Below are 144,179 nucleotides of genomic sequence, written 5' to 3' on the forward strand. Positions count from 1 at the left end.
GGGTGGGGGAGGGATCTGAGAGCTAGGAGTGTAGCACCACAGAATATAGAGCTGAACACCACGTTCACGCTCCGCCCCTGTTCGCCAAAATCCGGGCTGGACGGGTCCCTGGCTAGGACACTGCTTTCCTTGCTCGGAAACCAGTCACTTCCTCCTGGGGGCTTCCTCAGGTGCGCGGCACCGCTCGTGGGCACTGGGTGGGCGTTTCCCGCAGGAACGGGTGGGCCCGCCCCTAGGGTCTATTCAGGCTATTATAATTGGGTCCCGCGGTCACGCCCCGCCCGTGCGCATGCCCAAATCCCAGCGGGATGACTTCAGGGTTGAGACGCTGCTTTCCCCGTTCCGGAACCAGTCACTTCCTCCCGGGGACTTCTCCTTCCGGTGCGCCACACCTCTCACGCGAACTGGGTTGGTGTCACCTGCACGGCCAGGTGGGCCCACACCCTGGGTCAATTCAGGGTAGTAAAAATGGACCCCGCGCTGACGCCCCGCTTGTGCGTGCCCCAAGTCCCAGCAGGACGGCACCCCATCTGGGACGCTACTTTCCCTGCTTCGGGACCAATCACTTCCTCCCGGGGGCTTCTCCCTCAGGTGTGCCACACCTCTCGCGCAAACTGGGAGGGCGTCACTCGCCCGACCAGGTGGGCCCGCCCCCTGGGTCAATTCAGGGTAATAAAAATGGACTCAGCGCTCACGCCCCACCCGCGCGCACGCCCAGATCCCAGCGGAATGGCTCCCCGTCTGGGATGCTGCTTTCCCTGCTTTGAGACCAGACACTTCCGGGGATTTCTCCCTCTGGTGTGCCGCGCCACATGGGCGGACTGGGTGTGCATCCTCCCGCATGAACGTGTGGGCCCCGCCCTGGGTTCACTTTAGGGAAATATAGTTGACCCCCCCCCCCCCGCTCGCGCCCCGTCGGCTTCTCGCCTAACTCCCGGCGGGATGGCACCCCAGCTGGGACGCTGTTCTCCCCCCTCCCAGATCAGTCACTGCCTCCCGGGTGCTTCTCCCTACGGCTGCGCCTCTACGCCCCCCGCGCCAACCTGCTAGACTTCCTCCCGGGATGGGTTCGGGGGGGAAGGGGTGGGCCCCCTTTCTGTGCCGTCTGCCCCCCTGGGCTCTGCCCCAGATCGGGCTCCGAAGGTCACCTGCCTGGTACGCTGGCTCCTGGTTCTGAAAACAGTCGCTGTCTGCCCGTATTTGTTCGTTTTCCGTCTCTAAGTCTGTGCTTGTTGTTCAGAGTTCGTAGATTGTTATGTATGTGATCGATTCCCTTGTTTTTCCGAGTCTTTGTTGCAAGAGGGATCCGTGGTAGTGTCCGCCTAGTCCGCCATCTTGGCCCCCGGCTCTATCCATAAATTCTTGTCCTTTCTATCTGTCTATTATCCATCTATCTATCATTTTTCTATCATCCATCTATCATGTATATATCTCTCTCACTATCTTTCTATCTATCTACCTATCTACCTACCTACCTAGCCTGCCTACCTAACCTGCCTACCTAACCTACCTACCTACCTACTTATCTACCTATCTATCTATCTGTTATCCATCTATCTATCTCAGCCCAGGACCGGGAGGATTATCTTATCTTCAGAAGGAAAATAGAGTTTAGATAATGCAAACACGCCTTGTTCCTCTGACAATAGATTAGTAAACTGTGGTTGTTGAGAGAAAATACCTGAGACAACAAATACCATAAAAATTAGAAAATTCAAACATGAAGTATCGTATCTCCAGGACACCAGTAACATTTCCAGGTTGTCACAGGAATTTAAGCCCCTAAATCCAAATTTAAGCCATGACCTAGATGTGTATCTGGAATCAATGGTAGTTGCATAAAGACTCCTCTTTCACTCTATAGCTTGCACATTTGCTGGAATTCAGTAAGAGAAACAACTGAAGACAAAACACATCATACTTATCAGACATACACACACTCATGCACTGAGTTAGAATGGTACAATCGGAGTGTTAATAAAATGGCCATTGCTCAATCCTGTTTTTTTACTCAGCTTGGACAAAAACCTTACCACTCACCTCCCCTCTGCTGCCTCTAAGAATCTTAAAATATGTAAGTATAATAGTTATATTTCCTTTATTTTATATATTTATGGCTTATAATAGTTTTAATAGCCTCTGGGTAGGGTTTTCCCAGCAGGTAATAATGTGATTTTTTTTTTTTTTCCCTGCCAGGAAATAACTGACCCTAGGTCATCATTACTTAAATAAATAGATGATTGTATAGCTAGAGGGGGAAAGAACATATACATTTATTAAGAAGGGAAATTTGACCATTTTTTAATGATTAAAGAATATTTTCTTAAACTAATATAAAATGCTTTATATTTGCCACCATTTTATTGGATGCCCATTAGCCTAAGCTCACTTCTGTGTGTATACATAATGGAAAGAATAAATCTTTGAATGGCACGGAGAATACAGATTTCCCTGTGACCTGTGCCACTTCTCAAGGTTAATGTGCAGTGAAGTTATAATTCAATGCCAGACTTTCTAACTAAGTCCTTGTGTTGTATGGAAACATGGATTTTGGAATAGGAACTCTGGTTTCAATTCTTCTATTTATTGTTTCAGACTTGACAGAGTATTTTATGATTTTGGTAATAAAATTACTTTTTGTATATGTCATGGATTGAATTGTGCCTCCCCCCAAAAAATGTGTGTATCAACTTTGTTAGGCCATGATTCCCAGTATTCTGTGTTTGTCCTCCATTTTGTGACTGTAATTTTATGTAAAAGTGGATTAGGGTGGGATTGTAACACCCTTACTGGGTTACATCCCTGACCCAATCCATGTAAAGGGAGTTTCCCTGGGATGTGACCTGCACCACCTTTTATCTCTCAAGAGATGAAAAGAAAGGGAAGCAGCAGAGAGTTGGGGACCTCATACCTCCAAGAAAGCAGTGCCGGAAGCAGACCACATCCTTAGGACCTGGGGTCCCTGCACCTGAGAAGCTCCTTGAACAGGGGAAGATTGAGGACAAGGACCTTCATCCAGAGCCAGCAGAGAGAGAAAGCCTTCCCCTGGAGCTGACACCCTGAATTTGGACTTGTGACCTACTAGACTGTGAGAAAAGAAATTTCTCTTTGTTAAAGACATCCACTTGTGGTATTTCTGTTATAGCAGCACTAGATAACTAAGACAGTAGATTTTAGATAATCTAAATATTATAGGATTATTTAGAGAATGAATTATGTTAATTGTACAGATCTATTGGATTTCTATGGACTAAGAGCTCAGTAGGTGCTCTCCCCTTTCTTTCTATTAGACTAGTGATCTCAATCTCCCTAAAGACTAATCTGGGATACTCAATATATAAAATTTAAGAAAAATGCTTGTAATATCATAATATCAGTGTTTAGTGACATTAAAGACTTCATGTTTCTAAATATGCTCTTTACCTTCTTTTTTATATTGTGTTGAGGGGATGAAAAACATAGATTGAGTTTTTAGAAAATGATTTTAAGATGATTATAAATATTAATTTGAGGAACAGTACTAAAAGTCAGAACCAAGATTATTATTTTAGATAATTTTTATTGTGCTTTAAGTGAAAGTTTACAAATCAAGTCAGTCTCTCACATATAAACTTATATACACCTTACTACATACTCCCATTTACTCTCCCCCTAATGAGTCAGCCTGCTTCCTCCTTCCAGTCTCTCCTTTTGTGACCGTTTTGCCAGTTTCTAACCCTCTTTACCCTCCCATCTCCCCTCCAGACAGGAGATGCCAACACAGTCTCAAGTGTCCACCTGATACAAGTAGCTCACTCCTCATCAGCGTCTCTCTCCAACCCATTGTTTAGTCCATTCCACGTCTGATGAGTTGTCTTCAGGAATGGTTCCTTTCCTGGGCCAACAGGAGGTTTGGGGACCATGACCGCCGGGATTCTTCTAGTCTCAGTCAGACCATTAAGTCTTGTCTTTTTATGAGAATTTGGGGTCTGCATCCCACTGTTCTCCTGCTCCCTCAGGGGATCTCTGTTGTGTTCCCTGTCCAGGCAGTCATCGGTTGTGGCTGGGCACCATCTAGTTCTTCTGGTCTCAGGATGATGTAAGTCTCTAGTTCATGTGGCCCTTTCTGTCTCTTGGGCTCATAATTACAAGATTATATTTTAAAGAATGAATCATCTTTTAGTTTCAAACTAAAGAAAAAGACTTTTGACAGCATTTGTATATCAGTGTAATTAGAGAGGGAAGTGCCTCAATTATATTTCAGGATTTGGGACTTCTAGTCTTTGAAATTTCATCATGTAAACTTGGCAGAATCAGAAAATACTGAGTTAGTGTCATGGTGCATTAAAACCCAGTTGCTGTCAAGTCAATTCCGACTCACAGTGACCCCAAGTTCATCAGTGTAGAACTGTGCACCCTAGGTTTTTCAACGGTTGATTCTTTGGAAGTCAATCTTCAAGGCTTTCTTCCTAGGCACCTCTGGGTAAACTCTAACTGCCAACCTTTCAGTTAGCAGCTGAGTGTGTGAACTCTCTGTACCACTCAGGGACTTCCATGGTGTTTTACTCATGTCAATATCTTTAAAAAGAATTCTGATTTCTGTTTTTCAGATGTAAACTTACTCATCATCCTATAGATGCTGAAACTGATCCTTAATACTTCGATGAAATGAGTTTAGAATTTTGCACCAGGACAAATTGGGCTGGGGCACGGTGGTAAAGCTGAGGGCATGAGGCTTTCCTCTTCTTCTAAAAGAAAAACTTCCTTTTATTTTTGTAGACACTGTCTTGCTACATAAAATTTTGTGTAAATGAAGGAGTCTTCTGCTTTTAAAAAGTACCAGTAACCACAGCTTTACAGCGCTGACTAAAAAAAGCCTGTGATAATACATAGACCAACTTAACTTAAAATGTACTGAAGTAATCAAAAAAAGAAAAGAAAAGGAAAAGGTATTGTTCCTTCTTTACATTTTAAGGCTCGTCAATGATTACTGCACAGTTCCAGAAGAAAACATTTTCTAGTTTCTACCACCAAATTAAAAGCTCATCTTAGTCTACAAGTTTCATTTTTTAAGCCTACTTGCAGCAGAGAACTTCACCACTTCTATCTAGCAAATGTTCAATCATTTATTCATCCATTCATTCCTACGATGTTTATTCAGCTCCACCTGTCTGTCAGGCACCCTGTTAGGGGTTGGTATACACCCTGGTGGCATAGTGGTTAAGTGCTACAGCTGCTAACCCAAGGGTCAGCAGTTCAAATCTGCCAGGCGCTCCTTGGAAACTCTACGGGGCAGTTCTACTCTGTCCTATAGGGTCACTGTGAGTTGGGATCGACTCGACAGCACTGGGTTTGGTTTTTGGTTTGGTTATACAACAGTAAATAAGACCTATCTTCTACTTCTTTTTAGTATTTATTAAATCAGTTGTCATTCATTCAATTCCAACTCATGGTTTGTTTTTAAATCAGGATGATTATTTCATTATTGTCTGTAGCTACCCCTTAGTTTCTTTAATATGAATGCATGTGTACATGTGCACATGCATGGTCACAAACATATTTATGAAAATAGAAAAGAGGCAGAGTTTGAAAAAAACAGCTTGTATACTAATGTATTTAAATGCATGTAAATACTGTATGTACATCATTAGTTTACATGATGTACATGCCAGTCCCATAAATCTGTCAGTTTGCTGGGGACTCCAGTTCACAGGAGAACTGGAAGCATCCCACATAAATGTCTGCTGTAGGCACATCTCTGTCATGGGGGTCAGAAAATATTTTTTTCTAAGTCTTCATTTTAAATGGCTTGATCTACCTTAAAATATCATGCCATTTAATCTCTTTATAAGACATTACAGTGCACCTTATTCAAAATTCTTCAATTCCAGTATCTTTTTAATTCAGTTGTAGACTGGTATACAGCTTACGTGTCTAAGATAAAGCCAGATACCACACAAAGGAAGAATTAAAGAGAACTTTATTTAACTCATTCAAAAGAGTATATTTGTCCTAAAGAAATTTTGCATAAATGAGAAAAGGAGTCTTGGAGCTAAAAAATAATTCTTTCATAATTTTCCAAATTTTCAGTAATGCCAAGTGAATCAATAACAGGAATATTTTAAGGGAATCATTAAAGCTTCCTCAAGGCATTAGTATCTTTTACAAGAACCCCTCTGACAATCACAATAAAACTGTTAATTTAAGTTGATTTAAATTGGGGGGGATAATGAAACAGATAATGCAGAGAATTTGACATCTCTCACCTTGAATTACTCAATATACTTAAGAAAAGCCAAAAGTGTTCCTTATATAAAACCCAAAACCAAACCCATTGCCATCAAGTCGATTCTGACTCATAGCGACCCTGTAAGACAGAGGAGAACTGCCCTATAACATTTTCAAGGAGTGGTTGGTAGATTTGAACTGCTGAACTTTTGGTTCACAGCTATGGCTCTTAACTACTGCACCACCAGGGTTCCTCACATTATATAGTCTGTATTATATAATGCATCATTTCCTATATTTCAGACCATTCACTCACCTGAGTAAGCTCTAAATATTAAGACTTCATAATATTCTTACTATTCATTTTTAGGATTCCACCCACCCTCTGCCTTTATTCTACATATTGAAGTACTGGAAAGTAAAATTCCTCTTCAAGTGGTAACAATGATTTAGCAAAAAATTAATGAAATGTCTTTAAATTAGTTTTGGAGTATAAAAACAGAAAGAGAATAAGTGAACAAAGCAAATAAATTTTATTATATTTGAAATTTTTCTGTTTAACTTGTGTGGCACCCTTATTTTTTTCCCTTCGATGTGGTATGTTCTATGAATATGTGACTGAATGAATGGACATTACAGATATGCTACATCTGTAATAGTAATATGTTGGAAACTACTGTGTGAATATATTCAGCAGAAACTTCACCGCTATCCCCTCTTACATTCGAAAATCTAACAGCATAGTAAAACTTGCTCTTATTTCTTTCTTTTGACACTAACGGGAGTTTTCAGTAAAGACTTCAAGTCCAGTTGATGCATGAGCCTAGTAGTTCTCCTTAATTGTGTTTGTAAATTCAATAGCTACTATAGAAAGAGACATTCTTGGCTGTACTTTACAAAAATTATTATACCTCTTAGACCATACTTCATTCATTCTTAACTTCTATGTGTTTTAACACTGTCTTGTGTTGGGAGCTACTCAGAAACGTATACTTGTCTCATCTGTCAACAACTTTGGGAGGATTTTGTTCTCTCACATGTTCCCCTGATAACTTAACACATTCTGTCTAAATCTAACATAATGGTATTGAGCATCTACCAAGAAAAATAAGGAAAATTTTTTTCTGTGTAACAATGCCTTCTGGAAACAATTTCAAATGAGTTTTTCATTGAGACAAAAAGTACTTTGGTTACTCTTGCAAACTTAATAATATTTATTATAGAATAACAAATGTTGAACATTTTCCAATACTGATGACCATTTTGAGTCCTAGATCCTCTGAGAGCATTCTCATTGTAAAACTATGTGTAATGTAATCAAATCTGAAAGAATGGACTTTTAAAAATCATTTGCAAACCTGGCCTGTTGAAGGACAAGTGGTCACTTCCAGTAAATGTACCCTCCTCTTTTCATTATTGTTCCTGGTTAGGGCATCCCAGTGCCCTCACCTGAGGCCCACATTGTCTGTCACCCTACTGGCCCTGTAGGATGACCACTCATGGTCACCATCCAGCTTCATAAGACAAGCATTTGGGAACATCTAGCTATGTTCTATAAGGCAAGCAGCAATGAGGGATGTGGGGGAAACCTCAGGACTTTTGTTTGCCTTGACTTCTACATCATGTCACAGGGAGTCTGCTGGGCAGTTTCCTTCCAGCATTCAAAATTACAAGTGGCACTCTCAGGCCACCTATTTTGCTCACTTTCCCCTGAAACAACTTTTGGTTTTTTATTTCTTTCAACTATGCTAAACTGAGGTAGACCAGAAGGACAGGTTAAAATACCATTAAGGACCCACCTAGGATAATTTCCACACACAGTCATATCCTGAAACAGGAAACTGAAGTATTATGAGATAAAAGAGATTTTCTTTTGTCTAGACACCACAAACAATGTCCCCAAAAATCCCCAGCCAACTTTGCGTTATACATCACTGAACTGCCCTGGGTCACAGGCTCCCCAACACTTACCCCCAAGACACTGAGGAAATAAATATCTGGCAAAAAAGAAAGCAGTTGTCATGATTGGCTAAGACCAAGGATCATTTACTGCCTGGACTGCCTAGAATAGGGTTAAAGGCCACTCTAAACAAGACTGCAGTATTGCTAGAGAAAAACAAGGAATGAGGCCTGTTATACAGGATCTGCCTTAGTAAAAATCTCTGGTCTGAGCTTGTCCTGGATTGAATTGTTTCCTGCCAAAAATATGTTTCAACTTCTTTAGACCATGATTCCCAGTATTGTGTGGTTGTCCTCCATTTTGTGATTGTAATTTTATGTTAAAGAGATTAGGGTGGGATTGTAACACCCTTACTAAGGGCACATCCCTGATCCAATGTAAAGGGGGTTTCCCTAGGGTGTAGCCTGCACCACCTTTTATCTAACAAGAGATAAAAGGAAAGGGAAGCAAGCAGAGAGTTGGGGACCTCATACCACCAAGAAAGCAGTACTGGGAACAGAGCATGTCCTTTGGACCCAGGGTCCCTGTGCCTGAGAAGCTCCTAATTCAGGGGAAGATTGAGAACAAGGACTTTCCTCCAGAGCCAGCAGAAAGAAAGCCTTCCCCTTGAGCTGTTGCCCTGAATTTGGACTTCAACCCTACTAGAGTGTGAGAAAATAAATTTCTCTTTGTTAAGGCCATCCCCTTGTGGTATTTCTGTTATAGCAGCACTAGAAGACTAAAACAGAGCTCATGGGGATTACATCTTGATACCTAAAAATCAGCTCTTGGAATTAGACAAAGCCTTTTTCTCTCTGACAAAGCCTCCCTGATAAGACAATAATCACTGCATAAAATCGGAAGTCAAAATTGACATTTGAAAACTGGGCAGTAAGTTTATTATTGTAGTTATTATTTTTTTTCCCTGATATACAGAAACCTATTGATTTTGTTGATGAAGAGCCAAACAATATAATGAATTAAGGAAAATGAGAATATCTTGTCTTTTTATTCCAAAATATTATAGCAAGTACTATGCCTTAATGATTGCCAAGTGACAGACTGTATAACTTAAAATGAGGATTATATTTGAGGATAATTAATTTTAGAGCTTAATTAATTCTTCAGCAGCTGCACATTTTTAGAATTGTTTTCTTAATAGAAGTGAAGAGAATGCATTTATTGACTCTTATATTGTCACCTAGATATCTTTATGATCATTACAAAAATTCCCTGGATATAAGAACATGCTGTGAACATGAAGCTAATAATCTATGCAGCAATTAAAGTCTGACCTTGAGTTCACTATCGTCATATGTTGTGCAGTGAGTTGTTCTTAGAAAAAATGACAGATTTTAAGACAATGGCTAAATGTATGTTTAGAATCTTAATGCAATTACACATTAAAAATTAATATATTTTTAGAAATTTTAGAACAAAATATATGTATACTGTATTCTTATAAGGAGATACAAAAGTAATTTGGCTGCTTTAAAGTGTTTACCAAAGAGCTTCAAGTTTTCTGGATGTTTAAAATTCATGCATGTGCTCTGTAACTTTTTCCTCCCAATATTTATGTCTGTCAGAAACATGTAATTTACGCACATTATTTGCAGAGATGTAATTTGTTGGTTCTGTTAATAAAAGTTGTGTTTTGCTTTTTGCAGAGTAGCCAACAATAATATGAAATGGCAAGAGTCTGAAGATTACCTAAGTTTCTTATTAGATAAATGTTAGCACATGGACACATGATTTTATGTAAATTATGTCCAATATTTATTCAATGACATGTTGATATACCTGCTATTTTCTCCAATTGCCCCCAAATTAATTTTGTTTATATAAAACTTGGAAAGAGTGTTTTCTTACCAGTGATGTTCATAATGGACATTGTTATTGCTGTTAGGCGCCCCCCAGTTGACTCTGACTCTTAGAGACCCTATGGACAACAAAGCAAAATACTGCCTGGTCCTCTGCATCCTCACAGTCATTGTTACCCTTGAGCCCTTTGTTGTAGCCACTGTGTCAATCCATCTCATTGAGAGTCTTCCTCTTTTTCGATGACCCTCTACTTTACTGAACATGATGTCCTTCTCCAGGGACTGGTACCTCCAGATAACATGTTCAAAGTATGTGAGATGAAGTCTCACCATCCTTGCTTCTAAGGAGTATATTGGGTCCTAATTGATACAACCCCTGGAGTCAATAAAGAGATACCAGGCCTTTGAGAAAGAGAAAGTGGACCTTACTGCAAGCTGGTCAAACAAGGAGCTCGGAGACTAAGTCTCAAATCAAGCTCCCTGAAGTTGAGGGCAGTTATAGGGTTCGGGATAGGGAACTTATCCATAATTCATGATGTTTCTGGGAACTGGCAGGCAATTTCAGGAACTAATTGACATGTGTAGAGATGTAGTGAGGGTGCAATATAATGGCTGGGGGGCATGACACATGAAGTTTCTCTAAGGCCAGCTTTGCGGCTTATTGCTCATGTTTGAATAGCCGTAGGAGGGTTGACTAGTAGTGAAGTGGCCTAGAGCAGGAAAGCAGTAGGGCAAATTTGTGTTGTTGTCCAGACAACACAGAAATGCTCTATCAGGAACTCAGAGAGCCTGGTTGGGATGGGAGGAGAAGGGGGGAGTAGTTTAACCCCCTCAGTTATATTTCAGAAGGGGGAACAGTTTAACCCTGTCGGTTGAAGGAGCATTCTTCCAAGACAGATTTGTTTGTTTTTCTGGCAATCCATGGTATATTCAATATTCTTTGCTAACACCATAATTCAAAGGTGTCAGTTCTTCTTTGGTCTTCCTTATTCACTGTCAGGCTTTCACATGCCCATTAGGCAACTGAAAACACCATGGGTTGGGTCTGGTGCACCTTAGTCCTCAAGGTGGTATCTTTGCTTTTTAACACTTTAAAAAGACCTGTTGCAGCCAATTTGCCCAATGCAATGCATTGCTTGATTTCTCAACTGCTGCTTCCATGGATGTTGATTGTGGATCCAAGTAAAATGAAATCCTCGACAATTTCATGATTTTTTCCATTTATCCTGATGTTGCTTATTGGCCCAGTTATGAGGATTTTTTTTTCTTTTTTTGAATTTTATTGTGATTTAAATGAAAGTTTACAAATTGACTCAGTCTCTCATATAAAAATTTATATACACCTTGCTATATACTCCTAATTGCTCTCCCCCAATGAGAAACCAAACTCCTTCCCTCCGCTGTCTATTTTCGTGTCCATTTGGCGAGCTTCTATCCCCCTCTGCCCTCTCATCTTCCCTCCAGACAAGAGATGCCAACATAGTCTCGTATCTACTTGATCCAAGAAGCTCAGTCTTCACAAGTATCATTTTCTATCCCAAAGTCCAGTCCAATTCCTTTCTGAAGAGTTGGCTTCAGGAATGGTTCCTGCCTTGGGCTAACAGAAGGTCTGGGGACCATGACCTCCGGGGTCCTTCTTGTCTCAGTCAGACCATTAAGTCTGGACTTTTTATGAGAATTTGGGGTCTGCATCCCACTGCTCTCCTGCTCCCTCAGGGGCTCTCTGTTGTGTTCCCTGTCAGGGCAGTCATTGGTTGTAGCTGGGCACCATCTAGTTCTTCTGGTCTCAGGTTGATGTAGTCTCTGGTTTATGTGGCCCTTTCTGTCTCTTGGGCTCATAATTACCTTGTGTCTTCAGTGTTCTTCATTCTCCTTTGGTCCAGGTGGGTTGAGACCCATTGATGCATCTTAGATGGCTGCTTGCTAGCACTTAAGACCGCGGACGACACTCTCCAAAGTGGGATGCAGAATGTTTTCTTAGGAGATTTTATTATGCCAATTGACTTAGGTGTCCACTGAAACTTTGGTCCCCAAACACCCACCCTTGCTACGCTGGCTTTTGAAGTAGTTTATTCAGGAAACTTCTTTGCTTTTAGTTTACTCCAGTTGTGCTGACCTCACCTGTATTGTGTTGTCTTTCCATTCATCTAAAATAATTTTTGTCCACTACCTAATTAGTGAAAACTTCTCTCCTTCCTTCCCTCCCTCCCCCATCTCATAACCATCAAAAAAAAAATATTCTTCTCTGTTTAATGTATTTCTCCAGTTATTATAATAGTGGTCTTATACAATATCTGTCCTTTTGCAACTGACTAATTTCAGTCAGGATAATGCCTTCCAGATTCCTCCATGTTATGAAATGTTTCACGGATTCATCATTGTTCTTTATCAATGCATAGTATTCCATTGTGTGAATATACCATAATTTATTTATCTATTCATCCATTGATGGGCATCTTGATTGCTTCCATCTTTTTGCTATTGTAAACAGTGCTGCAATGAACATGGATGTGCAAATATCTGTTCATGTAAAGGATATATTCCAAGGAGTAGGATTGCTGGATCATATGGTAATTCTATTTCTAGTTTTTAAGGAAGCACCAAATTGATTTCCAAAGTGGTTGTACCATTTTACATTTCCACCCGCAGTGCATAAGTGTTCCAGTCTCTCCACAACCTCTCCAATATTTATAGGTCTTTTACATCTCTCATAAGATTTATTCCTAGGTATTTTATCTTCTTGGGGGCTACTGTAAATGGTATTGATTTGGTGATTTCCTCCTTGATATCCTTTTTGTTGGTGTAGAGGAATCCAAGTGATTTTTGTATGTTTATCTTGTATCCTGATACTTTGCTGAACTCTTCTATTAGTTTCAGTAGTTTTCTTGAGGATTCCTTAGGGTTTTCTATGTATAAGATCATGTCATCTGCAAATAGAGATACTTTTACTCCTTCCTTGCCAATCTGGATGCCTTTTATTTCTTCATCTTGCCGAATTGTTCTGGCTAGTACCTCCAGCATAATGTTGAATAAGAGCGATGATAAAGGGCATCCTTGTCTGGTTCCCAATCTCAAGGGGAATGCTTTCAGGCTCTCTCCATTTAGGACGATGCTGGCTTCGTATAAATGCCTTTTATTATGTTGAGGAATTTTCCTTCTATTCCTATTTTGCTGAGAGTTTTTATCATGAATGGGTGTTGAATTTCATCAAATGCCTTTTCTGCATCAATTGATAAAATCATGTGATTCTTGTCTTTTGTTGTATTCATATGATGGATTACATTAATCGTTTTTCTAATGTTGAACCATCCCTGCATACCTGGTATGAATCCCACTTGGTCATGGCAAATTATTTTTTTTGATATGTTGTTGAATTCTATTGGCTAGAATTTTTTTGAGGATTTTTGCATCTAAGTTCATGAGGGATATAAGTCTGTAACTTTCTTTTTTTGCTGTGTCTTTATCTGGTTTTGGCATCAGGGTTATGCTGGCTTCATAGAATGAGTTTGGGAGTATTCTATCCTTTTCTATGCTCTGAAATACCTTTAGTGGTAGTGGTGTTAACTCTTCTCTGAAAGTTTGGTAGAACTCTGCAGTGAAGCCATCCAGGCCAGGGCTTTTTTGGGGGAGTTTTTATTATTATTATTACTTTTTCAATCTCTTCTTTAGTTATGGGTCTGTTTAGTTTTTCTACCTCTGTGTTAGTTAAGGTAGATAGTGTGTTTCTAGGAATTCATCCATTTCTTCCAGGTTTTCAAGTTTGTTAGAGTACTACCTTTGCATAGTAATCTGATCTGATTCTTTTAATTTCAGTTGGGTCTGTTGTAATATCATCCATCTCATTTCTTATTTGGGTTATTTGCTTCCTCTCCTGCTTTTCTCAGTTTGGCCAATGGTTTATCAATTTTGTTAATTTTTTCAAAGAACCAGCTTTTTGTCTTGTTAACTCTTTAAATTGTTTTTCTATTCTCTATTTCATTTAATTCTGCTCTAATTTTTATTATTTGCTTTCTTCTGGTGCCGAAGGGTTTCTTTTGTTGCTCTCTCTCTATTTGTTCAGGTTGTAGGAATAATTTTTTATTTTGGACCTTTCTTCTTTTTGTAAGTATGCGTTTATTGATATAAATTGACCTCTCAGCACTGCTTTCACTGTGTCCCAAAGGTTCTGATAGGAAGTGTTTTCATTGTCATTGGATTCTATGAATTTTTTTATTCCATCCTTAAATGTCTTCTATGATGCAGTCATTTTTTGAGCAGGGTATTCTTCAGTTTCCAAGTGTTTCATTTCTTTTCCCTGCTTTTTCTGTTATTGATTTCTACTTTTATGGCCTTATGGTTAGAGAAGATGCTTTGTAATATTTCAATGTTTTGGATTCTGCTAAGGCTTGCTTTATGACCTAATATGTGGTCTATTCTAGAAAATGTTCCATGTGCACTACAAAAGAACGTATACTTGGCTGCTGTTGGATGGAGAGTTCTGTATGTGTCTATTAAGTCAAGTTGGTTGATTGCGACATTTAGATCTTCTGTGTCTTTATTGAGCTTCTTTCTAGATGTCCTGCCCTTCACCGAATGTGGTGTGTTGAATTCTCCTACTAAAATTGTGCACCTGTCTATCTCACTTTTCAATGCTGTTAGAGTTTGTTTTATGTATTTGCAGCCCTATCATTGGGTGCAAAAATATTTAATATGGTTATATCCTCCTGGTATATTGTCTCTTGAATCATTATATAGTATCCTTCCTTGCCCTTTGTGGTGGATTTAACTTTAAAGTCTATTTTGTCAGAAATTAATATTGCCACCCCTGCTCTTTTTTGCTTGTTGTTTACTTGATATATTTTTTTCCATCCTTTGGAATTTTAGTTTGTTTGTGTCTCTAAGTCTAAGGTGTGTCTCTTGGAGGCAGCATGTAGACAGATTGTGTTTTTTTTTTTTTTAATCCATTCTGCCACTCTCTATCTCTTTGTTGGTGCATTTAGTCCATTTACATTCAGTGTAATTATAGATAGGTATGAGTTTAGTGCTGTCATTTTGATGTCTTTTTTTGTGTGTTGTTGACAGTTTCCCCACTTAATTTTTTTGCTGAGTAGATTATATACTATCTCTTCCTCTTATTCATTGTAGTTGATTTTGTTTCTGCTGAGTCTCAATTTTTTTCTTGTATTTTATTTTGATGAGTAGGATAGTTAGTCTCCTTTGTGGTTTCCTTAATATTTGCCCCTATTTTTCTAAGTTTAAACTTAACTTTTATTTCTTTATATCACCTTGTCTTCCTCTCCATATGAAACATCTATGACTACATTTCTTAGTCCCTCTTTATTGTTCTAATGTTATCTTCTTTACATAATAACATCACTGTTTCCATGTTATGTTTTTTTAATCTTGATTTATTTTTGTGATTTCTCTGTCTGGGTTGACATATGATTGTTCTGTCCAGTGTCTTAGTCTTGGGTTGATACCTGATATTATTGATCTTCTAACAAAAGAACTCTCTTTACTATTTCTTGTAGTTTTGGTATTGTTTTGTATGAATTCCCTAAACTTCTGTTTATCTGGAAATGTCATAATTTCACCTTCATATTTGAGAGACAGTTTTGCTGGATATATGATTCTCAGCTAGCAATTTTTTTCCCTTCACTGCTTTATATAAGTCATCCCATGGCCTTCTTGCCCGCATAATTTCTGACGAGTAGTCTGAGCTTATTCTTATTGACTCTACTCTGTAGGTGACTTTTTGTTTATCCCTAGCTGCTCTTAAAATTCTCTCTTTATCTTTGGTTTTGGCGAGTTTGATTATAATATGTCTTGGTGACTTTCTTTTAAAATCTACCTTATGTGGAGTTTGATGATCATCTTGGATAGATGTCTTCTCATCTTTTCCAATATCAGGGAGGTTTTCTGCCAACAATTCTTCAACAATTCTTTCTGTATTTTCTGTCATCCTTCCCTGTTCTGGTACTCCAATCACTTGTAGGTTATTTCTCTTGAGAGAGTACCACATAATTCTTAATTTTTCTTTGTTTTTATTTTTTTAATTCTTTTATCTGATTTTTCTTCAAATATATTGGTGCCAAGTGCTTTGCCTTCAAGTTCAGAAATTCTGCCTTCCACTTTCTCAATTCTGCTCCTCTAACTTTCTATTGAGCTGTCTAATTCTGTAATTTTATTGTTAATCTTCTGAATTTCTGATTGTTGTCTCTCTATGGATTCTTGCATCTTATTAAATTTTTCATTATGTTTTTGAATAACCTTTTAATTTCTTCAACTGCTTTATCTGTTTGTTCCTTGGCTTGTTCTACATATTGCCTGATCTCTTTCCTAATTTCATTCCTGATGTCTTGAAGGGTTCTGTATATTAATCTTTTGAATTCTGTATCTGGTAATTCCAGGAAGGCACCTTCATCCAGAAGATCCATTGATTCTTTGTTTTGAGAGCTTATTGAGGTGATCTTGTTCAGTTTCTTTATGTAACTTGATATTGACTGTTGTCTCCGAGCCATCTGTAAGTTATTGTATTAGTTTATTTTATGTTTGTTCACTGTATCCTAGTTTCTTGCTTTGTTTTGTGTTGATATGCCTAAATGGGTTGCCTGAGTGAGCTAGCTTGATTTTTTCACTTTTGAATCTCTGACGTCCTATCACCAGATGGCTAGAACTATTATCAGGTATATCAGTCTAGGAGTCCATTCACTTTCTTGTATGAATTCAGCTCAGGTGTCTTGGTAGCTGATCATCAAGTGTGTGGTACAGGCTCTGTCCTACAGTCTTAGATGGGCAAGGGTGATTGGTATAGGTACTGGTATCTGGTTGTAGCAGGGGGTCACACTCTGAACAAGGCAGGGGGCTGATAACCATCCCCTGAATGTCTGTGAGGAAAGGCGTCCTTGTTCCCTAGAACATATAGGTGGGTGGGTTCTGCAGACAGACCATGGACACCCAGTGCTTTTGTTTGTAAGGAATGGGAGGTACCAGTTATCCATGGACCTCTGTCATGGGTGGCTGGGTGACCTGTGTGGAGCCAGGTCACCTACCCTGATGTGGATAGGTGAGGACCCTATTTAATAGGCAAAGAGGTGTCAAATATCAAACACCTACCCCTTTACCGCACTGCTGAAACAGTTACAGTCTGCCAGCAAGGGCCTGTTCTCCTGAAATAGCCCCATACAGGTTCATGCAGGGGGGAAAGTATTCAAAGTTCACGGACCATTTATGCCTGGACAGGAGCGACTTCTGTCTTGAGCTCCTGAGGTTATTGGAGTTGGCAAATTATCTTTTCCCCCAATTGTGAATTTATTCCTACTCCAAGGCCAGGAGGATGGCTCTGGGTGCTCAACACAGCCTATCTCCAAACCTAACCAAATCCACTGCCATGGAGTCAATTCTGACTCATAGCAACCATATCTCAGGCTAAGGGAAATCAACAGCCACCGAAACTGGCTTGGGGTTGAGGGTGCAGTAAAATATATGCAAGTACTTGGCTTTTGCCAAAAACTCTGTCATTCTCTGGTTCTGGATGTGTGAGTAGGCTGTGCGGCTGGTTCCTTCTCCCTGAGGAAACTGCGGCTGAACACTACTACCAGCCTGCTGCAGCTGCTCCCGGGAATGGTGCCTGAGGGATCCTGGTGATTCAGGTCCGGTAACTCCTCTCCTTCTGAACCGTCTCTCCCTTCCCCTGCTGCTCAATTCATTTTCTAACTTTGCCTTTGATGTTCAGGGCTCCTAGCTTGTCATACATATAATAGTTTCACTTGATTTTTTAGGTCTTTGTTATTAGAGGGCTCTCAGGAAGCATCAGGCTATTCTGCCATCTTGGTCCTGCCTCCTGGATTTTTGTTTTCTTTATGTTGAAGTGTAATCCATACTGAAGGCTGTGGTCTTGATCTTCATCAGTAAGTGCTTTAAGTCCTCTTCACTTTCAGCAAGCAAGGCAGTGTCATCCGCATATAGCAGGTTGTTAATCAGTCTTCCTCCAATACTGATGACCTGTTTTTCTTCAGAGTCCAGCTTCTTGGATTATTTATTCAGCATACAGATTGAATAAGTATGGTGAAAGGATACAACCCTGACACACACACTTCCTGACTTTAAACCACGTAGTATCCCCTTGTTCTGTTCGAACGACTGGCTCTTGATCTATGTACAGGTTCCTTATGAGCACAATTTAGTGTTCTGGAGCGCCTATCCTTCCCAATGTTATCCATAATTTGTTATGATCCACATAGTCGAATGCCTTACAATAGTCAATAAAACACAGGTAAACATCTTTCTTTAAACATCTTTCTGGTATTCTCTGCTTTCAGCCAGGATTCATATGACATCAGCAATGCTATCCCTTTTTCCATGTCTTCTTTTGAATCTCACTTGAATTTATGGTAGTTACCTGTTAATGTACTACTGCAGCCACTTTTGAATGATCTTCAGTAAAATTTTACTTGCATGTGATATTAATGATATTGTTTGGTAATTTTCACATTCGGTTGGATCACTTTTCTTTGGAATAGGCATAAATATGGATCTCTTCCAGTTGATTGGCCAGGTAACTGTCTTCCAAATTTCTTGGCATAGATGAGTGAGCACTTCCAGCACTGCTTCTGTTTGTTGAAATATCTCAGTTAGTATTCCATCAATTCCTGGGGCCTTGTTTTTCACCAGTGCCTTCAGCACTGCTTGGACCTCTTCCTTCAGTACCATTGGTTCCTGATCATATGCTACCTATTGAAATGGCTGAACATCAACCAATTGTTTTTGGTTTAGCGACTCTGTGTATTCTTTTCATTTTTTTTTTTTTTTTTTGATGCCTCCTGCATCACTTCATATTTTCACTGCAGAATCCTTCAGTATTGTAACCCGAGGTTTGAATTTTTTCTTCAGTTCTTTCAGCTTGAGAAATGCCAAGAGTATTCTTTCCTTTTGGTTTTCTAACTCCAGGTCTTTGCACATTCCATTATAATACTTTACTCTTTCTCAAGTCACCATTTGAAATCTTTCATTCAGCTCTTTTACTTCATCATTTCTTCCTTTTTTTTTTTTTTTTTAAGTCATTCGATGTTCAAGAGCAAGTTTCAGAGTCTCTTCTGTCATCCACTTTGGTGTTTTCTTTCTTTCCTGTCTTTTTAATGACCTCTTGCTTTTTTCATGAATGATGTCCTTGATATCATTTCATAACTTATCTGGTCTTTGGTCCTTGTTTTCAACATGTCAAATATATTCTTGAGATGGTCTCTAAGTTCAAGTGGGACATACTTAAGGTCGTACTTTGGCTCTTGTGGACTTGTTCTAATGATCTTCAACTTCAACTTGAACTTGCATATGAGCAGTTGATCGTTCTGCAGTCAGCCCCTGGCCTTGTTATGACTGAGGATATTGAGCTTTACCATTGTCTGTTTCCACAAATGTAGTTGATTTGATTCCTGTGTATTCCAACCAGCGAAGTCCAAGTGTACAGTTATCATTTATGTTGTTGAGAAAAAGGTATCTGCAATAAAGAAGTCATAGGTCTTGCAAAATTCTATAATGCTATCTCCAACATTGTTTCTATCACCAAGGCTATATTTTCCAACTACCAATCCTTCTTCTCTGTTTCCAACTTTTGCTTTCCAATCAGCAGTAATTATCAGCACATCTTGATTGTATATTTGATCAATTTTAGACTACAGAAGTTGGTAGAAATCTTCTATTTCTTCATCTTTTTAAAGGCCTAGTGGATATTAGGCCTTATAAAAACCACAGTTTTGGTAGTAAAATAAGTTTGACAATATTTGTCACCATAGTGATTTAGTTAATTGGCAAGAACATAATTTCAGCCGTTCTGACAAGGTAATCCTTGAATCAAATTAGGGAAGAGTAATTTGAGAGCCAATGACCTAGCATTTCATTTTTTTTCTCCCACAAGAAGGGGACAATTCACACATGGACACTGAACTATTCTTGGAACATATTACCTACATACACCATATAATTTACGTGAATTTACAACCTCAAGTTCTGTAAAATTAAGTTGAAGGACTTATTTGTATGACTGTGCTATTCTACATGTCTTACAAAAACCTTTTAGTAGAATTTTTTGCTATTTTTTTTTCTTTCAACTTTGAAGCATGCCTTGGAACCAGAACAAACAGGAGTAGATTATTCAAAATTAACAAAGAATAACTATGGCATGACCATCCAGTAGGAAGTAACATTACAAGGAATATAAAATTCTAGGCATTGTATTTTTGGGCAGCGCTGTATTGCTCAGTATATTTGTGTGCAGCCCACTGGACTTTAATATACTACATTTTCTTGGAAATATTCTGTAACTTTTTGACTTGGATGTCAAAAAGCATCCATTAAAACAAGTGTATTGATAGTTTGTATGTGTTTTACAGACCACACATTCCTCACTATTCCTGCCACTGAGAGGTGGGGACTATGTCCTCATTGCTTAAATTTGGGTCAGCTGCTGATTGTTTAGACCAGTAGGATGCAGCAGAAGTGACCCTGGGTGACTTCTGAGGCTCACCAGCAAAGCCCATGCAGCTTCCACCTGGTTCTTATCCTATTTCGTTTAATCCTCAAGACACAAACAAACAAAAAACACCTTCATTATATGAACTTATGTCTTCTATTTCACAAAGAGAAACTGAGCCTTGGGGTTATTAGATAACTAAGATCACTCAGACAGTAAGTAGCAAAGAGGATTCGAATTCATGTTCTTCTGACAGCACAGCTCATTCTATTTCTGAAACATGTAGTTGTTGTTTTAGGTGCCATCAAGTCAGTTCTGACTCATAGTGGCCCTATGTACAACAGAACAAGACACTGGCTGTTCCTGCACCATCATCATAATTGTTATGCTTAAGCCCATTGTTGCAGCCTCTACTTTACCAAGCACGATGTCCTTCTCCAGGGACTGATCCTTCCTAACAACATGTCCAAAGTATGTGAGATGTAGTCTTGCCATCCTTGCTGCTAATGAGCATTCTTGTTGTACTTCTTCCAAGACAGATTTGTTCACTCTTTTGGCAATCCATTCAATATTCTCCAACACCACAAATCAAAGGCATCAATTCTTCTTTGGTCTTCTTTAGTCATCGTCTAGTTTTCATATGCATAGGAGGTGACTGAAAACACCATGGCTTGGGTCAGGCACACCTTAGTCTTCAAGGTGACATCATTGGTTTTCAACATTTTAAAGACTTTTTTGCAGCAGATTTGCCCAATGAAATACATCTTTTGATTTCTTGACCGTTGCTTCCATGGATGTTGACTGTGGATCCAAGTAAAATGGAATCCTTGACAACTGCAATATTTTCCCTGTTTATCATGATGTTGCTTGCCGAACCAGTTTTAAGGATTTTTGTTTCCTTTATGTTGAGGTGTAGTCCATACTGAAGGCTGTGGTCTTTGATCTTCATCGGTAAGTGCTTCAAGACCTCCTCACTTTCAGCAAGCAAGGTTGTGTCATCTGCATAATGCAGGTTGTTAATGAGTCTTCCTCCAATCTTGATGTCCCATTCTTCTTCATACAGTCCAGCTTCTTGGGTTATTTGTTCAACATACAGATTGAATAGGTGTGGTGAAAGGATACACCTTTCCTGACTTTAAACCGTGCAGTATCCCATTGTTCTATTTGAACGACTGACTCTGATCTATGTACAGGTTCCTCGTGAGCACAATTAAGTGTTCCAGTATTCCCATTTTTCACAATCTTGTATCCATAATTTATTATGATCCACACAGTCTAATGCCTTTGCATTAGTAAATGCCTTTGCATAGTAAATAAAACACGGGTAAACATCTTTCTGGTGTTCTCTGCTTTCAGTGAAGATCCATCTGATATCGGCAATGATATCCCTAATTCCACATCCTCTTCTGAACCAGGCTTGAATTTCTCACAGTTCCCTAATTCATATGCTATTGCTGCAGCTGCTTTTGAATGATCTTCAGCAAAATTTTGCTTGCTTGTGATATTAATGATATTGTTTGATAATTTCTGCATTCAATGGGATCACCTCTCTTGAAAAGAGGCATGAATATTGATCTCTTCCAGTTCATTCTATTTCTGAAATATATTTATCCTGAAAATAAATGTTAAGGCATCCAAAACCTAGTAGTGCAGGGGGAAAAAAAAAAAGATGCTTCAGTAGAAAACTGCATTTTGTAAAGGACAACACTACAGCTCATGGGAGCATTTTAAACCCAAAACCTATTGCCATGGAGTCATTTCCAACTCCTAGCGACACTATAGGACAGAGTAGAACTGTACCATATCGTTTCCAAGGCTGAGATCTTTATGGAAGCCAACTGTCACATCTTTTCCTGTGGAGGCATTGAGTGGGTTACAGCCACTGACCTTTTGGTTAGCAGCCAAGCACTTAACCACTGTACCACCAGGGCCTCTCATAGGAGCAATTTATAACCCTATCAATTATAAAGAGCTGATAGTGATACAAAATAATTTTTGTCTCCAAACATGCAAATGCTTTCCCACCCAGTAGAAGTCCAAATGACTTCTCTCCCCCACTGTGAAAAAAATGTAATTTGGCCTCCATTTGTATATTCATTTCCATATTCCTGATCTATAAATATGTCTGTTCTTTGGATTCCTTTTTGAACCAGTTATAACACCTGCCTCGTTGTGATGCACATTTATTTTTATATCCACATGAAAGTCATTTTTTTTTTAAATTGTCTCTTTTAACTGTAAACAAAAAAAGAAAACCAAACCCAATGCCATCAAGTTGATTCCGACTCATAGCAACCTCATAGGGTTTCCGATGCTGTAAATCTTTACAGAAGCAGCTTGTCACGTCTTTCTCCTGTGGAGCAGCTGATAGTTTAGAATCACCAACCTTTTGGTTAGCAATGGATTGCTTTCACCACTTGGCCAGCAGCACTCAGTTAAAAAAAAAAAAAAAAAATATTGTGTTTATTTGTTTATTGATCAAACACACTGATTTTTATATCTTAAATTACACTTCTTTCTGATATTCACCCTGTCTCAAACATGACCATGATGACAACTTGCTTGAGGGTAGATGTGGGTCAGGAGCAGAAAAATACCAATATAGTTTCCCACCTACTTTGTGACCCTGAAAACAAGTGAAACATTCATGAAACTAACTGCTAAATTTTGCCATTTATAACCTTTACACTCTGAATATTAATATGTGTGTAATCTCAAAAGGTCAGCTGTTTCATTCCATCACATCTTGACCAGGTTGCTTTCTTGTGGACCCAAGTAATTATTTGTAGCTTTAAAATTAGTAGCAATAGTAATCCAAGTATCTTGAACTTTACTAATCCTAATTTTTATAAACAAAAAAACAGTAAAGCATATCATTGCAGACTTATGTTACCATAAGTGTGCAATTTCCACGCTTATAATGAAAAGTGCGTAACAAAGACCTTTCATATTTAGTCTTTATGAAAAGGCTTGGATTTTAATCATCTAAAGCTGTTTTTACTGGATATGAGTTTTAAAATTTAGCACACCAATTAAGACCTTTTTCTTCACTTGTCCCTGTGATTTCAAGTTAGAAGAATCAACAACACTTATGTTATCTACTTCAATTATTCTAAAACAAAGGCTAGAAATTATTTATAAAATTAATTTGAAAAAGGTTAGCGTGAGAAACTAGAAATAGTGGTATAAACCAGTTGCCATTGAGTGGACTCTACCTCATAGGAACTCCATGTGTGTCAGAGTAGAACTGTGCACCACAGGGTTTTCAGTGGCTCATTTTTCAGAAGTAGATCACTAGCCTTTTATTCAGAAGCACCTCTGGGTGGACTCAAACCTGCAACATTTTGATTAGCAGTTGAATGCATTAACCATTTGCACCACCCAAAACTCGCAATTAGTGGTATAAAGCTGGCTAAATTAGTCTTGCGTACCTCATTAGGTTTACTTGAAAGGTTGATATCATTGAGCTCAACTAGTCTTACTCCTATAAGACTGAAGACAAGACAGTTAAGATATATGAAGGAGAACAGGATATCAAGATTGGAGGAAGACTCATTAACAACAACAACAAAAAATTTTTTTTTTTATACGCAGATGACACAACCTTGCTTGCTGAAAGTGAAGAGGACATGAAGCACTTACTGATGAAGATCAAAGACCACAGCCTTTGGTATGGATTGCACCTCAACATGAAGAAAACAAAAATCCTCACAACTGGACCAATAAGCAACATCATGATAAATGGAGAAAAGAAATAGGTTGTCGAGGATTTCATTTTACTTGGATCCACAATTAACACCCATGGAAGAAGCAAACAAGAAATCAAAAGATGCACTGCATTGGGCAAATTGGCTGCAAGAGATCTCTTTAAAGTGTTAAAAAAGCAAAGATGTCACCTTGAAGACTAAGATACACCTGGCCCAAGCCAGGGTGTTTTGAATTGCCTCATATGCATGTGAAAGCTGGACAATGAATAAAAAAGACCAAAGAAGAGTGGATGTCTTTGTGTTGTGGTGCTGGCAAAGAATATTGAGTATTTCATGGACTGCCAAAATAACAAACAAATCCATTTTGGAGGAGTACAACCAGAATGCTCCTTAGAAGCAAGGAGGGCAAGACTACGTCTCACATACTTTGGACACGCTGTCAGGAAGGATCAGTTCCTGGAGAAGTACGTCATGCTTGGTAAAGTAGAGGGTCAGGGAAAAAGAGGAAGACCCTCAATGAGATGGACTGACATGTGGCTGCAACAATGGGCTCAAGCATAGCAACAATTGTGAGGATGGTACAGGACCAAGCAGTGTTTTGTTCTGTTGTGTATAGGGTTGTTATGAGTTGGAACCAACTTGACGACATCTAACAAGAACAACAAATGTATTAGCAGAAATAAATGCTTAAGCTGGAATTAATCTTACATATTTACACATATAGAGTTTTTATTCTCATCAATATTCCTTATTATTTATTTAAATGAAACATCACACAGCCATAAAAGAAGATAAAAAGAAAATAATTTTCAGGGTTAAAATGTCACTTTCTGCCTACAAACCCTACTCCCTTATTATGTCCTTTTAATTGATTCTACTTCAATCTAATAAAGTTAAAAAGAATAGATTGATAACTAATCCAACAGAGAATCTACACATGCAGACAACCCATGTAGATAAAGCTGCAATGCTACGAAGATATTCCTTAAACTGGAGAAAACAGTGAGTAAGGATGTTAGGAGGTTGACCTCTGCAGCTGGAAGATGACTAAAAAAAAGTTAGTTATATTTTGTTTTAAAAGTATTCTGTTGAATGAAAGCCAGATATCTTGGGGGTATACTGAAATTAAGGGGCCCTAGTGGCATTTAGTGGCACAGTTCAAATCTACCAGGCGTTCCTTGGAAACCATATGGGGTAGTTCTACTCTATCCTAAGGAATCCCTGGTGGTGCAGTGGTTAACTGTTACAGCTGCTAGCCAAAATGTTGGCAGTTCAAATTCACGAGGTGCTCCTTCGAAACTCTGTGGGGCAGTTCTACTTTGTCCTATAGGGTTGCTATGACTCAGAATTGACTCCATGGCCATGGGTTTATTTTTGGTTTGGTGTCACAGTGGTTAAGTGCTTGGCTGCTAAGGGAAAGGTCAACAGTTGGAACTCACCAGACTCAGTATTTGAAAGAACACCACAGATTAAAGTAAGCACAGGGTTTTATTGCTAAATTCTCTACAGATATTAAAAAGGTAACTTCCCTCTGGTACATTATCCTGAGACCAGTGTATTTTTAGTGATCTCATATTAATGACAGGTTACATCCTCAGATCTCTAGAAAACATGAGTGCCTCAATATCATTATTTTACATACCTTGAGATTGATTATGGGTTTTATTTATAAGCATTCAGATTTCATTAGTTAATTAGGTACTCTATGTAATGAGCCATTTATGTTGGTAAAAGAAGGTATTTGCAATGAAGAAGTCATTGGTCTTGCAAAATTCTATCATTCGATCTCCAGCATTGTTTCTATCACAAGGCCATATTTTCCAACTACCGGTCCTTCTTCCTTGTTTCCAACTTTCCCATTCCAGTCACCAGTAATTATCAATGCATCCTGATTGCATGTTCCATCAATTTCAGACTGCAGCAGCTGGTAAAAAATCTTCTATTTCTTCATCTTTGGCCTTAGTGGTTGGTGCATAAATTTGAATAATAGTCTTATTAACCAGTCTTCTTTGTAGAAACAAGGATGATGAGACTGCCTCCTACATACTTTGGAAGTGTTGTCAGAAAGGATCAGTCCCTGTAGAAGGACATCATGCTTGGCAGAGTACAGGGTCAGCGGAAATGAGGAAGACTCTTAACTAGGTGGACTGACACGGTGGGTACAACAAAGAGCTCAAGCATAACAACGATTTACAGACAGAGCAGGACCGGACTGTTTCATTCTGTTATGCCTAGGGTTGCTATGAGTCAGAACTGATTCAAGGGCACCTAATAACAACAACACATAAGGAGCACTAATTGTGCAATGATTAAGCACTTGGCTGCTAACGAAAGGTCACCAGTTCAAACTCACCAGTGGCCCCTCAGGGAAAAAAGACCTGACCATCTGCTACCCTAAAGATTACAGCCTAGGAAACCATACGGAACAGTTCTACTCTGTCCTATAGGGTCGTTATGAGTCAGAATCGACTCCATGGCACACAACAACATATATATTTTAAGATAAAATTACCCCTTTTTATCTCTGAACCCCTATAAAGAGCTCCGTGATTCAAGAAAAGAAGAAAAAATCACGTGGAGCTGGATTCTAATAGTCTTTGAGAAATATTCTGTCTAGCCTTGCGTATCCTTTAAATAAGTATATTTATATTAAAATATTCTAAAAGTTACCCCCTCAAAGAACAACACCTGTATGCCCTTTCTACAATGAAACACACCTTGAAAAATACTGTTTTCTGTAAATGGCTAAATGCAGTGCATTATTTATCTTGAAGAGAAAGAAATCTTCAACAGAGTAATTCCCTGTATCCCTGAATTTCTAAGAGCAGAATTCCAGCAAAAGGTACACAAAGGTTTTTTTTGTTTGTTTGTTTGTTTGTTTTGAAGGGTGGCGATCTGATAAATCAGAAGTAATGCTACTGTTGGCCATCAGGATGATATAATCAAGATAACTACAAATAATTCACCTTCACAATAACTGTATCATTAGAATGCTGTTTGGATGCTTAAATACCCTTTCCTTTTCTCCAACAGAATGATTTCAGAGCCTCTTACCTGCACATACATCACTTTTCCCTCGTTAGAACTTTTCACATGCATCAAACTCTGAAGCCTTTCTGAAGCCTCTCCCAATCCCTTTGATCAGGAGAATCAGACCCAAACCTATCAGAAACCACCTGTTCATTCCCCATAGGAGCTATAAGCAAAGCAACATTTCATGGGGTCAGTTATAATCTCCTAAAATGCTACATCCATCATATTGAAAAGGGTACGTTAAGCCTTGTAGTTCTCTTTCTCTAAAATTAGACATTTTATTTCATCCAGTAAGTTATCACATCAATCAAGAGTTGAAGTAAAGTTCTTGAGTAACGTACTGTCTGAGGAAGGATTTTCTAGGGATACTTATCACTTTCTCAACACCACATTAACCCAAAAAACCACATTAAGAACTGTTATATAATGTCCTGAATGCATGGGGATAATTCACTATTGAAGGTAAATGCTCAAAATAATTAATGGCCAGGAGTTGTTTTCTGATTGTTTTTACCAATGACTTCAGTGATAAAAATAATTTCTAAACAACTTCTGAAATCAAATTAAGGGTCACTGAGGTTGCAGGAAAAAAGAAGGAGTTCCTAGATGGGAGAAGCACTTAGCACAGATTGGGACAAACCCAGGGACTACTGTGTCCTCAGTTACTCCATTATAGCCTGGCAGTGCAATGGTTCATTTGTATGGAATGTATTGTAGGAGGCTGTTTTAAAAGACCCGAATGATAGATATTTCCATCCTGTTGTTTTTACAATAAATGGCTTACGGTAATAATGGAAATTTCAGTTCTTGACTCAAAAACTTCTGGTAAAATGAGCCATCACAAGCTTTTAAAACCAATTGTTTATTCCTCATGGATTTCTTTTCCCTCCAAATTCATTTTATTAAATGTCTGATCAGCTTTAAAATGTTAGAAATAGTGTTTTTCAAACATGTGTGAGGAATATGCATTTTTTGTAATGAAGCTATGCTCATGTTCAATATTTTGGTTTTCTTTATAAAGACAAATCCTCAAAACTGAACCAATAATAATCATGATAAACGGAGAAAATATTAAAGTTGTCAAGGATTTCAATTACTTGGATCCACAGTCAATGCCCATGGGAGCAACGGTCAAGAAATCAAATGCTATATTGACTATGCAAAGAAGAAACTCCATTTCTACTGTAACATTTAAACTTTTTTAGAATACAAAATCATTAACTCATTGGTACACAGCTCTTAGTTAATTACCAAATAATAAACATCAAATAGTAATAACAGCTAGCACCCACATTGCTAGAAAATTCTCTTTAAGAGTGCCAATATTTTACACAATATTTGATTCAGGTTAATTTTGTGGTAAATTTGCACAGGAGAACATTAATATGTAAATATTTGGAAGTATAAAAGTAATACTTTTCTTTAGAAGGTTAATGTTAGTCTTTTGGTCGTGAAAAGGGAAAGCACATGAACTATTTAGTATTAAATGAATAAAAGAACTATGCATAAAACAAGAGTTTTATTTAGCAATAAAATGATTGATTTTTCATAAAGTGTTAGAGACAGTAATTGCTATTGGTCCAGTAGAAAAAGAAATTACTTTGTCCTATGATTTTCTGAAAACACTTCTTAGAAGACAATGTATTTTCGCTTAGCAATAAAAGACAAAAATTTGAATGCATGTGAATATTCTTAGCTAAATATGAAATCCAAATATCAACAACCATTGAAACTTGACAAATATATCTCACAAAAAAGGGATCATGTCCATTGAGTAAGATGATAAGTTATAAACAAACATCATTCAGCAGCGATAGGAGTACACATTCTGGGGTGGACAAAAAACTTTGCATTTGGTTTATTCTATTTTTCAAAATAATATGTTCTTGTTAGGTGCCATCAATTGGTTCTGACAACAGAAGAAAGCACAACCTGGCCCTGCATCACCCCCACAGTCATTGACATTTTTGAGCCCATTGTTGCAGCCACTCCGTCATACCATCTCATTAAAGATCTTCCTCTTTTTCGCTGACCCTCTACTTTGCCAAGCGTGATGTCCTTCTTCAGGGACTGGTCCCTGTTCATTAGATGTCCAAAGTATGTGTGAAATAAACTCTCACCTCTCTCAATTTTACAGAATATTCGGGCTGTATTTCTACCAAGGCAGATTTGTTTATTCTTCTGGAAGTTCATGAGATATTCAATATTCTTCACCAGCACCATAGTTAAATTGCACCAATTCTACTTAGGTCTTTCTTATTCATTGTCCAGCTTTCACATGCATATGAGGCCACTGAAAATACAATGGCTTGGGACAGGCACACCTTAGTCCTCAAAAGGACGACATCTTTGCCTTTAAATACTTTAAAGAGATCTTTTGCATCAGGTTTGCCCAATGTAATAGGTCATTTGATTTCTTGACTGTTACTTCCATGGGCATTGATTATGGATCCAAGTAAAATGAAATCCTTGACAACTTCAACATTTTCTGCATTTATCATGATGTTGTTTATTGGTCCAGTTGTGAGGATTTTGGTTTTCTTTATATTGAGGTACAATTCATACTGAGGGCTGTAGTCTTTGATCTTCATCAGTAAGTGTTTCAAGTCCTCTTCACTTTCAGCAAGTAAGATTGTGTCATCTGCACAAAGCAGGTTGTTAATGAGTCTTCCTCCAACCCTGATGCTGTGTTCTTCTTCATACAGTCCAATTTCCTAGATTATTTCAACATCAGAGAGATTGAATAAATATGGTGAAAAGATATAACCCTGATGTACACCTTTCCTGGTTTTAAACCTTGCAGTATCTCCTTGTAATGTTTGAACATCTGCCTCTTGGTCTACGTACAGGTTCTGCATGAGCACAATTACGTGTTCTGGAATTCCATTCTCTGCAATGTTATCCATAATTTGTCATGATCCACACAGTCTAATGCTTTTGCATAGTCAATAAATGTAAACATCTTTCTGGTATTCTCTGCTTTCAGCCAAGACCCATCTGACATCAGAAATGATATCCCTAAATCCATATCCTCTCCGGAGTCCAATTTGAGTTTCTGATACTTCCCTGTGGATGTACTGCTGCAACTGTTTTTGAATTATCTTCATCAAAATTTTCCTTGCATGTGATTTTAATGCTATTGTTTAATAATTTCCGCATTCTCTTGGATCACATTTCTTTAGAATGGGCACAAATACGGATCTCTTCCAGTCAGCAGGCCAGCTGTCTTCCAAATTTCTTGGCATAGATGAGTGAGCACCTATAGCTCTGCAGCCCTTTGTTGAAACTTCTCAATTGGAATTCTGTCAATTCCTGGAGCTTTGTTTTTTGTCAGTGCCTTCAGTGCAACTTTAACTTCTTCTTTCAATACCATCAGTTCTTGATCATATGCTACCTACTGAAATGGTTGAACTTTGACCATTTCTTTTTGGTACAGTGATTCTGTGTGTTCCTTCCGTCTTTTTTTGATGCTTCCTGAGTCATTCAATATTTTGCCATAGAATCTTTCAAAATTGCAACTCAAGCCTTGAGAATTTTCTTCAGTTCTTTCAACTCGAGAAATGCAGAGTATGTTTTTCCTTTTGGTTTTCTAGCTCCAGGTCTTAGTATATTTCATTATGATACTTTACTTTGTCTTCTCGAGCTGCCATTTGAAATTTTTCATTCAGCTCTTTTACTTCACCTCTTCTTCCATTCTCATTAGCTAGTCTATTTCAAGAACCAATTTCAAAGTCACTTCTGACATCCATTATTTCCTGTCTTTGTAATGATCTTTTGTTTTCTTCATGTATAATGTCCTTGATGTCATCCCACAACTCCTCTGGTCTTCAGTCATTAGTGTTCAACACTTTGAATCTTTTCTTGGGATGGTCTCCAAGTTTAGGGGTGATATACTCAAGGTCGTACTTTGGCTCCCATGGACTTGTTTTGATTTTCTTCAGCTTCAACTTGCACTTGAATCTGAGAAATTAATGGTTTATTCCCCAGCCAATTCCTAACCTTGTTCTGACTGATAATATTAGCTTCTCCATCATCTCTTTCCACAGATTCCTGTGTATTCCACCTGGTGAAGTCCATGTGTATAGTCACTGTTTATGTTGTTGAAAAAAAGGTATTTCCAATGAATAGGTAGTTGATTTTACAAAATTCTATCATTTGATCTCCAGCGTTGTTTCTAATATGCAAAGGCAAAATTGATGATCCTCTTTTTCCTAAAAATACTTTATTCATTATATAAAGTGTTATAAGAAATGAATTTCTAAAGTTCTGTGGTGTAACATTATCCATTCATTTATGGTTATGAAATACACACCAAAATTCCAGATAAATTTCAGCCTTAAGATTTCTCAGACTATTCTCCAGCTAGGAGCTTGGTCCATTTATTTGGTGAAACAGGTCTCCTGGCCTGGCAACATTTGGCATTCTGCTTCTGCAGTTTTCTCTCTGGATCTCTTGAATCATGTAACATGCATTTATATGTGTCTTCTTTTGCTTACCGTTATGTTTGTGAAACACATTCATGACTTTGAGTGGAGTAGCAGTATATGTATTTCCATTACTGCACAGAATTCCACTGAGCGAATATATTGCAATTTATGCATTTTGCTATTGTTGGGCATTTGTTTCCAATTATTTTTTGTTGTTAATGTGAATAGGGCTACCATTAAGAATATATGGTACACACGTGTACAATGCTACTGGAAACATACCCAGGAATGGAATTGCTGGTAATATGGTAGGCCAGTGATCTATGTTAACGGATAATACCAAATCATTTTCTAAAATGATTATAACAATTTATATTGCAACAATTAGGTAGAGCTGTTTCAGGCATTCAACTTGCTTTACAACACTTGGTATCTTAGGCTTTAATTTTAGCGATTTTGAACACTGGTGTCTAATCAGAGTTTTAATTTACATTCCCCCAGAGTACTAATGAGATTGAGCACCTTTTCACATGGTTAATGGGCATTTGAGCATCTCCTTTTGGGAAGTCATTTTCAAGTATTGTGCCTACTCTGGGGTGGGTGGAGGTTGATATTTGTCTTTTTCCTATTTTTTTGTAGATACTATTTATGTTCATGGTCTATCATACGTATTGCAAAAATAAATTCTTCTCTGCTTTGTATTTTCACTCCTCACTTTGTAGACCCCAAGTTTTTGTCTTTAATGTACTATAATTCTTCAGTGATTTCCTTTATAATTAGGTTGATGTTTCCCCCAAAGATATATATATACACACACAAAGATATATATATACACACACACATACATACATGTATATGTATGTATGTGTGTATGTGTGTGTGTGTATATATATATATATATATATATACACACATATGCGTGTATGTATATGTATACGCATTTGAAATACCCTGGATTTTTTTATATTGACCTTTCCTTTCTGCCTCCACATTTCAGGGAATTCTCATGGTTTATTGTGTGCGTGTGGGTGGTTGCAAATAGTGGCCTTTAATATTGAGAAAGAACATGCAGACTGACAGGATAGGACTGAATTTCAGAGGGTGGTGCTGAGTCAGCCACTCACAGGGCCCTAAAACCTGATTTAGTAACATAATAAATCAATATATTTACATTTAGGTTTTCCCTGGAAACCCAGGGCAGTCTGGGGCCATCTGTCTTTCCTTCCTCTTTTCCTATGCCTTCTCACCTTTTTTCACTTTCTCAATTCTTTCATACCTTCTCCTTGTCTCTCCTTCCCTCTCTATTCTACCTCTTTTTCTTCTTTCCCTGTTACCTGCTACCCCTCCCTTTATTTCTTCTCTATTTTCTCCTCATTTTCCCTACCATATACTCGTTTACTCCTCTAAGCCCCATTAGCTATTTCCCCCCTGCCCAGCCCCTCAGCCCTGCCTTCCACAAGCTCAGCACCCAGCCTCAGGGTAGAGGGAGCAGGAGTCCTCAGCACTTGGAGCACTTGTTGGTGTCTTTCTTGCCACAGGTTTTCTGGTCAGTGCTGGTGGGCTTGTTGTTGTTTCCCAGTCTCTAGACTCCTGACTTGAGCAAGATGTCCCAGGCCAGGGAACTGAAGGCCTCATGCTCATTCATACTGGATTTCACACTTGTCTCAAAAGATCTGATTACACACTACCAAGCCAACTTACCAGCCTTCTCCTTCTGCACCTTCCTCCTGGCCTCCATGTCACACTTCTTCCCAGCAAGAGGTGTTCCATTCAAGTTGAAGCATTCTCTTTGATGCTCTTCATTCAGTTCTGTATATTCTGGAAGGATTTTTCATCTGTGTTATGATATACTACGGTAATGCCCGTGGCCCCATGATCAGGTAAGAGGTGGTAATTATTATCTTGAATTGCTCTTAGCCAACTCTGTTCCAAACTTGCAGTTTGATCTTCTTCACTGTATGTCCCCAGTGCAAATCTTGAAGTCAATTCTGACGGTGGAGAAGTAAATATTGTTGAAATTATCTTCTGCAAAGAGAATGATCAGACAAGTCTTGCCCACCCCTGAGTCCCAATCAGCAGGAACATGAAGAGGTGGTAGTAGGCTTTGGCCAAGGCAGACACTCCGTATGTTTTTTTTTTTGTTGTTGTTGTTTTATTTCTTGGATTTATGCTTTCTCTTTATAGTTTCTCCAGCTCTGATTCTGAGTGAAGTAGCAGACAGGTTTGCTAATTAGTCACCCTGGCAGAAAGCTTAATAAACAACAACATTCACTGAAATAAATATATTAGCACTTATTGGGCATCTATTGATCTAGTATATGGTAAGTAATATGGATAAATGATGAAGGCATAGTTTTATTTTAAGACATTTCTTCATAATAAGCTACTTATGGAGAAACATATGTAAAGGAGTAAAATAAATACAATGATAAGAAATGCAATATAGCTATCTATATACGTGTGGGACTTCAGAAGAAAATCACTTAGCCAAGCTTCGTTGAGGATGTCATATTAGAAAAGAACTTCTGGAAAACAAGATTGCTCCTGGTTTTAGACTTGTTGGTTCTTCTTGATATTAGGCTTCAAGTTGAAGAACACAAGGGGGAAACAGGTGGACAGTTGACTTGAGTTGTCACTTATAAAGCCAGGTACAGAAAACCTAAGCCCTGAACCATGAACTACTGGGCTTAGTTGTTTTCATTTCTAGTAAGTAGAAGTGCATTTTCAACAAATACAATTAGCCTAACTGTATGAAGAACCAATAGGAGTTACATTACAGTAGGAATTACTTATAAACAACCATTTATTTATTTAATAGAGTCACTAGACTGACGTAATTAGACAAATCTTTGGAAATCCTATCGTTTGACTTTCCCTGAAACATTTGCCCATTATGCATATGATTATTGTCTGTGTTGTGAATTAAGTGGTAGCGTAATGGAGTTTCACTGATATTTAACCTATAATAGAACAAAAGATGAGAGAGGAAGAAGGAGAGGAACGTCCTATTAGAACTCCTATTAGAGTTGAAGCTATGATTTGGGGAACATAACTAATGATAATGACCCATTATATCCCAAAAGTAAGAGCTACCAATCAGTAACCTATTTACTCATAAAGATTCTTTTTGGAGTACTTAGTTAGAAATATTCCCCACTCTTAGTAAAATCACCCAAAACACAAATCTTCTTCTATTAGGGTGCTTATTACTCCAGCTTTTTCATCAGTTTGCTTTTATCCAGAGTAACTCTTAAATGACTATAAACTCTGAAGAAATCATAAAATTTTAAATAACAATGATGTATTTGAATGCATTTAGCTTTCTTACAAGCAGAGTTAAATATTATAATATTTCGATTTTCAGTTGTAAGGAACACAATAAGCATTCGAAACCTATCACAGTGATGAAGGCAAAAGTCTGAAAGATGTTCTTTCAGAAGGATAGAAACTGCTAGAAATAGGGTTGTGAACTTCTCTACTTTAGAAACAAAAATTGGATTTGAAAAGACATCAAAACATATATGAACACACTAGGGGTTGATTGTGTTCTCTACAATCTTCAGAAATACATCAAAGAAAATCTAACAAGCAACTTCAAAAGCCTGTTAGTCTCACTGCAAGCTGCAGTTCATGGAGAAAGAGCCTGTTAAAGGCCTTATTTAGGAAAATGACAATATCTGCAGAGAACACGAGGATGTTGACCTACAAACAATTTCTTGAAAAATATCACAAAAAGATAATACAAATTTCACTTAGAAATTGAAATAACAGCAAAGTATACAGGTATAAAAGAGAAACTGGGAATATAAACAGTGAAAATGGAGAACTAGTTCACAGAAATTGTGTTCATAAAATATATAAAAGAAGAGAAGTTTAATATATATGTTAACAAAGAAAAAAATAACTACAAATATTTAACTTGAACTTTCTGAAATGGAAATAAGATAAAAAATAAGTCCATATTCGGCTATTTTAAATATATATGTGTGTGTATATATATATAAAATTTTTTTTATACACACACATGTATAAAATTTGTGTATATATATATAATATATATACACTCAAACTCATTTGTCTTCTCTCTGATTTATAAAAGAAAAACCTATAAGCATCCCAAGATTTAGAGGAAGCTAGAATCTAGGTCCTTTGTTATTTTTTTCTTTTCACATTTTTAAAAATGAAAACAGTTATAAAGTATTTCTATATTAAACACACTGTCCAAGGTGACATTGATAGCCAGGGACTTGAATTGCTACAATGGCCTCCGTATGAGAATGTGCATTTAGTGGGCATAGTATGTGGAATTCTGGCCCAAGTCTCAATCACAGTGGGGTCCCAAGGTGCACACACCCATCAAGTGGATATTTTTCTGGTATACGAATAAATACTTACAATGGTTTCACTTGGAAAATCTGGAGAATCCCTATACTTTTTCCTTGGACTGAGAACTCTCACTTAAGTGTTACCACAGTAGAGAAGGTCAAGTAGAATAAAAAAATGGTAACACGCTCTAGGTAGAGGAATTAGTGCCACACTTAAAAACGTAAAGGATGCAGGAAGCAGGTGTTGGTAGTACTCCTGCAAACTTCACCAGTTACGGCTGCTTCATCTGATGTGATATTTTTCTCAGAGTTATGCTGCCTCAGGTATATGACTAAGAGACAAACAGAATATTGGAGGAACTGTTCACAGATTGGACTATAGAGATTATTACATGAAGCAATGGATCCAAGTGACACAGGTTGGACTATGAAATATACTATGGTATATCTTTTTTTTTTACATCACCTAGATATCCTCTTTCAGGACCAAGTCCCTCATTCCTAAGCTTCCAAGACTGATATCTTCATATGGTGGCCACATTTGTGGGTTCAGATCCCATCTTAAGACTACTTGGTATGAGATCTAAATAACTACAGTGATACATTCATCAATTAAACAACAATCATGTTACAATGTTGATTCTCCCCAAATAAATTAAACGCCATCTAAATCATACCCCAGAATGCTTTTGTTTTGTAGAAATCTACAAGCCATTTCTAAAATTTATATGGAAAAGCAAAGGACCTAGAATAACCAAAACAACTTCAAAAAAGAAGAAAAAGTTGGAAGAATTGCACTATATGTTTTCAACACTATGTTAAAGCTGATTAATATATTGATAAAGCTACATTAATCAAGTAAGTGTGGTATTGGAGTAAAGACATATAGAAATAAAGGGAACATGATAGAGAGTCCAGAAATAGAACCAGCCATAGATGGGCACTTTAACTTTGACAATTTAAAAAATGCAATTCAAGGAGAAAAGGCTAATCTTTTCTATAAATAGTGCTGAAACAACTGGATAGCCATATACTATAAATGAATGAGTAAATAAACAACCTCAAACCCTACCTGACACCATATACAGAAAGTAACTCAAAACTGATCACATACATAAATATAACAACTAAATGTATAGCAAAAATTACAAAACCGCCAAAAATAAAATATATTCTTCTCCAAAGACTGATCCCTCCTGGTGGATAATATGCCCAAAGTACTTGAGATGAAGTCTTGATATCCTCGCTTCTAAGGAGCTTTCTGCCTGTACTTCTTCCAAGACGAATTTGTTTCTTCTTCTGGAAATTCATGGAATTTTCAATATTCTTCACCAACACCACAATTCCAAGGCATCAATTCCTCTTCAGTCTTCCTCATTCATTGTCCAGTGTCATGCATTGAGTTATGTCCTCCAAAAATGTGTGTATCAACTTGGTTAGGCCATGATTTCCAGTATTGTATGGTTGTCCTCCATTTTGTGATTGTAATTTTATGCTGAGAGGATTAGGGTAGGATTGTAACACCACCCTCACTCAAGTCACCTCCCTAATCCAGGGGAAGACTGAGGACAAGGACCTTCCTCCAGAGCCAACAGAGAGAGAAAGCTTTTCCTTGGAGCCAACACCCTGAATTTGGACTTGTAACCTACTGGACTGTGAGCAAATAAATTTCTCTTTGTTAAAGCCATCCATTTGTGGTATTTCTGCTGTGGCAACACTAGATGACTAAGACATCCAGCTTTGACATGCATATGAGGTATTTGAAAATACCATGGCTTGGGTCAGGGTGTACCTTAGTCCTCGAGGTGACATCTTTTTTTTTTTTTAACAATTTAAAGAGATCTTTTGCAGCAGATTTGCCCGATGTAAATAGGCCATTTGATTTCTTGACTGCTGCTTCCATTGGTGCTGATTGTGGATCCAAGTTAAATGAAATCCTTGACGACTTCAATCTTTTCTCAATTTATCATGATGTTGTTTATCGGTCCAGTTGTGAGGATTTTGGTTTTCTTTATGTTGAGGTGTAATTCATGGTGAACACTGTAGTCTTTGATCTTCACCAGTAAGTGCTTCAAGTCTTCTTCACTTTCAGCAAGCAAGGTTGTGTTATCTGCATATCACAGGTTGTTAATGAGTTCTTCAATCTTGATGCCGCATTCTTCTTCATGTAGTTCAGCTCCTCGGATTATTCGCTCAGCAAAGAGACTGAATAAGTATTGTGAAAGAATACAACCCTGGCACATATCTTTCTTGATTTTAAGCCATGTAGTTATCCCCTTGTTCTGTTCGAATGACTGCCTCTTAGTCTGTGTACAGGTTCCACATAAGCACAACTAAATGTTCTGGAATTTCCATTCTTTGCAATGTTATCCATAATTTTTATGATACACACAGTCAGTCGAATACCTTTGCATAGTAAATTAAAAATGTAAACACCCTCTGGTATTCTCTCTGCTTTCAGCCAATATCCATCTGACATCAGCAATGATATCCCTCTTTCCACATCTTCTTCTGAATTCAGCTTGAACTACTGCAACCATTTTTGAAATATCTTCTGCAAAATTTTACTTGCATATGTTATTAATGATATTGTTCAATAATTTCCACATTACATTGCACAACTTTTTTTTTTGGAATGGGCACGAATATGAATCGCTTCAAGTTAGTTGATCAGATAGCTGTGTTCCAAATTTCTTAATATGAATGAATGAATGCTTCCAGCATTACATTTGTTTATTGAAATATCTCAGTTGGTGTTCTGTCAATTCCTGGAGCCTTATTTTTTTCCAAAGCCTTTAGTGCAGCTTGAACTTATTTCCTCAGTACTATCAGTTCTCGATCATATGAAACCTCCTGAAATGACTGAACTTCAACCACTTTTTTTGGTACAGTGACTCCTTTCATCTTCTTTTGATACTTCCTGCATCGTTCAATATTTTGTCCTTCAATATTGCATTTCGAGTCTTGAAGTTTTCTTCAGTTCTTTCACCTTGAGAAATGCTGAGGATGTTCTTCCTTTTTGTTTTTCTAACTCTCACAGGTCTTTGGACATTTCAGTATAATACTTTGTCTTTTCGAGCTGCCCCTTGAAATCTTCTGTTTAGTTCTTTTACTTCATCATTTTTTCCATTCTCTTTAACTATTTGATGTTCAAGAGCAAGTTTTAGAGTCTCTTCTGACATCTGTTTTGGTATTTTCTTTCTTTCCTGTCTTTTCAGTGATCTTTTCCTTTCTTCATGTATGATATCCTTGATGTCATTCCACAACCTACATGGTCTTTGTCCATTAGTGTTCAATGCATCAAATCTATTCTCAAGGTGGTCTCTAAATTCAGGTGGGATGTATTCAAGGTCATACTTTGGCTCTCATAGACTTTTTAAAATTTTCCTCACCTTCAGTTTGATCCTGCCTATGACCAATTGATGATCTGTTCTACAGCTGTCACCTAGTCTTGCTCTGACTGACAATATTGAGCTCCTCCATTATCTCTTTCCACAAAGGACTAATTGAAGAGGAATGACATCACATTCATTGCCAAATAGAATATTTCAAGATCTATCCTGAAGTACAACACTGTCAGTGATAAGATAATATCCATGTACCTACAAGGATGACCAGTTAATATGACTATTATTCAAATTTACACACCAACCTCTAACCCCAAAGATGAAGAAATTGAAGATTTCTATCAATTACTGTATTCTGAAATTGGTCAAACATGCAATCAAGATGCATCGATAATTACTGGTGATTGGAATGCAAAAGTTGGAAACCAAGAAAAAGGATCAGTAATTGGAAAATATGGTCTTGGTGATAGATTGCATGATAGGATTTTGTGAGATCAAGGAGATGGTCCGTGTATCCAACAAAAACTTGTATCAAAAATACATAAAGACTCCTACAAATCGGTACTAAAAAGACATAAAACCCAAAAGAAGAATGGGCAAGCAGCTTAAATAGGCAATTTCAGTAAAAAGACATCTAAATGGCCCAATGTCATTAGTAAATCAGAAAGTAAAAATTAAAATCACAGAACAGACTGACAATACTAAGTTGTGGAAAGTTTGTGGTGTGAAGAAACTAGCTACAATGCTTGTTTAAGTATATATTATTTAATTAATTTGAAATAATATTGGCAATTTGAAGATATGTATACCATATGGTTCAGCAATTCTATCCCTAGGTATATAATACATAGACATGTGTGCACAAACACAACGAGACATATACAAGCTTGCATATAGCAACTTTATTCACAGCAATGAAGAAATATAAAAAAGCCTAAATGTCTATCACTGTATAATGAATTGGAGCCCTGGTGGCACAGCAGTTAACCTAAAGGTCGGCAGTTCAAATCCACCTGTCACTCATTGGAAACCATATGGGGCAGCTCTACTCTGTCCTATAGGATTGCTGTGAGCCAGAATTAACTTGACAGCAAGGAATTTGGTTTTTGATTTGTAATGAATCATTTAAATGTGATATATTTGTAAAAAGTAGTATCATACAGCAAGAAAAAAGAATAAACTGGCATAATATTGTTCAATTCCATTTATGTAAACTACAAACCCTGGCAAAATATTTAGTTGATCACACTCTAAAGAAAAGCAAGGAAGTGATAATTACACAAGCCGGTAGAGTGGTTATCCTTAGGATGTTGAGGGGGCTGTAATTGGAAAGGAGCATATTTAAAGCTTCTGAGGTTCTAACTGTGTTTTATTTCTTGACCAGAGTGGTGATCCTACGCATATTCACTCTCTTATAACTCACTGAGCTCTATCTGCTTTTTGCTTTTATCTCTAGTGTTAAAAAGCTGTTCTTAAATCAATTATATAAGACTAACTCCCAGTCCTAATAACTCATGAAGTTATAATAGTTAGGGCTTGCTTAGGCTCCCAGAGTAATTGAAGCAAGAGTGGCATAAACAAAAAAGACATTTATTTTTCTCTCCATGAACACAGGCTTCCCTAAATAATATAATGGCTCAATGCATGCATATGAAAATAGTTTACCTAGTTTTGAATTACATGTCTACCTTTTCCTATCAATACACTTTTGAAGCTCTTTAACTTCCCTGTACCTCAATTTCTTCAACTGCAAAATGTGAATAATTTTACCTACCTCAGATGGTGTTTGTGAAGATTCACTTTGTTAAAATATATATTAGGGTTATGCTGCAATAATGCAGAAGATAAAAAAGAAAAAGAAAAAATACCTCGGGCTTAAAACAAGAATTATTTACTTCACAGTCATGATTCTGCAGATTGGCTGAAGTTTAGCTGTGGTTTGGCTGATCATACTTGACCTTTACTGGAGTTGGCTGTACTTTGGCTCCTTCAGATTTCAGTCTGTTCTACATGACTTGACTCTAAGAAGTAAGCCCCAGGAACAATGACTATCTGAGCTGGGTTCTTGTCATGTCAGAGGAATAGGCAAGAAGTCAATCAAATTCATACATGAATATTTAGAGATTCTGATTAAGTTATCTCTTCCTTTTTTTCTAATGACTAAGCCAGTGGTGGTGTAGCAGTTAGGAGGTACAGTTGCTAACCATAAAGGTTGACAGTTCAAATCCACCAGGCACTCCCTGGAAACCCAATGGGGCAGTTCTACTCTGTCCTATAGGGTCACTATGAGTCAGAGTCCACTTGGGTTTGTTTGTTTGTCTTTGGTAAGCTGGTGACACATTTTTAATTTCTTTCATGAATAACATCTCACTTCCAAGCATCAACTTCTGTATTAATTAGGATTATTTTACTTGTAAAAAAACATAAAACCCAACCTTGTGGTAGATTGAACAAGATAGAAGGTTACTTTTCACTCAGGTAAACCTAGGCATTCCAGGGCTGAGCTTCAAGGACCAAGTTGTTGTATCTTCCTGCCCTAAACTCACTATCTACCTCAGGACTCAAGGTAATTGCTCTGGTTACAGCAAGTCATAATTATAGAACTGTCCATAGAAAGGAATGAAAAAAGGGCATTCCTCTCTATAAAGTATTTCTGGAAATAATGCACACTACTTCCAATTAAAAAAAAAAACATTGTCAGCAAGTCAATTCTGACTCATAGCGAATCTGTGAGTAGAAGCCGTTTCCAATTACCAACCATCAATTTTAAGTTAATTGCCATAATTAGCTTACGATAAGAGAAGCAGAGAAATAGTCTTTCTTTCATTTACATATGTGCCCTGATACATATTTATGGTTTTATCACTTTCGGGGAAAAAAAGAGTAATAAAAAAAAAAGACAATAGCATGCTGGATGTGGGTAGGTTTGACAACTGGCATTTTTGACACAATAGATAGTACTTGGAACAATGACGGTTTAATCTGGATACGTTTCCTGCATTAAGATAAAATGATTCTTAAGGTATCTTCTCCTACTACATGCTCTAACCTGTTCATTTTTTGTATTTCTAATGTTTGTTTGCTATTAACTGTACTTGCAATATGTTCTTAAATATCACCAGATTTGGGGCAGTATTCATCGGACATGGTAGCCACTATCTATGTATGCCTTACCATCTCCTGTGATACTGAAAGTGTGGGGCTCTAGAAAAAATATATAATTCAGTTTAAGCACTGATATGTTGTGAAATGTATATATAATGAAGCCAAAGCAATGGCAAATGTATAACTGAGTAAATACAAAGCCAAACAAATGAATTTGAAAGAAAATATGAAGAAAAATAGCTTCTAATGCTAGAAGGTCAGAATCATAACAATAATGGCTACTGGACATACAGATGAAATTCCATTCTCTCTTCCATCTTGAATGCCAGGAATTGAAAGACTGAAGGTATAAAGCTCCCAGTGAAAGGCAACATCCGAGACCAATGTGACTGTCATCTTTCAACTCTTTCAAGGAAATTGACTAAGCTCTTAAATGTTGAGCTGGACAAATAATTGTGTGGCCCCAAAGGGAATTAGGAAACCAAGATCATTCCCAAGAAATGTCACTATTTCTCCCACCAAAGGAATCACAAGTCTGAAGAACCAGTTGATGTAAGAAACATTGTTCTGCTCCTTGCCCTACTGTGCCAAAATCAACGGGGTTTTGTTTATAGGTCCTAACAGTCATAATAAGTGATTGATATGACCAGCCTTTCATAGATGAGGAAGAAAATGTAATATCAGCAAGGGTGCTAAAAGTTATAAGTACCGTAATGCAGACCTAATGAGAGGTACACATTAGAGCTGCCAACAGTTCTGCCAGGTTGCCTAGAGAGGAATTAACACACCAACTGAAATGAGCCAATTATTGCAATGAAATCCAGACAGAGTATATCTAATTGGCTCCAAGAGTGCCCAGCTAATAGAGAAAGAAAGGCTTTAAGATTAATGTTCAAAATTATTTTTTACAACTTAAATGTGAAGGAATTACCACATAATTGATGGATGGAGATAAATTATAAATGGTATCACAATGGTTACCTTGCTGTTTTAGTAACCTTATGGCTAGGGTACAAATCCTAGTTTCCCACTTATTAATTTCCTGACAGTGGGCAAGAAACAACCACTATAAACCTCAGTTTCTCCAAGAGAAAAACACAAATTTTTCACACCACTTACCTGAGAGGATTTCATGAGTATAAAATAAGTTAATTCAAATACAGCAATCATACCACACCCACCCACTGCCGCTGAGTCGATTCCAACTCATAGCGACCCTATAGGACACAGTAGAACTGCCCCATAGAGTTTCCAAGGAGCACCTGGCAGTTTCGAACTGCCAACCTCTTGGTTAGCAGCTGTAGTACTTAACCACTATGCCTCCATCAATCATAGCACTTAGTATTCAATATGTTACATATAATCAGTATTTTCTTTATCACAGGAGTTAGGCGTTGCTTTCAAACAAAAAAAAAACGAAAAACAAACACATTGTCGTCAGGTTGATTCCGACTCATAGAGGTGTGGTTAATAAAAATGGAACATTCTATTCAGTTATGCTTTTTCAGGTATTAAATATAATTACCATGTTTATCACTTTCAAAACATAATAAAATCAAAAGAAGATACAAAGAAATAAAAACACCACACTACTAAACAGCTCAATTATTCAACTTAATTTTTCTCCACTATTGCTTCATCAATCTGTCCTGTATAATAACACTTCGGCTTCCCCAACCTTTTTATTTCCAAGAACAAAAAAAAAGTCAGAGCATATATATGATGCAATTCCTAGTTCTGTACGTCTGTGTTTCATTCTGTTTTTACTTTTCCTTCCACTTTTCATTTTCTCAGCAAAGCAAGAGAGTTAAAGCAGTAGAAGACTCTAGAACTCTAAAAAAAACCTCTATGCATCACTAATCTATGCATCACTAATCTATCAAATTACCGAATTCCATTTCAGCCAAACCAAACTCACTGCTGTCAAGTCAACTCTGACTTACGGCAACCGTATAGGACAGAGTAAAACTGTCCCATAGAGTTTCCAAGGCTATAACCTTATGGAAGCAGACTGCCACATCTGTCTCCTGCGGAGCAGCCGGTGGGTTCAAACCATTACCCTTTCAGGTAGCAGTCGAGTGCTTAACCACTGTACCACCAGGAAGACAAAAAATCAAACGCTGCTGTCCAGTGCATTCCAGACTCATAGCGACCTCATAGGGTTTCCAAGGTTATAAATCTTTACGGAAGCAGATCGCCGCATCTTTCTCCCCACAGAGTGACTGGTGGGTACAGCTGTCAACCTTTCGGTTGGCAGCCGAGCACTTTAACCACTGCACCACCAGAGCTGCACCATCAGGAACATATTTATTTTTGAAGTAGAATGCTTTTACTGATTTTTGGATGTATTAATTTGAATTTTCATCAGACATTTATTTTACATGAAAATCACCGAATAATACTGCTCTTTTTTTTTTTATAACTATCTTGCTGTTTTACCATTATATAACTGTAACCACCTCTATTTTATTTAACAACCTATTTTTGACTTTTAAATGATGCATAATTGTTTTCAAAAAAGCTCTTTCACAGAGTTATTTGATAATTCTGATCACATCACTAACTCTAAATTAATGACTTTTTTTTTTTTTTTAAACTGGATCTGGAGTCATATTTCACGGGCTGAAATATTGACTCTATTACTAACCTGGGTGACATTAGAAAACTATTAAAAAAATGTATGTTTCGTTTTCCTCATCTATGACATGTGAGATAATAATCGTACCCACCTAAAAGCATTTTTCTGTGTCAATGAAATAATATGGATAAAGTACTTCAGCCTGTGCTTGCAAAATAATACGCAATTAATAGGTGCCATTCATTATAATTATTACTATGTCACAGGTGTGCTGCTGAAAGGTACATCCTTTAATCACCATTTTACAAATAAGAAAATGAAGGATTAAAGACGTTCAATAACATTGTCAAGGTCTTACAGTTAATAAATCCTATAGTCTGGTTTCATATCTAGGTTTACCTTCCCTTCTAGCCAGTGACTGCTTCACAATTACTCAGTTATTTCTTTTCATTTCCATATTAAAACCTCTAGAAGCTTCAGGTGGGTGAATAAATGGAAAAAATGCACTTCAATATCTTTAAAAAAAATGAACGATTGCATAAAAGGAAGCTATTCATATATTCAGTTCAGAAAAGAAAAATTTTATTATAAGCCTCTCAGTGAAATAATTGATTATCCCATACTGAAGTTTAATCTCTGCCAGGTATTTGATTGGCAGATAAGGAAAACCTGTTGTTAACTGCTCTTTAAAAGCTGTGCAGCAGTGACCTAACACAAACTCTTTAAAAACAGTTACCATTTGCAACAGTTTGCCAGGGTTTTCTCAATGGCTGTATAACCAAAATAAAATGGAGCTCGACTGAATGCTGGTTTTTGAAAAAGAAAGCAATCCTTATTTATCACCCCATTCTCTGCTTTATATTTATCGAAATAGTTTCATTATTTTTACTTGTTGTTTAACTGTCACTTACCTTAATTTATAGAATATATTTATACAAATTAAATAACAATTTTAATTTGCTTCATGTCACCGATGGAGCTCTAGTGGTGCAGTGGTCAAGAGCTTGGCTAATAACCAAAAAAGGTCAACAGTTTGAATCCACCCGTCGCTACTTGGAGACCCTATGGGGCAGTCTGCTCTGTCCTGTAGGCTCCCTATGAGTTGGAATCGACTCAACAGCAACAGGCATTTTTGGTTTTTATCACTGATACAATAAAAATACTTTTGTGTACAAAAGGGTTCTGCTACTTTCAAGATAAGAAAAACACTACCTTAGAAAGCAGATTTCTCAAATGAAGAGTTAACCAAAATTAATCATGTTGGGAAACTTTTTTAACACTAAAGATATAGCATAATCAAAAGGAGGGTGGAGTTATAAAGGAATTCTCTTAGCAATGCTGCACACAGTCATGCCTCCGCCTTTGATACCGCCTATTTACTTCACAAAGCACCCAGGATTCTACATAACGATCAATTAATTCATAAAGGCCGCCATTACTTCAAGGGCTTACAGATGTGGCCAATGCAATCATTTTAAACAGTCGTGCACTGTTCATTATTTTAGTCATTCTGTCACTCAAATAAAAAGCAGAATGAAAATTTACTTGAAGAGCTTTATGAAGCGATAATGTTTCTACCAACCAAGATCTTGGCTCTGACATAGATTTTCATAGAAGCCTTGAATAGATACTTTTTCCCATTTGCTTGACATACTTAATAAGTTCATATCTAACACTTCCTGTTATGGTGCTCCTCATGTCAATCTAATCAAAGCATAAAATAAGAAATAACTTAAAAGCCTTTTTCTGGAAGCCTGGGAAAGATCTCCAACAGGTTTATTGTGGCTGAATGATTCTTCATCCTGTCTACACTCTTAAGTGCCTCAGAAACATGTTCGTTCATATGTTGTCAGCACTTTTAAGAACTGCATCAGTTTATGTGCCTCTTTTGTCTATATATATTGCAAACTAAAGTTATAATAATATAGGGCTTATGCAGCATCAAAAGAAGTCAATAGCATATGCATATCCTTTTCTGATAGTAAATTTGTGTGTAGTTCCTCCAATGTGCAGTTTCTCTGAAAGGTGTCTGTGATATTTCAAGTCCACATAGGTAAAAGTTCTGTACACGTTGCTGTAGAGACATCAACTTGCTCTTAATAGCCAGGTGCAATATCCAGGCCATATTTCTAGTGACAAGATAAATTGAATTATGAGCTGTTTGTTTGGCAGCTAATTCTACTCAGGGTTGCACTGATCCATTAATCTCTTTTACTTTAGATTGTCGAATGGGCTGTGTAATCAATTAGACAATATTCTATGCATCACAGATTCCAATAAAATGCATTTATCTTTGAAGGCAGCTTTGGCAAACACTATCCTATATGTTGCATGTTAATCAAAGTTGCAGGAAGCCATTGTTGTTATCTTTTATGAAACCAGCAATGAATCTAAGTGTATGCATGGCTTTGAATCTTACTGCCAAGCCCTTTACTTTATTGCTAAAGCTGTATACCAACCAAAACAAAACCCAGTGCCGTTGAGTCAATTCTGACTCATAGCAACCCTATAGGACAGAGGAGAACTGCCCCACAGAGTTTCCAAGGAGCGCCTGGTGGATTTGAACTGCTGACCCTTTGGTTAAATGCCAATCTCCGTATCTAGTGGGCCATTTTTGTTGCAGAGATACACTTGGCTGTGGTAATCTTTAATCACTACCAGTATATACCAGATCATTTCAAATGTGCACAACTGCTGAGCCCACACATAATAATATAATGGGGTATTGAGTAGAGGGAAACATAGGGAAGGCAGGCTAGTCGTATGACAAAGATAGCAGTGTTTGGAATTGTTCTATCTGGTTTTGAATACCAGATACTTATTAGATGTATGTTCAGCAAGTTTCTTAGAATCTGCTCTGACATTTCTTCATTCAGATTGTGAGGATTAAGTAAGATTCTGCAAATAAAAGCAACAGATAATTTTCTGGATGTATCAGACGTGATACTTTCATCTGGAGATAATTGAAACCCCAAATTAAACCTTGGCTCAACTGTCTGAAATGATAGGGTGGTAGCTTTCCAAGCTGGGACATTTAGGGCCTCAACAGTAAAAAAGAGATGCCAGTTTCCTTCCATCACTGGTCTGTTACACTCAGGTTTTTTTTTTTTTTTTTTTGTACAGTGAGAGACAGACAGACGTTGAGGGAGTAAGCAAAGGAATAAAATGTTAATCACTGAGGAAGCTAGAAAAAAAGAGCTGAATAAATGTTAACCTTTATTAAAAAGAGTAAAGAGAAGAAAAATGTATACAATAATTTTCTCAATCTTATTCTCTAAATGATTATGCTAATAACTTTTGAGCTGATGCCTTCTTTTTCAACATGTAATTTTTTTTCATTTAATCAAAATACAGAATTAAGAAAATGTTTTTCAAAGTAAATGCTTTTTGTGAATATATAATAGCATTAATTTCTGAATAGTAAAAATATGATTTGTTTTTGGCAACATGCTCTCCTAATATAATTTAGTTATTTTTATAATTAGGGATTAAAATATAAATAACCTACTGCTTTGAAAAGTATAAATCAGGACTTTAAGATATTTCTGAAAATGTTGCTCTTGAGCCCTGTTTAAAAATATATGTATATATATTATCTTTTGAGATAAATATTGATCTCATTTTCAATAGTCCATATTTAACTGAAGAAAATCCATTTTCCACTTTTATTAGAATAAATTATTTGATTAATAAAATTGGTTGCAAAGCTTTTGAAATAGAAGCGCTAAAGAGAAAAGGTATGTTTATAAAATCTATTTTTAAAAAGAATTTGTCATTTTTTCTTGGGAAAATAACATTGATATAAATTAACACTTCATCCTCTACTCAAAACACAATATTTCCTACAGGAATATCAAAAATTCACACACACACACAAACATTCACACACATATAAGAATTCATAAACAACCGAATATGTATACTTTGCATGGAGTAGATTTTAGTTATTTTTTCACGAAGGTAATGTGTCAATTGACCTGTATTATGGCTAAGAACTTGAATTGGAAAATTTGGTAATAAAAGAGTCTAACTAGCATAAAATGTAGTATATATGATATTTTTTTCCAAAGATATAGAATACAAAACAAACCCCTTTACCACTGACTGAGCACATTTTTCTGGTTGAGTTGGATATCACTTTCGCATAACTTCTGATAAAAGGAGAAATAGAGTAAATGCTTCAATTGATAGAGAATTTTTGTTAGATGACAGCATTTGTATTTTCTGAAAGATACTCACTTCAACTTAAAATGTAGCAACATTTTCAAAATTATCCTGTATCTGTATTGAATAATTCATATTCTAATTATATACTTAAACAAGATTAAAGACATCATATCCCGTTATTATGGGTAATGGAAAGCCATTCTCAATCCAAAGTATCATACATTTATTGAGTTTGTATTATGTGGCAGGCTCATGCCAGATGAAGATGATACAATGATGAATAACACATGAACCCAAACCATGTCTATAATTTGTTCACATTTTTAAGCATATAGATTTTCTTAGTAAAGTTGCATGTGTCAATTACCACTAATGAACAATTTTGATTCATTTGTTATTTCATGTCATCATCGTTGTTAGGTGCTTTTGAGTCAGTTCCAACCCATAGTGACCCCATGCACAACAGAAGGAAACACTGCCCGATCCTGCGCCATCCTCACAATTGTTGCTATGCTCACGCCCATTGTTGTAGCCAACATGTCAATCCATCTTGTCGAGGGTCTTCCTCTTTTTTGTTGACCCTCTCCTTTATCAAGCATGATGTCCTTCTCCAGGGACTGATCCCTCCTGACAAGAAGTCCAAAGAATGTGATATGTCATCTCGCCATCCTTGCTTCTAAGAAGCGTTCTGGCTGTACTTCTTCCGAGACAGATTTGTACTTTTGGCAGTCCATAGTATATTCAATATTCTTCACCAACACCACAGTGCAAAGGAGTCAGTTCTTCACTGGCCTTCCTTATAAACTGTCCAGCTTTCACACATATATGAGGTAATTGAAAACACCAGAGCTTGGGTCAGGAGTGCTTTAGTCCTCAAGGTGACATCTTTAATTTTCAAAGCTTTAAAGGGGTCTTTTGCAGCCAGTTTTCCCAATGTATCTTTTGATTTCTTGGCTGCTGTTTCCAAGGGTGTTGATTGTGCATCCAAGTAAAATAAAATCCTTGAGAACTTCAACTTTTTCTCTGTTTATGATGATGTTGCTTATTGGTCTAGTTGTGAGGATTTTTGTTTTCTTTATGTTGAGATGTAAGCCTTACTGAAGGCTGTAGTCTTTGATCTTCACCAGTAAGTGCTTCAAGTTCTCTCCACTTTCAGCAAGCAAGGTTGTGTCATCTGCATAATGCAGGTTGTTAATGAGTCTTCCTCCAATCCTGATGCCCCATTCTTCATATAGTCCAGTTTCTCGGATTATTTGCTCAGCATACAGATTGAATAGGTATGGTGAAAAGATACAACCCTGACGCACATCTTTCCCGACTTTAAACCAATCAGTATCCCCTCGTTCTGTTCAAACTACTGCCTCTTGACCTACGTACAGATTCCTCAGGAGAACAAATGTTCCAGAATTTCCATTCTCCACAATTTTATCCATAACTTGTTATGATCTACACAGTCGAATGCCTTTGCATTAGTTAATAAAACACAGGTAAACATCTTTCTGGATCCATCTGACATCAGCAATGATGTCCCTGGTTCCACACCCTCTTATAAAACTCTCTTGAATTTCTAGCAGTTCCCTGTCGATAAACTGCTGCAGCTGCTTTTGAATGATCTTCAGCAAAAATTTTGCTTGCATATGATATTAATGATATTGTTTGATAATTTCCACATTTGATTGGATCACCTTTCTTGGGAATAGGCCAAAATATGGATCTCTCCCAGTTGGTGGGCCAGGTAGCTGTCTTCCAAATTTCTTGGCATAGATGAGTGAGTACTTCCACTGATGCACCCATTTGTTGGAACATCTCAATTGATATTCCATCAATTCCTGAAGCCTTGTTTTTCACCAATGCCTTCAGTGCAGCTTGGACTTCTTCCTTCAGTACCATCAGTTCCTGATCATATGTTACCTTCTGAAATGGTTGAACATCCACCAATTCTTTTAGTATAGTGACTTTGTGTATTCCATCCACCTACTTTTGATGCTTCCTGCATATTTTAATATTTTCCCTGTAGAATCCTTCAGTACTGCAACTCGAGGCTTGAATTTTTTCCTTCAGCTTGAGAAATGTTGAGCATGTTCTTCTCTTGTTATTTCATAGCCTATTTGATTTAGGCATAAAGAGCAAACACTCTTTGTTTCTTGAGAGAGTAGTTAGCATAGAGGAGTATGTTGTAAATGTTAAGCCATATTCTACACTTCCCTGTTGGATGGAGGTACGCTAGTTATCTATCCATTAATGGAATAGTTGAGAAGATTTCACACACGGAAGAGCAGAAAGCACAGAATTCTTATGTTTTAGGTACCATGGTCAAATAGTTACACACACAAAATGGATTTGACATGGTAGAGTTTTATTCTATTTTTTAAACAAGCAATGTATTTATTCGTTCTATTTATTTATTTGTAGGTCTTTGTGTTGGTCTTCATGTTGCCCTTCAGAAAGCTGGAATCATTTCCTAAAAAAAAAAAAAAAACACAGACTAAAAATTCCTCAGAATAAAAATGAAAATATTCTTAAAAGATTCTTCCACTAAGTTGTCACATGAATACCAGAAAATCTAGCCCAAGTTTACATCTCAAACTACTCTTTGGACACTCTTAAAAAAAAAAAAGAGAATGAATGAAGAAACTTTCCTAGTTCATATCAATTTTAACAATGCCATTTAAAAATTTTGTCATTCTCAGATTCTTGTAGAATCTCTGAATTATTCCTCTAACTGTTCTCATCATCATCACCCCCCACCTTGTCCTTTCTCTCAATTCTTCTCACTCTGTCTCTGTAAAACCCTTCCTGCCTATAGAACACTTTTCATTCCCACTTATGTTAGCTGCTTTGGTTCTTATTACCTATTTCCTTGCCAAGTACTGTAGCCTTATAATTCATCTTCCCTATCTTTAATCTCGTCACTTCAAACAGCCAAGCATTCTGCTGCCAGAAGGAAATGTGCTGGTCTCCTCAAAAATCTTTAGTACCTCCCTCCTGACACATAAATCCCAGACTTCTTTTTCTGGCTCTCAAAGTTCTTCTTTGATAGGTCCGTTAACAGAACCTTCCAAATATGTTTAGCATTGCACAAACTCAGCCTCTAGATGTTATTGATACATGGTAGAAACTTGTCTTGAACTAAAATTATTTTGATTACTATGTCTTTTTTATAACATGTACTGTGTGAAGTTCACTCATTTTGCCTTATTCATCTTTTTATTCACCTCTATTTCTAATAAATTTTCAAGAATATAGTATATATGTGTCTAGAATAGTGTCTAGTGTATTGCAGTCCTTAAGCGTAGTGGTCTTCAGTGACCTAATTTGCAAATGTCAAGGAAAAATACATCTGATTTTTAAATTCAGTAAATGGGAGCATTTGCCAAGATTCCCACAGCACAGGATCTCCAAACATAGAGGTTTCAAATAGTAAGTGGCAAAAATTATAAATGTCCAATGAATCAAAAATATTACAGTCAGACATTAACATATATGCTTCTTTCCATATGTATGATTCCAAATATAAATAATTTCACCTAATATAATTCAACTTTTACCTGAACTATTGAAAATAAAGCTTCCCTAACATAGCCCAAAGCTTCATCACTTATTACATCTAGTTCCAATGCAAGATTATCTGGATGGTATCCATTCTTCCTCTCTTTCTTTTATGGTACCATCTTTGCAATCCATCTACTAAATGATACGGTTAATTAAAATTCCATTGCTACTAAGTCGATTCCCACTCTAGTGAAATAAGACAGAGTGGAACTGCCCCATAGGGTTTCCAGGGAGCGGCTGGTGGATTCAAACTGTTGACCTGCTGTTGGTCAGCAGCCAAGCTGTTAATCACTATGCCACCAGGGATCATAGAGTTAATCGGTAACAATGAATCCAGGTATAAAAAAACTAAAATGGTTGCCATTGATTCCGACTCATAGTGACCCTATAGGACAGAGTAGAACTGCCCCATAGGGTTTCCAAGGAGTGGCTTGTGGATACGAACTGCTGGCCTTTTGGATAGCAGTCAAGCTCTTAACCACTGCACTACCAGGATTCCACAAATTCATGTCTGTTAAAAGGAAGGAAATGTAGGAAAATGTTCAACTGGATATTCTAAATGACACACCACAAAAAATTTCAGGTATGCCAGCAAAAGAATTTCCCCTAAATTGTCATATAATGGACACTTCATGGACATTGATATTTTTTGCTGTTGTTGATTCATACACTGAAAAGAAGAGCCAAAAACAGTCACATGGCTTCTGGTAAAAGAGAACCCTCTCATCACCATGAAAATAGTGGACTCCATCAAAATACAATATCATCACCTAGTATCCCAAGACAAAACAAACAAATGCAAATAATAAAGACTAAACATAAACAGCCAACAAAATCCTTTTAGAAGGCTGGTCAACAGGACTAAACCAAAAGCTAAGAAATTTCCTGAACACAATCAAACATTTTGAGGGACAGAGTAACTGGGGTATGGGGACCCTGGTTTCAGGGGACATCTAGGTCAATTGACATAAACAGTTGATTAAGAAAATGTTCTGCATCCTGCCTTGGTGAGTGGTGTCTGGGGTCTTAACAGCTTACGAGTGACCATCTAAGATGCATCAATTGGTCCCAACCCTCTTGGAGCAAAGAAGCATGAAGAACACCAAACACACAAAGAAAATATTAGCACAAGAGACAGAAAGGGCCACATAAACCAGAGATTCCATCAGACTGAGACCAGAAGAACTAGACGGTACCCAGCTACTACCAATGACCCCCCTGACGGGGAACAAAATAGAGAGTCCCTGACAGAGCGAGAGAAAAGTGTGGTGCAGAACTCAAATTCACATAAAAAGACCTGACTTAATGGTCTGACTGAGACTGGAGGAACCCCCAAAGCCATGGTCCCCAGATGCTCTGTTAACCCAAAACTAAAACCATTCCCGAAGCCCACACATCAGACACAGATTAGACTGGACTATAAAACATAAAGTAAAGCTCGTGAGGAGTATGCTCCTTAGTACAAGTAGATACACGAGACCAGATGGGCAGCTCCTGACAAGAAGCAAAACGAGAAGGTGGCAAGGGACAGGAGCTGGTTGGATGGACATGGGAAACCCAGGGTGGAAAGGGGGAATGTGTTGTCACATTATAGGGATAGCAATTAATGTCACATAACAATGTGTGTATAAATATTTGTATGAGAAACTAGAGCTGTAAACTTTCACCTAAAGCACAATTAAAAGGAAAAAAGGAAGAAAGAAAAAAGGAAAAGGCTGGTGCTTTTCTAACCAATGTATTTCAGAAAATATTCTAAGACAGCTGGCATCAATGAAGGTCCTCATGTGAGTACTTCTTGATAAATTGAAATGAGAATGCCTGCCTCTACAAATCACTACATCACTTTTATTTATATCATACCAAATATTTTGATACTGTCATGTTAGTTAGCATTAGGAATAACTGATCCTATGATTTACATAACCAAAACCATTTTGTAAAATAAATATATAATAATAATTTTTTAAAAACCTGCCCTTGTTTCTTGACCTTGAACATTCAAACCATTATCTCTAACTAGTGAAACCATGTAGATGATTTCATCTTAATCTAGAACCAACTCTTCATTTCTTTGTCAGCACACACATCTTTTAGATTGTTGGCAATATAAATTAGCAAATTTGTTTAGAATGAGAGACTTCTACAAGGCTTGAATTTGTAATTGTCTCCCAGAATATTTCATTATCTGAGTCACATCTGGGTGGATACAAGTATAGACAATTGGAGAGGGGGGAAAGACATGATGGTAACTAGTTGTCTACTACAAGGAACAGTGAGTTTTTGAGTGAGGAATTAAAGCATATTCAATCAAGGCAAACATAGGTTAAGAAGTTAAGAAGGGGCTTCAAAATTTGTTTGCCAAGCAAACCTCATCAGGGCTCGGAAAACGATCTTGGTTGTAATTCTCGGAATCCTCTATTCTGATAAATACCTGCATTTTCACGTAGAAACCAAACCCATTGACCTTGAGTTGATTCTGACTCATAGTGACCCTACTGGACAGAGTAGAACTGCCCCATAGAGTTTCCAAGGAGTGTGTGGTGGATTCAAACTGCCAACCTTTTGGTTAGCAGCCATAGCTCTTAACCATATAGGAGACCTGGTTAATTTGCGAATTGCATTTCAACATCCCTAGGAAGAAACTGGCACAGGTATTGGCTTAAGGTATTATAAGTCTACAGCTGTTATACAATGGGCTATAGAACTCCCCTATGCCTTAAACTGTTCCTTATACAAAAGCTTTAAGGAAGTAAGCTTCCTACTCCTCTTATTTATGATTATTCAACCATGACATTTCAAAGCCATGTAATTCTCAACAAAGCCCCAAAGCTTTGCCTCCAATGAAGAATTTAATCTGGTGACCATAAGAGATAATGTATTACTGTTAGCTATAGCCGTATTGCATGCCATGTACACAATATTCCAACATTTGATTAGTAACTGGGTTGTTCTTGTTTTCAGCCCAAATTATATTATGTATCCATTTCCACATTTTACCCATTTCCTAGAACCCCACTCTAGTAAAAATTTCCAGCCAGTCAGGTTTCTTGGTCCTAAATAAAAATAACAAGCTCTGATTAACTTTATTAGTGGATAAATTTATTAGAAGGAGACTGGGTGCCTCCCACGATTTGATGGAAGACTAGGGAATTAGGCTGAGGAAATAGGCAGGAATAAAGGGATGCTTAGTGCCAAAAAATATATATCCAAAATCACCTCATGATGAAATTCATGTTATTTTGTTGTTACCTTCACTGTGATGACTTTTCACCAAAAGTACTGAAACCACAGGATGCTGCACTTCGCTGCAGTGGAATGAATTCCAAAAAATGATACCTGAATAGATTTCTGACTTAAAATATTTCTATAATATCTTCCATTGTTCCTCTTGTTATGGCAGTGATGCAGTTAATAACAAGAGAAAAAGAAGGAGAAAATAGAGTACCTTTTAACTTAAGGGAAAAAAAGAAACAAACAAAAAAACTAGCTTCAAAGATGTAATCCATTGCTTAATTTATCCCAAACATTATGAAAAATTAGAAAACTATCCCAAAATATATTTGAATTAGAAAGCAAAGTCTTTTGTGTATGTGTGTGTGTGCATGTTAGTTAGACGTTAAAATATTTTCCATAGAATCCTTCTTATATTGTATGATTTAGGAAGTACTTAAAGTGCTAGCTGATTTGCTATTTAAATACATCTTAAACCTCTCATCAAACTGCCTAGAGAAAATTCTAATTCTAGTATATTTAGTACAGCATGCTTTTCAATATTTTACTAGAATCACGTAAAATTCCATAGAAATCATATTCTTTATGGGTCCCATAAATGGTGTCATTTTTAAGAGCACAATTTCAAAAGGCACATGTGAGAATATAGTGATATAACAAAACCTGTCTAGGATATTCAAACAGACACCTAAATCTCCAAGGGACTAGGTAGAGGTCAACATTTATACAATATTTATAATGAAAAGCCCAAGAAACATCTTTGCACTATTACATTTCGTGTGTAACACTACATTATTTGCCACGAAGTTGACACTTTTACTGGCTAGGATATTACCGCTTCAAAATCAAATTGAAAATCAAAAGCTTTTTTGGTTTTAAAACAGAAAACCCTGCAAGGACTATCAAACAAGTAGAGCTCAAGTTGCATGCAATTTTCTTTACTTAGAAATGATGCAATATCCAGGTGTCATAAGCTAATTGTCTGAAAATTCCATGGTAATTAGCTATTGCTAGATTTATGCACATGGTGTGTGGACAAATCATCTTGTTATCATAAAGCACAGACACTTTGGTCAGCATATTCCTAGAGCTGGCGCTATCACCAGTCATTGCTGTATGCAGATTCAGCAATTTTCACTCTTCTGAGTCATGAGGTATAAAGTGAGTATATAATACAAAGCATAACATGTACTGCTTAAAACAAAGTGAAATCAACTTAAAACCAAAAAGAAGCTCAATAGCATCCTAATTTGTCAGCAGATTAAATAAATGTATATGAACGTTCTTTGTAAGGTTCAGGGTACATAAAAGTGATGTGTGTGTGCGTGTGTGTGTGTGTTCAGTCAGGATGGTAGAGTAAGAAACTGCACTGATTTAGAAGTCAGAAGATATATGTTTAAATTTTGACTTTACCTAGTTTTCATCTTACTCTTGTGATCTAGACTTAATAACTTCAAGCATGTTTACCTTAGTTATCTAACTATAAAAAGCAGATATACACATACAAGGAAAAAAAAGGACAACTGTAATATGCAAATGTAATTTATTATTAGGGAGGAAGCTCTGTTAAAACTGGGATGTAAATTCTGAGTTTAAATTTCAGTCGAATTCCAAGTTATGAATAAATGCAACACACAATGTATGTCTCCTAGTATGTTCTATGGTATATGGGAGGTGCTCAATAAATGCTATTGTCTCCTTTTCCTTCTGGCACTGCAGATGAGCTCCAATCTCACTCAAATTCAATTCAAATCCACTACCTTTTATTGAGGATAATTCTACACTTCTCACAGATTTACTATGAAGATTAAATGAATAATGCCAGATAAATTATATTCTAAATTCCAGTGACTCCTAAAATGTGAGATATTATTAATTACAGAAATTAAAGTCAAGAAACAGTTATGGGAAAATGGCAAAGTAGGAAGCTGTATAGAGCCTGTATACAGAGCTGTATAGAAGCATAATTTTTGTATATATAGAAAAAAGTTGCTAATAATTAAAAAAATATATATAGTGTATATGGAGCCCTGGTAGCACAGTGGTTGAGAGCCTGGCTGCTAACCAAAATGTCAGCAGTTCAAATCCACCAGCCACTCCTTGGAAATCCCATGAAGCAGTCCTACTCTGTCCTATAGGGTAGCTATAAGTCAGAATCGACTCGACGGCAACAGGTTGGATTATATGTATATATGTACATTCTGTATGGATATGCACACATGAATGCACATACTTATTTCATGTATATACATACGTATTTCTTATTATACATGTGTATTACTGCATTACACATATGTAATATCTAGGTATGTATTATATATGCACACATATGTGTGAATATCTATATATTATGCTTGCCACATAAAATAAGTTCTAATATATTCTTTCTTCTACCTTTATTTTCAGAAAAAATATGTAATCAACACACACATATTATTATGTATCTATATAAACCAAACCCATTGCCATTGAGTCAGTACCTACTCATAGCAACCCTGTAGGATAGAGTAGAACTGTCCCTAAGTGTTTCCAAGGAGCAGCTGGTGGATTCAGACTGTCGACCTTTTGGTTAGCAGCCTGAGCTCTTAACCACTGTACCACCAGGGCTCCATGTATCTATATAATTATAGAATATATATTTGTTCATTGCTGTCAAGTTGATTCTGACTCAAGTGACCACATATGTGGAGTAGAACTGCTCTATAGGGTCTTCAAAGCTGTGATCTTTCAGCAGCATATCCCTGAACCTGTCTTTGAGGCACCTCTAGGAGAGTTTGAACTGCCGACATTTCGGCTAGTACTCAAGCATTTAACTATTTGTATCACAAAGGATAAACATGAACATATATATATATATATATATATATATATATATACACATATATAGTTGTTGTTGTTAGGTGCTGTTGACTCGGTTCCGACTCATAGCGACCCCACGCACAACAGAATGAAACACTGCCTGGTCCTGCGCCATCCTTTCAATCGTTGTTTTGCTTGAACTCATTGTTGCAGCCACTGTGTCAATCCACCTCATTGAGGGTCTTCCTCTTTTCCGCTGACCTGGTACTTTGCCAAGCATGATGTCCTTCTCCAGGGACTGATCCCTCCTGACAACATGTCCAAAGTATGTAAGATGCAGTCTTGCCATCCTTGCTTCTAAGGAACATTCTGATTGTACTTCTTCCAAGACAGATTTGTTCGTTCTTTTGACTAACTAAGCGTTCTTTTGGCAGTCTATGGTATGTATATTCAATATTCTTTGTCAACACCACAATTCAAAGGCATCAATTCTTTTTCAGTCATCCTTATTCATTGTCCAGCTTTCACATGCATATGATGCAATTGAAAATGCCATGGCTTGGGTCATGCGCAACTTTGTCTTCAAGGTGACATCTTTGCTCTTCACTTTAAAGAGGCCCTTTGCAGCAGATTTACCCAATGCAATGTGTCTTTTGATTTCTTGACTGCTGCTTCCATGGCTGTTGATTGTGGATCCAAGTAAAATGAAATCCTTGACATCTTCAATCTTTTCTCCATTTATCATGGCATTGCTCATTGGTCCAGTTGTGAGGATTTTTATTTTCTTTATGTTGAGGTGCAATCCATACTGAAGGCTGTGGTCTTTGATCTTCGTTAGTAAGTGCTTCAAGTCCTCTTCACTTTCAGCAAGCAGGGCTGTGTCATCTGCATAACGCAGGTTGTTAATGAGTCTTCTTCCAATCCTGATGCCCCATTCTTCTTCATATAGCCCAGCTTCTTGTATTATTTGCTCAGCATACAGATCGAATAGGTATGGTGAAAGAATACAACCCTGATACACACCTTTCCTGACTTTAAGCCAACCAGTATCCTCTTGTTCTGTCGGAACAACTCCCTCTTGATCTATGTAAAGGTTTCTCATGAGCACAATTACCGGTTCTGGAATTCCCATTCTTCGCAATGTTATCCATAACTTGTTATGATCCACACAGTCAAATGCCTTTGCATAGTCAATAAAACACAGGTAAACATCCTTCTGGTATTCTCTGCTTTCAGCCAAGATCCATCTGACATCAGTAATGGTATCCCTGGTTCCACATCCTCTTTTGAAACTGGCCTGAACTTCTGTCAGTTCCCTGTCGATATACTGCTGCAGCTGCTTTTGAATGATCTTCAGTAAAGTTTTGCTTGCGTGTTATACTAATGATATTGTTCTATAATTTCCACATTCGGTTGGATCACATTTCTTGGGAATAGGCATAAATATGGATCTCTTCTAGTCAGTTGGCCGGGAAGCTGTCTTCCATATTTCTTGGCATAGACGAGTGAGCACCTCCAGTGCTGCATCTGTTTGTCGAAACACATCAACTGATATTCCATCAATTCCTGAAGCCTTGTTTTTCGCCAATGCCTTCAGAGCAGCTTGGACTTCTCCCTTCAGTACCATCGGTTCCTGATCATATGCTGCCTCCTGAAATGGTTGGATAGCGACTAATTCTTTTTGGTATAATGATTCTCTGTATATGCATTTATTTTGTCCTCTAGTTTTATAATTTCCTATCATTTTACAATGGATTATGAAGTTAAAAATAGATTATCTTCTCTGTCACTTCATGGGAATTGAATGTACTAGCTCTCAAATCACCACTGGGGAAAAAAGAGGATAAATATGTAAAGCTTTTTTGATCAACTGCATTATACAGTTTCAGCTGTAAGTCTCTAGTACTTCAGAAAAAACCAGTGGCTCATCTTAATAGTTTTCAACGAACAACCGCTACAAATAATGTTTGTAATTGTAATCGATGCTGTATTTCCAATTTTTAATTTGGTAGCTCAAAAATATGTTGTCAATAGAAGCCAGCTTGTTCTTAAGCTGAAAATCCAAGTATTCTTAATAAAGTAAAATATTTATCCTCTGATTTTAACCTATTTGCTCTCTGCAACTCTACTGTTTGAGCTCTGGATTATTAGCAGATAAATTGACTTTTCACATTCTCATTCTAATGGAATTTGGTTTATTCTATTTTTAAATTTTATGTTCCCTATGTGGTGAGATTATATTCAATTCTGCCTACAAAAAAAAGAAATGAGAAGATTAATCCCAAAATGAAAAATCGAGATAACTCTATTAAGTTTTAAGGATATGGCATGTCTAAATGTTCATGATCATTTCCTTAACCTTAAATCCAGTAAATCTTTAATGTGCTTAGGTAGGACAGCTGCGTAAGAATTTTTTACAACTATTGTTAACTGATCATCAAAAGAAGGGTGAAGAGAGGAGTTTTCTATTTTAATAATGAAAACCTATTTCGACTGAGGTTTCCACTAGTAAACATGTACCATCACACTTTCAAAGCAATGTGCACATAAAACTGAATGTTATCATCCAATGGCACGTGGCACTGGCAAACAGAAGAAAGGCTTTACTGCAGCTGAATGGTGTTATATTTAAAAACTGCCCAAGTCTACTTATAGTCACAGGAATCCCTCGTATATTAACTTAGAGGTCTACCAGCCCAGGGTCTAAATTGTCGGAAAGAAGTATACTTATTAAAATGTCGATTGCTCAGACATATGCATACACACAAATGCACAGATTCTATTCTTCAGAATTATAAAGTACTTTTTTTTTTTTTTTACCTTTTCAAAAATTCCTTTATGTCTCTGGTAATAACCTGTCTACCAGTAGAAATATAGCAAATACTTATAGCATTCATTGAATATCATTTTTCTGCCAGATACTGATAGGGTTCACACACTTTTATTCTATTTCATATTCACAACCACCTTGTGAGAATCAAGTCGTTAACCTCATTTGATAAGTGAGAAAAAAGGTCAAGGAAGCTCAAATGTTGTACCTAAGGGCTAATAGCTGGTAATCAACAAAATCGTTGCTGAGGAGACGGCTACCAATTGTCTCCTCTGTTGAAGCTTGTTAATCAAAGCACCGCGTAATCATGTAAGCCATTCAAAGCACTGAATAAGTATTTTCCAAGGCTCATCAGAAACCCTATAATGCCTCCATATGCCTTTCTGAGTATGTTATGTATGTGTTAATATCAATACACCGTGAGAGCAGCATATGGTTCTTTGATGGAATGTAATGGAAAACGACAGACCGTTTGAAAATGCTCTATCACCAATTTCATGAATAATGCATTAGAGTAACAGGTATAATCAGTGTCATTTAAGTCGGCAGCCTCCTGAGAGACTAAGACATCATGCAAGGGAACCAATTCTCTGTTTTGATGTTTTAAATTGGTGCCTTATTTCAAATATTAATCTTTGCTATTTATTTTCTTTTGAAGCAAGGTTATATTTTTCGATGCAGACAAAACAAAAATAAGTGCCTACAGCCTTTTAATGACTGAAGTTAAGTTTGTTCCCCATCTCCATATAAGCTGAGGAAATAAAAAATAATAATAAATATTCAATGATGCACACATATTTAAACACTTAGAAAACAATAGGAACTATGATAAACTGTATTATTCAAATATTGACTGGAGAAAGAACCAAAATCCAGAAGAAACTGCCCAACAATTTTTTAATCAATGACACAAAACAAACTGAACCTGGAAACTCTCCCCATAGCAACATCAAGTTGCTATGAAACAAAACAGTCACATTCTCTCGAGAATAGAGTTATTTTTATATTTTTTAAAAGATTAATTTCACTACTGAAAAGTGAGAAAGAAACTGCTATAAAACTTTAGTGAGAAAGAAAAGATGTCACAGCTAATTATGCAATGTTCCAGCCTGTCAGAACAGCAGAAACTGAGGTTATAGAAAATGATGATGAGCCTAAAGACTTTTCCAAGAAACTCACGTTGAAGGTGCCATATTTATTTTGAAAATATTTTCGTGTCATTTCAGTCAACTCTGAAATTGAATCAGTAGTCTTTTTAGAAGTATTTAATTAGTTCATAAGCTCTGAACAATGGGTCAATTCATAAGAAGCTAATGTGTCGTTCTCAAACAGTCCTTTCTTCTCAAGTTCAAAGCTCTGTACTTTTTATATTACTCTCTATTTCCACTGGTACCATCCTATTGCCTTATCTCTGATATTCTAAGGAGGCTCTTTTTGCCTCTCAAATCTGTCATTTATCTGAACTCCCCCTTTAGACACAAACAAGTCATTAGACACTGCATTATTATATTTTAAGGATCTTTCTTTAGCATAGTGCCCAAGCGCTACATAATCACATCTTGGTATGTTTTTTCACTATTTCTGCTTCAGTAAAATTGTGAAGTTTCCAGTTTGCAGGAGCATTGGCTAACAATTCTTGCATCTATGTCTTCACTATTCCATTCAATAAAACTTAGCACGTCCTCTGTTTTTACTTCTGCCTCTTGCAGTCCTTTCAAGTTCTATTTTCTTCCACGATCTTAGATCTATTTCATACCACATTAATCAATCTCTTCTTGGAAATTTTAAACTGTAATCTGTACCACCTATGATAAAAAAATATATATATATATATATAATTTGGCACAAATATATAAATGTGATTTCCCTCTAATTTACATCCATGTAATTGACTTCTATATAAACATACTGTGAATTTCTTAAGGTCATGATTTTTTCAAAAAAATATATCAGTGTTAAACATAAAAAAGAGGTTTAATAAACTTTTTTAGCTTAGTTTGATCATTTGCTTATTTACCATTTGCCTGTCTGCTTTCTTCTAATTTTTTAAATTTACTTTTACATTAATTGCTTAATGTAAAAACTACGCACTTAAAAATTATAACAAATGTTTTCAAAAGGCTTAATAAAGTTGGAGAAATGAAACAGTTATAAGAATGCTTCAGAAATAGATAAATTGTTATTGGTTGAAGAAAACACTTTCAATAATATGAGACATTAATCAATAAATTTTAATTTTAAAAATAATTCTCTTTATTAGTTGGTCTCTAGATATTTCTGAATAAAAAAATGAAGAGGCACTTTGCCACAAATTTTATATCCACCTCTTACAGTTCTATAGGGAGGGAAATACACGAAAGTTAAGAAAGCATGGTTATTTAAGGCAGGAAAATTTCTCCTCAAGTTCTGTGTTCAAGTCCTCATGGCAAATTATTTAAAATTTTCTGAAATTAGCTTGAAAATAAGTGGTGAAAAATTAGAATTTGTTAACAGTTATTTGCTGATTTTATATATGCACTGTAAATAAATATTGTAATGGTAAGCATATCAAGGGAAATCCTGGTGGCATAGTGGTTAAGTGCTATGGCTGCTAACCAAAAGGTCAGCAGTTCGAATCTACGAGGCACTCTTTGGAAACTCTATGGGGCAGTTCTACTCTGTCCTATAGGGTCACTATGAGTCAGGATCAACTCGACGGCAGTGGGTTTGGTTTTGGATTTTAAGCATACACAGAACCAGAACAGAAGCCTCCAGGTTTGTACAATTAAAATTAATTTAAAACTGACAGAAACATCAATTCAAAGGCTTTAAGAAAACATGGCAAGCATTCTAAAATATTTTAAAGTCTGATGTTGAAATTATGTGTAATTTTATTATTTTAATTTCCTTTTTAGTGTACAAGCATTATTTCAATATAGAAATTAATAAGCATATATTTGAGTTTATTTTAGTCAAACCTGTTAGCACCTGTAACTTTTTTCAACATTACAAATTGACAGTTTCTAACTAATTTTACATTCATAACAGCATACTTCAAACACATTAGTCTAATTATTAATTCCTCAATTTGACTCATTTGTTACCCCGTCCAGTATATTCTGCAAAAATAAAAATAAACTTCCTGTCTAAACTCAGAGCAATCTCATGAGGAAATTCACTTGCACTTGAACATTTCCTCAGCTCTACTTACTGCTCTCTCAATGTTTGACTGAGGGCTCTGACTCAACTTCCATTTTCTTGATATTCCTTTTTCCTGTCTCCTTATATTACTGAATTTTTTTTATCTTTTATGTGGATTATTTTCACCCACTTCTTTTTATACAATACTTTGTAATTAATCAACATAAAACCAATTGCCATCGAGTCGATTCTGACTCATAGTGACCCTACAGGACAGAGTAGAACTGCCCCATAGGGTTTCCAAGGAACAGCTGGTACATTTGTACTGCCAACTTTTTGGTTAGCAGCTGAACTCTTAACCACTGTGCCACCAGGGCTCCTAGTGAACTTAAGGAAATAAAATGTTGCAAAAATCTGTAATCCTTTAAGGATCATTAAAAAAGCATATTCCCTTGGTATGTTCTTGTCTAATGTTCTGGATATTTATGGCCAAATTGTTGTGTGCCCCCTCCCCCGAAGGTTTATATCCATACATTATCTTTTTTAAAAATCCTTTTTTTCAAAATCAGAGTCTTCTCTTTTGTAAATGTGGTTATTTTATATTGTTTGTTTCATCCCCTCTTTGTCTACTAGCATGGATAAAGTAACATTCATTCACTGCTTCTTTTTTGATGTAAATTACCTATTCATGATTTTTACTCATTTTTAAATGGAATTTTTATAATTTTTCTGTTGATTTGTATAAGATAATTCCATATTTAGGGTAGTGCTTCTCAAATCTCAAATTCCATACAAATAGTCCCAGTTTGTGTTTGTGTTTACTGTTTCAACATAAAGATGTTTAAATTTTTAATTTAGCTGAATTTAGAATTAATCTTATTAATTGCTTCGATACAGCTACATATAGAAAATTTTTCACAGTGTAAAGAATAGTTGAATGTGTAAAGTCTAGTTTCTAGTTATTTCATACCATTAGGAATATAATCTAAGTGATATTTGCATATAGTATTTGTGTATTTGCATATAGTATTTGTATATAATACAACTTCATTTTAGTTTTAAATACTTTACCAAATATTTGAAAGAATTTACCCGGGAGAAAAGCTTGCAATTACCAATGACTTCCTTCTACAATCCCTTCTTCAAGTTGACCTGTTCGGACCCATTTATTTTATTAGTGTTTTGTCCCATTATATTTTTAATAAACAAAAATTTAAAACATACAGTAGTCCCCCTTTATGCAAAGAGGATATGTTCTGAAAGTCCCTGTGGATGCCTGAAACTGCAGATAGTATGGAACACTACACCCAGTGCTGGCCAGTGGATTCCAACTCATAGCGACCCTATAGGACAGAGTAGAACTGTCCCGTAGAGTATCCAAGGAGCGCCTGACGGACTTGAACTGCCGACGGTTGGGTTAGCAGCTGTTGCACATAACCACTAGGCCACTAGGGTTTCCCGGAACCCTATACATGCTATGTTTTGTCCTATACATATGTATGATAAAGTTTGATTTATAAATTAGGCACAATAGAGATTAGCAATAATTACTAATAATAAAATAGAACAATCATAACAATTAAAAAAAAAACAAAACTCATTGTCAATTCCAACTCATAGCAACCCTAAAGGACAGAGTAGAATTGCCCCGTAGAGTTCTCAATGAGCACCTGGTGGATTCGAATTGCTGACCCTTTGGTTAGCAGCCATAGCACTTAAACGCTACACCACTAGGGTTTATACTGTAGTAATTGTTATGGGAATGAATGTGGTCCATAGGTAGGACAAAGTGGGATGCTTGAGATTTCATCTCCCTACTCATTTAACATTTTTGGACCTAGGTTGACTACAGATAACTGAAACTGTAGAAAGGATGACAGCGGATTGGGGTGGGGGGGGTGGGGGGGGAGGAGGGTGCTACCATATTTTAATTAAAATAGGAAAAATTTCTCCCTTATGCTTCTCTTTCTAAAATTGTCTTCATTTTCTGACCTATTAATTCTTCCACTTAAACTAAATATTATCATTTTCCAACTAAATAATTTTTTTTTAATTTTTAGAAAATATAGAAATGTATTAAATATAAATATAAAACCTGTTGTTGTTAGATGCCCTCTCACTGGTTCTGACTCAGAGTGACCTAATCTATAGCAGCATGAATCACTGCCTGGTCCTGTGCCATCCTTATGTTACATTTGAGCCCATCGTTGCAGCCACTGTGTTAATCAATGTTGCTGACGGTCTTCCTCTTTTGTGATGACACTCTACTAAGCATGATGTCCTTCTCCAGGGAAAGGCCTCTTCTGATAACATGTCCAAAATATGTGAGACAAAGTCTCATCATCCTCGCAGCCTAGGAGCATTCTGGCTGTATTTCTTCCAAGACAGACTTGTTCATTCTTCTGGCAGTCCGTGGTATATTGAATATTCTTTGCCAACGCCATAATGTAAAGGTACCAATTCTCTGATCTTCCTTACTTATTGTCCAGCTTTCACATGCATATGAGGGGACTGAAAATACCATCTCTTGGGTCACGTGCATCCTGATCCTCAAAGTGACATCTTTGCTTTTCAACACTTTAAAGAGGTCTTTTGCAGCAGATTTGCCAAAGCAATACATCCTTTGATGTCTTGACTGCTGCTTCCGGGGACGTCGATTATGAATCCAAGCAAAATTAAATCCTTGACAACTTCATTATTTCCTCCATTTACCATGATGTTGCTTATTGGTCCAGCTGTGAGGATTTTTGTTCTCTTTATGTTGAGGTGCAATCTATACTGAAGGCTGTGGTCTTTGATCTTCATTAGTAAGTGCTTCAAGTCCTCTTCACTTTCAGCAAGCAAGGTTGTGTCTCCTGCATATTGCAGGTTGTTAGCGAGTCTTCCTCCAATCCTGATGCCATGTTCTTCTTCATATTGTACAGCTTCTTGGATTATTTGCTCAGCATACAGAATGAATAAATATGGTAAAAGGATACAACCCTGATGTACACCCTTCCTGATTTTTAACCATATAGTATCCCCTTGTCCGAGAAGATGGACTATATGAAGAAGAACGGGGCATTAGGGTTGGAGGAAGACTCATTAAGAACCTGCCTTATGCAGATAACACAACCTTGCTTGTGGAAGGTGAAGAGGACTTGAAGCAGTTACTGTTGAAAATCAAAGATCACAGACTTCAGCATGGATTACACCTCAACATAAAGAAAACAAAACTCCTCACAACTGGACCAATAAGCAATATCATGATAAATGGGGAAAAGATTGAAGTTGTCAAGGATTTAATTTTACTTGGATCCACAATCAACACCCATGGGAGCAGCAGTCGAGAAATCAAAAGATGCATTGCATTGGGAAAATCTGCTAAAAATGACCTCTTTAAAATGTTGAAAAGCAAAGTGTCACCTTAAAGACTAAGGTGTGCATGACCCAAGCCCTGGTGTTTTCAGTCGCCTCATATGCACGCGAAAGCTGGACAATGAATAAGGAAGACTGAAGATGAATTGACACCCTTGAATTATGGAACTGGAGAAGAGTATTGAATATACCATGGACTGACAAAAGAACGAACAAGTCTGTCTCGGAAGAATTACAACCAGAATGCTCCTTAGAAGCAAGGATGGCGAGACTACATCTCACATACTTTGGACATGTTGTCAGGAGGGATCAGTCCTTAGAGAAGGACATCAAGCTAGGTAAAGTAGATGGCCAGTGAAAAAGAGGAAGACCCTCAATGAGATGGATCGACACAGTGGCTGCAACAGTAGGCTAAAGCATAAAAGTTGTGAGGGTTGTGCAGGACCGGGCAGTTTCCTTCTGTTGTACATACAGTCACTATGAGGTAGTAACAACAACAACAATCCCCATATTCTGTTGAAACATCTATGTACAGGTTCTGCGTGAGCACAATTAAGTGTTCTGAAATTTCCATTTTTGCAACGTTTTTCACAATTTGTTATGATCCACACAGTCAAATGTTTTTTCATGGTCAATAAAACACAGGTAAACATCTTTCTGGCGTTCTCTGCTTTCAGCTAAGAGCCATCTGACATCAGCAACAATATCCCTCAATCCACAATCTCTTCTGAATCTAGCTTGAATTTCTGGCAGCTCCCTTGTGATGTACCGCCACAAAGGATTTTGAATTATCTTCAGCAAAATTTTACTTGCGTGTGATATTCATGATATTATTCGATAATTTCTGTATTCTGTTGGGTTACCTTTCTTTGGGCTGAGCACAAATATGGATCTCTTCCAATCAGTTGGCCAAGTAGCTGTCTTCCAAATTTCTTGGCATAGACAAGTGAGCACCTCCAGCACTGCATCCATTTGTTGCATCATCTCAGTTGGTATTCCAACAACTCCTGGAGCCTTGTTTTTCACCAGTGCCTTTGGTGCAGCCTGGACTTCTTTCATCAATACCATCATACTTGGTCACATACTACCTCCTGAAATAGTTGAATGTCAACCAATTATTTTTGGTATAGTGCCTGAGTATTCCTTCTTATCTTCCTTTGATACTTCCTGCATCATTCAATATTTTGCCCCAGAATTCCTCAAAATTGTAACTTGAGGCTTGAATTTTTTCTTCAGTTCTTTCAGCTTGGAAAATGTCAGTCGTCTTCTTCCCTTTCAGTTTTCTAACTCCTGGTCTTTTCACATTTCATTGTAATACTTTACTTTGTCTTCTTGATCTGTTTCTTGAAATTTTTTATTCAGCTCTTTACTTTATCATTTATTTCACCCATGTTAGTTACTCTATGTAAAGAGCAAGTTTCTGAGTTTCTTTTGACACCATTTGGTCTTTTGTTTCTTTTCTATCTTTTTAGTGATCTTTTGCTTTCTTCATTTTGATGTCCTTGATGTCACCCCACAACTTCCGTAGTCTTTGTTCATTAGTGTTCAATGAATCAAATCTATTCTTGAAATGGTTTCCTATTTCAAGTGCGATACACTCAAGACTGTATTTTGTTTCTTGTGGATTTATTTTAATTTTCTTCAGCTTTAATTTGTATTTGCTTATGACCAATTGATGGTCTGTTCTGCACTGGGCCCCAGGCCTTGTTCTGACTGATGATATTGAGCTTTTCCATTGTCTCTTTCTGCAGAAGTAGTCAATTTGATTCCTGGGTTTTCCATACAGTGACATCTACATGTATAGTCGCAGTTTATGTCATCGAAAAAAGATATTTTCAACGAATAAGTCATTCGTTTTGCAAAATGCTGTCATGCAATCTCTGGTGTCGTTTCTATCACCAAGGCCATATTTTGAAACTATTGATCCTTTTTTTTTTGTTTACAACTTTTGCATTCCAATCACCAGTAATTATTAATGCATCCTGATTACATGTTTGATCAATTTCAGACTGCGGAAGTTGGTAAAAACCTTCAGTTTCCTCATCTTTGGCTTTAGTGATTGGTACACAAATTCAAACAATAGTCTTATTAACTGGTCTTCCTTGTAGGCATATGGTTATTATTCTATTACTGACAGCATCGTACTTCAGGGTAGATCTTGAAATGTTCTTTTTGATGATGAATGCGAAGCCATTCCTCTTCAATTTATCATTCCTGGCACAACTGACTATATGATTCTTTGTTTCAAAATGCCCAATACCAGTCCATTTCAGCTCACTAATGCCTAGAATATCGATCTTTATGTGGCCCATTTCACTTCTGATGACTTCCAACTTGCCTAGATTCATACTTCATATGTTCCATGTTCCAATTATTTTTGGATGTTTGCAGCTGTTTCTTCTCATTTTGAGTCGTGCCAAATGAAAGTCCCAAAAGATTTACCCCATCCTTGTTGTTAAGGTAGACTCTATTTTGAGGAAGCAGCACTTTCCCAGTCGTATTTTGAGTGCCTTCCAACCTGAAGGGCTCATCTTCTGACACTGTATCAGACAATGTTCCACTGCTATTTATAAGGTTTTCACTGGCCAGTTTTTTTAGAAGTAGACTTCCAGGTACTTCTTCCTAGTCTGTTTTAGTGTGGAACTCTGCTGAAACCTATCCACCATGGTGAACCTGCTGATATTTGAAATACTGATGGCACAGCTTCCAGCATCACAGCAACATGCAAGCCACCACAGTATGACAAACTGACAGACATGTGGTGGAAATAAACCATACTCCCACTATGTAAGAATATTACCCTTTTTATATTTTGTTTTTCTGTACTCTTTTGCAAGTTTTGAAAACATACTTTTATTCCATATGCTTTCCAAAGTTGTTATTCCAATTAAAATAAAATGTTTTCTCTGATTGACAAATTGATTTTCAGTTTGACTAGAAGAGTTAAAAGTTGCAGTAAAATTATCTTTAAAAAGAAGACACTTCAACATATTTTAAAACAATATTAAGTGTTTTGGTACGGTTTAAGAGGAGACAGATCAGTGAAAGACAATGCAGAAATGAGTATTGGTATGTACATCTTTAATTATTGTAATACATGTAGTAAAATCGCTGGAATTCAGAGGAAGTCTATTCACAATTAGTGAGTCAATAAACACAATCGTAAGCAAATTGCTATGTTATTAATTTGATGATAAAAATTGTCTTGCATATTCATTACTGTGAATGTACTTAATTTCTTTTTATTCCTTGAAAGGCTTGAGGGAAATTGAGATTGCAAAACACTTAAAGTGCCTAAAATAAATTATATCTCGGAGTGTCTATCATTTTTGTTGAAGTCCATGGTTAAGTCTGTTTTATGACATCCTATAATTACTTTGATAATTCTATATTAAATTTAAGATGCCAATTTGGAGTGCTGAAGCAAGAAAAGGTAAAAAACAAGAGGAGAAAGAGTTGAGAAATGAAAGTTTTTAACTATATTTATGTCAAGTTTTTCTTTGTTTCATGCTTGCTGAATGAGGTTATAATGGTGTCTACTTAAGCAAATTAGTCAAAATGGTTAGCACCTGTCTTAGGTGGGGTTCTCTAAAGAAGCAAAACCAGTGAAACGTATAAATATATATATAGAGAGAGAGATTTATCTCAAGGAAATGGCTCATGTTGTCATAGAGGCTGGGAAACCCCAAGTCTGTGGGCCTGGGTCATGCTGGAGTTTTCTTCTGAATTAAGTGCTGCAGGGACTGATGAACTGAAATTCTGCAGGTAGATGGCAAGCTGCTGGCTCAGGCTACAGAAGCTAAGGAATCCAAGATCAGCAGGTAAAATGGAAGGCTACTGGCTCACAGGCTGTGGAGGCTGGTGAATCCCAACATCAGCAGGTAAGATGGCAGGCCACTGGCTCAGCTCCCAAGAACTAGAGGTCAGATGATGACTAGCTGGATGCAGGATCCAGAGCAAGCAAGTCAGCTTTGCCAGAACATCCATGTATGTATTGAAAACAAAGGGTGCTAATTGACAGTGGGACTTATCAACTCCATGTTCCATGAAGCACATCACACATGTGGGACATATCAGTCCCATGTCACATCACACTTTCTGTTTACACTTGAACCATAAAATATCTTACTCAACTTTCCAAAAATACAAATGAAATACTAAATAAACATTGCACTTGCTGGACATAATTGTTATCAGTTTTATTTAGAGTAGGCCATATCTGTCCGTGTTCCATGAAACACACCACACACGTGGGACATACCGGTCCCATGGCCTAGGAAGTGCATCATAAACTGTTTTAATCCCCCAAGTAACTCAATTAGTTGAATATTTCCGAATGCCAGTAAACATGCCTTCCCAGTAACACAAAGGACATACTTGTAAGCCTTATATTCACTATACAGAAACTAAATGTCACAAAAATTTCACACAATCACTCCTCCAGGAAGCATCGTCTCACATGAACAACTCTCAACACTTCAGTGTGGTATAGATAACTTCCTCGTGTTTTAGGCAGTTACACTAGTATCTGCCAGAATGCCAGAATGTACTAAAGTGGCTCATATGCCTGAGAATAAACCTCCAGGGACAAAAAATGTAACACTGAGGTATATATCCCATGGTCCATGAAAGGGTTAGAACTACCTTCTTCTATGACCTTTATTTCTTTTACTCTCAGCAAGCACCCCAGCTGATCATGGTTCTTTGCCTGGTGGTTTAACCCAAACCTTCATTCCTGAAAGGTTTGAGCCATTAGTAGTAGTAAGTCATGTCGGAATTGAGTTCGCTGTAGTTTTCCATTGACTTTAGTCACAGGGCATGGTAGTACTAGGAGACACCCTTAGGGATCTCCTGGATTTCAGACATACTCTTGTTTACCTCCGTTATGCAACATCAATCCAATTTACCCTTGGCAGTTAGGGTCAACACCATGCACTTGTCTTTTTGTCATACTATAGTGGCTTATGTGTTGCTGTGATGCTGGAAGCTATCCCACCGGTACTTAAAATACCAGCAGGGTGACTCATAACCAGAGTTTCAGCAGAGCTTCCAGACTAACGCAGACTAGGAAGACGGACCTGAGAGTCTACTTCTAAAAAAATTGGCCATTGAAAAACTTATGAATAGCAGTGGAACATTGTCCAATATACTGCTGAAAGATGAGATCCTCATTTTAGAAGGCACTCAAAATACAACTGTAGAAGAGCTGCCTCCTCAAAGTAGAGTTGGCCTTAATGACATGGATGGAGTAAAGGTTTCAGGAACCTTCATTTGCTGATGTAGCATGACTCAGAATGAGAAGAAATAGGTGCAAACATCAAGTAATACTCAGAACGTGGAATGTATGACATACAAATCTAGGAAAATTAAAAGTTATAAGAAAAGAGATGGAATGCATAAAAATCAATATCCTAGGTATTCGTAGCCATTTTGAATCAGACAATCATATGGTCTACTATGCTGGGAATGACAGATTGAAGAGGAATGCTGTCATATTCATCATCTAAAAAAATTCTCAAGATCATCCTAAAATAGTACCTTGTCAGAGACAGGATGATATTCACACATCTACAAGGAAGACCAGTTAATACAATTCTATTCAAAAGTACACACCAAAAACTAAGGCCAAAGATGAGGAAATTGAAGACTTTTACCAACATCTGCAGTCTGAATTTGATCGAACATGCAATCAAGATGCATTGATAATTACTGGTGATTGGAAAGTGAAAGTTGTAAACAAAGAGGAAGGATCAGTAGTTGGAGCATATGGCCTTGGTGAAAGAAATAATGCCAGAGATCGCATGATAGAATTTTGCAAGACCAGTGACTTCTTCCCTGCAAATACCTTTTTTTCAACAAAATAAATGGCTACTATACATGTGGACTTCACGAGAAGGAAAACACAGGAATCAAATCAACTACATCTGTGAAAAGAGAGGATGGAAAAACTCAATTTATCATCAGTTAAAAGAAGGCCTGGGGCCAACTGCAAAGCAGACCATCAATTGCTTGTACGCAAGTACAAACTGAAGCTGAAGAAAACTAAAATAAATCCAGGAGAACCAAAATACGACCTTAAGTACATCACACCTGAATTTGGAAACCATTTCAAGAATAGATTTGATGCATTGAACCCTAATGAATAAAGACCACCACAGGAGTTGTGGGATGTCATTGAGGACATCAAAATGAAGAAAGCATAAGATCACTAAAAAGATAGGAAAGAAACAAAAGACCAAATGAATGTTGGAATAAACTGTGAAACTTGTTCTTAAATATAGAGTATTCAAAGTGAATGGAATAAATGATGAAGTAAAAGAGCTGAACAAAAGATTTCAAGGGCAGATTAAGACGACAAAGTAAAGTATTATAATGAAATGTGCAAAGACCTGAATTTAGAAAATGAAAAGGGAAGAACATGATCGACATGTCTCTAGCTGAAAGAACTGAAGACAAAATGCAATCCTTCAGTTGCAATTTTAAAGAATTCTAGGGCAAAGTATTGAACAAGGCATTTATTGAAACTTCTCAATTGGTATTCCATCAATTCTTGAAGCCTTGTTTTTCACCAATGCCTTTAGGACCACTTGTACTTCTTTCTTTATTACTATCAGTTCTTGGTTATATGTTGCTTCCTGAAATGGCTGAATGTTGACCGATTCTTTCTGGCACAGTGACTTTGTGTATTCCTTCTATCTTCTTTTGATACTTCCTGCATCGTTCAATATTTTTCCCTAGAATTCTTTAAAATTGCAACTCAACGGTTGCATTTTTTCTTCAGTTCTTTCAGCTTGAGAAATGTTGATCGTGTTCTTCCCTTTTAGTTTTCTAAATCCAGGTCTTTGCACATTTCATTTTCATACTTCAGTGGAATCGATGTAGTGTCTCCAAGTGGGAGCATTCTTCCTTTTGGAAGTAGGATCTCTAGACTCACAGACCATAGGGTTGCAGGAACAGGAAGCAAAACTTCTGCGAGTAGGTTACTAGGGGTAATAGTGAATTTCACCACTCCCATCTTCACCCCTTGATTCCTGGCTCTGTGAATCCTGGCTATGAGAGAAATAGCACTATGTATTGTTTAGATCCTCCTGGAGAACATTGCCCCAACACTGCAAAGTGTTACCTCCTAGCTGGCACTGTGTGTCTTTAGAAGGCCATTTCATCATTCTATGAAGCCAGCTGCTTCAGGGTGATGGGAACATGCTACGACCACAGAATTCCATTATCATTTGCTATGACATGAGTCCTTTGATCCAAGGTGATGCTGTGTGGGGAACCATGATGGTGAATAAGGTATTCATGAGTCCATGGATGGTAGCTTTGGCAAAGGAATTGTGTTCAAGGAAGTCACATTCCAGAGTAAGTGTCTATCCCAGTGAGAACAAAAGGCTACACTTTCCAAGATGGAACTGGTCCATTTTAATCAACCTGCCACCAGGTTGCTGGCTGATCACCTCAAGGAATGGCGCCATATCAGGGATTCAGTGTTAGTCTCTACTGCTGGCAAATGGGACATTCAGCAGTGGCTGTAGTCAAGTTGGCCTTGGTGAGTGGAAGCCCATGTTGCTGAGCCCATGCATGGCTACCATCACTGCCACCATGTCTACTTTGTTTATGAGCTCGTTGGGCAATGATGGGAGTGGCTGGGGAAAGAGGATGACTGATTTCCAGAGAAAGTGTCATCCTGTCCACTTGATTGTTAAAATCCTCCTCTGCTTAGGTCACCCTTTGGTAAGCATTCCCATAAGACACAAATATCTTCACCTTTTTGGCCCATTCAAAGAGGTCTATCCGCATACCTCTTCCCCATACCTCCTTGTCACCAATTTTTCAGTCGTGTTCCTTCTAAGTCCCTGACCATCCAGCCAAACCATTGCCCACAGCTGATGAATCAGTATAAAATCACACATCTGGCCATTTCTCCTTATAAGCAGAGTGAACAACTAGGTGCACTGCTTGAAGTTCTGTCCATTGAGATGATTTGTCCTTTACCACTGTCCTTCAGGGAGGTCCCAGAAAGGGGCTACAGTGCTGCCTCTGTCCAATTGCAAGGAGGGCCTGCATACTGTGCAGAACCATCTGTAAACCAGGCACGAGTTCTTTTATTCCTCAGTCAACTGGTCATAGTAACTCCCCATAAGGCCATAGGTGCAGATTGGGACAGGGCAGATAATGTGACAGGAGTGGAGATCATGGGCAAGTGAGACACCTCCTCATGCAACTTACTTGTGCCTTCAGGTTCTGCTCAAGCTCCATCTTGTATATATCACTTCCATTTAATGATGCAGTGCTGCTGTGAATGACCTTATGTGGATCAGACAACGCGAAGCTCATGCTGAGTTGCTCAGGCTGCATGGTGACTTGGTGGCCCAAGGTTAAGTATTCAGTCTGTACTAAGGCCCAGTAACTAGCCGATAGCTGTTTCTTAAAAGGAGAGTAGTTATCTGCAGAGGATGGCAGGGCTTTGCTCCAAAATGCTAAGGGTCTGCACTGTGATTCACCAAAAGGGACCTGCCAAAGACTCCAAACAGCATCTCCATCTGCTACAGACACTTCAAGCACCATTGGATCAGCTGGATCATATGGCCCAAGTGACAGAGCAACTTGCATGGCAGCCTTAACCTGTTGCAGAGCCTTCTTTTGTTCTGGGATCCACTCAAAACTAGCAGCTTTTCAAGTCACTTGATAACTAGGCCAGAGTAGCACACCCAAGTGAGGAATGTTGCCTCCAAAATACAAAGAGGTCCACCAGGTGTTGTCTCTCCTTTTTAGTTGTAGAAAGGGCCAGATGTAACAACTTACACACTTTGGGATGAGTATCTCGACATGCCCTACACCTCTGGACTCCTAGAAATTTCAGAAGTGGAAGGCCCCAGAGTTTTTGTGGGATTAATTTCCCACCCTCTAACATGCAAATGTTTTACCAATAACTCCAGAGTCATTGACACTTCTTCTTTACTAGGTCCACTCAGCATAATGTCATCAATGCCATGGACCAGTGTGACATCCTGTGGAAGGGAAAGGCGATCACGGTCCCAGCCAACTAAATTATGATATAGGGCTGGAGAGCTGATATACCTCTGAGGTCAGAGAGAAAAGGTGTATTGCTGGCCTTGACAGCTGAAGGAAAATTGCTTCTGGTGTTCCTTTGAAAAAGTCTTTGGCCAGATCAATAATTTCATACCAGGTACCAGGAGATGTATCAATTTGCTTAAGCAATGAAACCACATCTGGAACAGCAGCTGCAATTGCAGTAACCACCTGGTTAAGTTTATAATAATCTACTGTCATTCTCCAAGATCCATCTGTTTTTGCACAGGCCAAATAGGTGAGTTGAATGTGAATGTGGTGGGAATCACCACCCCTGCATCCTTCAAGTCTTCATGTTCCTTGAACCATTACTCCACACACCTAATAGTCATTCCCACACATATTCCCCGGGTTTCTATTTGTACATATTAAAAAATTCAAGCAGTTCTTTTGGAGTGTAGTGTACGTCCACCCTGGGTCATACTCGGTACTTCACCTTTTAGGGCTTGCTGGGGACTTAAGTCTATTTATAGGTCTAGAAGCAAGAATGGTTGTGGGGTGGGGCTTTGGAACATTCAGTAATGTCTTATAAAGCATCTATCTCAGATGATGCCCCAGGCAATGCCCCAGGCGCCGCCTGAGGTGATATCTCAGACAAAGACTCCTCAGGTACCCCCAAACCCCACTGCCATTGAGTCAATTCCATCTCATAGCGACCCTATAGGACAGAGTAGATCTGCCCCATATGGTTTCTGAGGAGCTTCTGGTGGATTTGAACTGCCAATTTTTTGGTTAGCAGCCATGCTCTTAACCACTGTGCCACCAGGACACAGCAGTGTTAATCTCATCAGATGGAGTTGGAAAAGATAATGGTTTTACTAAAAGGGTAGCATAGCAGACAAAGATGGAGTGATCTCTTCAGATGAGAGTAAGAGGGCTTGTTCTGTCAGTAAGAATGATTCAACAGAAATTAGGGGCTTGGCATCCCCAGCTTCCTGATTATCTATCTATATATCCCCATTCCAAGTTTCAGGATCCCATTCCTTCCCAATCAATATGCTCACTTTAACTTCAGACACCATTCGAGGCTGGGAATTCAACTGACAATGTAATTCAGCCACTCTTACGATAAGACTCTGGGTTTGGTTTTTGGCAATATCAGCTCTGTTACTACAAGAAATAAGGCTTTCTTTAAAGGCACAAACAGCAACTTTGAGGTTTTTTACATGCCCTCCAGCTGTGATTCTGAAGCATTGAGCTCATCTCTTTCTTTCACTACTTTGTCTAGTGAAAGTAGGACCAACCAACCAGCTTCCCTATACTTTTCATTCTGACAATATTGTAGAAAAGGATCAAACAGGCGATCACCCAGAGCCTTCCTTCTCACCAATACTTGATCTGTTGGTGTTGATATTTTGTATATTAATACTGCCACTGCATATCATGTATTAGCGGCCCCTCTTTACTACTGGAGGCAAGTCATCAGTGGTTTTAAGACTAGTCAGACTTGAGAACCAATTTAAAAAAAACTCATCCTTATGATTTTGTTGCTGTGGAACCACTCAGTACCAAATGTCTTAGGCTGGGTTCTCTAGAGAAGCAAAACCAGTGAAACCAAAAAACCAAACCCAGTGCCATCAAGACGATTCTGACTCATAGCAACCCAGTGAAGCATATATACACACACACACACATACATACACACACACACGGGGGGGGGGATTTATCTCAAGGAAATGGCTCACACTGTTGTAGAAGCCAGGAAGTCCCAAGTCCATGACTCAAGCATCAGGCTAGAGGCTCCTCCTGACTCACTTAGGTGCAGAGGCTGATGAACCCAAGATTAGCTGGTTCAATGGTAGGCTGCTGGCTCATGGGCTGTGGAGGTGGATGAATCCAAGAGCAGCAGATAAGATGGCAGGCTCAAGTTGCAAGAACCAGAGATCAGATGATGACAAGTCAGATGCAGGATCCAGAGCAAGTAAGCCAGCTTTGCCAGAACATCCACATATATATTGAATGCAGGCCACACCCATGAGGAAACTCGCCTTACAACTAATTGGCTGATCATATCAGATCACAACCTGGAGGATGACTATATCATTCCATAACTGCCAAATTACATCATTATACAACTGCCGGACTACATCATTACATAATTACCAAATTACATTAATATCTAGCTGCCAAGCCACTGAGAATTATGGCCCGGCCAAGTTGATACACAAACATAATCATCACGATGCCTTAGGAAATTAAATAGGTATACAAAGGAACTGGAAGACTCATAGAAGCAGTACTCTTGGATAAACCTACTACACAGAAGTCAAAGAAAAAAAGTTCATAAAATAACCAATGTGGAAATTTCTTGGAGAAGCAAGGAAAGCCAGTAGTAGTTCCTTGAAATATTTATCACAGAATTAAAAAAAAAAAGAAAGAAAGAAATTATTCCAGTAATCCTGAGAGGGTAAGTTAGTTTTCTGTCTGTTCATGCCTTTCCCCTGAGTACAGGTGCCATGAATACGAGGTGATAGGATTGGGAGCAAATGTTGAAAGAACGCATGAATTGCTTCTTGGCCCACCAGTTTATTAGAGAGACTAAAGAGGTCCTAGATTGGAGAGAAGAAAAATCCAAAGGTATGTCCTAAATTAATTCTTTATTTATGGAGAAAAATATTAAACCACTAGGTTTCAAAAATATGTAGCAAATACATACGTATTTGAATTATGATGTTGGTAAAAAATATTCAATATACCATGGGCTGCCAGAACGAACAAACCTGTCTTGGAAGAAGTAGAGCTAGAATGCTCTTTAGGAGCAAGGATGGCAAGATTTTGTCTCATGTGCTTTGGACATGTTATCAGGAGGGACCAGGTCCTGGAGAAAGACATAATGCTTGGTAAAGTAGATCAGTGAAAAAGAGGAAGACCCTCAATGAGATGGATTGACACAGCGACTGCAACAATGGGCTCAAACATAACAATGATTGTGAGCATGGCACAGGATCGGGCAGTGTTTCGTTCTGTTGTATATAGGGTCTCTATAAGTTGGAACTGATTTGACTGCATCTAACAATAGCAACAGAACAACTATATACACATGTATGTTGTGGCATGGCATGGCACAGCATGGCACAATGCAGTGTGATATATGTTCTGTTCTGTTATGGACCCCTGGTGGCACAGCGGCTAAAGAGCTCAGCTGCTAACCAAAAGTTCAGCAGTTTGAATTCGCTAGCTGCTTTATTAAAATAATTATAGTATATGTCAGATATTCAAAAAAGTTTTAAAATAATATAACAACCAGCCATATATTCAGCAGCCAGTTTGACAGATTATATATTTAAAATAGTGAGGCCTATGCTGCAAACGTCCATAATACAATCCCTGTGCCTCTTACCGAGGTAAAGACTATCCTGATTTTTGTGTCTGTTGTTTCCATACGTGATTTATGTTTTTACTAAACGTACCTTTAAGCAATATAAAGGATGGTTTCTTAGAGTTCAAATTTACTTAAATAATATTTTGTTGTATGCATCTTCAAGTTTTCTTTTAAGTTTAATTTTATATTCTGGAATATTTTCCATATTAGTAACTGTAGCAATAGTTCATTTGTTTTTGAATATTATAGCATTCTATTGCATAAACATTATTTAGGAGTATCATCCCTTAATTGCACATTGCTGTCCAGTTCCCTACCTACCATTGCATTGCTTTCACCAACAGTCTGCACACAGAAACTGTACTTTTTAGCTTTCATAAACCCATTGTAAGTTTGCATTGTATCCAACTACTCCACTACAATTACTATCACACTGTCATCAACTTCTCAAAAGGTAGTTGTCATGATTTGCAACATGCCCACTCAATAATTGTGGCCCACATCAGGCAGTGAAGGTGGACTTAGTCAAACCAGGGAACACTTAAAAGGATACCAACGTACCCTCCCGAGCTCAGCTCATGGAAAACAGCTTCTGCAAATGCTGAGTGGTCTGCACACCAACACCCTGTATTACCATGACAAATCCTATCCAACAATTATCTCCAACATAGGAAATAACCACATAGCCTGGCTGGGCATTTGAGAGCATGGTTTGGAAAGATAAGAGGAAACCTGGCATATTCTCTGGCAGTGATAAACTCTGGTCACATCTGGTAATTGTACATCCTCCCAAAGTGCTCTGGTCTGCTCTGATAGGACTCAGTAGTATTAACATTCAAGTCAAGACATATACTGCATGTATTCAAGCAAATTTCAAAAACTGTCAAAAATACAGGTTATACAGAAATGTATTTGCAAATTTTCTAGCAAATAGAAAAAGAAAAACTCCCCTGAACTCTGCACTAGATCTCAAAGGATAAGAGGAAGAAAATAAATTCAGATAGTGACAGCAAATACTTATATAATATGCACTATGGACTAAGCATTAGCGTAAATACTTTACATATATTAACTATTTCTGAGAAGAAAAAATCCATGCTGTAGGTGAACTATTTTTATTCTGATTTTGCAAATGAGGAAACCATGACATAAGCAGTTTAAGTGATTTTCCAACATCACAAATAATTTGTCTTTGTTCTTTGAACCAGATTCATTTCTGGACAGTAAGTAATCTTAAAACTCGGTTCATTTACCTCCTTTGAAAGCAATCTTCACAGATGCAATGGTTTTTCTTGAATTCATTCTTCCTTTGGGCAATGCTTTTGCTTTTCTCATTCAAACCCTCTTGCTTTGACTTCCATGACATCGCTCTCCCCTAAATTCCCTATGTCTTTCTGGCCACTCTTTCCCTGAATCCTTTGCAATCTTCTAATTTTATGACAATATCTGAAATGCTGATGTTTTTTAGAGTTTTCTTCTTGGCCCTCTTCTCACAATCTTCCCGGGAGTACTTATCACACCAAAGTCTTTGATAACCGTGACATAATCTCTAAAATGTATTTCTCCTTTAGACCTGCATAAAGAATTGCTTAATGAGCAGGAAACTCAGGTTTCAATTGACCCAAAGTGAATTATTTTATCACGCCCCCTCTTGTTTTTTCTTGATCTCTATCTCAGTGATTTTGTCATCCAGTAGGCCCCAACTCATAATGATCCCACGCACAATGGAGGAAAACACCACCTGGTCCTGCACTATCCCCATGATCAGTTGCGCACTGGATCATTTTGATCCATAGGGTTTCCATTGGCTAATATTCAGAAGTAGATTGCCAGGCCTTTCTTCTTAGTTCACCTTAGTCCAGAAGCTCTGCTGAAACCTATTCAGCATCATAGCAACATGAAAACCTCCACTGACAGACAGGTGGTAGCTGCACATGAGGTACATTGGCTGGGAATTCAACCTGAGTCTCCCACATGGCAGGCATGAAATCTACCACTGAACCACCATTTATCTCAGTGATTAGAGTCCCTTATGTTTCCAGTTTCAAAAGCCACAAATATGACCACCATACTAGATTCATTTTCTTCTATCTTTTTTCACTCATCTCTAAATCAAATCAATGATGATATACATTTTACTTGCTCAAATTTATTCACAATCCTCACAGATTGCGTTATGTTTTAACTTCCCATTGTCTCTGCTCAGATTACTCCAACAATTTCCTCACTGCAATCCTTTTTTCTAGCTTGGCTACCTTAAATTCATCCCTCAGTCAGCCATCCCAAAAGTCTTTCAAGATGCAAGTTTAATGAATTCAAAACCCATGCTTGAAATTCTTTAATGAATCTGTTCAACATTCGGGTGAGCATTAAAAAACTCAAATATATATTAGGGACACATCTCTTGCCACTTCTAGCTTGAACTTTATACTGAGTCAAACTGAGCCATGTGCATTTTCCTGACCATACCATTTTTTTCTTTGGCTTAAATGCCTTGGCAATCCTTGTCTTCTATGTAATAATATCTCACCCTGAACTCCATCTCTTGCCAAGCTCTTCCTTTAAAGTTCTTTTAGGTACTAGCCTATCAGGAAAGATTTCAAGACATGCCTAATCTTATTTAGAAACCTACATTGTATACCTCCCAACACTTCTGCAGTTTTTTTTTTTCTTAATAATATTTTACTTACTAAAAAACATTTTAAATATCTGTTTTCTCCGATAGACTTATGATATTAAAAAAAAGCTTTATAATATTGAAAGAAAAAGTGTGATCCAGAACTCCATAGACAACAAAAATATCCTTCCAAATTGAGGGTGATTTTTTTTTTCTTTTTTTTCACATAAAATTCAGAGATTATTTCCACAGTAGAGCTGTACTAAAAGAAAATAAGGAAGTTCTTCAGGGTGATGGGAGATTATACCAGACAAAACAAAGATCTATGCAATGGAATAAAGAGCACTGGAAATAATAATATTTGATAAACAAAAGAGACTATTCTTCCCTTCTCCTAACTTTTTGGAAAAATCCCTGAATGTTTAAAGAAAACAATTATAATAATTTATTATCTAGAAGCTCATTTTTCAAAAATTTCTCTTATAAATCCATTTGTCCTCTCTTACTTATATATCCACCTGATATTAAAAGAACAAAATTCAAAATTTTCAACAATCTCTGTATTGGTTTTTGAATAGTCTTCCTTATTAATTTTATCCCCAATGTGCACACGACATATTCTGAATCAGAGATAGACTTCTTATTAATTACACTTCAGTGAATAACGAGCATGCCACCTTCGTCCCAGACCTTAACCCTAGGGTGATGTGATAAAAGCCAAAAGGAATTTTCCCTATCTGAGTGTCTGGACACCCCATAGGTAAGAAATAAGAAAAAACTATTTTTAGTGTTTGTTAATCAAGTGGAAGGAGGCAGCTGCCCCCCTACTCTTCCCGAAAAGTTCTCCTCTTGACTCTGACCCTTTGGTATGTAAGTAAAATCTCTCCAGGGGGTTTATATATATATATATATATATTATATATGTACCGGGTTTTGATATATATATATATATATATATAAAATCCATTGCCATCAAGTGAATTCCTACTCATAGAGACCCTACAGGACAGAGGAGAACTGCCCCATAGTGTTTCCAAACAGTGGCTGATGAATTCAAAATGCAGACCTTTTTGGTTAGCACGTGAACTCATAACCAGTGCACCTGAAAAGGAAGGGTCATATAGTCCTGTGCATTTTAACCAAGAGGCGTCTCCAAGTTCCAAAGCTTCATTCCTCTTAGTTAAGTAAATACCTAGAAAGGAAGCATACTAGTCTCTCAAGCACAGTGGAAGCTTAACCTATGAACCTAGTCTAAGTTATAACGATGAGGCCCTCTTTATGAGATATGAGATATTTAATTATCCTTTTAGATGAGAGCAATTAACTACACAAATGGTTACAAATCTAATTCGCATGGTATTTGAAGATCTTCAGAAGATGAGGGCTCTCTCCTAGCACTTAGAAATCCCTAGCAGTTTCATTTCCCAACATTCTGAAAGGTTACTTTGTTATCAGACATAATTCTTATTATATTTAAAAAAAATAAGCAATATCCACAGGTTATAAATTTCTAAATAATAAGAACATACTAAAATTCATATGATATTTATATATGCCCAAATCATATACATCTCATTTTTATTAACACAGTGATACATAAAATTCATCATTTATACATGCTTTATCTTTGATTTTTATTTCATGCATAAGTTATCAAAATTTTAACAGAAATTTTTTGTTCCCCCTAAATACAACTCTTTTTATAATAGATTCATTCATTTTCAAGTTTATATTTATATTTTCTATTATTTGCTCTGGCTATTTATTAGGTTTTATGAGTTAGATTATATTTATTATATTTACAATGATATGCCATGAGATTAGAATTCATTTTCTATCCCTTTGTTTTTTGTTGTTCTTATTTTATCATTAATGGTAAGAGCTAAAGTAATCCAAGCCATGAACCATAAAGTCTTACTAAATTTCAATGGATTAAAATTATATCTAGTAAAATGTCTGACCATAATATATATAACTGGAAATCAATAACAGAATTATATTCAGGAAATAGCAAAATGTTTCAAAACTAAGCAACAATAAGTGAATTGAGTTGAATATCTAATGGTTTACAGAGCTGTTTCTTCCTAAATTTTCTGATTAATTTCTGCTGAAATAAACTTGAAACACAGGTTTCTCCATTTTTTTCAGACTCCTGGGGTCATTTCTTTTCAAAAAGTATGTATATTATTTAAATCAGTTAAACACAGCATATGAGAACAAATATTATCAAATTAAAGATTAGCTTTCTTAAAGGGCCCGAGAGAATTCTAACCACAGGAAATTTTTCACTAGCCATCTGATATGAATTGAATTGTGTCCCCCCAAAAAATGTGTGTCAAGTTGGCTAGCCCATGATTCCCAGTATTGTGTGATTGTCTACCATTTTGTCATCTGATATGATTTTCCCATGTGTTATAAATCCTACCTCTATGATATTAATGAAGTAGAATTAGCAGCAGTTATGTTAATGAGTCAGGACTCAACCTACAAGATTAGGTTGTGTTTTAAGTCAATCTCTTTTGAGATCTAAAAGAGAGAAGCAAGCAGAGAGACAGGGACCTTACACCTGCAAGAAACAAGAACGAGGAGTATGTGCATCTTTTGGCTCTAGGGTCCTTGCCTTGAGAAACTCCTCAACAGGGGTAAGACTAATGACAAGGACCTTCCTCCGGAGTTGATAGAGGAAGGCTTCCCCTGGAGCTGGCACCCTGAATTTGGACTTCTAGCCTCCTAGACTATCAGAGAATAAACTTCTGTTTGTTAAAGCCATCCACTTGTGTTACTTCTGTTAAAGGAGCACTAGATGACTAAGGCAGCACATTTGTACTTAATCCCTGCCTCTTACTATGCATTAGGTGATTGTCTCACTTTTCCACTGAACCGTTTTCCATGTTTCTTTATTCTCTAAATTGCATACAAACCTTATTTTTATTGACAATTCCCAATTTTGTGTTACTGTTCATCTTATATTAATCCCTTCTCTTTCAGCTGTGTCAACATATGGGACTACTCAAAGCTTACAATTGAAAGTTTCTACCAAGGTATTTTCATTTAAAAAAGAAAAGAAAAAAAGGTATTGTCTTTTCCGTAAGATCTTTTTAATAGAGCAGAGATTCTCAACTACAGCAGTTTTTCTCAAAATATGTTGAAGAATTAGTTTTTTTTTTTTTCTACTATATTATGGACAGTTTGTATAAAAATAAAACGTATTAATAGAATTAATAGAAAAATGAAATTTAAAAAAAACACGCAAATTATCAGGCCAAATTTTCATTGTTAGATTCAACAAATTTTCAATCACTTTGTCAATTGCTCAAAATATTTCTGAAAGTTTCAACTTTGGCCCATACCTTCTTGTGGAAACCCTGGTGGCATAGTAGTTAAGTGTTATAGCTGCTAACCAGAAGGTTGGCAGTTTGAATACACCAGCCACCCCTTAGAAACTTTATAGGGTAGTTCTTCTATGTCCTATAGGGTGCAACAGTCTATGGACCAGCACCTTCCTCAACCCTACTTTGTGCAGAATTATTTTACAATACATTAGCTTCAGAAGCTTATTTCAGGTGTATTGAACCAAGGTATCTGAGGACAACTCAAGTAGCTGTGCATTTTTTAATAATTTCCACCAATAATTCATATGTACACTAAAGCTAAAAAACAAATACAAGAAATCATATTCTAGAGAAATAGAGCATTGTTAGCTCTTGAAACATTTTTTTTCACTTAACTATATTTAAAATTTAATTAATTGGGTTTCAAGGGATAGCTGTTGCTATTATTAAAATTATTTAAATACATATTTACATTGCAGTTCTAGCAATATCAGATGCTCATGAAATGGAAAAAAGAAACAGTAACAGTGAGAAGCAGCAACCTAGAGAAATTACATGTTATAGCATCTGTGAGGTTGAGTTTGAATGTTGTACTCCAAGTCTCCTAACTGATTATATTTTGCCTGCTCTACATTTCAATTAAATCTTTTTTTTTTTTTCTGAAATAGTGGTGAAACCTGTGATAGTCTTACAAATTGTCTAATATTCTGAAAACATTTTCTTCACTCTCAGCATCTGATCTTAAGCTGTTTTCACCCCCACAGGGCTTCTCTCAGTTTAGTCAGATTATGCTATTAACATATGACACACTGCACTTCCATTTTGCAAAAGTATCTATTTACGAACTTTCTACTGTGATATTTTAAAATACCTTATGATATGGCAACCACGAGAAGAAATTCTTCAGAAACAGTGTGGTGACGTGAAACTTTTGCCTAACGCGATCTCAGAGTGCCAAGAGAGCAAAGCATACCTTTAATATACACTTAACATATATTCAGAGAAACCATCCCAAACAAGCTTAATTTAATGTGAATCGTAAGACTTTCTCTGTGAAAAAGCATTTCCTCCACTACCCACTACAAAAAAAAAAACTTTCCCTAAGTTTCAAATATTGTTAACCTTGCCTTTCCCTTCATATTTGAAATGGCTGGAAACATTTCACTTCTTAATCATGGAAACAAGTTGCTGAACTTTATTCTGTTTACTTGAATATGCAGAATGTATCATTCATGTACTTCTGGTTATAGGTTGGCTTGCTGTAAATATTACAGGTTTTCATTAAGGAAAGTCTGCTTAATTCATGCTGTGCTAAATGTAGGAGGTGGTGGCTGTTCAGTTTAGCCAATTAGCAGCCAGAGACATTTGGAAAACACTAAAGGCCCAAGAAGCCCTCGTTAATTCTTATTTATAACAAGGATGGGGGAGAGAAAGACCATGAAACACTCCACAGCATAAATCCTGAAGATCCAAAATGCTTTAACTTCATGCTGACTCCTTGGTTTATACAGGTGTGCAGTGGTTTTAAATTAAAGTAAAATTACACATGCTTCCCAAGTTACAGTCAAATTTACGTATATAGGTACTTTGGGGTCTATAAATTATTGTTGGTGACTTTATTAGTATACTTGGTCAAATGTATTTATTCATAAATTATCACCCAATTTTTAGTATTTAGTGGTCACAGGAATAACACGTTTTCTTCCTTGATTCATTTTGTATTCAGTTATTTCTTTAATAAAAATGTATAGGACATTTACTGTACATCCAGCTATGAGGCAAATAAAAATGAAAAACAGTTTCTGACTCCTGAAGAATGTTAATGTTCAGAGAGTTTAAAAGCAAAAATATGGCGACATAACCACACCATGTTCACCACAGCATTATTCACAAAATCAAAAAGATGGAAACCATCTATGTGCCCAACGACAGATGAATGGATAAATAAATTAGGGTACATACACATAATGGAATACTACACAATGATAAAGAACAGTAGTCAATCTGTGAAACATCTCACAACATGAATGAATCTGGAGGGCCTTATGCTGAGTGAAGTTAAGTCAATTGCAAAAAGGCAAACATTGTATGAGACCACTATTATACAAACTCAAGAAAAAAATTATACACAGAAGAAACAAAAAGCTTTGATGGTTACGAGGGAGGGGAAGAATGGGAAGGGAAATCACTAACTAGATAGACATGTGTCAACTTTGGTGAAGGGAAAGAAACCATACCACACAAGCTTAATTTTATGCATCAGCACAACTTGACCAAGCTTCCTAGACACAGCCAAATCCTTGAGGGACCAAGTTGCTGGGGTTGAGAACCGAAGACCACGGTCTCAGGAGACAGCTAGGTCAATTGAAATAACATAATTCATAAAGAATACATTCTACATCCTACTTTAGTGAGTAGCATCTAGGGTCCTAAAAGTTTGCGAGTGGCCATCTAAGATACATGTATTGGTCCCGTTACACCCAGAGCAAATGAGAATGAAGAAAAACACCAAAGGCACAAGGAAAATATTAGCCTAAAAGACTAAAGGACCACACAGAACACAGTTTCCACCAGCCTGAGCCCAGAAGAACTAGACAGTGCCCAGCTACCACAGCTACCACCACTGACGGCACTGACAGGGATCACAATAGAGGGTCCTGGACAGAGCAGGAGAAAAATGTAGAACAAAATTAAAGTCACAAAAAAAGACCTGACTGACTGGTCTGGCAGAGACTGGAGGAACCATTGAGACTATAAAAAAAACAGCCCTTTAAAAAAACCAAAAACCAAACCCACTGCTGTCAAGTCGATTCCAACTCAATGTAACCATATAGGACAGAGTAGAACTGCCCCATAGAGTTCCCAAGGAGCACCTGGTGGATTCAAACTGCCAACCTCTTGGTTAGCAGCCGTAGTACTTAACCACTATGCCACCAAGGTTTCCATGGTCCCTTACACCATGCTAACTCAGAACTGGAGCCACTCTCGAAGCTCACTTTTCAGCAAAAGACTAGACAAGACTATAAAACAAATGGTAACATATATGAGGAGCATGCTTTTTAGTTCAATCAAGTATGCAGGATCAAATGGGTAACTCATGCCCAAAGGCAGGACAACAAGGCAAGAAGGGACAGGAAAACTGGACAAATGGACATGGGGATCCGACGGTGGAAAGGGAGAGTGCTGACACATTGTGGAGATTGCAACCAATATCACAAAACAATTCGTGTATAAATTTTTGAATGAAAAATTAATTTACACTGTAAACTTTCACCTAAAGCATAATAAAATTTTTTATATAGTAACAGAAATTTGTAAGAGACTACGCTTTTTATATTAGTTTTTCAATAACGACAGAAATATAGTTAGGGTTCAATGTCAGAGGGTAGGGAAAAAATCACATTTAGGTAAAATGAAACTAAGAGGTTGCTAGACGGAGTACACACATACTACTTTAGAAAAGTGTTATGGATTGAACTGTGTGCCCCCAAAATATATGTTGGACTACTATCCCCTATATCTTGTGTATGTAATACTAGTTTAAGAAAGGGTTTTCTTTGTTATGTTAATAAAAGTGCATTAACAAATTAGGTGGGTCCTAAATCTAATCACTTCTGAGCTATATGGAGCAGGAACAAGCAAGCACAAAGGGGTAAGATAGATGCCATCTGGAGATTGCCAAGGAACCAAGAAATGCTGGAAGAAATAAGGATCTTCCCCAGAGCCTACAGAGAGCAAGCCTTTCCCTAGAACCATTCCCTGAATTCAGACTTATAGCATACTAACTATAAGAAAATAAATTTATGTTCTTTAAAACCACCGATTTGTGGTATTTCTGTTACAGTAGCACCAGGAAACGAAGGCAGGAAGGAATTCATTCCCTGTTTCTGATGTAGCTTTCAATCTGGAGGACTTTCCTTTAAAGTTATATTCCTGTTCACTATACCCTAACTCCTTTCTCCCCAAGGCTGGAGGAGTGACTTAGAAAACCAGTGAGTTTGATGCAAGGAACTAGGTCTGGGCTGCTTAACTTTTTCCTATCTTGGGTAACAGATGTCTGAAGAAAATAAATCCATCTCTCTATTTTTCCATGTTGAAAGTTTACAGAGCTAAACCAGTGCACACTAGTGTTTTCAATGCTGCTTGTGACTAGGTGACTCATTTGTCTATCTCTCAATTATTTAGAACTCAGGCAGGGAAATTGAGCCCCGTCAAATTCCCCAAAATCAATGTGCATTACACATCCAGTTTTAATTCCCTGCCTCTTGTCCCTGATGTTATTATTGTTTGCCGTGAGTGCATTCCAACTCATAGTGACCCTGTAGGACAGAACTGAACCCTGTTGAGACCAGATTAATAAATTTGGCTGTTGCTTAGGAACTACAGACTGGAACTGGATGAGAAAAAGCATTTTCACATCTCCCTCCCTCTCATACGGAGATTGTCACAGTTAGAGGGTGGAAAGAGCAGAGCGCCACCCTCACTACCTACATTTCTTTTCTCTCTTCCTCCTCTCACTGATCCAGAAGCTATTACTTATTGTTTTTCTCTTGGTCAAGCACCAATGTTTGAATTCCTGGAAGCTCTCTCTATATGCTTCCATCTATAGTACAATTGTTAAGTCTCTCTTAGAATTAAATCATTCCTATATAAGCATTAATATGAAATTTTTGTTTTTATTTCTTTTTACAGGCACAATCCCGGTTTAAAAACCACTGAATCTGTTATTCGGATTATCATGGGAAAAAATGTCCTTTAATGAATAATATGGGTGGATTTGATTTAAGACCATTGTAATGTGGTCTTGTCCATGCACTTATGTAGCACTTTTATGCATTTTAACTGCAAGACAGCCTTTAAAATTATGTATTATATGATGGGAAACCAAGCTACAAAGAAGTTAACTAACTCATTCAAGCTCACAGAGAAAGTAATAGAACATTTTTCTTTAACTCAAAGAGATTCTTCTTGCAAATGACCTGGATTTTTCATGTGAGTACTTCATATCATGTTTCCTTTTTAACAGAAGCTATGTGGCCTCTAAAGTTTTGTTGGAGTAGATGAAAACCTGTAGTACACATTTTAGCTTCTGGCGACTCAAATTCATTCATTCAAGAACTATGTGTTCAGCATCCAGTTACATTCAGTGTACTAGGAGGATCGACCTATGAACAAAATAAAGTCACTTATCGTCTATAGTTTGCATTCCAGTTGAGGAAGGCAAATAATAATCATTTTAGTAGTTGCTAACAGCTTTGAAGAACAATACAGTGGAAAAATGAGAATAAAGAAGAACAGAACATGGGAAGGGATCCATTTCGTAAGAAAAGACCTCACTAATAAAGAGATAGTTGAGCAGAAGACTTGTAATGAAAAGAACAGATTTTAGGGTGGCAGGCCAAGAGGTAAGGAGCAGAAGCATGGTTGTCAACAAGTAAAGTGATGATACAAAATAGGTCATTGCTAGATTTTTAGAGAAAAAGACACAGAGTCTTTAAACATTAAAATACACAGTTGTCTGTCTTAATTACACTACTTACCTTACATTGTAATAGGCTTAACTATATAAACATCCTAGTCATATTTGTAAATTCAACGTGAACATAGATTTTAAATATACCTTGGCTTATTTTTCCACAGGGAAAAATGTTTCCTATCACAATTTTTTTTTTTTTAATTTTAGTATGATGTACATGTACACAAGCAGATGTCATTCTTCCTCTCACCAAACAACATTCAAGACTCAGAAAAGGCTCCCCCTGCAGTTTCCCCAGGTGTGACCATTAATGTTGTATGTCAACTTGGCTGGGCCATGATTCTCAGTGGTTTGGCAGTTATGATGTAGCTTGGCAGTCATATGATGATATGATGGCTTCCATGAAGAGATTCGATATAATGTGATCACATTCATGATGGGATCTGCTGTGTAGTCAATCAAGTGAAAGGAGGTTTCCTTGGGGGTGTGACCTGCATACAATATAGGTGGTCTTTCTGGCAAGGCTCTCGGGCTTTTGCTCGCTCTGGGTCCTGCAGTTGGCTCCTGTTCATCTGACCTCTGGTTCTTGGAACTTGAGCTAGCAGCTTACCTGCCATCTTGTCTGTCAATCTTGGGATTCGTCAGTCTTTACAGCCTGTGAGCAAGAGCCCTGCTGCCTGACCTGCCAATCTTGGGTTTGCCAGCGCCTGTGGCTATGTGAATCAGAAGAACCCTCTAGCCTGACCTACTGACTTAGGACATTCCAGCCTCTAAAACCACGTAAGCCATTTCCTTGACATAAATCTCTCTCTCTCTCTATATATATATATTTATATGCCATACTGGTTTTGTTTCTCTGGAGAACCTAGCCTAAGATGCCAGGTATCAATAACTGCCTTCAATGTTCAATCCCCTCTCCTTCCCCATGTCATTTTTAAAATGTATTTTAAAAGGCAATGTGTTTTTGAAAGAAAAATTCACACATTTATTTTAACAAGACAATGCTAATCAAATCTTTGCATTCCAGTTAGTTAGGGTTTCAATTTCGTAGTTTAATTGCCAGCCTCTTCAAACAGGTCTTTTTATTTATTTCAGTTTTTTGTTGTTGTTGAGAATACACACAGCAGAACATAACACCAATTCAACAATTTCTACAAGTACAACTCAGTGACCCTGATTACATTCTTTGAGTTGTGCAATCATTCTCATCCTCCTTTTCTGAGTTTTTCCTTCTCAATTAACATAAACTCACTACCCCCTAAGTTTCCTATCTAATTTTTTAAATTGCTGTTGTCAATTTGATCCCGTATAGTTCTTAGAAGAGTTTTTAATTAACTTTTTATTGTGAGGCAATTATATTTGTAAAAAATAATACAGAGAGATCCTGTGTACCTTTAGATAGGCAAATGGAAAGGCAATTTTGGATGAATATGTATGACAGTGTACTGACTATGGTAAGATTAATATGCAGTCTTTTGAGCGATGCATTGCCTAGTCAGATCTGATGGAAGAACCAGGTACAGGTGTACAGAGCTGAGTAGACACTGCAATAAATAGCATTAAAGTATTTGCTTGTTATTCTTGCTGGAAAAAAATTATTGCACATAAGTACATTATACTAGGCCACCATGAAATGATTCCAAAAATTATATGTGGTGCCAAGAACTCATTAAGGACTTTTAGTATGGACCAAAGTTGGAGGAATTTAAAAGCATGAACATTTTCCATGCTTTGCTCCTGGGCTTAGAAGAAAAACTGAAATGTGAAAATAGAAAAATATCATAAACAAAGAGGCTTGCTGTTATTGGTAGGATAGCATTCCTAATGTTTATTTCCATAGGTATCACATGTTTATCTACAGATCCAACAGAAATAGAATAAAAGAACATTTCAGAGTGTTTAGAATACCCCTGAATAATCATGTTTTATGTCTACTTTAAATGCTCTATTATATATTTTAGTGATATACCCTTTATAAAATATTCAATTCATCAACTAGGAAAATGACCTTTTCATAGAAATAAAATTAAAATCCTTTGATCTCTTCAGTTGCAACACTACTGGCATTTTGTATTAAATGACTGAACAGAAATGGATGTTATAGTATTCAGTGCTAGTTATGGAGATACATCCTCCCTACACATTACCTTTTCTTTATTGCAAAATATTATTAACTTTTTTTTTTTTAATTTTACAGAGGTTAAGAGAGAACTAGATTAATCCCCCTTCCTTATTTATATTTCAAAATTAAGTACAGAGGAAGTTAATGACTGGGTAAGAAGCATGGCCTTTTCTCTTAATATGAAAATGTACTGCATATGAAATAATGTGCCTTCAAATTAAGGTTTTGTTTGAAGAGCCAATGTACATATAAAATAGCCTGTGGTTCAAAGGCCAAAACCACAATTAGGAAAGATGATGGTGACGAGTAATTTCAAATGAGTTAATATTGAAATAAGCATCTTGGGAAAATTAACAACCTCCTTTAGTCGGTTTAAAATAGATGGGTAGGGTGGTACCTCTAGAATGATAGAGCAGGGATTTCCATAAATTAGTTCCTCCATAAAAGCAACAAAAACATGGCAGATTGTCAAAATCAACTTTTTTGGAACTCTGGAAAGGAACAAATGGCTCATAAGTATCTGAGGAGTGTTTATTCAAGAAAAACTGCTGAACTTCTGTAAGAACATCAGGTTTTTGTGGTCTTTTAACAACTCACATACGCTGCTCCCCTCCACATTTCCACAACAACTTCAAAAACAAGCAGCTTTGCAACCATGGTGACTGCAAAAACAAAACAAAACAGTATTCCAGCAGCTACTGGTAGAGGTATGCCAGGTTTGGAGCTGCTCAAAATGACACAGTGCATTGGCACTACTTGACCTTTTGTGTAGTTGCCTGGAAAAACTCCAATTGCAGTCTTTATTTGACCTGGGTTGGAACTCACTGGAGCTCTGGTGGCACAGTGGTTAAGAGCTCAGCTGCTAACCTAAAAGGTAGCAGCTCAAATCTGCCATCTGCTCCTTGGAAACCCTATGGGGCAGTTCCACTCTGTCCTATAGGGTGGCTATGAGTCGGAATCAGCTCAGTGGCAATGGGTTTTGGAGCTCACTCTGCAGGAAAAGCCCTATCTTCCAGGTATTTTCTAAAAAAAAAAAAAAAATCAGCAGCAATTACTTAAAATCATGACTCTCTGAGCCATGGCATCAGTTGCAGCAAAGAAGGGCCGGGCCAAAATCTTTAAAAGAAGGTCTTGTGAGTGAGGTATGTACAGGGGTATTTGAAAAGCACTGACATATTCCTGGGAACTAGAAGGTGAAGCATGTGTGCAAGGCTGTCTGCATGTACCACCCCCTCCCCAAAACTTATGCCTCTCTCCCCTATGAAAGCTAGTCAAGCAGAAAATGAACACTAAGTAAGTATTTTAAATGGCTGGGCATTGAAGGAATAATTTAACACATATACACAAAACTAACATCTGGATACCGTTCAAGTAGGAAATAAAGGCGAAGGCAGTATTGCAAACTACTGAGCCTTGAAAACAGTATTCAATAGACACACAGAGCCCCTTGGTAAGGGATGAAAGAATATTAGCTCAAGGTATCTAAAAAATCACTAACTAATTATTAACTGACCACTAACCTTTTTTTTTTTTTAACCTAAGTGAGAATAGACTTCAGTGGCCAAAAATCACAGGAAAATACAGACTTTACAGATTTAGTCCAGATAAATCACTCAAATATTCAGCAGCAGCAACAAAAATAACAACAAATAATAGAAGCAACGTAAACTCTGAGAGAAGGGGAAGAAATATGATTTCCAGAATTGCCACATTATATTATCTAAAATGTCCTATTTGCAACAACAAAAAAATTACTAGATATTCAAAGAAAATGGAAAGTATGGTCCATTCACAGGAGAAAAAGAGCAATCAATAAACTGTTTTTGAGGGATCCCTAATGTTTGACTGACTATACAAAGACTTCAAATCAACTATCTTAAATATGTTCAAAGAACTAAAGGAAATTATTTTTAATAATTAAAGTAAATATGAGAATCATGTCTTACCGAATAGAGTGTATCAAGAAAGGCACAGAAATTATCAGTTTTTTAAAAGAACCAAATAGAAATTACAGAGTTAAAAAGTAAAACAACTGAAATAAAAAAAAATCACTAGGGGGATTCAATAGCAGATTTGAGGCAGTAGAAAAAAGAATCATCAAACCTGATATTAGGTTAACTGAGATTATTCACTATGAGAAACAGGAAAAAAATAAAGAAAAATGAATAGGGACTTGTGGAATACAATCAAGAATGGCAAAATATGTATAACAGGACCTCCAAGAAGAGTGGAGAAAGATAAAGTGGTAAAATAAGTTTTTTTTTTTTTTTTTTTAAGGAATGGCCAAATATTCCCCAAGTATGATGAAAAACTTTAATGTAAACATTTAAGAAGCACAAAAAAAATCCAAGTAGGATAAACTCAAAGTGGCCCATACCTAGCAACATCATAGCCATATTCTAACGAGCCAAAGACAAAGGAGAGTATCCTGAAGGCCCCATGAGAGAAATAACTCATTCCAAACAACGGATCTTCAATAAGATTAACAGTTGACTTTTCATCAGAAACAACAGAGGCCAAAAGGCAGAAGGATGACATATTTAAAATGGTGAAAGAAAAATACCGTCAACCTAAAACTCTACATTCAGCATCCTTCAAAAAATTTTAGACATTCTGAGTTGAGCAAAAACTGAGAGAATTTGTCAATAGCAGACCTTCTATGAGAAACACTAAAGACAGTCCTTCAGGTTACAGTTAAGAGAAAACTAGCCAGTAACTTAACACCACCCAAAGAAAGTTAAAACTTTATAATGGAAACTATTCATTGACTCAAACTATCCAGAGATTCAAAATGCAAAGGTTAAATTTACAAAAACAGAAAACATCAGCTAAAGTTATTTTATTAGAGCAATGCAAGAGTGGAACCAAACCACAGTGTATATGAGTATGTATACACGTATGCATATATATATATATATATGTATATATATATAGAGATTATTTTAAATAAATATAAATTTGGCAAGAGAATTAACACATCAACCTAATGCCAGCGAAATCAAAAGATTACAAGCTAAATGTATTAAAGGCCATTTTAGAAATCAATTTACCTAACAACTTTAACTTCTGAATCCTTTCTGCTACGAGAAAGGAAGGAATACAGCATTGAATCAGTTCTAATTCCTTTTTTTTCCCTTAGCATGAGAACAATCAAACAAATTAGTTATTATTACTCTACATTCAAATTTGAGATCCTTTTACAAAATTCAGGATGCTTATTAGGATTAGGGGAAGTGCTTTCCTTCTTTTTCCCAGCACAACAAAACGGGTTCAGTGGATGTCAGCAAACACAATTATTAAACAGATTAGAGAAAGTTTCACAACGTGCTCAGTCCTTAAGTACATTAATAGTAAAATCGTGTCCTTATGGAAAGTCTCAGGTGGTACAGTCAAAACGTATTAAACTGCAAATGGGAAGTTAAATAATTCAAGTTACTCGAATAATGTGTACTCTCTTTTTTCATATCTGCTTGAATATAGATTATGAAGACTAAAATAATTTATCCAAAAAAATTATGGGATTTTGTTTTAAAAATATTGTTCTTAACTCAGATGTTAATCATCTCTTTCTCCACCTCTCAATTTGGGACCAATTCATAATTTTCTTTTTTTCTCCACGACAAAATCTTCCTCTGTAAGTAACCAGCTAGAACCAAATTAATTATGAATTTTTCATTTGAAAATTCATACACATTATGTAGGCATGCAAATAACCTATGGCAAAGTATATATATTTGCCCAAAATTTAAAAAAGCAGTAATAAGGAGTGTGTATATATATATATCATATTAATACAATGGCATGATTTTTCTCATGTTCAGTAAACATCCAATTAACTTGTCTTTGATTTATAAGGACTTTCTCTAAAATTGTGTCATATGTATTGTTGTTTATACCAATGGAATGTTTATATTCTCTCTTAATAAAGAGAGGAATTTTTTTTTTCATTGTGTTAAGTATATATAATAAAACATTTGCCATTTCAACACTTTTTACATATACATTTCAGGAACATTAATTACATTCATCATATTATGCAGCCATCACCACTACCCATTTCCAAATGTTTCCATCACCCTTAACAAAAGCCCAGTGCCTCCTAAGCAATGAGTCCCTTTCCGCCCCCACCCCTGATAATCACTAATAGACTTTGCTCTCTATACATTTGCTTATTCTAGGTATTTCATATAAGTGGGCTCATAAAATATTTGCTCTTTTTTGACAGTTATTTTACTCAGCATGATATTTTCAAGGTACGTTCATGTTCCTGTATATATCAGGACTTCATTTCTCGTTATGGCTCAGTAATACGCCATTGTGTGTTTATGTACCACATTTTGTTTATCCACTTATTTGTTAATGGACACTCAGGTTGTTGTCCATATGGTCTGTTTTTTTCTTTTTTTAATTTTAGTCAATTAGTTAATTTTACTGTACTTTAGATGAAGGTTTACAGAGCAAATTAGCTTCTCACTAAGCAGTTAGTACATATATTGTTTTGTGGCATTCATTAACAACAGTCTCCTTTCTCCACCTTGGGTTCCCTATTACCAGCTTTCCTATTCCCCTCTGCCTTCTAGTCCTTGTCCCTGGGTTCGTATGCCCCTTTAGTCTCTTTTTGTTTTATGGGCCTGTCTAATCTTTGGTTGAAGGATGAACCTCAGGAGTGACTTCATTACTGAGCTAAAAGTGTGTCTGGGAGTCATACTCTTGGGGTTACTCCAATCTCTGTCAGGCCAGTAAGTCTGGTCTTAGTAAAAAGAGGAATTTTGCTTAAAGAAAAGTGACTAAAATGTTTTTTTTGTTTGTTTTTTAATACTCTTAATATATGTGAAAGGACCCCTGATACTGCAATGGTTAAGCACTTGACTGCTAACTAACTGAAAGTTTGGTGGTTTGAACCCATCCAGTAGCTACATGGAAGAAAGACCTGAAGATCTGCTTCTGTGAAGATTACAGCTAAGAAAACCCTGTGGGGCAGTTCTGCTCTGTCACGTGGGGTCACTACGAGTCGGATTCGACTCCACGGCATTTAACAACAGCAATGTACGACCTTACAAAAGGTCTATATTGGAGATAATACAGAACACGTTTTTTCTCACAGTATTAGATGGGTGTCTGAAAGAAATTTCTATCTTTCAAGAAAGGATTACAAAAATAAATATATAATCCTATCACATTCTTAAAAATGTGTAGTTTCCTTCATTTCCCAGAAACTGTGGCCATAGCAAATACAGCAAAAATTACTTAGCAAATTACAGGAGCAGTGAGTCTTTTCTTCTGGGAAGACACTAACATCTAGATTTTTTTTTTTTTTTCAGTATCTGCCAGTTCATGAATGTGAGTTTTATATTCCCTTCACTCTCCTGTGAGCCATAGGATAAGAATAGCATCCCTGCTGTCATGGATCTCAATCACACATACTGGCAGGGTGGATTTTCAGTATGGTGACTTAGGTACGTGCCTTTTGCTTTAGATTAAGAGTCATGGATAATAGAATGAGGTAGAAGAATCCTTGATCACCAAATAGACTCTCAGAGTGCTATAGCTGAAAGAAGCGGTCATGGGAACAGGGAAAAGAAGTCAACTCTGCTTGTTTTCTGTTTGAAATATATTTTAAGAATTGTTACTTTTTTAGGGGAATAAGAGTCTCAATTAGGAGAAAAGATGCAAAAGAAAGAACTCAGTTTATCTCCTATCTCCATATTAAGATTTTTTAGTCATAGCTCATCTGTTAACAAAAGTGATCCAAAGAGAAAGGGCTTCTTGAATCTGATTAATGCAGTGAAATTTCAACTAAATGGATTATAGGTAAACTACCCTAAATCATGGACTTCTGAAAGGTCTTTAATGAAGCAACAAAACAGCTCTAAGTTTTTATTTTGTACACAAAAAAATATTGGGCACCTCTTGCTTTGACCCTTAGGGAAGTTCAGGGCTCCCTGTGCTTCTTGCCTGCTCTCTTGTTACTACCTGAGCCTCCAAATCTCCAGCAAGAAGGTCTAAGCTCTAAACATGTTTTGGTTTTAAGAAGGTTTTGTGTGACTTTTAAAAGATCTGTGTTTCTGTGATTAGGAGAGGAAGCTCACACCCTTTTTGGATCTTTTCTTCCATGAACTGGTACGATGATGCTGTAAAGTAGCCCCAGGTACCATTCAGTTGGTTGACCACCCTGAGAATATCTGATGGATGAAAATTTCTCAATCAGATAGAACTGGGCTTGTATACCAGCTTAGTGTAGAAGCTTTACTGGACCATGGACAAGTTATCAATATCTCTGAGTATTCACATTTATAAAATATGGAACTAATAGCATTTATGTGATATTATTATTGCAATTAAGTGGGATATTTGGTTCAAAACGTTGGGCACATAGAAAGTTCACAATTAAAGTTGGTTTTCTTCCTCTCCATCAATTCTTCTCTTTTTTTTTTTTTTTTTTGCTTTCCTGTGTGAATGAGAAATGCTACTAATACGCTTCAGGAGCATTACGAGTTAATACCTTCTGGTGGGGCATGAGGAGTTGTTCCATGTTGAACCTAACCACTATTACTGACAAAGTTTAAATGCAATATGTGCTGTATTCTAAATAATTACTTCACAGACATCTGGAACATAATCTGTTTATAAATTAACCATTTCCTCTTTTGCCTATTTTCTGATACATGTTCCCTGGTGGAGGCAAAAAGAAATTCCTGTATAATAGCATTTTTCCATCAAGATCAGAAATGGAATAATTAAAAGGACTCTTTGTATTATCACTGTACACACACATAATACAAAGGCACAAAAAAAGCTGAAGATGGCAGTATTCTAGTCAATAACAAAGAAGGGGAAGGGATGGATAAAGAATGTCATTATCCTCAAGGCTATATGATTATTTCTGCTTCTATGGTGATAGCATCCTTCTCTCTGCTTTGTCTCCTTTGTCTAGGAAGAAAAGTGAGGCTACATCTTGACTGTGAGACATTCTTTCCAGGTAAGAGGAAGAGAGTCCTTCTTCTCAGGGGGCACTCAGGACTCATTGCACACCACGATGTACAGCAGTGGGTAATAATTACCTCTACCTTTCCATTCAGCTATCACATTGTTTACTTCTCCATTTTATCCTTTGATTCTTGCCCCCAACAGAGGCGTTGGGCAGGATTACTTGTTCTTCCTGAGTAAACATTTATGAAGATCACTACCTAAAATCCAATCTAAACTAGAACTAATGTCACCAAATACCTCCTATGTTGGCAAAGACATTTTTTTTTAAATGATACATGCAGATTCCAGTTCTCTGTGACTTCAATCAATTCATAAGCAGTATCTTTGAAATTGTAAAATACCTTCCAGACCTCATTCTTACTTATCTACCTTTTCAGTAGAATTTGACAACAGAGTGTCTATGTTGCTAAGGCCTATCCAAGCATATAATGAAGGAAAACCTGATCCCAGGCTAGGATTCAGAAACTGCAAGTTAAATTGCTTGCTTAATTTTAGTTGTATATCCATATCCACCTAAGTCATGGAAGAGAAGCACAATCATAACTTTCCCAGGAGACACTGAGCCTGCCCTTAGCCGAGCTCCTTGCTTTCTAGGAATCTGAGGCCAGGCCATTCACAAATCCTGTACCTCATACCCATCAGGAATGCTGTGCCTCATACCTACCACCAAAAGAAAAGACCACATGAAATTCAATCGTTTGTTAATGTTTTTCAGCAGCCTCGGGTCTAGTGCATTTTCAAAGAAGCATGAAATGGTAGAAGGAGGGTTTTAGTACTCAGTAGTGAACTCATGCAATAAAATAACTTCAAGTGTAACAAAAAGTACATTTTTTACCTAATTCAATGCACTATTAATACTCAGTAAACCCATATATGATTAAGTAACTCATTAAAACAAAGACATACTGACTCACAGATAAGATACTGTTACTTTAATAATTACTTGTTGGAATAAAAGGTGGAAAAAATCTGAAATTAGAAAGTTAAAGTACCTACACTACTCCAATCCAAGAACATTCCTGACAAGAGGGCATTTAAAGTCCCGACACTTCCCTCTACAAAGTCCATTGGCATTTCCAATTTTATTTGTTATGTTTTAATGTTAGTGATTTATCCTGGCTTCTTCCCCAAAACAAGGCATGAGACAACAGTTTGAATGCAGTAGTTTAACTTGGGATTTGATCACAAGAAACAGGGCGCAAGGCTGGGAATAGAAACAGATGAAGGAAAAGTCAATCATGAGACGCATTATGAAGTTCATCATCACTGTGGACAACTAGGCCATTGTCCACTGAAGGGACCGATGAGGAAAATATTTATCCAATGTCATGGCCATGCTCCCTCTGAAAGGCACTAGGAAATAATCCTTTCTTGCTTCTTCCTAGCTTCTAGTGGCTCCTGGAGATCCTCGGCATTCCTTGGCTTGTAGCTGTATCACTCGGATCCCTACTCTCCATCGACAGATAGCATTCTTCACTGTTTTCTTATACGGACACCAGTCATTGGATTTAGGGCCCACCCTAATCCATTATGACCATATCTTAATTACATCTACAAAGATCGTATTTCCAAATATGGTTACATTCTGATGAAATGGTTACATTTTGGATGGAAATAAGCTTTGGGGAGACATTATCCACCCACTGCACCCCCATTATGTAGTGGCAACTCAATTTCCCTTGATTGTCAGTTTTGATCACCCCAGACAGCACACTAACACCCTTCTTTGCCTGCTGGTTCATTGGCCTGAAGAACCTAAAGAGGCCAGGTGGCAATCTCAACTCCCAGTCACAGTCATACACTTCTGGTAAAGCCAGCATGTTGCTAGGTGCCTTTTTGTTGGCTCTAACTCATAGCAACTTTATGTACAACTGAACAAAGCATTGCCCAGTGCTGTACCATCCTCACAATCATTACTACGTTTGAGCCCATTGTTGCAGCCATTGTGCCATTCCATCCCCTTGAGGAAGTCTCCCTCTTTTTCACTGATCCTTACTTTACCAAGTGTGATGTCATTCTCCAGGAACTGATTCCTCCTGATAACATCTCCAAAGTATATGAGATGAAGTCTCTCCATTCTTGCTTCTAAAGAACATTCTAGCTGTACTTCTAAGGAACATTCTAGCTGTACTTCTTTGGAGACAGATCTTCTGCTCCTTCTTCTGACTGTCCACGGTATATTCAATATTCTTCTGCAGCACCATAGTTCAAAGCATCAATTCTTCTCTGGTCTTCCTTATTCAATGTTTAGCTTTCACAAGCATATGAGGTGATTGAAAATACCATGGATTGGGTCATTTTAACCTCAAAGTGACATCTTTGTTTTTAACACTTTAAAGAAGTCTTTTGCAGCAGATTTGCCCCATGAAATATGTCATTTGATTTCTGGACTGATGCTTCCATGGGCATTGACTGTGGATCCAAATAAAAATGAAATCCTTGACTGCTTCAATATTTTCTCCGTTTATCATGATGTTGCTTATCGGTCCAGTTATAAAGATGTCTCACTATTCTCACATCTAAGGAGCATCTGGCTGTACTTCTTCCACGACAGATTTGTTCATTTGTTCTTCTTGCAATTTATGGTATATTTAATATTCTTCCAGGAGCTCTTGTGGCACAATGGTTAAGCTGTTGGCTACTAACAATAAAGTTGGTGATTTGAACCTACCAGCTGGTCCTCGAGTGGTAGTCTGCTTCCATAAACATTACGGACTAGGAAACCCTAAAGGGCAGTTTAACTCTGTCGTATACAGTTGCTATGAGTAGGAATCAACTCGAAGGCTATGTTTTTGTTTTGTTTTGTTTTGTAAAGTCAGCATAACATACACTATTTAATCCATTTTAAACCAGGTCTGGAATTTTTATAACTCAGCACACTCATTACAGGGACTTCCTCATAAAGCCAGATATGTGGGTTAGAAGTAGGAAGCAATTAGGTAAGTAGGAGTGTGGGCCATGGGCATATGAGGCTCTCGTTCATGCAACTTATGCCTCAGGCCCTTCTTGAGCCTGATTTAATACATAGCACTCACATTCGATAATAGAATGTGCTATGCGTGCTGAAACGCATGGGTTGGTGACTCGAGCATAGATTCCTTGTAACTTGGTGGTCATTGTTCAGTTACTACTAAAGCCCAGTTGCCTGAGCTGTTTCTCCAGGGGAATATTTACCAGCAGGGGATACCATAACTTTTACTCAAAATCCTAATGGACTGGACTGTGACTTACCTACTGGGCCCTGCCAAAGATTCCATCAACATCGCCACAAACACTTCAAATGCCACCAGATCTGTTGAGACATATGAGCAAGTGGAACAGCATATTGATGATCCCTTTGCCTACTACAGGACTTACTCTTTTCCCATCCCACTCAAACCTGATAGCTTCTTGATTCACAGAATAAAAGTTTCAGAGTATCACAACCAAATAGATTATGTCGCCTCCAAAATTCACAAGACCCACTAGGCATTGAGCCACTTAATAAAACGATATAGTAACTTCTTTCATCTTAGAATCAATATCTCAACATGTGCCTGACCACATGACCCCTAAAAATTTTACTGAGGTGGGGGACTCAAGAAATTTGTGAAATTTATTTTCTACCCTCTGATACATTGTTGCTGTTGTTAGGTGCTGTTCAGTCAGTTCCAACTCATACTGACCATATGCACAGTTGAAAGAAACACTGCCAGGTCCTGTGCCATCCTTAAAATAGTTGCTGTGTTTGCGCCCATTGTTGCAGTCACAGTGTCAATACATTTTGCTGAGGGCCTCCCTCTTTTCCACTGACCTTTTACCAAACATGAAGTCCTTCTCTAGGGACTGGTTCCTCCTGATAACATGCCCAAAGTATGTTAGACAAAGTCTTGCCAGCCTTGCTTCTAAGGAGCATTCTGACTGTATATCCCAAGACAGATTTGTTCATTCTTCTGGAATTTCAGAGTATATTCAATATTCTTCTCCAACACCATAATTCAAATGCATTAATTCTTCTCTACTCTTCCTTATTCACTGTCCAGCTTTGGCATTCATATGAGGCGACTGAAAATATCACGGCTTGGGTCAGGCACACCTTAGTCCTAAGAGTAACATCTTTGCTTTTTTACACTATAAAGAAGGCTTTTGTAGCAGATTTGCCTGACGCAATACATTTTTTGATTTCTTAGCTACTGCTTTCGTGGATGTTGATTGTGGACACAAGTAAAATGAAATTCATGATAACTTCACCATTTATCATGATGTTGCTTATTTTTCTAGTTTTGTGAGTTTTTGTTGACATGTAATCCATGCTGAAGTTTGTAGTCTTTGATCTTCATCAGTAAATGCTTCAAGTCCTCTTCACTTTCAGCAAGCAAGGTGGTGTCATCTGCATATCACAGGTTGTTAATGAGTCTTTCTCAAATCCTGATGCCAAGTTCTTCTTCATATAGTCTAGCTTCTCGGAGTATTTACTCAGCATACAAATTGAGTAAGTATGGTAAAAGGACACAACCTTTGTTTTAAACCATGCAGTATCCCCTTGTTCTGTTCAAACAACTGCCTCTTAATCTATGTACAACTTCTGCATGAACACAATTAAATGTTCTAGAATTTCCCTTCTTCGAAATTTTTTTCTTAATTTCTAATGATCCACACAGTAGAATGTCTTTTCATAGTCGATAAAACACAGGTAAACGTCTTTCTGGTATTCTCTGCTTTCAGCCAAGATCCATCTGACATCAGAGATGATATCCCTTGTTCCACATCCTCTTCTGAATCCAGCTTGAATTTCTGGCAGTTCTCTGTTGATGTAATATTGCAACCGCATTTGAATTATCTTCAACATGATTTTACTTGCATGTGATATTAATGATATTGTTTGATAATTTCCACATTCTGATGGATCACCTTTCTTTAGAATGAGCACAAACACGGAACTCTTTCCAGACAGCAATGTCTTCCAAATTTCTGGGTATAGACGAGTAAGTGCTTCTAGCATTGCATTCATTTGTTGAATTTCAATTGCTATTCTGTCAATTCCTGGAGCTTTGTTTTATGCCAGTGCCTTCAGTGCAGTTTGGAATTCCTCCTTTAGCTACTATGGATTTTTGATCATATGCTCCCTCCTGAAATAACAGAACATTGATCAGTTCTTTTTGGTACAGTGCCTCTGTGTATTCTTCACATCTTGTTTTGATGCTTCCTGTGTCATTTAATATTTTGCCCATAGAATCCTTCAATATTGAAACTTGAGGCTTGAATTTTTTTTTTTTTCAGTTCTTTCAGTTTGAAAAATGTCAGGCATGTTCTTCTCTTTTGGTTTTCTAAATTCACGTCTTTGTACATTTCATTATAATACTTTACTTTTTTTTCTTGAACCACCCTTTGAAACCATCTGTTCATCTTTTTTTTTTTTTAATTAATTTCTACTGTGCTTTAAGTGAAAGTTTACAAATCAGGTCAGTCTCTTAAAAATTTACATACACTTTGCTATACACTCTTAATTGTTCTCCCTCTGATGACATAGTGCAGTACTTCCCTCCCCTCTCTCTCCTTGTATACATTCGGGTAGCTTCTGGCCACCTCTGCCCTCTCATCTCCCCTCCAGACAGGAGATGCCAACATAGTCTCATGTGTCAACTTGATCCAAGAAGCTTGTTCTTCACCAGTCTCATTTTCCATCCCCTATTCCAGTCCGATCCCTGTCTGAAGAGCTGGGTTTGGGAATGGTTCCTGCCCTGGGGTAACAGAAGGTCTGGGGTCCATGGCCTCCGGGGTTCCTCCAGTCCCAGTCTGACCATTAAGTCTGGTCTTTTGACAAGACTTTGGGGTCTGCATCCCACTGCTCTCCTGCTCCCTCAGGGTTTCTCTGTTGAGTTCCCTGTCAGGGCAGTCATCAGTTGTGGCCAGGTACCATCTACCTCTTCTGGTCTCAGGCTGATGTAGTCTCTGGTTTATGTGGTCCTTTTTGTCTCTTAGGCTCATAATTATTTTGTGCCTTTGGTGTTCTTCATTCTTCCTTCTTCCAGGTGGGTTGAGCTCAATCAATGCATCTTAGATGACCGCTTGCTAACGTTTAAGACAGCAGATGCCACTCTCTAAAGTGGGATGCAGGATGTTTTCTTAATAGACTTAATTATGCCAATTGACTTAGATGTCCCCTGAAACCATGGTCCTCAAACCCCTGCCCCTGCTATGCTGGCCTTTGAAGTGTTCAGTTTTTTAAGCAAACTTCTTTGTTTTTGGTTTTGTCCGTTTGTGTTGACCTCTTCTGTATTGTGTATTGTCTTTCCCTTCACCTAAAATGAAACTTATCTACTATCTAATTAGTGAATACCCCTCTCCCTCCCTCCCACCCTCCCCCCCTCTCATAACCACCAAAGAGTATTTTCTTCTCTGTTTAAACTGTTTCTCCGGCTCTTATAATAGTGGTCTTATACAATATTTGTCCTTTTGCAATTGACTGATTTCACTCAGCATAATGTCTTCCAGATTTCTCCACGTTATGAAATGTTTCATGGATTCAACATTGTTCTTTATCGATGCGTAGTATTCCATTGTGTGAATATACCACAGTTTATTTATCCATTCATCCATTGATGGGTACCTTGGTTGCTTCCAACTTTTTGCTATTGTCAACAGTGCTGCCATGAACATGGGTGTGCTTATATTGTTCAGCTCTTTTCTCTCATCATTTCTTCCATTCATGTTAGCTACGCTACATTAAAAAGCAAGTTTCAGAGTCTCTTCTGACATCCATTTTGGACTTTTCTTTCTTTCCCGTTTTTTAAATAACCTTTTGCTTTCTTCATGTATGATGTCCCTGATGTCACCCCACAACTCCTCTGGTCTTCAGTCATTACTGTTCAATGAATCAGATCTGTTCTTGAGTTGGTCTCTAAATTCAGGTGGGATATACTCAAGGTCATACTTTGGCTGTCATGGACTTGTTTTCATTTTCTTCAGCTTCAACTTGAACTTCCATAGGAGTAATTGATGGCCTGTTCTGCTGCCATCCCCTGGCCTTGTTTTGATGGATGATATTGAGCTTCTCCATAGTTTCTTTCCACAGATCGTAGCCAATTTCTTCCCTGTGTATTCCACCTGGACAGGTCCACGAATATAGTCACCGTTTAAGTTGTTGAAAAAAGGTATTTCTAATGAATAGGCCATTGGTCTTGTGAAATTCTATCATCCAATCTCTACCATCATTTCTATTACGAAGGCCATATTTTTCAACATCTGATACTTCTTTTGTTTCCAACTTTTGCATTCCAATCACCAATAATTACCAATGCATCTTAACTGCATGCTTGATCAGTTTCAGACTGTAGAAGTTGGTAAAAAAATCTTCAATTACTTCATCTTTGGCATTAGTGGTTGGTGTATACATTTGGATAATAGTCCTATTAACTGGTCTTCTTTGTAGGCATATGGATATTATCCTATCAATGACAGCATTGTACTTCCCAATTTTCCTAGATTCATACTTCGTACATTCCATATTCAGATTATTAATGGCTGTTTGTAGCTGTTTCTTCAGATTATTAACGGCTGTTTGTAGCTGTTTCTTCTTGAGTCATACCACATCAAAAAATGAAGGATTCAAAAGCTTTATTCCATTTATTTCATTAAGATCAACTCTATTTTGAGGAGGCAGCTCTTCCCCAGGTATATTTTTAGTGCTTTCCCAACTGAGGGGCTCATCTTCCAGTATTATATCAGACTACGTTGCACTGCTATTCAGAAGGTTTTCACTGGTCAATTTCTTAGAACTAGATCAACAGGTACTTCTTCCTAATCTGTCTTAATGGGGAAGTTCTGCTGAAACCTGTTCACTATGGGTGGCCGTGCTGGTATTTGAAATACAGATGGCATAGCTTCTAATGTCATAGCAACATGCAAGCCAGACAGAAAAGCAAAATGACAGACCAGTGGTGGCCCTCTGATACACATGTGATTAACCAGAGTATCTAGAGTAGTTGCTTTTTCCTGATCACCCAATAAGTATAATATTCATGTATTGGACCAAAGGCATGTCCCCAGAATTCTACAGACATCAATTAGAAAATTATTACAATTCTTTTTGTGTATTGCACCTCCACACAAGCCACACTTTCTATTTTGCCTATTGAGACTTGAGTCTTGTTATAGACATAGAAGCAATAAGAGTTGGTAGGGGTACGTCCTGAAGAAGGTCAACAGCCCCTTACAAGGCAACTACCTATGTGGAGGCCAGTATAGTGTCCTAGGCAAGGTTAGTCTACCTTTCTGAAACAGGATAAAGAATTGTTTCTACTGGAAAATGAGTCTTTGTAGAATTGAGGAGTCAAAATTTTCAGCTCCAATGAAGTTTGTCCATGTTTTCATGATTTGATTTGTTTCTAATGTTCTAAATTTAACAGGAGATCCTATGGAAGTTACAATTTCAATTTGATTTTTAATTCAACAAACTGCAGGATTGATCTTGGTTTTCAGAAATCTTAGCCTTGTGAACACATGGTTTATTCTAGGGCAGTCATAGAAACTTTCTGATCTCTTACTTGGGCTTTATTTAAAGCCCTGAACTCATTGTTTACTCTCTCCAAGCTCTCTAATGCACTTAGTAGCAATAAAACAATTCTATTTTACTCCTTACTTTCACCAAATGTTCTATTGTAGCAACTAGTCAACATCTAAAGCCTTGACTTCCATAGGTTCTAGATTGTAGACGTCTACAGGTGATAATTTAAGTACATATTTAGCCACTGCATGTCATGAACAACCAGTGTCCCCTTTAGCATTAGAAACCGGGTAAATAATGTCTTTAAATCAGGTCAGAGAATCAAACCACACCTATCATGGTCTCAAAATTCTACTACATGGTAGACTTTGTTATGGTTTGTAGTATGTGTGTCTGCCTGCGTGTTTGTATCTAAAAGTGACTCCTTAATTAGTTGTGTGTCATCAATCCCATGTGTAAATTATTTTCTTAACATTTAGTTTCTTTATAATGTTGCAAAATAAATTATTATCTGTAAGTATTATTTAAAATAGTTTCTAAAAAGGAGGAAACCGACATCTAAGAGTCTTAAGTTCATTGTGAATGAACTACATAAACAAAAGAATTAAAAATATCTAAAGCAAGGAGCTCTAGTAGCATAGTGATTAAGAGCTCAGGCTGCTAACCACAAGGTCGGCAGTTTGAATCTACCAGTCATTCTTGGAAACCTTATGGGGCAGTTCTACTCTGTTCTTTAGGGTCGCTATATATGAGTCTGATTCTACTCAAAGACAATAAGTTTGGAGTTTTGGAAGCAAGGCAAATAATAATTTGACTCATACTTAAACAAACAAACAAAAACCGAAACCAGTTACATTGAACTGATTCAAACTCATGGTGATCCCATGTGTGCAAGGAGAACTGCTCCATAGCGTTTCAGGGCTGTGACCTTTCAGAATCAGATCTCCAGGTCTTTCTTCTGATGCACCTCTGGGTGGGTTTGAACCACCAACTTTTTGGTTAGTAGTTGAGCACTTAAATATTTGTGCTACCCAGGAACTAAAGTCACACACATATAGAAGCATAATTTCTTCATGGTTATCTTAATAAAATGTTCATATTTCTGGGAAGATTAAACAGTATGTTAAGAAACATTAGGTTACACACAGTTTATCAGTAACTTATCACGAGATTCTAATGGACTTCAGGCTTATCAAAGTGTGTTTTAGTAACAGTGGAAGAAAGAAGGCATGTGTCTCATTGCCTTAAAAATGATTGTCTTATTTTGATGTCATATTGTGAGATAGTGTTATTTGTAGAGCTAAATGATATTATAAAAATAGGCTACAATTATTGAAGAAAACAAATTAAAAGGTGAATTAAACTATGACATAAACCACTTCTCCCTGTCATTTCTCCCCCACCTTGGAACTGGTCTGATATAACTGTCCTTGTTATTCAGAACTGGAAAATAGATTTTTTTTTCTACTACCTGAATTGCTACAGTTTCCTAGCATCTATTTTTTAGACATGGATATAAGAGCATAAAGAGAGGAAGTTTAAGTATGGCAATATTAAAATGATGAAAATTACATAACATTTTTGTCTCATGTGCAAAGACCACACCCACACTAAAGACAATGGTTGAAAATCATGCAGCCAAATCATGAATATGCTTTTCTCTCTTATATGGTTAATAAAGGATATTTTATGAGCTACTTCAAGGATAGAATAATTAGCAGAAATGTGCATCGATTACTATTGTGGACTGATGAATGTCCCTGATTCCCAAACTCAAACTAATGTTAAAAATGAACATTTTCCCATGTGCATACATTTGCACTTTTGAGAAGCAGCTGAGGCCAGAAGCAGAAATGCTAATATTCCATGAGAACAGCTGTTGTTATGGTATTTCTGGACTGGCTCCTTGCAGGAAGATTAAATCTTGCTGTAAAGCTTGCATTTTCTCCTGGAATTCTCAGCTCAATTGCACAAACGTGAAGGGTTTGAGGAGGTGAGATGCAATTGAGATGAGCAACACCAGTGAGGCGATTTCTCTGAATTGAAACAAGCCTTTCAACTTTCTCAGCTGCAATGCATCTCTGTTAATAGTGAATGTTAAAGTCATGAGTTACAGTGGGAACCACAAATAAATACCTAATCTGTAGAAAATGAGAAATCCCAAGATTGGAAAAAGAAATCCGGAGAAGAAACAAAAAAGTCTTGGCACTTACTATTGCTATTTTTGATCGCTTAATGCATATATCTGAATATACGAACATGTGACATCTACCGAAAATAAAGATTGCTTAAACTTCGCCAAGAGCTTTGGTCCACACTCAAAAAGGAAAAGCAAAATAAAACAGTGAAATAATACGCAGCAAGCCCAGTCCCTATCGCCACCAGCTACAACATCGCTATAGCTATGAACTTGAACATAATTTGAGCAGAATGGTAGCTATATCAGCATATATATGGTTTGCTCCTACTAGCAAAATTGGTTTGAAGATTTTCAAACATTTTATTTATTTATTCAAAACATATGGGTGACTTTCACATGGCTTATAAATTGCCTTATTAAATGAATTAAATATTTTAAACTCTGGTCTTATTTGAAATAATCTTTTTTTTTTCCAATGTAAGAATATAACATTAACAGAAAAAGCAATAAGCACAAGGATGAATCAAAATTATATTTAAAAATTAATTTTTAACCAAAAATTATATTTCAGAATTAATTGATCAAATGGCAAAACGCTAATGAAAATACTCTGCATTTTGGGTTTCCTGATGACTTTAAGTAAAAAATAAATAAAAATACTATTCTAAAGAGTCAAATAGTAAATTTAGGGGCATAAAATATTTAGATACCCAAATGATTTAATATGTTAAGTTTTTTTTCTATAAACAAAAATCGGTAAGTTCACAGAAAGAAATGTCTAATGTACTTTATATTTTTTGAAAAGAAAGGCTTCATGAACAGTAGACAAGAGCTTGTTCTGAAAGTATTAAAATAAGCTGAAAGAAAGAAGAAAGGATTCAAGTAGCCTGCATAATTAAAATGGGGGCTGTGGCCTAGTGACCATGAAAGAGCAGATAGATTGAATGGAGGTCACAGACATATGAAGTAATTATTTCCAAATTTCTTTTTTTATATTTAAAATTTTTTTTTTTTTTTTTTTTTTAATATTTAAGTCCTAGCTAAATTATTAAGGCATTGCTTTTTTACCTGTAACAACTGTTAGGGTGTAGGTAAGAAGACTGTTGTGCTCCACTGAGGGGATTCCAATGCATAGTGACCCTATGGGACAGAGTAGAACTGTCCCACAGGGTTTCCTAGGCTATAATCTTTTCAAGAGCAGATCGCCGGGTCTTTCTCCTGCAGAGCCAATGGTGGGTTTGAATAAAAAGCCAACCTTTTTGTTAGCAGCTGAGTGCTTAACCATTGTGCCGTCCAGGCTCCTTTGGTAAGAAGATAATGTTTGTAAATTCAGAGGAAGATAAGACTGGTTTCATGCTCAACGATCTGTTGCCATGAAGTTAGGAGGTACCTGCAAGAGTACCACTTCAAGAGGCCATTGGAACAGTGTTAGCAAAAGGACACTTCAGAGGTTTTTGCGGTCTACTCTGGATTCCTCAGCATCTTGAATTATACTTATTAGGTGCTCAATCATAATTATTTAACTCATTGAATACGGGAGATCTCTCATTCCATCATGGCTTTCTTAATTCATTTATTGGGGCAAATAAATTTGAGCCCGCACCAGGTGGTAAGGATTATCTTTAACATGACTTATAATTAACATCCTAAAATCAAAGTAAGTAACAAATCTTGGTCCCAAGTTAGAAGAGGAAAATCTCTTCAATAAGAAGGAGAAACAAAGGAAGGGAGGCAGGAAGGAAGGAAAGAAGGAAGGAAGAAAAGGTGAATTATGTAACCTTGAAATCAAAAAAGGCTAAAAAAGGTAGGAAATGGTCAAAAGTTTGAGGGGTGTTTTAAAGACAGAGAGTAAATCCTCATTAGCTAAAATAAATATGTCCCTGTCTGAAGATTGTCCTCCCTATTTACATTCCTATTAACTGGAGGAGGAAATGAAACAAGTAGGTTTGTCTGAAAATTGATCATTCGAATTTAATTGCTTCCCACCAGGGTTTTACTATAGTCACTCTATTGAAATCACTATTCATGAGGGTCATTGATGACATCTTATTGATCAAATGCGTCATCATATTCAAACTCTTCATCTTCTTTCACTATTTTTCACCTTCCCAGACTTCTCTGCCTCCAAACTAAACTGATTCTTCAACTACATATTAACTCCTTCATTTATCCATCCATTCTTTCATTTACCATTTATTTACGTATCTATGCAATATTGATGATGTTAGGCACTAAGAACCTGTGTTTTCATAACCTCCTAGCTTTGAAATTTCAAAACTTCAAAAGATATTAAAATCTTTCTCTTCCTAACCAATTGTTTATAAACAGTTTCCAGTGTTTTAAAAGTATATTGCAATGAGACCACCATATTTATCCTTCTTTCCTCACTATCCTAACTCAAACTCTCAAACTCACTTAAGTTGTATTACAATTCAATTTCCTTGATAATTGCAATTGTCCTTTAACTATGCTATATGCTACTTCCAAAAGCTCTTCTTTAAAATAAGCTCCTCCATGCTTAAAACCTAAAACAGCTCCTCACTGGCAAATGAGTATGTTGTTCCCCAGATCCAATCTGGGCTTCCATGTTTCCTGTTGCTCACCACCACCTACCTTCATGCATCAAAATTTTGTACATCTCTCAAGGTGCTTCAGAATCCTCCATAAGCCACCACCATGATGGGTGCTTGTATCACACCCTAGGAAAAGACTGTGTACTCCTTATAGCATTTTGATAACCTCTGGTACTTGTTGCATGAGGCCATTTGTTTTATCTTTTATAGGTCTTATTTCCTCTAGAGAGTCCTTTATGTCAAAGAGCATAGTAAGTACTTACAAGAACTCAAGAAAGAATATTTACTTTGTGAAACAGTAGGATTATATTTGAGGAATTTTCCAAATATCCAATGCCATGGAGTAGATTTTGACTCATAACAACACTGTAGGACAGAGTATAACTGCCCCACAAAGTTTCCAAGGCTGTAAACTTTACAGAAGCAGACTGCTATGTCTTTCTCACACAGAGTGGCTGGTGGGTTCAAACTGCCAAACTTTACATTAGCAACTGAGTGGTTAACCACTGCATCATCAGAGCTCCTATTTCCCAAATATGATATCAATTATATCTGGATAATATTTTAATTCACTTTTTGTAGTAATTTCAATTTCTGAAAAGGAAAGGTATTGTGAACTATGACAAAAGTTAAGAAATTAAAAAAGTTAAGAACAAAAAAACTATTATGGATGAGTTTGTTACCTAAAGGCAGTGAATTCTGAAATTAATCTTTGTTCTCAAATACATGTACAAAATCACTGCTACAAAAGAGAAAAAAAAAAATACTTCTTTCTTGATAGAAACATGACATAACTCTAATCTGTATCTTTCATAATAACTCCATTTTTCTCTCAGTATTACAAATCGTGTTACATTTCAGTAAGCTATCCTAAGTTCACAGTTACAGGAACTTCCTTCAATGCAAATAGGGGCTGATGTAGAGTCTATGTAACAAATCGCTCTAAACATTTAAATATGTTGAGGAGAGATATGATTACATTGATCCATAACATGCTATATGAGTGAGTTTTTGAACCTTTGCTGGGGTTAATAGGTAAGATTCTGGAAGGTAGGGCAGTGTATCCTCTTCAGTGCTGTGGAAAATTTTGACTCTCTACAAGTTTCTGGGGAAAGTGACTGTTTCATTAGGTGCTCAAGGTTTATAATGCCACAAGGGCTCAGAGCCATCTATATATTACATGCTAACAACAACACAGTGGATGTCCATGCCATTAAATAGCATTTAGTATATTTGATCCATGTAAAAATGTATATAGCACATTGATAGTTGGGATAATACATTTCAGGGATATTTTAATACATTTAAAAAAAGTCAAGGTTAGACCAGAACTTTAAATTCAAGAAATTATTATTGTTTTCCTAAATTTATAATTTATTTCTTCTTCCAAGTATTACACATTGAATTGTTGACCACTGTTATCTTTTCAGGTGATGAAATGATGGTTTTTCCCTATATTATGTATTTTTTAATTTTCTACGAAATAGGTCATATTGTTTATGTAAATATAAAAAAATACAAAACAACATCCAAACCTTTATAAGAAAAGTGGCACTGTATTGTTTCCATACTCCATAATCTTTAGTTCTAGAGAAATAAAGATGACAAAACTTTTATTTTTGAAGCAGAGACTTTATAGTAAATGAAGTTAATGTTTTCCATCTTTTCTTTGTGAAGTTATAGATGTGAAGTCAGCACTATTCACATAATTAAATTAGAAATGTAAGTAAAAAAAACAGAAACACTAACCCATTGTCGTCGAGTAGATTCTGACCCATAGCCACTCTAGAGGACACAGTAAACCACCCCGTAGGATTTCCAAGGAGCAACTGGTGGATTTGAACTGGCAACTTTTGGTTAGCAGCCCTATCACTTAACCATTGTGCCACCAGGGCTCCAGAAATGTAAATGGGTGGCTGTTAACCAGGGGTGAAAATACTTTACATTAGAAATGAACAGGATTTTCATTTTTTTTAGAAGTGAAAATAATGCAAACCAATTTTGGACTTCCTTTTCAAAATTAATAAAATGTACTTATTCGTTTTGATGATAAAAGATTTCCAAAAATCATAATATCAATCAGTTGGTCTAGTATAAATCATTCTGAATTTATGTACTTTATTTTCACAACAGGATCATCAGACTACAAAGATTTATATTTAAGTAATTCAGCATTAAGTTAATAATAAATACAGAAAATATGTAGAATTAGCCACATGGAAAATACATGCTCAATTGAAAGGAAGCATTGTGAAAAAATATTTGAAAAACAAAGCATAAAAGGTATAAGATTTATGTTTATGGACTCTATAGTAAGATGCTAAAGATTGTATATTCAGAATGCATGATGGTCTTTGGGAAAAAATAGAATAGACAGATTTTTTTTTTATATTCTGGAGGCATCATGAGACTGTTTCAATCAAGCACAGAATCTTTCTTTAAATAAAAGTATTTCATTTTCAATTGCTTTTTCCCCTTCTAGTGAGGTATAATTTACATACAGCAAACTGCACATTTCTCCCACTGATCTCAAATAGGAAACAGTCATTGCCCAAAGTCACATAGGAATCTGATGGACGGCATAACCACATCCTTGTCTTTGATCCTGATGCCATGATTGGGACAGGATGAGTGGGAGGAAAGTGAACATTCATGGAAAAGAGAGTGGACTTTGTTAGATTGTATTACTGGTCTTCAGGAGCCCTCGTGGTATAGTAGTTAAAGCACTTGGTTGCTAACTGAAAGGTCAGTGGTTGGAACTAACCAGCTCCACAGGAGAAAGGTGTGGCAGTCTGCTTCCATAAGGATTTACAAACTCGGAAGTCCTATGGTACTGTTCTACTCTGTCCTACAGGGGTGCTATGAGTTGGTTCGGTCTTTGGTTTGATTATTACTGGTCCCAATGCCTGCTCACTCTATATGCGGAATACATATATATGTAGAGAAAGAGAGAGGGAGAGAGAGAAGGAGTATCATGTGACCCTAAGCACCTACCTCCCTCTTGGAGGCAAACATTTCATGTACCACTGATGTTAAGCTTATTCATGTGACATTTCCTCGGCAGGGGGAAAGTAACATAGGTTTATATAAGAAACACTTTAAGAGCCAAGGTTCTACTACTGCTCTTTTCATCTTCGTTAAAAGGGCCAGCATATTTTATATAGGCCACTTCTTCAGCCTGAGTCCCAGAATTGACAGCAGGAAGAACTGTGCCTCTAGTGACCCACACCAACATAGACTGTGAGCAAGATGAAACCCTTTTGTCAGCAGCCCCAGAGAGCTTGGATTGTTTATTTCTGCAACATAACCCAGTGAGAGCTGACTGATACAAATATTAATTTCAGAGTATTACAGATAGTAATTAATACATGATCTTAGATGCCTCAGTTCACAAATAGCAATTTAAGATTTAATTATCCTTGTTCACTGTGCCCTTGAAGGCATAAAGTATATACAGAATTTGTTGAACCATTATGAAGAGAACACAGTAGATAATTTTGCTACTACAAAAACTGGACTATAAAATTCTTCTTTGAGGCTTGTTCTATTTATGCACATCTATTTAAGCTCAAAGAATTAGAGTAATTAAGTGTTCCCTTTTCTCATTAGAGATCTCTTAGGAGGCAAAAATTAATAACATTTCTACAAAACTGTATCTTTATTGATGTAACATCATCAATATATATTGTGATAAATATATGCATGTAAAACCTACTTTGAGAATACTTGGTATTCTCAGCTTCCTAAATTAAGATGAATTATCTTCATTTTAGTTAGCCAAAATTTTGTTATTGTTGTTTCTTTTTCTGATGAGGGTCTTGTAAATATTATACTATACTGCTAAGAAAATGTAAGCCAAATATAGCTCACAAAGAAATTTTTGTTCATCTCCAGACCTACCTGGATCTATCCTCACGTAGTTAAATTTCTTAACTCTGAAAAACATTTTACCCCATTAGTCATATTATATTCAAAATATAAACCTTATATGCCCACAACACAAAATGCAGAACTTTTTTTTTTTTTAGGTATTTTGTGTAAACTCTATGAAAGCTACCTTTTTGACAATTTTCAAGCCCAGATATTTAGGCGTATGATGACAGATTGAAAAAAAAAAAAAAAAAACTCACCAAGAACAGTACCAGATGATTTTCATAGTGTATTTACTTCATTTGTGTAACTATAATTTTAGTGACTGTATCATAATTATGTTAATCAATCAATTAACCAATCAAATTATTTCAGAATGTATTTCAGAGTGTATTTATATCATTTTCATAAAGGTAATTTTAGTGACTGCATAATAACTGTGTTAATATGTTTTAATAAACCATTCTTTTAATTTTAATATTTCAGTTTTTCATTCCTTTCTCTTAAAAAACATTTTAATATACTAAATTTTGTTAATGCATTTAGATTTGGTGATTTATCTTTAAAGGATAAATGTTTAAATAAATGATCATTTGTACCAAAAGGTAGCACATCTTGATGGCTCCTGCTAATAAACTTTCCATTCTAAGTAGGTTGTACTCAATTGCATTACCATCAGCAGCGGATTAGAATTCCAGTTTCCTGCCCTCTCACCTGTGTACCACTTCAAATTGGTGATTAATCAGCCCAGAAGTACTGAAACCATACAGTGAGCTGAAATCTGTGCTGGGTGATGTGGACAGCACCATATGCATCCCAGAATATTCAGTTCCACATGATTCTTATGGAGTAGGAAAAAATACCAAAAAGAAAAAAAAAACCTGAAATATTATAATTAAAAAACAAATCAGTTTTTGAGGCAATACAATGGTTTGTTTGAAGCAAAGACTCAGTTCAAATGTGTTACCTTTCAGGCTTATTGCCATATGTTGTCAAAGTTCAAAGTAACCACAGACTTAAAATCAGGCCAGGCGACTAGGAAGAAGGAAGGTAGGAAGGAAGGATGGAGGGAGGAAAGGAAGAAGGGAGGGCAGGAGGGAGGGAGGGAAGGATAAAAATATCAGGCTAGGCAATATTTCAGATAATTAAAAGTACAATTTTTATTGACTTGAATCATTTTTAACATAATTAAATTTGGGTACTATTGCTCTATAAACTCAAGCTTCCCAGGCTTTCCTTAAATGTTAGATTTTTGTTTTTACAACAGTTCACTAAGATACAAGAAACTAACATGCCTGAGAGAGACTCTCAAATCCTTGTAACTTCTTTATATAAAGAAAACGGGAAGGCTAAATGTCCCCCAAGACAGATTTGTTTTTTCTTCCAGCAGTTCATGGTATATTCAATATTCTTCGGTAACACCATAATTCAAATGCATCAGTTCTTCAGATTTCCTTATTTGTTGTCCAGTTGTCCAGCTTTCGCATGCATATGAGGCGATTAAAAATATCATGGCTGGGGGCCAAGATGGCGGACTAGGTGGACCCTACCACGGATCCCTCTTGCAACAAAGACTTGGAAAAACAAGTGAATCAATCACATACATAACAATCTACGAACCCTGAACAACAAACACAGATTTAGAGATGGAGAACGAACAAATACGGAGAGGCAGCAATTGTTTTCAGAGCCTGGAGACAGCGTACCAGTCAGGTGACCTTCGGCGCCCGATTTGGGGCAGAGCCCAGGCGGGCAGATGGCACAAACAAGGGGTCCAGCCCTGGCCCACGAACTCATTCCGGGAGGGGGCCCAGCCGGTTCGCGCGGGCGGCATGGTGGCACAGCCGGTGGGAGAAGTCCCCGGGAGGCAGTGACTGGTTTTGGAGCAGGGAGAGCAGCGTCCCAGCTGGGGAGCCGTCCCGCCGGGATTTTGGCAAGGCGCGGGCATGGCATAAGGACGGAGAGCTGCTCCACCCCCCTGAACTAACCCGGGGAGGGGGCCCAGCCAGTTTGCGTAGGCGGCGTGGCGACGCAGCCGGTGAGAGATGTCCCTGGGAGGCAGTGACTGGTCTTGGAGCGGGAAGAGCAGCATCCCAGCCAGAGAACCATCCCACCAGGATTTTGCAGGGGCACAGGCATGGCATAAGCGAGGTGAGCAGCTCCACCCCCCTGAACTGACCCCGGGGAGGGGGCCTAGCCATTTCACGCGGGTGGCGTGGCGACACAGCTGGTGGGAGAAGTCCCCGGGAGACAGTGATGGGTCTTGGAGCGGGGAGAGCGGCGTCCCAGCTGGGGAACCGTCCTGCCGGAATTTTGACTGGGCACAGGCACAGCATAGGGGCGGAGAGCTCCTCCACCCCCTGAACTAGCCCCGGGGGGGGGCCCAGCCGGTTCGCGCGGGCGACGTGGCCACGCGGCCGGTGGGGGAGGTCCCCAGGGGGCAGCGAATGGTCTTGGAGCGGGGAGAGCGGCATCCCAGCCGGGACTTGCGGTCGCTGCGCAGGCACGGGGAGCTGCTCCGCTCACCTGAGCTGACCCGGGGGGGGCCTAGCCGGTTCCTGGGGGCGGGGCGTCGACGCAGCTGGCGGGAGGGGGAGCCCCGGGAGGCAGCGACTGATTTTAGAGTCAGGAGTGCACCGTCCCAGTAGGGGAACCCTGACGTTGGGCGTGGGGCTGGCAGAGGAGGATCTGACAGTGACTCCAGTGGGCCAGACCCCCCGGGGGCAATCTCCACATACCCAGCACATATAGGAGATGCACCCCGTGGGAATCTCAGATATAATAGTCATTCCAAGCAAGACAAGCAACTCTGGCTATATTCTGAGGTGCTACTCTCCTATCTCTCTGACCCCTCCCCCACCCTCCCCAGGTGGCTTCATTAACATCTGAATAGCCTGAGCCAGAGGGAGAACTCTGATAGGGATCTGATTGCATTTTTTTTTAGCGGATTTTCTGGAAAAACTAGTTTCCCAGTGATGGCTCGGAGACAGCAGTCCATATCAAACCACATAAAGAAGCAGACCATGACAGCTTCTCCAACCCCCCAAACAAAAGAATCAAAATCTTTCCCAAATGAAGATACAATCCTGGAATTATCAGATACAGAATATAAAAAACTAATTTACAGAATGCTTCAAGACATCACAAATGAAATAAGGCAAACTGCAGAAAAAGCCAAGGAACACACTGATAAAACAGTTGAAGAACTCAAAAAGATTATTAAAGAACATAGTGGAAAAATTAATAAGTTGCAAGAATCCATAGAGAGACAGCATTCAGAAATCCAAAAGATTAACAATAAAATTACAGAATTAGACAACGCAATTAGAAAGTCAGAGGAGCAGACTCGAGCAATTAGAATGCAGACTGGGACATCTGGAGGACCAGGGAATTAACACCAACATAGCTGAAAAAAAATCAGATAAAAGAATTAAAACAAATGAAGAAACCCTAAGAATCATGTGGGACTCTATCAAGAAGGATAACTTGAGAGTGATTGGAGTCCCAGAACAGGGAGGGGGGACAGAAAACACAGAGAAAATAGTTGAAGAACTCCTGACACAAAACTTCCCTGACATCCTGAAAGACGAAAGGATATCTATCCAAGATGCTCATTGAACCCCATTTAAGATTGATCCAAAAAGAAAAACACCAAGACATATTATCATCAAACTCGCCAAAACCAAAGATAAACAGAAAATTTTGAAAGCAGCCAGGGAGAAAAGAAAGGTTTCCTTCAAGGGAGAATCAATAACAATAAGTTCAGACTACTCAGCAGAAACCATGCAGGCAAGAAGGGAATGGGACGACATATACGGAACACTGAAGGAGAAAAACTGCCAGCCAAGGATCATATATCCAGCAAAACTCTCTCTGAAATATGAAGGCGAAATTAAGATATTTACAGACAAACACAAGTTTAGAGAATTTGCAAAAACCAAACCAAAGCTACAAGAAATACTAAAGGATATTGTTTGGTCAGAAAACCAATAATATCAGGTACCAGCACAATACAAGGTCACAAAACAGAACGTCCTGATATCAACTAAAATAGTGAAATCACAAAAACAAACAAAGTAAGATTAATTATAAAAAATAAATAAAATAATACACATAACAGGGAATCATGGAAGTCAATAGGTAAAAGATCACAATAATCAAAAAGAGGGACTAAATACAGGAGGCATTGAACTGCCAGATGGAAAGTGATACAAGGTGATATAGAACGATACAAGTTAGGTTTTTACTTGGAAAAATAGGGGTAAAAAATAATGTAACCACAAAGAGGTATAACAACTCCATAACTCAATATAAAAGCCAAGAAAAACGTAACAACTCAACTAACATAAAGTCAAACACTATGAAAATGAGGATCTCACAATTTACTAAGATAAACGTCTCAGCACAGAAAAGTATGTGGAAAAATGAAATGGTCAACAACACACATGAAAAGGCATCAAAATGACAGCACTAAAAACTTATTTATCTATAACTACGCTGAATGTAAATGGACTAAATGCACCAATAAAGAGACAGAGAGTCACGGACTGGATAAAGAAACACGATCCATCTATATGCTGCCTACAAGAGACACACCTTAGACTTAGAGACACAAACAAACTAAAACTCAAAGGATGGAAAAAATATATCAAGCAAACAATAAGCAAAAAAGAAGAGGAGTAGCAATATTAATTTCTGACAAAATAGACTTTAGACTTAAATCCACCACAAAGGATAAAGAAGGACACTATATAATGATAAAAGGGACAATTGATCAGGAAGACATAACCATATTAAATATTTATGCACCCAATGACAGGGCTGCAAGATACATAAATCAAATTTTAACAGAATTGAAAAGTGAGATAGACACCTCCACAATTATAGTAGGAGACTTCAACACACCACTTTCGGAGGACAGGACATCCAGTAAGAAGCTCAATAGAGACACGGAAGACCTACTTACAACAATCAACCAACTTGACCTCATTGACTTATACAGAACTCTCCACCCAACTGCTACAAAATATACTTTTTTTTTCTAGTGCACATGGAACATTCTCTAGAATAGACCACATATTAGGTCATAAAACAAACCTTTGCAGAGTCCAAAACATCGAAATATTACAAAGCATCTTCTCAGACCGCAAGGCAATAAAACTAGAAATCAATAACAGAAAAACTAGGGAAAAGAAAATGGAAAATGAACAATACCCTCCTGAAAAAAGACTGGGTTATAGAAGACATCAAGGAGGGAATAAGGAAATTCATAGAATGCAACGAGAATGAAAATACTTCCTATCAAAACCTCTGGGACACAGCAAAAGCAGTGCTCAGAGGCCAATTTATATCGATAAATGCACACATGCAAAAAGAAGAAAGAGCCAAAAGCAGAGCACTGTCCCTACAACTTGAACAAATAGAAACCGAGCAACAAAAGAACCCATCAGGCACCAGAAGAAAACAAATAATAAAAACTAGAGCTGAACTAAATGAATTAGAGAACAGAAAAACAATTGAAAGAATTAACAAAGCCAAAAGCTGGTTCTTTGAAAACACTAACAAAATTGATAAACCATTGGCTAGACTTACCAAAGAAATACAGGAAAGGAAACAAATAACCCGAATAAGAAACGAGAAGGACCACATCACAACAGAACCAAATGAAATTAACAGAATCATTTCAGATTACTACGAAAAATTGTACTCTAACAAATTTGAAAACCTAGAAGAAATGGATGAATTCCTGGAAAAACACTACCTACCTAAACTAACACATTCAGAAGTAGAACAACTAAATAGACCCATTAAAAAAAAAGAGATTGAAACGGTAATCAAAAAACTTCCAACAAAAAAAAGCCCTGGCCCGGACGGCTTCACTGCAGAGTTCTACCAAACTTTCAGAGAAGAGTTAACACCACTACTACTAAAGGTATTTCAAAGCATAGAAAATGACGGAATACTACCCAACTCATTCTATGAAGCCACCATCTCACTGATACCAAAACCAGGTAAAGACATTACAGAAAAAGAAAATTATAGACCTATATCCCTCATGAACATAGATGCAAAAATCCTCAACAAAATTCTAGCCAATAGAATCCAACAACACATCAAAAAAATAATTCACCCTGATCAAGTGGGATTTATACCAGGTATGCAAGGCTGGTTTAATATCAGAAAAACCATTAATGTAATCCATCACATAAATAAAAAAAAAGACAAAAACCACATGATCTTATCAATTGATGCAGAAAAGGCATTTGACAAAGTCCAACACCCATTCATGATAAAAACTCTTACCAAAATAGGAATGGAAGGAAAATTCCTCAACATAATAAAGGGCATCTATGCAAAGCCAACAGCCAATATCACTCTAAATGGAGAGAACCTGAAAGCATTTCCCTTGAGAACGGGAACCAGACAAGGATGCCTTTTATCACCGCTCTTATTCAACATCGTACTTGAAGTCCTAGCCAGGGCAATTAGGCTAGACAAAGAAATAAAGGGTATCCAGATTGGCAAGAAGGAAGTAAAGTTATCAGTATTTGCAGATGACATGATCTTATACACAGAAAACCCTAAAGAATCCTCCAGAAAACTATTGAAACTAATAGAAGAGTTTGGCAGAGTCTCAGGTTATAAAATAAACATACAAAAATCACTTGGATTCCTCTACATCAACAAAAAGAACACCGAAGAGGAAATAACCAAATCAATACCATTCACAGTAGCCCCCAAGAAGATAAAATACTTAGGAATAAATCTTAACAAGGATGTAAAAGACCTATACAAAGAAAAGTACAAAGCTCTACTACAAGAAATTCAAAAGGACATACTTAAGTGGAAAAACATACCTTGCTCATGGATAGGAAGACTTAACATAGTAAAAATGTCTATTCTACCAAAAGCCATCTATACACATAACGCACTTCCGATCCAAATTCCAATGTCATATTTTAAGGGGATAGAGAAACAAATCACCAATTTCATATGGAAGGGAAAGAAGTCCCGGATAAGCAAAGCATTACTGAAAAAGAAGAAGAAAGTGGGAGGCCTCACTCTACCTGAATTCAGAACCTATTATACAGCCACAGTAGTCAAAACAGCCTGGTACTGGTACAACAACAGGCACATAGACCAATGGAACAGAATTGAGAACCCAGATATAAATCCATACATGTATGAGCAGCTGATATTTGACAAAGGACCAGTGTCAGTTAATTGGGGAAAAGATAGTCTTTTTAACAAATGGTGCTGGCATAACTGGATATCCATTTGCAAAAGAATGAAACAGGACCCATACCTCACACCATGCACAAAAACTAACTCCAAGTAGATCAAAGACCTAAACATAAAGACTAAAACGATAAAGATCATGGAAGAAAAAATAGGGACAACCCTAGGAGCCCTAATACAGGGCATAAACAAAATACAAAACATTACCAAAAATGATGAAGAGAAACCAGATAACTGGGAGCTCCTAAAAATCAAACACCTATGCTCATCTAAAGACTTCACCAAAAGAGTAAAAAGACCACCTACAGACTGGGAAAGAATTTTCAGCTATGACATCTTAGACCAGCGCCTGATCTCTAAAATCTATATGATTCTGTCAAAACTCAACCACAAAAAGACAAACAACCCAATCAAGAAGTGGGCAAAGGATATGAACACACACTTCACTAAAGAAGATATTCAGGCAGCCAACGGATACATGAGAAAATGCTCTCGATCATTAGCCATTAGAGAAATGCAAATTAAAACTACGATGAGATTCCATCTCACACCAACAAGGCTGGCATTAATCCAAAAAACACAAAATAATAAATGTTGGAGAGGCTGTGGAGAGATTGGAACTCTTATACACTGCTGGTGGGAATGTAAAATGGTACAACCACTTTGGAAATCTATCTGGCGTTATTTTAAACAGTTAGAAATAGAACTACCATACAACCCAGAAATCCCACTCCTTGGAATATACCCTAGAGATACAAGAGCCTTCACACAAACAGATATATGCACACCCATGTTTATTGCAGCTCTGTTTACAATAGCAAAAAGCTGGAAGCAACCAAGGTGTCCATCAACAGATGAATGGGTAAATAAATTGTGGTATATTCACACAATGGAATACTACGCATCGATAAAGAACAGTGACGGATCTGTGAAACATTTCATAACATGGAGGAACCTGGAAGGCATTATGCTGAGCGAAATTAGTCAGAGGCAAAAGGACAAATATTGTATAAGACCACTATTATAAGATCTTGAGAAATAGTAAAAACTGAGAAGAACACATACTTTTGTGGTTACGAAGGGGGGAGGGAGGGAGGGAGGAAGAGGGTTTTTTATTGATTAATCAGTAGATAAGAACTGCTTTGGGTGAAGGGAAAGACAACACTCAACACATGGAAGGTCAGCTCAATTGGACTGGACCAAAAGCAAAGAAGTTTCCGGGATAAAATGAATGCTTCAAAGGTCAGCGGAGCAGGGGCGGGGGTCTGGGGAACATGGTTTGAGGGGACTTCTAAGTCAATTGGCAAAATAATTCTATTATGAAAACATTCTGCATCCCACTTTGAAATGTGGCGTCTGGAGTCTTAAATGCTAACAAACCGCCATCTAAGATGCATCAATTGGTCTCAACCCATCTGGAGCAAAGGAAAATGAAGAACACCAAGGTCACACAACAACTAAGAGCCCAAGAGACAGAAAGGGCCACTTGAACCAGAGACCTACATCATCCTGAGACCAGAAGAACTAGTTGGCGCCCAGCCACAATTGATGACTGCCCTGACAGGGAGCACAACAGAGAACTCCTGAGGGAACAGGAGATCAGTGGGATGCAGACCCCAAATTCTCATAAAAAGACCATACTTAATGGTCTGACTGAGACTAGAGGAATCCCGGCTGCCATGTTGCCCAGACCTTCTGTTGGCACAGGACAGGAACCATCCCCGAAGACAACTCATCAGACATGAAAGGGACTGGTCAGCGGGTGGGAGAGAGATGCTGATGAAGAGTGAGTTAATTATATCAGGTGGACACTTGAGAGTGTGTTGGCAACTCTTGTCTGGAGGGGGGATGAGAAGATAGAGAGGGAAGCTGGCAAAATTGTCACGAAAGGAGAGACTGAAAGGGCTGACTCAATAGGGGGAGAGCAAGTGGGAGTACGGAGTAAGATGTATGTAAACTTATATGTGACAGACTAATTGGATTTGTAAACGTTCACTTGAAGCTTAATAAAAGTTAATAAAAAAAAAAATCATGGCTTCAGTCTGGCACACCTTAGTCCTCAAGGTGACATCTTTGCTTTTTAACACTCTAAAGAGGTCTTTTGTAGAGGATTAGCCCAACAAATCTGCCTTGGAGGAAATACAGCCAGAGTACTCCTTAGAAGTGAGGATAGCGAGACTTCATCTCACATACTTTTACTTTGGACATGTTATAGAAAGGGACCAGTCCCTATGGAAGAACATCATGCTTTGTAAAGGAGAGGGCCATGGAAAAATAGGAAAACTGTCAACAAAATGGACTGACACAGTGGCTGCAACGATGGGCTCAAGCATAACAATGATTGTCAGGATGGCGCAGGACCTGGCAGCCTTTCATTCTGTTGTTTGTGGGGTTGCTGTGAGTCAGAACTGACACCACCGCACCTAACAGCAATAAAGGTCTCCCACTAGAGATTTCCCTACTCTGTAGAATTAAATGGTTCAAAAGATATTTTTATATTATTTTACTGGAAAAAAAAAATTCAATTCACCTAACGAGTATCACTGAATTTGAGAAAATGTTAATTATGTTAAGCTAAAATCTAAATTTCACGTGGTTTATCTTTATACAGTATTAATTACATAGAATTTCTTACTCTAAGTACATTCATGTCAAAATGGTAATGATTATTCACAAGCATCAAGCACTACTCAGTACTGTCTATTTCTAAAGAAGAAAGGGGTGAGATTAAATCCATTTCTTACAGAAATTGATGCTTTCAAATGTGTAGTAACAACCTTTCACCTTTGCCATTTTCTCCTTTCTCAGAGAAGAAAAGTTGTCACTGAAGAAGCCTTTAAAATGAAAAACAACTTCAAGCAATAAATTTTCCTTTTTTTCCCCTGTCAGTCTGAAATCCCATTTGGAATTTAGATTGTGTAAAGGAAAGGAGGTTAGGAGAGAGGGTTGGAGGTGGGTATGAATGAAGAAGGGTGTGAAGAGAGCTGGGGAAAGGGAAGGGATCACTCTCCAGCACTCCAGTCTTCTAGCCAACAGCTAGAAGAAGCAGAAAATACAAATCTTAGAGATCCTAAGGAGCGTTGGAGTTTGAAAAATGAATAAAACATTGCATTTGAAATCCCTTTGTGCATGATGATAGATTAAAGTTTTATCATAAAACAAAGATTTGACAACTTCGGCAAAAATGCCCAATGAAAAGGAATTTACAAAGATTTGTAAATAAAATTAAGAAAAAGAAAAAAAATCAGTCAAAGGCAAGTTTCCCATATGTGTTTGAAGGCTGTTAGACTGTTCTTTGTGGAAAGATGAGTTTTTCAATTAATGATTACATAGAGTTAGGTTACTAACTCTTTAAGTGGTTTGCTCTGTGTTTAAGTAAGGAATTACATGCCCTGTGAGCATACTCAGTTTGATATTAGCAGTTTAGTACAAAAATCAGTTTTTGAAGACAGTTTAATGGTGGTTGTTCCTGACTTTTGGACATATCTAGGAGCTTTAGTGAATATCAGAGAGCAAGAGAACACCAGCCAAGGCTGAGTGTTATCCCTGAAAGTGAGGCTAAAGGTCTGGAATAAAGCTTGTAGGCACTGCAGCCAGAGAGAGCAGCTAGGACAAGCCAACCCAGCCTTGGCGGGCAGTTGAGCTAACCCTTCCACTGTAGCCAATGACTGGATAATGTTAAACTTTACTGTGTCATTTGTTACTTATTTATTGATCTTAACCTTATTATGCAAACATGGAACTTATACAAAAGTGAACATATTTTATGCTACCCCACGTAGTTTATATTCATTGGCTCTACTATGGCAATGGCTCCAGTTGTTGGACTGCGTTCCTAAAGGTTTGAACTTATGTAGTTATATAGTAGGCCCAGCATAGCAGAGAACTGAAAAAGTATTTGGTACCATAACTATTTATGCATCCATAAAAACCTCACCCATTGCCATCAAATAGATTCCAACTCACAGTAACCCTATAGGACAGAATAGAACTGCCCCATAGGGTTTCCAAGGAGCAGCTGGTGGATTCAAACTGCTGACCTTTTGGTTAACAGTTGAGCTCTTAACCACTTCACCATTTATGTACCCAGTGTAGGGGAAAAAATAAAGTTTATTTTTTTCCTACACTCAGAACTGCTATGTGATACTGTACAAATTTTTGTCACATCATCGGTTAAAGTTGATACATTATTACTATTTTACATTAAGGTTTGACATGTAAGGTCTACACACAGTTAAATAATCTGAGTCCAAACAGCGAACTCACTTAGGATGGCTTACCACTGACTTTCTTGGCAATAGATCTTAACTGCCATGTTTTTAATGCCTGACCATTACAGACAAAACACACTGATTTGCAGAAACATACCCCAGGGGAGTCCTGTGTCTTGGAACACTATATTGGTCTGGTATAAGCCTGTCTTCTTTGATGCCGAAATGGTCTGAAATAACTTATACATTTCCCAGGCGAGGTACTAAAAGCACACTGGGAAATAGCTTCCTTACTCATGGTTTCTGAGAATTTACTTGATTTGTTAAAAAGTGCTTTAAGGGAAAGTCACCAAAGACAGAAAATTAGGTTTAAACAGCTCCAAGCCTCCGTGCTGTACCCTTGCATCCTTTAATGCTTGGTCTTTCTCGTTAATATCGCTCCTGTCTCTGAAACTGTATCATGCTAATTTGTTTTTGTGGCTGTGCTTTGGCAGTCTGTTCTGTACATTTATCACATTTTTAAAGGACATAGTTGAGTATATAAAAAATGTGCTATGTATTTTCTGTCCTGAGAAATGCTGATGTCATAGTGCCACACTGACCAACAGCACAATTTTATCCTGGCCAATTTTAACTAACATATCAGGATTTTCAATGTCATACATCTGAGTCAATTTTGGAGGGTCATCCTTTTGCATTTTTTCAGTTGCTTTTAAGAGTGTTTCACAAGTTGTACTGACATAACCTTTCATTTGTATCAAGTTGATACAACACCAAAAACCAAACCCACTGCCACTGAGTCAGTTCCAATTCAAAGTGACCCTGTAGGACAAAGTAGAACTTCCCCATAGGGTTTTCAAGGCCATAATCTGTAGGGAAGCAGACTGTTACAGCTTTCTCCTGAGGAGCAGCTAGCTGGTGGGTTCGAAAGGTCGACCTTTTGGTTAGCAACCGAGTGCTTAACCACTGCACCACCAGGGCTCCTCCAAGTTAACATACAAATATTAAATTTGAAAAAATTACTATTTAATATAGAACTTAAAAATTAATGTTCATTGCACATCTGCTATATACCATATACTTTAAAAAATATTATTTTATACAACTCATTTGTCAGAAAAGATAACTGAAGCTAAGAAAATTTATTTTTTAAAACACTCAGCTAAGCAAACTGTGTGGCAATGATTCCAGCTCCGGTACATCTGTTGAAATAGCAGAGACTTTGTATTATCCCATATTTCTTTCAAAAGCAGCCATGCCTCAGAGTGTTGATAGATTGATTATCCTCCCATTTTATACGACAATAACAAAATGGAGTTATAATATTTCAGAATAATTGCTAAAATTCATTTCTACTTTGTAAACTAATAAAATATACAAATTAACGTAAACGTATTTTTGTATTTTATGGTATCATACAGCTTGTTTCTATCATCATATACCTGCTTCTCCTTTATAATTGATGGCTCTTGGATGGAAAATATGTTTGCTTTTAATGCTCAATTCAGATCATGCCCTCTTGAAAATGTCTCACCAGTGATCCCCGGCCTCAATCCTTCCCTTCTTAATTTTTAGTTCACGTGCTCTTCACAATTATCACATGGACATTAACTTCCCACACTCTAAATTCTGATGATTGAATTTAGACCTTCATTATCAATATTAGATGCTGATGCATACAAGCTTGTTATGATCATAATTTTCACTTGTCTGGTCACCCCAAATAGGTTAAAAGTTGTTTGAATACAAGGATACATCTTATACATAATCCACAACCTAACCAACCTATTGCCATCGAGTCAATTCCAACTTATAGCGACCCTATAGGACAGAGCAGAATTGCCCAATAGAGTTTCCAAGGAGCACATCGTGAATATGAACTGCCAACCTTTTGGTTAGTAGCTGTAGCACTTAACCACTACGCCACCAGGATTTTCATCTTATACATAATATATTTATTAAAGTTTTGTTAGTAATTATCTCATGTGAAGGAGTGAAGGAAACAATAGCTATTTCCCCTGGTGGTTTTCAAACTTATTACCTGGAGCTGCCTAACCAAAAAAAAAAACCCAAACTTGTTGCCGTCAAGTCGATTCTGGCTCATAGAGACCTTATAGGGCAGAGTAGAACTGCCCCCTAGAGTTTCCAAGGAGCAACTGGTGGATTCAAACTGCTGACCTTTTGGTTAGTAGCCTAGCTCTTAACCACTGTCCCACTGTTGCCTACAGGGGGATAAAGGATGCTGAACATTTAGACCTTCTCAGGGTAACTTCCTTCTTTCCCATCTGAGAACATCCACTTTTGTCTGATTTATGTGCTGGGTTTCTTAAAGGTGTCTTATCAAAAAAAAAAAAAAAATATATATATATATAGTATAATTTTATCATAACTTATAATAGGAGCAGTAGTACTCAGTAACTACTTATTGATTGGTCACTAATTACTCAGGCAGAATCAATTTCTTGAGCCTGACTAGAAAAATGATAAGTGAAGTTTAGATTTGTTGATAACAAATATATGCAAATGAGAGCCTAGTAGGCTAAAATCTACAGATCACAGTAGTCTTATTAAACAACATTTTGTCTATCATTTGAATGTATAATCATTGAATCTAGCCTTATCATTTCCCTTTCAAATACGTGAGTAGTAAAGTTTCAAAATCATGAATTTAAGTTCAATAGTAACTAAAACTCATACGGAGATTTACGTTATTATCATGTATCTGTAATAAGTTTAGCAAATATCCTGAAATCAGCAGGGGTACAAATATGAGAGTTTGATTTTTTTCCAGTCACTATTTTCAACCATGCTTTTTTGGATCTTTAGTTTCCTTCTTTTAGTGATTTCTCTAAGGAGCCCTGATGGCACTATGGTTAAAGCACTTCGCTGCTAGAGGAAAGGTCAGTGATTTGGACCCACCAGTGGCTCCTGGCGATCTGCTCATGTAAACACTATAGCCTTGGAATCCCTATGAGGCAGTTCTACACTGACCTATAGTGTCGTTATGAGTTGGAATGGGCTCGAGGGAACACAACAGCAACAAGCGATTTCTCAGGTTGCATCTACAAATCTCTAATCACTTATGGTTATAACAATTGACCTCTTCTAGTTGTTCTAATATCTAATTTATAATTCTTTGGAATCTGAACAATCGATTGTGAATAATATCATGGTTTGAAACTATGCAAATGATTCCTCTTTAAAAGAACAAGACCAGTATGTTTTATTTTTACCCTTTCTCTTAGATTGCACAGCATTTTGAACAAACAGCTGACATGAATTTTGAAAACTAAGCACCCTCAGTCGATGTATCTATGCAGGAGACTTATAAAGGAATTTCAGCCATCAGCATGACTGTCAATGCAGATGGCCCATATCAGGAGACTATACTGAGTTACCGTTGTTAGTTGAGAAAGGTGAAGTCTTTTAATTGTGTGTCCTTCCCTAGAAAGCAGTGTTTCACACAGAGTAAGCATCTGGAAGAGTGCAAACAGGCTTATTCTCTTAAAACACATAAGAAGAAAATGCAGAAAACACAGGAAACAAAACATATTGAGAAAAAATAAATTCTCTATCGTTACTGAACATAAATAATAGAACATTATTCTAACTGGTTAACAGTTTTTTAATTTCCCTAAGTAGATTTCTCAATATTTTGAGAACTCTCTCAAATCAGGGAAATAATGATTTATCAATAAGTTTACTATTAGGAAGCTTCAAGAATCATAGACACATAAAATGCTGCTCCTAGAATTAATTTGACAAGACAACCAATTTTCAGAAATTTTTTTTTGTTGCTGTTAAGTAATTTATTGCTAACAGCTGTAAGGTCTTTTTAGTCCATATGGAATGCTGTCCATGGGTATATGTAATATTGTATAGACCACATTTAAGTGTATAATCATATTATGTATAAAAACCCAAAAAACAAAATAAAACAAAAACCTGCTGCTGTTGAGTCAACTCCAACTCATAGCGCCCCATAGGACAGAGTAAAACTGCCCCATAGGGTTTCCAAGGAGCACCTGGTAGATTTGAACTGCCAACCTTTTGGTTAGCAGTCATAGTTCTTAACCACTACGCCACTAGGGTTTCCTTATTATGTACATAGTCATAAAAATTGTTAAAAAACCATTTAACAAATAATTCAAGTAGCTGTCAATTTCATGAACTGTAAAAAGTCTGGTAAAGAGCAACTGTTTGGTAAAAGGCAATAGACAACCTGGAAGTGAAAAACAGGATCTTGATGAATAGATTGACCATACCGCCATTTTATTTATTTATTTATTTGCCATATATGGGGGACAAGTTATTCAAACATTAATTCTAACGACATACCTCATAAATACTTTTGCACTGCAAAATTACACACCTTCTCTTTAATCTTCTCTTGTGATAAAATAATGTGGCTTATCTGAAAGGTTCATTGATTACTTCTGATCTGAAAAACAACCCGGAATTGTACTTTCGTTTTCTTGGGAGCAGCATATAGCACTACAATGGTTGATAAGATTACAGAATATCTATAAAAGTGCCCTTGATTTGACTATGGATCGTACGGTGAGTTGGCCAGGTCACCTACATGTGTAAATGAAGCAGAAAGCAGGAAATAAAAATATTATTGGATAGGCTGTGATCTTCCAATATGTAAAAGAAAGGGAGACATGGTGGCTTTAGATATTCAATACTCAGAGATATTCAATCCTAATAAGACCTTTTTTTTTTTTTAACCAATTATGGCCAAGCCAAAAGTCATGATGTGCCACCCGTACAGATCTTCCTTCGGTGAAGTTCGTGTTGCCCCAGCTGCTGAGATGTGGATGGCAGGTGGCTTTCAGCTGTCAGCTCCATCTGCCCTCACCTTATCTGCAAATCCCACCTTACCCAAGTTCACACACCTTCTCAGGGAAGCCCACATGCTCTGAAGATCTATGTGGGATGGGGTGGGGAGAAAGTCTTAAAGATTTGTCATCTTGGCCTGACTATGATAACTCTGCAGGGCCATTTTAGCTCCAGAATTCTTTGTGGAGAATTCAGCCATGGTAGTAGTTGGACTGGTACCCCAGGTCTACTGCTTCCTCTTTTGCTTCTTCCCACTCCCTTCCAAAGACACTGAATTCCTCATAATATCCTGCATACTCAAGTCATTTCGGTGTCTGTTTCCTTGAGAATCCAAAGTGCGACAAGGCCAACATCCTTTATAGAGGATTTCTATCATTCAGGTCATCATCTAGAAGTCCCCGGGTAGTGGAAATGGTTGATGCCCTGGGCTGCTAACCAAAAGGTGGAGTTTTTAATTCACCCAGAGGCACCTCTGAAGAAAGGTGTGGTAATCTATTTCTAAAAAATCAGTCACTGAAAACTCTAGGGAACAAAGTTCTATTCTGACACATATAAGGTCACCATGAGTCAGAATCGAGTGTACAGCAATTGGGGTTGTTATCATTTGTTTTTATTTTGTTTTATCATTATCTACTCTGTCACCACCTGTGTTAAATTTTATATATTATAAAACTGCAAGAAGAAATACACATAGAATCCCAAATTTCTGCCCACCACACATCTTATGGCTGGCAAGAAGGCAATATGAAAGTGTTTACTTATTGTTTGATTTATCCACTGATCTGTGTGACTTAGACCGAGTATCATTTATTTCCTCTGGGTTCCATAGTGCCAACAAGTGTTTTATAAATGTTGGTGGCATTAACAAAGAAAACAAGAGGAAGCAGGGGAGGCAAGAGAGGTAAGTAGACCTGGGGTACCAGCCGATTGCTGGTACTGGTATCCTATGCCTGGAATCTTTAGATTCCACTGACAATGTTATTTATCTCACAATCCTTTGTAATCAAGTTGTTTTTAAGCTTTACCACTGGAGTTGAAATTTCTCATAGCCACTGTGGAAATTATGTCATGTTTTTGCACTCTGAATAAGGTGGTTTGCTTTAAAACAGACAATACAAAATGAAGTCAAAATTGTAGATGTTTAATAATTATTTATAGATATGACAGGGCAAGTATCAAGATTTTTCAACAGGATGGACAGGGAAGCTGGCACAATAATTTTCATTCACTTTCCTCAGATGTATGTTACCTTCTCTCTTGCCAAAGAAGTGACATTTTGAAACATCTTTTAAAGGCCTTTAAAGTATCTTTTTTTTAATTGCAGTAAAAGACATTGTATAACACACTCTTGTTTTGAAAATATATGTAGAGTTATGACTTTTATAGAACACAGATGTACATGCCTATTTCTATCATCTATTAGTCAGCTGCAATTACAGCTCTTTTTAAAACCACATAGTTTAAGGCATACTTCCAACACCCCAAATCTCTTCATTTTATTTTACAAACGAGTATAGAATATTTAAGATGTAAAGTGATATTTCAAAAAAAAAGTACTCTTAAATATTTCTGGTTACACAATGTGAACATAAGATTCAAAGCCTACTGATAAAACATATAGAAAACTTATTACCTTGGCATTAATACATGATACTAGGAAAGTCTTCTTACAATGTCTATTAACGTATGGGTTATATTTTCTTCCAATCAGTCGTCAAGAGGAAAGCAGTCTTTAACCATTTATTAATAAAATGTTTTACCATGGCAATTAAATGACATTTGCCTTACTTGTTTAATGAATACATTTGACTACAGCAATTAATATAAGCTTCCAGAGAGTAGCAGAAATGATGGAATAGGCTCTTAGCTGACACAGAGTTGTACACAGATAAGAATGCAATAAAAAGTGTTTAACTAAGACAAGATTGTGCTAATATCCATAATCAAAATTTTATTTGTAATCATATTAATCTATATATCACTCTCCACAGGGTGATTTATTTTCAGGAAGCTGTTAGCTATAATGCTCTGCCTTAAAACCAGACAGTACTAAGTGCTATGCTAACAAGAAATAAAAAACTTTTTTAAGGCAGTGGGCTTTAACTTAGTTTACCCTAGAATTTAGAACAAACATTCTTTCATTGGTAAATTCTAAATCTCTGGAAAGCAAAACAACAGCAACAATAAAACCATAAAAATCTCAGAAAAAAATCCAACATGCAATTGATTTTAGTGGCAAAAAACCAGAAATTAAAGCAAGAATTTCATCGTGGTGACAAGATTAATATATTCAATACATGGGTTTATGTTATCTAAATCATCACTCAAGGGGAAAAAAAGCCTTACCTGATAAATACAATTCAGAAAGTGAAAAATTCTAGATAATTTTTAAAAAGGAAAGAAAAAAAAAATCTTTCAATTACCTTAAACTATCTTTATAGAAAGCTCCCCCTCCCCCCCAAAAAAAAGGGTGTTTACAGTAGAATATATTAGGTATGCACTGATTTGGTCTCTTTAAAGTGTCCAATTGATTGTGCTTCAGAAATATCCATCAATTTGTCCATTCTGCATACATATTGGAAAATCACGGCCAATCCAATACCATTTCTCATTGTCTGAAAATATGGCTCCTGCTTTCTGCTTCAATTATAAGGGTAGGTAACCTGGCTGATTCACTAAATGGTTATCCACAATCCAATCAAGATCATTTTTCAATTGTATATTTGCCATTGTAAGAAAAATAGTTTCTATCTGAGGTCATTCTGAACAGAGGCCTCAATTTGATTATTCTGTAAATGGGCATTTATACTTTTCTTAGAACAATGAAAATCTTGGGCCAAAGGGTCAAGTTTATAGGGAAAAAAAGTTTTATTTGTCTTTTACAGAACTTTGTCTTCAGTTCCCAATTATATTTAGTCACTTCAGAATTTCTCTTTGTCAATACATAATTTCTCACCTCATCCCTGTAGCTCGGAAACACACATCGGACCTACTTCAGCCTTCTCTGTCCTTGGTTTATCATGCAGCTATCTAAAGTATTGGTTGCGCACCAGTATGGCATAAGGAACAACAAGGGGCACTACTGGTATAAAATTGATGCTCCAGCTATTCTAGTAACACAATGATGACAGGAGAGAAAAAATGTCGAAGGTGGCCCCAGGCTTCCGTGCAACACTGACATCTATATCCCACTCGCCAGAACTTAGAAACATTACCACACCCAGTCACAAAAGGGTCTTGCAAATGTAGTCTTCATTTTGTGTGGCTATATGCCTACATGAACAGTATGGAAAGAAGGGTGACTGATAATGGAGAACAACAAGCAGTTTACCCCACTGCCCATCCAAATATTCATGTTCCCCTTTCTTTCCACACATGGAGCACACTCACCTCAGGGCACCAAAAACCAAACAAACCAAACCCAGTGCCGTCGAGTCGATTCTGACTCATAGCGACCCTATAGGACAGAGTAGAACTGCCCCATAGAGTTTCCAAGGAGCGCCTGGCGGATTCGAACTGCTGACCCTTTGGTTAGCAGCCGTAGCACTTAACCAGTACTCCACCAGGGTTTCCTACCTCAGGGGAAGTGATCTTAAATCCCTACCCACTTACTGCATCTACCACTACTTAACTCTATCGCCATTCCTGTCAGGGAGCCACCTGCCTGATCCCCTAACTAAAGAGAAATCACATGAAATTCTCCAAGGTGAAAGCTCTCTCCTGACTGGAGGTGAAGTGGAAACTTATTCCCCCACATTTCACCCCATCTTGGGGATATTGGGCTTAACAGCATAGCTATCTGTAATGATACTTCCTTTCAACCCTTTTACTCTTAAAATCAGTGTAATGCATAAGGTCATGTAACCAGTTTTAAGTATTCACCTTTTTTCAAGTTCTCCAGGGTAGACTAATACATTTTGCTCACACACACTGGTATCTGATATCAATTCTACCTTGGTGCCTCGGTTATATATTCCAATATAATATCCTATTACATATATATTGGTTTACTATTTTGAGATTTAAGCAAATACATTTCTCACTAGATTTTTTGGTATCCTTTTCCTTTCCTGTGATTCAAGCAACTAAGCATGTTTGGTATCAGGGAAGTATTATTAACAGCAAAAAAAAAAAAAAAAAACAGAGAAAAAGTCTTGCTGTTTCAAAAGCATCAGCTCAGGAGAACTAATTTCCCTGGAAGAAATGGCTGTGTTCACCAAACATTCCAGCTGTTCACCACCTTAACTGTATCTTTGCAGTTAGGCATGGCTGAGTGGCTCATCCCATCCATCTCATTCCATCCTTCTCTGAGATGAAATGACATGTGTCACTTGGACCGAAACAAAAAAAAAGCAGCATGTGACCTTCCAGAGTTTTCCTCCAGATTATGCAGTCCAAGGAATCTGTTTCCAGACTGCTGTTTGAGAGAAGCGAAGTCTTCATCCCAACTCCTTGAACAACTATGAGAAGATTATCCCCTGCCTAGCATGGTGGATATTTTAATACTCAAGAAAAAATCATTTTTCTTTTAAACCAATGGAGTTTGGGGTTTTAGTCATCAGTTATGATTAATATAGGTTCTGAAAGATTGTCAGGACTGTGGGAAAAGGTGAAGAAACGGCAGCTTATGTAATGATGTGGTTCCTGAGAAAAGGTCCTTTATAGTGCCCCAACTACATCTTAAGCCAAGAATTCTTGTGACAAAAACTCCAGAGAGATTTGAAGACAGTAAGTCCATAGAGGTCTATATCCATATACCAAAACCCACTGCCACTGAATTGATTCCAACTCATTGTGATCCTATAGAACAGAGACCCTATAGGATCCTATAGAACTTTCCCATAGTGTTTCCAAGGCTGTAATCTTAATGAAGGCAGACTGCCACATCTTTTCCCACAGACCAGTTGGTTTGAACCACCAACCTTTCAATTAATAGATGAGCACTTAACCACAGTGCCTCCAGGTCTTCTTATATCTCTATACAGAAACCCCCACAAAAGTAAAATTCAAGTAGAAAAAAAACAATGAGATTGCGGTAGTTATAGGCAAAAGGATCTCTGTTGGACTTCCAAGAAGCAGATACCAATACGGGATTCAGCATGAAAGAGAAGTATTGACGAAATATGAAGGATAAAGGGGAGAAATTGGAAGTAGGCATGGAGAGGCTTTGACAAGGATGCAGTTCTGATACCTGTGAAATGATAGGGAGCAAAAAAGAGTATTGGGCAGAAAAGTCTCAGACTTCAGCACTATTTAAAAAAAAAAAAAAATCTACCAGGCTGATGTGGTGTGCCTGATATGGACTGAATTACATTCCTCAAAATATGACCCTGTTTGGAATAGGGCTTTTTTGTTATTTAGTGAGGTCATACCAGAGTAGGCTGGTTCCTAAACCTAATCACTTCTAACTTATAAAAAGAGCAGACAAGCACAGTGTTTTAAGATAGACTCACAGGAACGCCAAGGACTAAAGGCAGTCACCAGAAACTAAAAGAGAGACCCATAGAAGAAATATGCATGGCCAACACACTGATTTGGACTTTTAGCCTCTGGAACTATTAGAAAATAAATGCCTATTCTTTGAAGCCACCTACTAGTGGTATTTCTAATAAATTAAGACTGTTCCTAAGACAGTTTCCCACTAGGAGAGGCCATTTCCTGCAGAAATGGGCCAACACCAGTGTCCATACAATGCTCAGTTATTGGCTGGGCACAGGTGAGGTGGTGGTGGTTGGGGTGGCTTTTTGGGAGCATATCCTTGGTGTGAAAATACTGGGGATGTCAGGCTTCTATGCTCCCTACAGCTAAGTTCTCTTGAAGGAGATTTGAGAAGTTCAGCTCCAAGGCTATCATAGTCTACCCTTTTTGCCACAAAGAATCAGTTCTCCATGCACGTTCAGGAAGTCTATCTTCTAGGGCTCATGTGTCCATTTTTTCTAGAAGGAAATTTATAAAAGGAATGTTAGTAAGATGATCCACAGACCTTTTCACTCCAGTTTCAAAACTGGCACTCATTTTCTCTCTCCTCTACTACACATTGTAAATTCCTCTCAGCTATTTACTCGGTATGTCTTAGTGCCTTAAATGGTGGTTTGACCAAACCCTTCATTCCTTAGAGGCCTGAGCCCTTGGTAACTATACTCTTCTAAGGTCCGGGTTGCTACATGTAAATCCAAGTGGATCTCCTATATTCTGCATGGCAATGGGTAAAAATGGTAATAACTCCTGCTGGGCTGAGTTAATTTCTCTGCCGAGATGTTGACCCCTCTTCTCATTTGCTGGTGTGTGGATACAAAGAATCCAAAGTTCCCTGATGGAACTCTAACCGGCACAGTCCAGAGTTGCAGGAATGGAAAGCCAAACATCTTCTGGTGTCCCATTAAAAGTGGCTGTGTGTGGTCCCCTTCTGCTTCCACACATTGCTCCATGAACAGTTTCTACTAGAGACACATTGCCATAGTCTCTGATTTCATGCATTTACTACCACATCCTGAAAAATGGTATCTCATGGATTCAGAGAATTGCCTCCATACTTGTGCTTCCACTGTGCCTTCAGTATGCTATTCTAGCACTCTATGAGTTTAACTACTTCTGGATAGGTTGGTATGTGATATGATGAGTGGATCCCATGGTCACAAGCCCACTTCTATACTTCTTTGCTCTAAAGTGGGTCTGCCAGTTGGATATTTTGTTGTGGATCAGGCATCGTGTACACCTCAGATAGTAGTGCTAGCTGAGTCTCTGCAGGAAGGAAAGGTTCTTATACTCAGAATAAGTATCTGTATCTGAGGATAAACTGACAGCCCTTCCAGGAGGGGGGAGGTTGAATGTAACTGACGTGCCACTAAGTAGACGACTGTATTATTATATCTATAATTTTCACTGAGGGCATTCAAAATCTCAAGGTAAGAAGTATATGATGTTACAACACCAACAGAAATAAAAGATGAAACATGACTCAGAGAATGAGATTAGCGCTATCAGATAATTGACATAATATCAGTGTTCCCAAAAGCTCATTTTCCAGTCCAATGCTTATATTGAAACATCAATCCCATATTACCATGCAGAGTCCCATACTTTCTTAAGTTTTCCCTGGGAATCACAATGATAAGGAAGTCCTTGTATCCTCCCGGTATTTGTCTTTTCTCTATTTCTGAACTGCTGTAGGTAACTCAGCTTTATTTACCTCTGGAATTTCATTTTAAAACCTGACTCCTTTGCTGCTTCTGACCTGCCTCCTGGTGCTTTATCCCAAGTATAGGACAGCCCTCTCTTCTTCAGAGCACCACTGACACCAGGCTGTTGTGGTTAACAGATCTTGCTGATGGTTTGAGAGTGATACAGTGTCTTTAGCGAAGCTTGCCTGCCACCGATGGCTACGGTCTATTGTCTGGATTCGATTTGGAGACAGTCTCCTTCTTTCCCCAGTTATGGTTCCTCCTAGAAATTTTTTTTTTTTTTTTTTTGAAAAAAAGGAAAAGGAAAGTAAAAAAAGACATCTTTAAATCCTGAGGGGGAAAAAAAAACACAATTCAAAGGCATCAATTTTTCTTTGGTCTTCCTTATTCATTGTCCAACTTTCGTGTGCGTATGAGACTGAAAATACCATGCTTTGGGTCAGGTGCACCTTAGTCCTCAAAGTGACATCTTTTTGCTTTTTAACACTCTAAAGAGGTCTCTTGCAGCAGATTTGCCAGATGCAATATGTCATTTGATATCTTGACTGCCGCTTCCATAGGTGTTGATTCTAATAGTCTCTGTAAAGTGAGGATAAATAAAATGCATACTCTTCTTTCCAAGCCATATGATTTTTATTTCAATTTCTTATGCACCCATGTCTTTACCAAAAGTGTCTTTATTTCCTACACTTTTCTGGGCCTTATTTTTTTTTTTTTCTTAGGCACTGAGTAGAAAAAAGGTATAGTATATTTATTTGGGACATCCGAATATTTACATAGGCTTGTTCCTGAGTGAAATAATTTTCTACAGCTTTGACCTATCATATTTATGTCTCTGTATAATATACTAATATGTATTTTATTATATTGCATTATATCACATTATATATACTATGTGTTATTCTATGGCCCTCCTTGGAAACTCCATGGGGCAGTTCTACTCTGTCCTATAGGGTCTCTATGAGTCAGAATCAACTCGACGGCACTGGGTTTGGTTTTTGGGTTTGGATGTTATTCTATATACATACATATATTATATGCATATAAAATATATATATACACATACATATATTATATGCATATATATATACATATATATGAAAATTCATCTCAGACCAAATTCATATTGTTCCTGAAGAAGCCAGAGATATTACATATATATACACATATATTTATATACACACACTATATATATATTTAGAATATTTTGCATAGATCCTATTGTATGTCAGATTGTTGGCATGTTTAAGTCTATTGTTACAGCAATGGAGTGCTGGTGGCATAGTGGTTAAGAGCTCAGATGCTAACCAAAAGGCCAGCAGTTCAAATCCACCAGGCACTCCTTGGAAACTCTATGGGGCCGTTCCACTCTGTGTTATAGGGTCACTGTGAGTCAGAATCGACTCCCTGGCAATGAGTTTGGTTTTATGGATATATATATATATATATTTTTTTTTTTTACATAGTATGTGTAACAAGTAGTATATGATAAAATACAAATAATATCTAATAGTATAATATATGCAAAATTTATAAATATATATTATGACTCCGACCTCTTAAGAAGCAATGTGACTATGGCTAAGATGAACTTTTTGCCTATCTTATGCCAAAAAAAAACCCCAAACCTGTTGCTGTCAAGTCAATTCTGATTCCTAGAGACCCTACAGGACACAGTAGAACCGCCCCATAGGGTTTCCAGGGAGCAGCTGGTGGATTCCAACTGCCGACCTTTTGGTTAGCAGCCGAGCTCTTAACCACTGTACCACCAGGGCTCATGCCTATCTTTATAGTATATAAAATAAATATAGCTTTCTTCTCCCTGAGTCTTTCAAGACTTGGGAGAACTATTTAATACAGATTTTTCCCATCAGTCATAAAATATCTATAAAAATGACTTATGATTAATAAATGTACAGATGAAGGAATTGAACATGATTCCAGGATTCAGAAGCAAAAGTACCTTTAAATATTATTATGCCTTTATCAAGATGGTATACAGGAAGCAGATAAGACTGGAAAAGAAAAATGTCTGGGATTTGACATCAGAGAGGTCTGTTGAGCAGCTGGAAGATGTTTAGATGCAAAAACCTCAGCAGATGGGAAGCTTCTTCAAGTCTGAGATCATCCAGAGATGCATATATGCTCATGGCAAGCATGGCTGCAGTGCCTGAATCTTGAAAGAAAAATTCAGCCTTTTGTAGATTTCCAAGAGACATCTCCACAATCTTCATTAACCACAACTCCTCGTGATTGAGTTCATTTGAAAGGATATCTAATCCTTGTAACCAAATGGTCACTCACTCACACAGTGCCTTATTAAATATACAAGGATAAAAAGAGCATTTGAAGGGAAAGGATGCAGTAGGCCAGACTATTGGGGAATAGCTGACATTTTGGGAAAATAAAAAAAAATAAAAAGAACAATTGAAAAATTTATATCAGCCTTCTTCTTCTAAGCAATTGCATTTCATCTCATTGTAACACTCTTAAGATTCTTGTTAATGATATTTTAAAAATAATTTAAATATCACCATTTTTTTAAACAGATTCCACTTTGAAAACTGCATGAACTAGCTTGGGATACACAAAAGTTATGGGAGAATCTGTTTTCTTGTGCACCTGTTACCACAGCTTGCTAGTTCCTGATTGTATTTAAGTGACCTGAAACCAAGAAGAGTCAGAAGGCAGGCCCCAG

At 37.2% G+C, this 144,179-nt stretch overlaps 1 pseudogene; it reads right to left on the reverse strand.

Annotated features, from left to right (window-relative positions):
- Positions 1–32,186: 32,186 nt before the first annotated feature.
- On the reverse strand, positions 32,187–76,601 carry LOC100659894 (ras-related protein Rab-13-like; annotated as a pseudogene).
- Between the last annotated feature and the right edge of the window lie 67,578 nt (positions 76,602–144,179).

Source organism: Loxodonta africana, chromosome 11 (assembly GCF_030014295.1).
Source record: "Loxodonta africana isolate mLoxAfr1 chromosome 11, mLoxAfr1.hap2, whole genome shotgun sequence".
NCBI lineage: Eukaryota > Metazoa > Chordata > Mammalia > Proboscidea > Elephantidae > Loxodonta > Loxodonta africana.